This window comes from Rhinoraja longicauda, chromosome 34, assembly GCF_053455715.1.
Source record: "Rhinoraja longicauda isolate Sanriku21f chromosome 34, sRhiLon1.1, whole genome shotgun sequence".
NCBI lineage: Eukaryota > Metazoa > Chordata > Chondrichthyes > Rajiformes > Arhynchobatidae > Rhinoraja > Rhinoraja longicauda.
This window is the reverse complement of record NC_135986.1, coordinates 19,923,766-20,047,213: the sequence shown is the minus strand read 5'-3', so window position 1 is coordinate 20,047,213 and position 123,448 is coordinate 19,923,766. Positions and strand designations below refer to the sequence as shown.

At 51.3% G+C, this 123,448-nt stretch overlaps 3 protein-coding genes and 1 non-coding gene across 8 annotated transcripts in view; 2 read left to right on the top strand and 2 right to left on the bottom strand.

Annotated features, from left to right (window-relative positions):
* The first annotated feature begins 3,706 nt into the window (after positions 1 to 3,706).
* trnai-uau (transfer RNA isoleucine (anticodon UAU)) lies at positions 3,707 to 3,801 on the top strand. Its single transcript has 2 exons — positions 3,707 to 3,744; positions 3,766 to 3,801. It is a non-coding gene; the product is annotated as a tRNA-Ile (tRNA).
* A 5,858-nt stretch (positions 3,802 to 9,659) lies between these two features.
* mta2 (metastasis associated 1 family, member 2) lies at positions 9,660 to 78,801 on the bottom strand. 3 transcript variants are annotated; one of them, XM_078428248.1, is made up of 19 exons: positions 78,319 to 78,795; positions 61,799 to 61,866; positions 58,694 to 58,790; positions 38,788 to 38,905; positions 35,674 to 35,737; positions 33,857 to 33,974; positions 33,042 to 33,144; positions 31,921 to 32,020; positions 30,332 to 30,520; positions 29,036 to 29,110; positions 27,426 to 27,484; positions 25,277 to 25,389; positions 24,470 to 24,612; positions 22,837 to 23,053; positions 18,502 to 18,600; positions 17,738 to 17,866; positions 16,973 to 17,004; positions 13,231 to 13,379; positions 11,114 to 11,282 (listed from the first exon to the last, which is right to left on the bottom strand). In XM_078428248.1, the coding sequence occupies exons 1-19, from the start codon at positions 78,344 to 78,346 to the stop codon at positions 11,249 to 11,251; spliced, it is 1,935 nt and encodes a 644-aa protein (XP_078284374.1). In that variant the 5' UTR covers positions 78,347 to 78,795; the 3' UTR covers positions 11,114 to 11,248. The 3 variants fall into 3 exon arrangements, with proteins under 3 accessions (XP_078284371.1, XP_078284373.1, XP_078284374.1); XM_078428245.1 differs by lacking the exon at positions 13,231 to 13,379 and having other exon boundaries at positions 9,660 to 11,282; positions 78,319 to 78,801; XM_078428247.1 differs by lacking the exon at positions 13,231 to 13,379 and having other exon boundaries at positions 9,660 to 11,282; positions 58,694 to 58,787; positions 78,319 to 78,801.
* Positions 78,802 to 85,687: 6,886 nt separating this feature from the next.
* eml3 (EMAP like 3) lies at positions 85,688 to 114,790 on the bottom strand. 2 transcript variants are annotated; one of them, XM_078428013.1, is made up of 24 exons: positions 114,673 to 114,790; positions 110,743 to 110,922; positions 110,099 to 110,207; positions 108,935 to 109,429; positions 106,105 to 106,248; positions 103,105 to 103,133; positions 101,991 to 102,026; positions 100,785 to 100,908; positions 100,012 to 100,161; positions 99,027 to 99,096; positions 98,506 to 98,616; positions 98,003 to 98,098; positions 96,839 to 96,973; positions 96,097 to 96,235; positions 95,396 to 95,547; positions 94,603 to 94,728; positions 94,044 to 94,175; positions 93,683 to 93,750; positions 92,811 to 92,899; positions 91,253 to 91,350; positions 90,181 to 90,268; positions 89,429 to 89,527; positions 88,814 to 88,944; positions 85,688 to 86,311 (listed from the first exon to the last, which is right to left on the bottom strand). In XM_078428013.1, exons 1-24 carry the CDS (start codon positions 114,698 to 114,700, stop codon positions 86,111 to 86,113), a joined length of 3,030 nt encoding a protein of 1,009 aa, XP_078284139.1. In that variant the 5' UTR covers positions 114,701 to 114,790; the 3' UTR covers positions 85,688 to 86,110. The 2 variants fall into 2 exon arrangements, with proteins under 2 accessions (XP_078284139.1, XP_078284140.1); XM_078428014.1 differs by lacking the exon at positions 108,935 to 109,429.
* A 5,267-nt stretch (positions 114,791 to 120,057) lies between these two features.
* LOC144609523 (RDS/peripherin-like protein xRDS35) overlaps positions 120,058 to 123,448 on the top strand; it is an 8,426-nt gene continuing 5,035 nt past the window's right edge. For both annotated transcript variants that reach the window (XM_078428017.1, XM_078428016.1), the window contains exons 1-2: positions 120,058 to 120,654; positions 122,364 to 122,610. In XM_078428017.1, the coding sequence (XP_078284143.1) occupies positions 120,074 to 120,654; positions 122,364 to 122,610 (828 nt within the window). In that variant the 5' untranslated portion in view covers positions 120,058 to 120,073. The remainder of the gene's footprint in view (positions 120,655 to 122,363; positions 122,611 to 123,448) is intronic.

Genomic DNA, 123,448 nt, shown 5'->3' with positions numbered 1-123,448 from the left:
TCACCCCCCTATCCCCCCATTCACCCCACTATCCCCCCATTCACCCCCCTATCCCCCCATTCACCCCCCTATCCCTCCCTCACCCCCCTATCCCCCCATTCACCCCACTATCCCCCCATTCACCCCCCTATCCCCCCATTCACCCCACTATCCCCCCATTCACCCCCCTATCCCCCCCTGTACCTGTGTGAGTTGCCGCAGCCGGTAACACACGTCCTCGGCCAGCATGGCGGCCACGGGCTCAGGCAGCTCCAGCCCCACGCTTTCCCCCATCAGCCGCACTGAGTCCCGGGGTATCTCCGCATAACGCCGCTCCTCCCGGTCACCCATGCTTCCCCCCCCGCCCACCGTCACCACCGCTAACTATCACTAAACCACTGTTAACTACCGATAAACCGCTAAATCCCTATAAATGACTGCTCGCTACCAGTAAATCACCATGACCACTGCTAACTAACCACTGTTAACTACCAATAAACCACTGATCACTACCAATAAACCACCACTGCTAACTAACCACTGCTGACTACCGATAAACTACCATTAAAATATCAATAAACGACTGCTCACTACTGGTAAACCACCACTCACTACCAATAAACTGCCGTGACCACCGATGAAACACTGCTGACTAATGATAAACCAGCACTGGCTATACCAAAATCATTAACTACAAATAAACCACTGGTAACTACCACAGAACTGTTCTAACTACCGCTAAACCACCAATTATCACTAAACTATACGTGACTACCACCAAACCACTGGTAACTACTACTAAACATCCATTTGCAAGTACTGCTAAATTTCCAGTAATTACCAATAAACTACTGGTAAATAATCATGCACTTGTTATCTGGGTAACTTCCACTCTCAAACTAGTAAAAGTAAACCTATTGCTAGCTTAACCCCACCTCCGCTGCCTGGATCACTAACTGACTTCAACCCCTACAATGTCAACTCACTTAACTAGTAAAACCCATGTCCTTCACTAGTTGTCCGGCTTCACTTAATAACAATCAGCTTCTCCAACTAGTTATAAGCTAGGAACTTTCCCTTACTCTAATATTGCTTGATGGTGTTTGTTAACTAGTAATAAAGCATTACTAGTTACCACACCTCGCTAACTAGTACTAAATCCCCTCAAACTGGCCTCCACTCACCCAGCGGTTCTGGCCCCCATCCTGAGTGCTGGTTAACCCCTCCCCCAGCGCTAGTTAAACCTCCCCCAGCGCTAGTTAAACCTCCCCCAGCGCTAGTTAAACCTCCCCCAGGTCTAGTTAAACCTCCCCCAGCGCTAGTTAAACCTCCCCAGTGCTAATTAGTCCACCAGCGCTAGTTAAATCTCCCCAGCTCTAGTTACAGTCCTCCAGCGCTAGTTAAACCTCCCCCAGCGCTAGTTATCCGCCCCTAACGCTATTACTCGCCCCAGACGTTGGTTAAACCTCCCCCATCGCTAGTTAGCCGCCCTGGCGCTAGTTATTCGCCGCTAACTAGCACTAAACCAGCGGCCGGTGGAGGGCTCCGGGCGGGCAGCTGCTTCCGGTTTCCCCGCCGACCAATCGCAGCGGCCGGGGGCGGGGCTCGGGGGGCGCGTTGATTGGCCGCGACGCGCGCCCATCACGGTGACGTACAGGGGGCGGGGCGGGGCTTTAAAGGGGCCACGCCCCCTGAGAGGGGAGAGAGGGGGGGGGAGAGAGAGGGGGGGGAATAGAGAGAGGGGGGGGGGGAATAGAGGGAGAGAGAGGGAGAGAGAGGGGGGAGAGGGGGGGGAATAGAGAGAGGGGGGGAATAGAGGGAGAGAGAGGGAGAGAGAGGGAGAGAGAGGGAGAAGGAGGGAGAAGGAGGGAGAGGGAGGGAGAGGGAGAGAGAGGGAGAGAGATGGAGAGAGATGGAGAGAGGGGAGAGAGAGGGAGAGAGAGGGAGAAGGAGGGAGAGGGAGGGAGAGGGAGAGAGAGGGAGAGAGATGGAGAGAGATGGAGAGAGATGGAGAGGGGGGGGAGAGGGAGAGATGGAGAGAGAGGGAGAGATGGAGAGAGAGAGGGAGAGATGGAGGGAGAGGGAGGGGGAAAGGGAGGGAGGGATGGATGGAAAGGGAGGGGAGAGAGAAGGGGAGAGGAGGAGAGGGGAGGGAAGGGGAGAGGGCGGGGCAGGAGAGGAGGAGAGGGATGGAGAAAGAGATGGATGGAGAGAGAGAGATGGAGAGAGAGATGGAGAGAGATGGAGAGGGGAGAGAGAGGGTGGGAGAGGGGGAGAGAGATGGAGGGAGAAGGGGAGAGAGATGGAGAGGGAGGGGTGGAGAGGGAGGGGCCATGATCACAATGAATGGCGGTGCAGGCTGGAAGGGCCGAACGGCCTCCTCCTGCACCTATTGTTGATGTTTCTGTGTAATTGCCAATGATTTAATAGTTAATCAAACTCGTGGCTTTCGCAAGACTCGAACTGGGAGCGCGGGGGGGACGGGGGGGTCGATCGGGACGGGGTCAGGCATCCCGGCGACGCCACTGTAGCCGTGTGGAGGACTGCCTGCAGCCTCTGCATTGCGTTGCATTGCGTGGCAGGCTTGCTGCCGCCGCGCTGCACCATTGCAGTTCCCCACCTGTGCAACCCTCTGGAAGGCGACTCCGGACTGTCAAAGCAGCCACAGCCAGACATAAAAACACCCTTTTCCCACGAGTGGTAGTTCTACTCAATAACCAAAGTCTGTAGTCTCTTTTTTGCTGTGGTTTATTTTCACCCACATGTTTAGACCGTAATGTTGTATCCTTATTGTTTTGATGTGTTTATGCTTTATTCTTAATTGTTAACTGTATGTTTGTGTTGTCATTTGTGAGCGGAGCACCAAGGCACATTCCTTGTAAGTGCACATACTTGGCCAATAAACGTATTCATTCATTCATCCAACCTCTCCCTGTAGCTGAAACCCTCTAATCCAGGCAGCGTTCTGGTAAACCTCCTCTGCCCCCTCTCCAAAGCCTCCACATCCTTCCAGTAATGGGGGCGACCAGAACTGCATGCAACCCTCCAAAGTTGTATAAAGCTGCAACGTGATTCTATCTCCCTACTCCTGCACTCATCCCTGGAATACCTGGATAAGAGAGACACCTATGTCAGACTTCTATTCATGTTTCGATGAAGCGTACCCCAGTAAACTTGTGCACGAAAGAACTGCAGATGCTGGTTTAAATTGAAGGTAGACACAAAAACTCAGTGGGTCAGGCAGCATCTGTGGAGGAAAGGAGTAGGTAACGTTTCGGTTCGAGACCCTTCTTCAGACATTCTGATGGGGCCAAAGTAGGGTTTCGACCCAAAATGTCACCTATGCATGTCTCCATAGATAGGTGAAATCTCACCTATGCATGGCTGCCTGACCCGCTGAGTTGCTCCAGCACTCTGTGAAACGTCACCTATCCATGTTCTCCACAGATGCTGCCTGACCCGCTGAGTTACTCCAGCACTCTGTGAAACGTCACCTATCCATGTTCTCTAGAGATGCTGCCTGACCCGCTGAGTTACTCCAGCACTCTGTGAAACGTCACCTATCCATGTTCTCCACAGATGCTGCCTGACCCGCTGAGTTGCTCCAGCACTTTGTGCCTTTCCTGAGTAAACCATCATCTGCAGTTGCTTGTGTCTAAACTCAGGCTAAGGCCACTCGGCCCCTCGTGGCTGCTATGTAGGTACAGGAGGGCCCAGCAGCCTGCGTGCTCCAGTGGCGTAATCGGTTAGCGCGCGGTACTTATAGAGCAGTGCAGGCAGTGAGCAATGCCGAGGTTGTGAGTTCGAGCCTCACCTGGAGCACTGATTTTACACACAGCCTCGATTCAAAATAAAAATCCTTCCAACGCTGAAAAATGACAGATAGGTTGGCAATTTTTTTTTTTAAAAGGCAGATTATTGTCGACTTTAACCCCTGCGTGATTTATAATAAAACAACACTCTTAGTGAGCACTCCTGAATATCAAACAGAAGATTAAAAATTGAACAAAAATAGGACACAAAGTGCTGGTGTAGCTCAGCGGGCCAGGCAGCATTTCCAGAGATCATGGATAGGTGACGTTTCAGGTCGGGACCCTTCTTCACAAAACATTATCTGTCCATGTTCTCCAGAGATGCTGTTACTCCAGCACTTGGTGTTTTTTTTGTTGTAAACCAGTATCTGCAGTTCCCTGTGTCTTGATTAAAAATTGAGCCCGGTAATACTCATAGAGTCATACAGCATGGAAACAGGCCCAACACACACATGGCAACCAACATGTCCCATCCACATGTTGATTTGCCATTTGCCTGCATTTGGCCCATATCCTTCTTATATCCTTTTCTACCTTCGGTTGTTGGCTAGACTGAGACTAGGGGTGCCAACTATCTCACTCCAAAATAAGGGACAAGGTGACGTCTCCGCCCTGCGCCCCACGTGACCTCACCCAGCCAGCGGCCACGACCTCCCGCTCCACCAATGGAGGTCACCCGGGCCGGGTGGCAGGTTGCTACACAACCTCCGTTAGATGGCGCCTGGGCCTCTGGACCTACACTGTCCGGATCTACAGTGTCCGGGCCTACAGCGCCTCCCGGGCCTAAAGCGCTCCCTGGGCCTAATACGGGACAAGGGCGGTCCCGTACGAGACAAACCAATTTAGCCCAAAATACGGGATGTCCCGGCTAATACGGGACAGTTGGCAACCCTAACTGCGATTGACTCCCCTGCCCCCCAATCTTTGCACATCCCCCAAGCCTTTCCACTCACCACTTTAATTCCATGTTTCATGTATTTTGTGTTTTTATAACTGTTGGCAGATCAATTTTCCTCCAGGGATAAAGTTCCATTGTATCGTATCCATGTACCGGTCCAACTGTCACTTAAACGTGGTTTATAGAACCTGCCTCAACTACCCCCCATGGCAGCTCATTCCAGTTCTGTACTGCCATCATAGAGTCTGTCCTCACCTTCTCCATCACGGTCTGGTTTGGCTCAGCCACCAAGCACCACATCCGGAGGCTGCAGCGCATCGTTCGACCAGCCAAGAAGGTTGTTGGCTGCAACCTTCCCCCCCATCGACGAACTGTACACTGCAAGGGCCAGGAAGTGAGCGGGCAAGATCATCTCTGACCCCTCTCACCCTGGCCACAAACTCTTCGAAGCACTTCCCTCTGGAAGATAAACTCCGGGCTGTCAAAGCAGCCACAGCCAGGCATAAAAACAGCTTTTTTTCCCATCAGCAGTGGCTCTGCTCAACAACCAAAAGTCTGTAGCCTCCTTTTGCTCTGGTATTTTATTTCATTCTTCACATGTGTAAAATTATAATGCTTTATTCTTAATTGTTTACTGTATGTCATGTTGTTACTTGCGAGCAAAGCACCAAGGCACATTCCTTGTATGTGTACATACCTGGCTAATAAAATTTATTCAATTCAATTCCATACACACACCACCCTCGAGTGAAAATGTTGCCCCTCAGGTTCCTATTAAATCTTTCCCCTCTCTCACCTAAAACCTATGCCTTTTGGTTCTTGATTCCCCGACTCCAGGCAAAAGACTGTGCATTTATCCGATCTATTCCCCTCATCGTTTTATACACTTCTATATGAGGTCTCATGTGCTCCAAGGAATAAAGCCCTAGCCTGCGCAACCTCTCCCTACAGCTCGAAGGTATCACAAAATGCTGGAGTAACTCAGCGGGTCAGGCAGCATCTCAGGTGAGAAGGAATGGATGACGTTTCGGGTCGACACCCTTCTTCTTCTTCTTCTCCCTATAGCTCAGGAGCTTTGTGAGAAATGATAGCTTGACCTAAACTACAGATGTTGCCAACTCTGGGGGAAGAAATACAAAAATAAAGGGCATAATAAATGCTGATGGAGCGTCAGGTAAACCACAAAATGGCTCCCGAGCAAAACAAAATGGCTGCCTCAACTTCTCCCAAGCCTGGCCAATCTTCATTCAGAAGGCAAATACAGATCAGATTGTATGGTCATAAGACCACGTAGGTTCAGCAAGCACTAAGCGTTTAACACTACCACACTGGTGCAAGGGTTAAACAGGAGACATAACTAGGGTTGCCAACTTCCTCACTCCCAAATACGGGACAAAGGGTGACATCGCCGCCCCGCGCCCCACGTGACCTCGCCCAGCCAGCGGCCACGTGCTCCCGCTCCACCAATGGCAGCTGCCATTGGTGGAGTGGGAGCACGTGGCCGCTGGCTGGGCGAGGTCACGTGGGGCGGCGACGTCACCCTTTGTCCCTTATTTGGGAGTGAGGAAGTTGGCAACCCTACTAATTACAGGACAAGGGCGGTCCCTTACGGGACAAACCAATTTAGCCCAGAATACGGGATGTCCCGGCTAATACGGGACAGTTGGCAACCCTAGTCATAACAGTACCACGATATTTACATTTGAAGGGGTCAAATTAACCTACAAACCTGGGGTGGGAGCTGCTTTACGTCCTCATCGTCCACCCTGGGTAGTTCTACGGAACTGGCAACATTTGCAGCAAAGCTTCAACTACGGTACCCTGAAGCACCAATTGCCACTTTTGATTGTTGTAGTTGATATACGAAAGACGAAGAACCTACAAACCTGTGAGACTTTGGACTGTGGGAGGAAACCTGAGCACCCAGAGGAAACCCACGTGGTCACGGGGAGAATGTACAAACTCCGTACAGGTATTGTCCCCAGACCATCACACAAACCAACCTCCCTTCCATTGACTCCATGTACACTTCACACTGCCTCGGCAAGGCCAGTTGCCCAGACCATCACACAAATCAACCTCCCTTCCATTGACTCCATCTACACCTCACGCTGCCTCGGCAAGGCCAGCAGCATAATCAAGGACCAGTCTCACCCCGGCCACTCCCTCTTCTCCCCTCTCCCATCGGGCAAGAGGTACAGAAGTGTGAAAACGCACACCTCCAGATTCAGGGACAGTTTCTTCCTGGCTGTTATCAGGCAACTGAACCGTCCTCTCACCAACTGGAGAGCGGTCCTGACCTCCCATCTACCTCATTGGAGACCCTCGGACTACCTTTAATTGCACTTTACCTTGCACTAAACGTTATTCCCTTTATCATGTATTTGCACAATGTGAGCGGCTCGATTGTAATCATGTACAGTCTTGCCGCTGACTGGTTTAGCACGCAACGAAAGCTTTTCACTGTACCTCGGTACACGTGACAATAAACTAAATTAAACTAGGTGCCAATTGCCATTGACTGACAGTGAGCTTCACCAGGTAGTTAAAACTCTGTGTGACAGTACTCTGAGAGACCATTCAACCCATTACATCAAGGCAATCCTATTATAGCCGGTGCCCAGTGTGCCTTTCCTGGGAATTTGACTTGGAAAGGACTAGAAGGCCTGAGCTACAGGGAGAGGTTGAGCAGGATAGGGCTCTATTTCTTGCAGCGCAGGAAACTGAGGGGTGATCTTATAGTTTAGTTTAGAGATACAGCGCGGAAACAGGTCCTTCGGCCCATCAAGTCCGCACCGACCAGTGATCCCCGCACATTAACACTATCCTACACACACTGGGGACAATTTACACATACACCACCAAGCCAATTAACCTACAAACCTGTACGTCTTTGGAGTGTGGGAGGAAACCGAAGGTCTCGGAAAAAACCCAGGCAGGTCACGGGGAGAACGCACGTACAAACTCCGTACAGACAGCACCCGTAGTCGGGATGGAACCCGGGTCTCCGGCGCTGTGAGCGCTGCAAAGCAGCAACTCTACCGCTGTGCCACCGTGCGTATCAGATCATGAGGGGAATAGATAGGGTGAATGCACAGAGTCTGGGGAATCAAGAATCTAAGGACATAGGTTTAAGGTGAGAGTGGAAATATTTAATAGGAACATGAGGAGCAGGTTCCATCATGGGAGAAAGTTTCTGATCGTCTACCCTATCTGTGCCTCTGATCCAGGCAGCGTTCTAGTAAACCTCCCCTGCCTCCTCTCCAAAGCCCCCACACCCTTCCTGTAATGGGGGCGACCAGAACTGCACACAACGGGGCTTCCCAATCTATAGGAATTTATACATAAATTTTATACATAACCTACCCATTTCCTATCTATTAACCAATCTGCCAACTATGCCCATACATTAGCCACAATACAGTAAACTCAATACAGTCACATAGAAAATAGGTGCACGAGGCCATTTGGCCCTTCAAGCCAGCACCACCATTCATTGTGATCATGGCTGATCATCCACAATCAGTAACCCGTGCCTGCTTCTCTCCATATCCCCTGATTCCGCTAGCCCCTAGAACTCTGTCTAATAATCCATTGCCTTCTGTGGCACAGAATTCTAGGGTGAAAAAGTTTCCTCTCACCTCAGTTTTAAATGGCCTCCCCTTTATTCTTGGATTGTGGCCCCTGGTTCTGGACTCCCCCAACATTGGGAACATTATTTCTGCATCTAGCTTGTCCAATCCTTTTATAATTTTATACATCCCTATAAGATCCCCCTCTCTCTCATCCTTCTAAACTCCAGTGAATACACATTGGGAACATTATGCCTGCATCTAGCTTGTCCAGTCCTTTTATGATTTTATACGTTTCTATAAGATCCCCTCTCATCCTTCTAAACTCCAGTGAATACACATTGGGAACATTTTTCCTGCATCTCGTTTGTCCAGTCCTTTTATAATTTTATACGTCTCTATAAGATCCCCTCTCATCCTTCTAAACCAGTAAACGCGGGGGGGGCACCGTGATGAACAATGGGGGGCCCGGTGTGGGGTGGAGGGGGGCACTATAGTAATAGAATCCTCTGCCCTGGGGATAAGCCTACACATGTTTGTCGGTTTGTTCTTTCCGGTTAACGTGCAGTGCACACAACAGCCAGATTATAGTCGCTTCTCTTTTTCTTTTCTTTTCACTTTCAATTTAATTTTAATTCCAAGTTTTCGTGCACCTTGTTGTGTGTCCTGACTGTTGGCAGACGAATTTCCCTCTGGGGATGAATAAAGTTCTATCGTATCGCATCGTACGACGGACCTCTTTATGACGGAAGATAAGACACAAAAAGCTGGAGTAACTCAGCGGGACAGGCAGCATCTCTGGTGAGAAGGAAAGGTGACGTTTCGGGTCGAGACCCTTCTTCAGACTGAAAGTCACGCGAAAGGGAAACGAGAGATATAGACGGAGATGCAGAGAGATATAGAACAATGAATGAAAGATATGCAAAAAAAGTAACGATGATAAAGGAGACAGGCCGTTGTTAGCTATTTGTTGGTGAAAATGAGAAGCTGGTGCGACTTGGATGAGGGAGGAATGGAGAGAGAGGGAAACATAGAAACATTGAAAATAGGTCACTCGAGCCATTCAATATGATCATGGCTGATCATCCAAAAGCAGTACCCCGTTACTGCTTTCTCCCCATATCCCTTGATTCCGTTAGCCATCAGAGCTATCTAACTCCCTCTTGAAAACAGCCTGTGAAACGGCCTCCACTGCCTTCTGTGGCAGAGAATTCCACAGATGCACAACTCTCTGGGTGAAGAGGTTTTTCCTCATCTCAGTTCTAAATGGCTGACCCCTTATTCTTAAACTGTGTGACCCCTGGTTCTGGACTCCCCCAACATGGGGAACATTTTTCCTGCATCCAATCCCTTAAGTATTTAATATGTCAACGTAAATGAACAGTTCCGCATCACAGCCAGAGTGGAAAAAAAAACTTTAATTGCTTTTTTTTTACAAAAATGGTTTCCATGTCTGGATTTGTCTCTAAAAATTTCCAGACAGGCTCGGTCAAAAACGCGCAGGTCCACCCTGGGTCTGCCCGGCACACCGGGGGCTTTCTCTCCAGTGGCCGGGACAAGCTGGGAGTTTTAAAAAAGCAGAAAGGAAATAAAAAGCACAACAAAATATTATCACCACGTATCAATAACCTGATATCAAACCTGTCAGCACTTCTACCGTTCAACTCATGTTATTTTTGTTTTTTTTAAAAAAGACTCATTGCAAGTTCTTCCAAAACACAATCATTCAGAAATTCATTATTAAAGGTTTACAGTTACACCCTGGAGGGGTAAAAAGCGGAAAGGGGACGGGGGAGGCTGTGGAGCCGAACAAACAATAAAATAATTAAAAAAGAGGCGTGAATCAGACGCTATGATTTCTGTACATTGCTTTACACGCGGGTGCATTCAGCAACGCTGGCTACGGGAGGAGCAGGCCGTGAGTGCTGCCCCACACTCACTGTCCCCGACACCACAGCAGCCTGCCTGCCTGCCAGCCCTCGCTGCCCTAATCCCTGAAGACTTGGAAAGGGGGAGTGTGAGAGAAAGAGTGTGTGTGCGTGTGTGTGAGAGAAAGAGTGTCAGTGTGTGAGCATGTGCGAGACGGAGAGCGAGGAGTGTGAGAAAGTGTCAGTGCGCGTGTGTGTGTGTGAGAGAGGAGAGTGTGAGAGAAAGAGTGCCGGGGTGCGTGTGTGAGAAGAGTGTGAGAGAAAGTGTCAGTGTGTGTGTGTGTGTGTGAGAGAGAGAGAGGAATGAGAGAAAGAGTGTTAGTGTGTGTGTGAGAGCGAGTGTCGGAGTGTGAGAGAGTCAGTGTGCCTGAGAGAGCAAGGAGTTCGAGAGAGGGGAGTGTGAGTGTGCATGTGAGAGAGAGCGAGGTGTGAGAGGGGTGAGTGTGTGTATGAGAGAGAGAGAGAGAGAGAGAGAGAGAGAGAGAGAGAGAGAGGGAGAGAGAGTGTGAGCATGTGAGAGAGAGGATGAGTGTAAGAGCGTGCGTGTGAGAGGGAGAATGTCAGTGTATGCGTGTGTGGGTGAATGTGTGAGAGCAAGAGAGAGTGAATGAGAGAGGGTGTGTGAGAGAAAGCGTGAGTGAAGGAGTGTGGGAGAAAATAATATTTGTGTGGAAGTGCGAGTGTGTGCATATGTGAGAGAAAGTGAGTAAATGAGTGAGAACGTACGTGTACGAGTGATGTGCCAAGATGCTCATGAATCTGTGTGTGCGTGTGAGTGCGTGCATGTGAGAGGGGTGCAAGGATGTGAATCAGTGCTGGCTGGTGTGTCTGGGTGTGTGCGTGTGTTTGAGGTGCAAGGATGTGAATCAGTGCTGGCTGTGTGACTGGGTGTGTGTCTAGTGGGGGGGTGGGGGGGGAGCGAGAGTGTGCTTGTGCACGCATGTACACGGCGGTCGGTGTTCAGTCCTCCAGGACTATGGGGCTCTGCCAGGACCGCTGGGCAACTGGAGACTGAGGATTTCACGTTAACTTGCATACACGGTCTGCGTGCCGCCCTCCTCATCTCCGACTGCTCAGAGCTTTCCGGATCGCCCTGCAAAACAGGAGAGAGGGACATTCATTCACCAGCGGGACAGAGAGCGCGTGGGTGTGGGGTACGCTGGCCCTACCCCGCTCCGTATTGCTCTATCACACCCCCACATCACCTCTCGTGCTAGAGAACAAGTCCCCATCTTCCACTCTACCTCCTTGTGGCCCTTGCACTTTGTTTTGTTACGCACTTTCTCTACAACTTTCACATTACATTCTGCACTCTGCCTTCTATTTTGCACAGCCTGCTGTGCTCATGCATGTTACGATCTGCCCGGATAGCACGCGAGACAAAGTTGTGGGCAGGGTCAAGGGCGGTGGATGGGGGGTGATGGAAGAGAGTCTCACACTCCACCATCGTCCAAAACACAATGTGTGACACAAAGAGAAACTTTAACGAAAGGAAAGCAGAAAGCAGGCGGCCATGGTGGCGCAGCGGTAGAGTTGCCGCCTTACAGCGCTTGCAGCGTCAGAGACCCAGGTTCAATCCCGACTACGGGTGCTGTCGGTACGGAGTTTGTACGTTCTCCCTGTGAGCTGCGTGGGTTTTCTCTGAGATCTTTGGTTTCCTCCCACACTCCAAAGATGTACAGGTATGTAGGTGAATTGGCTTGGTGTATGTGTAAATTGTCCCTAGTGTGTGTAGGATAGTGTTAGTGTGCGGGGATCACTGGTCAGCGCGGACTCGGCGGGCCGAAGGGCCTGTTTCCACGCTGTATCTTTAAACTAAAAGAAGGAGGATCGAGCAAACCCATGAAACTGGTTGAATGCCACGCGGGCGAGGCCGCAGACGATGTGATGATGCCAGTTCGCGCCCACGCGGAGGTACACAGGTGCCTCTGCAAACTCTGCCCACAAGCTAATGACAGTGCAGTGCCGGCTAGCGACCAACTGGAGGCGGGAGAGGACCAGAATCACACTAGTGCTGTCGACTGGTGTGCTGACACCGAGCGAGCAGCCCTCAGCTCTGGTTCAGGTTCAGTTTTATTATTGTCATGTCTACCCAGGCACAGTGAAAAGCTTTGTTTTGCATGCTATCCAAACTGATGAGATAATACTACACATAAATACAATCAAGTCAAACTCAAGTACAACAGGTAGAGCAAAGGGGGAGATACAGAGTGCAGAATATAGTTCTCAGCATTGTAGCGCACCAGTTCCAGGGACAAAGTCTGTGGCAATGAATTCCAGAGATTCACCACCCTCTGACTAAAGAAATTCCTCCTCGTCGCCTTTCTAAAGGAACGTCCTTTTATTCTGAGGCTGTGCCCTCTGGTCCTAGACTGTCCCACTAGTGGAAACATCCTCTCCACATCCACTCTATCCAGGCCGCTCACTATTCAGTACGTTCCAATGAGACCCCCCTCATGCGCCTAAACTCCAGCGAGTCCAGGCCCAGTGCCGACAAACGCTCATCATACGTTAACCCAAGCAACCCCCAGGATCATTCTTGTAGACCTCCTCTGCCAGCACATCCCTCCTCAGATATGGGGTTGTCCAAACTGCCAGAGGAGGTAGTTGAGGCAGGTACAATTACAATTAAAAGACTCTTGGACAGGTACATGGATAGGAACAGTTTAGAGGGATATGGGCCACATGTGGGCAGGTGGGAGTAGCGTAGATGGGGCATCCTGGTCAGCGTGGGCAAGTTGAGCCGAAGGGCCTGTTTTGGTGCTCTATGACTCTGGAGATTATTTATACCCAAGCAGCAACTTCGACTTCAAACCCCGCTGGTCGGAAGATCATTAGCAGTGAATCCAGTTTTCTTTGGCCTGCTCTGAGACAATGTCCCACCTCCTTTTCTTTCCCATTGCCGCCCCCCCCCAACCCCCCCCCCCCACTCTCAGTTGACTGGTTCAAGGAAGCCGAGGATCTTTGCACTCCTTCCCATCTATCTGTCGCCATCTCCACCCCCCTCCCCCGGCCCACCCCTTCAATCTCATGGTACACACCTGGTACGGTCTGTTGCCACGAAGACAATCGGGTCGGGGGCATCTCCAGGGTTCAATTTTTGCCGCTTGAATGGTGCCTCAGTGCTAACTTGGTCTGTCTTCATCCCCGAAGAGAAGGGTCTGTTGCTGGACAAGTGGGGGCTAGCAGTCTGCAACAATCACAAGCCATTTCACCGCCATTAGACTTTCCTCATCTCGCCACCTCGAAAGGGACAGATTATCGAGACTACGTACAGGGTCATGGTGAGCGGAGTGAGCTGGCTGGAAGGCGCCCTGCACCACACGCCAATGGTTTGCTTCATTCCCTCTAGCGTGTGGCAGGACTCCCCAATCAAGAGTAACACCTCACAGGGAATTGCATGCCCAGTCTACAGACACAAGATGCTGGAGTAACTCAGTGGGACAGGCAGGATCTCTGGAGAGAAGGAAAGGGTGACGTTTCGTGTCGAGACCCTTCTTCAGACTTCTTCTTCTGAAAAAGGGTCTCAACCCGAAAAGTCAAGTCTGAAGGTCTCAACCCGAAACGTCAAGCCTGAAGACGCCCAAGTCTGAAGGTCTCACCCATTCCTTCTCTCCAGAGATGCTGCCTGTCCTGCTGAGTTACTCCAGCATTTTGTGTCCATCTTCGGTGTAAACCAGCATCTGCAGTTCCTTCCTATGCCCAGCCTCACCCTTACTGTGTTTGGACAAGAGGGTTAACGCCATGCATCACATTAGGACAGATAAAAGTGGCATTTTGTCCAGATTGTTCAACACAAAGTGAATCGGATAAAACCAGGCCGAGATATCCCAGAACTAGGACAGCGATTAGGCCAACAAAGGGGAAAGGAAAAGCGTGTGAACTCCATTGACTGGCGATTAAATAATGCTCCCAGGTCTACACTGGGTCTTGTTACAGGATCTAATCCAGCAGGAAAAGACACGTGGGAGAATGCGGAGCGCAGCAAAGCAGGGGAGCAATTGTTTTCTAGCTTCATTCATGAAACTCCGGCTCGAATTTTCAGAGTCCCCGTGCCAGATTCCCCGACAGGTAGAAATAGTTGCTCATTTCCTGTATCAGTTCCCTTAAAGTCTGCGGAATCTCTGTGTAATGTACCCCCTGGAGTCCAGGTAAATTTGGCAAATCTGAACTCCATCCCCTTAAAGGCCAATACCTTCTCATGTAGAGGTACCGGTGAAACCCACGCTGACCCATCTAGCTACGAACGCCATGTCCACAATGCTGACCTTCTACTGCGAGCACTGTTATTTACGATTCTCTGTCTTTAATAAAATGTACCGATTTGGTTTTATTTTAAGGCTTGTATTATTGTATGAATCCCACTCTGCACAGTCTTGTCCAACACTGCCAGGGCAGGGACAGGGAGTGCACGCGTGGGGCAGTGAGGCCAAGCCTCCACAATTGAATCAAAGCTCGATGAGCTAACAGTGCCAGCACGGGAGCAGAGCTGGAGTAGAGAATGAAGGCTGAATGAAGATATAATGTGGAAACAGGCCCCGGTCCACGCCAACTAGCGATCACCCGTTCACATTAATTTAATGTAAAAACAAATAACTGCAGATTCTGGTTTATACAAAGGTTCACACTGAAGAAGGGTACTGACCCAAAATGTCACCTATCCGTGTTCTCCAGAGGTGCTGCCTGACCCGCTGAGTTACTCCAGCACTCTGTGAAACGTCACCTATCCATGTTCTCCACAGATGCTGCCTGACCTGCTGAGTTACTTCAGCACTCTGAAACGTCACCTATCCATGTTCTCCACAGATGCTGCCTGCCTTTGTACATTCTCCCCGTGACCTGGGTGGGTTTCCTCCGAGATCTTCGGTTTCCTCCCACACTCCAAAGATGTACAGGTTTGTAGGTTAATTGGCTTGGTATAAATGTTTTTAAAAATTGTCTCTACTGGGGATAGTGTTAATGTGCGGGGATCGCTGGTCGGCGCGGACCCGGAGGGGTGATAGGGCCTGTTTCCGTGCTGTATCTGTAAACTGTAACAGGAGCCCCGTTTGCAAGGACCGCGGTTGGAGACAGGCAACAAGCCCGCACCCCTCCGCACGGTAGCGTAGACTATCAGGTTGCAACCACACCACACTGTGAGCGGCTGCATGCATGCACACCACCTGTGCACTCAGCAACCGCGAAACCAGATACAAGGCAGGGCGGAAACATTTTCCGTCAAGTGAGAATCGAGTTGCGCCTGAAGTTACACGGTGTGAACGTGGTGCACTGACAGCTGCGGAGCTTTGATCCTTTATGAAAGCACCAGCTCACTTCAGCTGCAGAACATGAAGCACCCAATCATGTTCTACACAGATGCTGCCTGACCCGCTGAGTTATTCCAGCACTGTTAACAGGACCTCTCTTCAATAAAAAGACACAAAGTGCTGGAGTAACTCAGCGGGTCAGGCAGCATCTGTGTAGAACATGAATAGGTGATGTTTTGGATCATAAATTAATTTTCATTAAGTTATTGGAGGAGCAGAATTAGGCCATTTGGCCCATCAAGTCTACTCCGCCATTCAATCAAGGCTGATCTATCTCGCCCTCCTAACCCCGTTCTCCTGCCTTCTCTCCATAACCCCTGACACCCGTACTAATCAAGAATCTATCAATCTCTGCCTTAAAAATATCAATTGACTTGGCTTTCACAGTCTTCTATGGCATTGGAACTCTTCTTGAGACTGATTGTGGGGGGGGTGGGAGTGGGGACAGAAAGCTGGAAGAGACCCACTGGACAGCTGCCCGAGCTGCTGAGGTACTCCAGCATTTTATCCTTTTTTGTAAACCAGCATCTGCAGTTCCTACATTTTATCTCTCTTCAATCAATTACTGTAAAGGCACCGACAAGAATTGCTGCTTCTGTGTTAATTAGATCGCATTTGACAATCTTTTTCCAACTGGGCTGAGGGTTACACATGTTGGCCGGGAAGCCACAAATCTCTCAGGAACTGCCTGCCCCTCCACTCCCCCTCTGCATTGTACACAAGGAATTTGAGGTGAATGCAGGTGCGTGTAAAACACTACGACAGTTGTGTGGACACACTGACAAGGCTTGGCTTGTCCTCCAGAGTGCACATGGAGAAGCGGCGACTAGCACAAGGGTTCAGAATCACCAGGAGTTTTGTTCAAGTTGAATGAGTGGGAAGGTCGGTCAGATTGAATTTTAACATGGATTGTTTACTCTCGAACGTTGAGGTCACCACTCAATGTACAGGTGCTCCTCAACCTCCGATGGGGTTCCGTTCCGAGAAATCTATCATAAACTGAAAATATCGTAAGTCGAAATGCATTGAATACACGTGATCGCGTGGCCGGAAGCGAGCGGCGGCTCGCTGCCGTTTGCACCATCGCAAAGTCGAACTATGGTAAGTTGAAGGCGGGGAGCATCTGTAGTGTCACCGAGCTGCACTGAAGGACAGTGTAATGGGGCTGGACCGGCCAGGCAACAGGGTGTTGGGTGAAGGGATAGCTTGGGACAGGGCTGGGCGTTGAACTTTCCCATCTCCCCCACACTCAATAACTCCATTGAATCGCTTGCACTGTCACAGGCTCAGCAATGCATGGGAACTGCACCGCGTTAAAGAGTTCATCGTCAGAAACCCGTGGGAGTTGTGATACTGAGGGGGCGAGACTTGATTCATCATCTACTTCCTATCATCCTGCTACCAGGTTGTTTTCCAGGTCAGTGTACAAAGGTGTCAGAGAACATTGTGCAGTTACATGTACAGTTGTCACACTCACCATCTGTCTTATATGAACAGGACTTGGTGCTCCTGCAAAGGGAAAAAAACAAGAAAAAGGAAATCAGCGTTGTTAGAAAAATAGATCAACCGTGAAAGCTGAACAGGCAAAACCGCCCCGCATGTATCTTCAGATTAATGTCTGATACATTCTGAACAGACCTGCCAAGTGGAATGCAGGCAGAAAATGTGAAACTTCCCATATTGGTTGTAAAAACAGAAAAGAAGCACACTGTCTGAATGGTGACAAGAGTGTTTAATTGTCATGTGTACTGCTTTAAGGTGAGAGGGGCAAAGTTTAAGGGAGAAGTGTAAGGCAAGTTGTTTTTTTTACACAGAGGGTAGTGGGTGCCTGGAATGCGCTGCCGGGGTGGTGGTGGAGAGTGGGGTTTAAGAGACTTTCGCATAGGCACATGGATATGCAGGGATTGGAGGGAGGTGGATCTTGTGAAGCCAGATAAGAGGTGGTCGGCATCGTGTGTTGGAAGGAACTGCAGATGCTGGTTTAAACCAAAGATAGACACAAAATGCTGGAGTAACTCAGCGGGACAGGCAGCAACTCTGGAGAGAAGGAATGGGTAATGTAAGGATCTCGAGCTGAAACGTCACCCATTCCTTCTCTCCAGAGATGCTGCCTGTCCGGCTGTACTCCAGCATTTTGTGTCTATCTCTGGTCGGCATCATGCTTAGCCCCAACGCTGTGGGCCGAAGGGCCTGTTCTTGTGCCGTGCTGCTCTATGTTCACGGACCCACATTCACAACTTACCCTGAACCCCGTTCTGTTTGTTGAAGGTGCGTTTCCCCAGCAAGGACACTGTTCCACGGTTGATGTTTAGCAGAGTTCGGTTTGCCTCGCCCCCTTTCAGGATCCTTGGCTTCATCAGGCCTCGTGCCGCTGCGGATCAAACGTACTCGGCGTGAAACACAACAAAGCGCGGGAAAACCTTTAGCCTAACACGTGACTGCGTGGGTTTCCTCCGGATGCTCCGGTTTCCTCCCACATTCCAAATAGATGTGCAGGTTTGTAGGTTAATTGGCTTCTGTAAATTGTCCCTAGTGTGTCGAGTAGAACTAGTGAACGAGTGATTGTAGGTCGGCATGGACTCGGTGGGCCAAGGGCCTGTTTCCACACTGTATCACTAAACTAAACTAAACTAACTGATGAAGGTCTCGACCCGAAACGTCACTGATACCTTGTCTTCAGACATGCTGCTTGTCCCACTGAGTTACTCCAGCATTTTGTCTCTATCTTAAACTAAACTTCAGCATGTGAAACGGAGCATTCCCTTGCTCCGTCCAACAGACGCGCGAGGATTTTATTTCCGACACTGTGCTGTGCTCGGTTCACTGGGCTTGGCCCTCTCCCCATCTGAAGCATGCACCACCCCTTTGGTCGAACACCAAAGTCCCTCCTGCATCTAGATTGATTGTGGCGGGGGCCACGTCTTGGCTGCAGGCTGTCACCTGGTTTGCTCTCCCGGCTGCTGGGAACGGGGCAAGCTCTCTCTCTCCTCTGTAGTTTAAACCTACCTAACTCGCCCAACTCCTTCATGATGTTGGCTAGCGTCGGCCGAGGAGTGGGCCGGATCCTGAGTGGTTTGGTTGCTGCTTTCGGGAGTCGGACAGCACCTGTGTGGAAAACAAGAACAGGAGAGGGCCGTGAAATCTCAGAGCAGAAACTGACCGATCTCTGTGCATTGGGCACCAAACGACATGAATCTAACATGGCTAGAAGTGCAGACTGCAGACCGACCGTGAACCTAATTGCAAGTGCTCCTGGGAGACAGGCTGGCTAGTTCGCCAGCACGGGGTGGCGGTGGAAGGATCCGACAGCATGGCGCTGGGCCAGGCTGACCCCTACTGCATCGATCCAGCGTCGCCACGGCACCGGGTCTTCATGTGTGATTACAAGACATTGCACATCTCCTTGGGGAAAATGTGGACTTTCCAGAGACTGGGAAGTTGCAAAACGGCACGGGAATGTGGCAACACTCTGCATGCTGTTCCAGAAGAAGATCGAATGTGCTTTTGCACAACAGGCATTTCACTATAATTGCTGCATACATGACAATAAATAAACTGACTGTGGTTCTAAACAAGCCTGATAGAAGTGTATAAAATTATGAGAGGCATGGAAAAGATAGACAGTCAGAAGCTTTCTCCCCAGGGTGGATTAAATACTAGAGGACAAAGCTTTTAGGTGAGATGGACAAAGTTTAACGGAGATGAGCAGGGCAAGTTTTATTTTTACACAAAGGTGCCTGTAACGTACTGCCGAGAGTGATGGTGGAGGCAGATACCATAGTGGCTTTTGACGCCTTTGGACAGGCATGAGGAAGTGCAGGAAATGGAGGGATATGGATCACGCGAAGGCAGATTAGTTTAATTTGGCATCATGCTCATTGTGGGCCGAAGGGTTGCCAACTGTCCCGTATTAGCCGGGACATCCTGTATTTTGGGCTAAATTAGTTTGTCCCATATTAATAGGGTTGCCAACTTCCTCACTCCCAAATACGGGACAAAGGGTGACATCATCGCCCCACGTGACCTCACCCAAGCCAGCAGCCATGTGCTCCCGTTCCACCATTGGCGGCCGCCATTGGTGGAGCGGGAGCACGTGGCCGCTGGCTGGGTGAGGTCACGTGGGGCGGCGACGTCACCCTTTGTCCCGTAATTGGGAGTGAGGAAGTTGGCAACACTAGTCGAAGGTCCTGTTCCTGTACTGTTCTACCTTGAGAAATAAATTCTTTAAAAACATAAATCTTAACTATGAGCATGTAATTGCCTCTAGAGGGCAGAGAGAGCCCAGTTATGCTATGTTCAGAGCAAACTTCCCTCTTTTTTTGGATTGGATTGTGTAAGCAGCCACGTAGGTCCACTGTGGCAGGTGAAAAGTTGCCCAGCTTACCTGTAGCTACCTGCAGATCACAGGTCTACAAGCACCTGTCCAAGTACTTCTGAAATATCACGAGGAGTGGTAACTCTCCTCCCCCCCCCCTCCCCCCCGACGGAGTTCCAGACTCTCATTTTCCCCCTCTGTCCTCTAATTCATCTTGCAATTATCTTGCATCCATGGGTCCTGATTATTGACCAAACTATGCATTCCCCTGTTTATCTCCCTTCCAGTCACTGTTCCAGTTTATCTGATCATTGCTTCTGTGCAAATATCACAAGTGGCCTTGGACTGCTGAGAATAGGTCTGAGGTTAAGACCAGGAAGTGGCGATTAAGCAGATGATCAGCCATGACCTTCTTGAATGGAAGAGCAGGCTCAATGGGGCTAGGATGACCTGTTCTCACACCACAGGACCCCGACGGTCAGAGGGTTAGGAGCTTCAGTTAAAGTTTTGAGACTTGAAAAGTTTGGGTGGTCAAGAGGATTTAGGTGAGATTTAATGGAGGTGTCTAAAACCCATAAATAGAGTCATAGAGTGACACAGTGTGGAAACAGGCCCTTCGGCCCAACTTGCCCAAGCCGGCCAGCTACACTAGTCCCACCTACCTGCCCCTGGACAATATCCCTCCAAACCTGTCCTATCCATGTACCTCTCTAACTGCTTCTTAAACGTTGGAATAGTCCCTGCCACAACTACCTCCTCTGGCAGCTCGTTCCGTACACCCTCCACCCTTTGTGTGAAAAAGTTACCCCTCAGATTCCTATTAAATCTTTTCCCCTTCACCATGAACCTATGTCTTCTTGTCCCAGATTCCTGTACTCTGGGCAAGAGACTCTGTGCGTCTACCTGATCTATACCTCACATGATTTTTATACACCTCTATAAGATCACCCCTCATCCTCCTGCGCTCCAAGGAATGGAGACCCAGCCCACTTAACCTCTCAAAATAATGAGAGGAGAAAACTGCTTCTGAGGCAGAAATGGCCAGCAGCCAGGACACATTGGGATCAGGGTGAAGGCACAAACTCTTTTACTCAGGGTAGGGGAATCAAAAACAGGAGGACACAAGTTAAAGGTGAGAAGGGCAAGTGGTAATATAAACCTGAGGGGCAACTTTTTCATACAGGGGTTGTTGGGTATATTGAACGAGCTGCCACAGGAGGTAGTTGAGGCTGGGACTACCCCAAGGTTTAAGAAGCAGTTAGACATGTACATGGATAGGACAGGTTTGGAGGGATTATGGACCGACGCAGGCAGGTGGGACTAGTGTAGCTGCACTCGCCCTTTCCCACCCTCGCATCCTATTTTTGTCCCCTTTACGTATCCAGCTTCCCTTCTTATGTTCATTCTAGACGCTCAATGTGGGAGTAAGTTGCACATTCCTCCCACTCTCTCAACAACGTAGAACAGTACAGCACAGGAACACGCCCTTCGGCTCACAACGTCCGCGCCGAACATGATGCCAAGTTAAACTGATCTCCTCTGCCTGCGTATGGCCCATATCCCTCCATCCCCTGCATATCCCTCCATCCCCTGCATATCCCTCCATCCCCTGCATATCCCTCCATCCCCTCCATATCCCTCCATCCCCTGCATATCCCCTGCATAAACTGATCTCCTCTGCCTGCGTGTGGCCCATATCCCTCCATCCCCTGCATATCCCTCCATCCTCTGCATATCCCTCCATCCCCTGCATATCCCTCCATCCCCTGCATATCCCCTGTATAAACTGATCTCCTCTGCCTGCGTGTGGCCTATATCCCTCCATCCCCTGCATATCCCTCCATCCCCTGCATATCCCCTGCATCAACTGATCTCCTCTGCCTGCGTGTGGCCTATATCCCTCCATCCCCTGCATATCCCTCCATCCCCTGCATATCCCCTGCATCAACTGATCTCCTCTGCCTGCGTGTGGCCCATATCCCTCCATCCCCTGCATATCCATGTGCCTATCTAAAAGCCTCCTAAACGCCACTCTCGTACCTGCCTCCAGCACTGCTCCTGGCAGCACGTTCCAGGCCCCCATCACGCTGCAAAAAACATGCCCTGCACATCCCCCTTAAGCCCTCTATTTGATATTTAATTCTAGGAAAAAAAGTTCTATCTACCCAATCTATGTCTCTTGTAATTTTATACATTTCTATCAGGCTTTCCCTCAACCTCTGGCGTTCCAGAGAAAACAATCCAAGCATATCCAACCTCTCCCTGTAGCTATAACCCCATAATCCAGGCAGCGTTCTGGTAAACCTCCTCTACACCCTCTTAAAGCCTCCACATCCTTCCTGTAATGGGGACGACCAGAACTGCACGCAACACTCCAGATGCAGCCTAACCAAAGCCCCAGAGAGCTGCATTGTGACTTCCTGTGCGGTGATGATGTCACCAGGTCATAAGTGATGGGAGCAGAATTAGGCCATTCGGCCCACCAAGTCTGCTCCACCATTCAATCATGGGTGATCTATCTCTCCCTCTCAACCCCATCAGACTCTCCCACTAGTGGAAACATCCTCTCCACATCCACTCTATTCCTGGGATCATTCTCGTAAATCTCCTCTGGACCCTCTTCAGAGCAAGCACATCCTTCCTCAGATATGGGGCCCAAAACTGCTCACAATACTCCAAATGCGGCCTGACCAGCACCTTAAAGATGCAAAAGATTTCTGGCTATGGAGGAGGCAAGGCTGCAGTGGGTGAATGCAGCCGTCCAATAACATCGTAACATAGAAAATAGGTGCAGGAGTAGGCCATTCAGCCCTTTAAGCCAGCACCGCCATTCAATGTGATCATGGCTAATCATCCACAATCAATACCCCGTTCTGGGTTTTTCCCCATAGCTCTTGATTCCGTTAGCCTCATGAGCTAAATCTAACTCTCTCTTGAAAACACCCAGTGAATTGGCGTCCACTGCCTTCTGAGGCAGAGAATTCCACAGATTCACAACTCTCTGGGTGATAACAAGCCCCACTTACACTCGGTCTTGATGGCACCGACGTTGACGGGGATGTAGGGGCGCCGAGCTGCCCGCTGCGGCCGCAGGATGTCGTCGCAGAGCCGCCGGGCGATGCGGGTCAGCTTGGTCGTCTGCAGCAGGAAGGTCTGCCGGTTCTTGGCCAGCAGCTTGGAGCTGTTGTAGGACAGAAAGCCTGGGGAGTCCTGGCGCGCGCCCGGCCCCTTCGACCGGGGCTCCTGGAAACAAGACACAAGGTGTGGAGAGTTCAAAATGGGAAAGGCCAGGACAAAAATAAATGCAAGGGAAAAAATGGAAAAAAAAATAAATTTAAACAAATGCCGGAAGTATACAACAATATCGGTGACACTGCGGTAGAGTTGAAGCGAATGCAGCGCTGGAGACCCGGGTTAGATCCTGACCACGGGTGCTGTCGGTACAGAGTTTGTACGTTCTCCCCGTGACCTGCGTGGGTTTTCTCCAAGATCTTTGGTTTCCTCCCACACTCCAAAGACATAAAGGTATGTAGGTTAATTGGCTTGGTAAATGTAAAAAATAAATAAAAAATTGTCCCGAGTGGGTATAGGATAGTGTTAGTGTGCAGGGATCGCTGGTCGGCGCGGATCCAGTGGGCCTAAAGGGATTGTTTCCGCGCTGTATCTCTAAACTAAAATATATTTGGCATCTGAATAGACTAATGATATTGATTTATTATTGTCACGTCTACTAAGATACAGTGGAAAGCTTGTGTTTCTAAAGCTACAAAATGATTTGGCTAATGGATTAATGTCACGCTCTCTGGGTTGAGGAAAATTGAGTCCTTCACTCTTCATCACGTGTAGGCAGCTCCATTAATTTAACGAGACACGAGGAACTGCTGACGCTTTTTAACCCATTGATTTCAGATTTCTTCTCTCACCTTCGTCCCCAGTATCCTCAAAGGAGTGACGAAGACATGCACACAGAGAGATGGGAAGGGTGATCAGAAAGAGCAGCTTTTCCTCTGCATCGCTGGGCAATGTCACAGAAGATCAGTTGATGGTTTCAGTACCCACTGACCTCAAGTGCAAGGGAAAGATCACAGCGGGAGTTTTGCAGCAGGAAAGATAGAAAATAGGTGCAGGAGTAGGTCATTCGGCCCTTCGAGCCAGCACCGCCATTCAATATGATCATGGCTCATCATCCAAAATCTGTACCCCGTTCCAGCTTTTCCCCCCATATACTTTGATTCCTTGTCTGAAGAAGGGTCTCGACCCGAAACATCACCCATTCCTTCTATCCAGATGCTGCCTGTCCCATTTTGTGTCTACCTTGATTCCTTTAGAGCTAAGAGTTAAATCTAACTCTCTCTTGAAAACATCCAGTGAACTGGCCTCCACTGCCTCCTATGACAGAGAATTCCACAGATTCACAGCTCTCTGGGTGAAAAAGTTTTTCCTCATCTCAGACCTAAATGGCCTAACCCTTATTTCTTAAACTGTGACCCCCTGGTTCTGGACTCCCCCAACATCGGGAAAATGTTTCCAGCATCTAGCCTGTCCAAGAATTTTATATGTTTCTATAAGTTCCCTTCTCATCCTTCTAAATTCCAGTGAATACAAGCCCAGTCGATCATTCTTTCATCGTGAAGAAGGTGGGCAGTAGGGCGGTCTTACCGAAGGAGGCCGCTGCTTGTCCCCGTCCAGCACCGTCGGCGTCTTTAAGCCACCATACTTCTTCCAGTAGATCCAGCAGGACGCACAGAGCCGGCACTGCATGTTGGGAGGGCCCCAGGCATACCACTGTAGAGACTGCGTGGCTGGAGGACAGAGCAGTTTAACACACAGGTTAGGGAACACACACACCATAAGCTTGTTGTTTATCAACCTCCCGACCATCCCTACTTGTTACTCCCCTCAAAGCAGCCGACCCACAGTACGGTCTCCGCTCAGTCCTTCTTAACCTACCCGATTCCGCCCAGTCCTTCTTAACCTACCGGTTCTCCCGGTGGCTCAGCACTTCAACTCCCCCTCCCATTCCCAATCTGACCTTTCTGTCCTGGGCCTCCTCCACTGTCAGAGTGAGGCCCAGCGCAAATTGGAGGAACACCACCTCATATTTCGCTTGGATAGTTTACACCCCAGCGGTATGAACATTGACTTCTCTAACTTCAGATAGTCCTTGCTTTCCCTCTCTATCCCCTCCCCCTTCCCAGTTCTCTCACTAGTCTTCCTGTCTCTGACTACATCCTATCTTTGTCTCGCCCACTCCCCTGACAGCAGTCTGAAGAAGGGTCTTGACCCGAAACATCACCCATTCCTTCTTTCCTGAGATGCTGCCAGACCCGCTGAGTTACTCCAGCATTTTATGTCTACCAATCGTACAATTTGATCTTTATGAACTTTACAATCCAGCCAAAGTGCAGATAGGCCAAAAGGGCCGGTCACACACACTGAAAGCTGTGCGGCATAGCCTCCACTTACTGTGACAGCTCTCACAGGTCAGGCCGGCGGCAGGTTTCTGGTACCCCGTCGCTCCATTCATCATCCCTCCCTTTGGCCCCATATTCACAATCTGGTTGGGGTTCGGTTTTGTGCTGTGGAATAAGGGGGGGAAAAAATAGAGCAAAAGAGTTACACATCGCACAAACAAACATTTGGAGAAACTGATTGTGCAATTCATCCAGTCAAAGCCAACAGCACGGTTAGGCAAACACTAGCGTGCAAACATTCGAGAGCAGCATTAACGAATAAAACTGATATTCACTTGAAAATACATGCTGAAGATAAGGATCAATGGGAGAGATACTCCACTTTAGCGAACACCCGGGTCCACTGGAGCATTAAGTTATACCAAGATACAATCGGGGAACTTTAGCTCAGGTGACCTAAAAAACAGTCAAACTAATTATTTTTGGAGCACCAGAGAGGTTGTGGGGAAGGAATTTCAGAGCTCAAGCTAAAGCAAAGTTTGCAGTAGAGCGAGCCATGGACACCAGGGTGCGTGAAGTGGCTGAGAATAGTAGCAGAAAGGTGTGCAGCAATGGATTACAGAAATTATCTACACCAAGGATTGAAAATTTAAAAATTGGGGCATTGGATGTGAGAATTTTATAATCAGGGCACGGATAAAGCGAATGTGCACGGTCTTTTCCCCGAGGGTAGAGGATTTTAAAACCTGAGGGCATAGGTTTAAGGTGAAGGGGAGAGATTTAAGAGGGTCCATAGGGATAATTTTTCACTCAGAGAGTAGTCCTAGTCCCAGAGGAAGCTATAGCAGTTGATGTAATTAAGATTTTTTTTAAAATTTGGCCGGATACGTGGATAGGAAGGGCTGCTAGGACATGGACCAAATGCAGGCAAATGGGACTAGCTCAGGACGCCAACTTGGTCAGCATGAATATGGTGGGTAGACACAAAATGCTGGAGTAACTCAGCGGGTCAGGCAGCATCTCTGAAAAGAAGGAATGGGTGACTTTTCGGGTCGAGACCCTTCTTCAGACTGATGTCAGGGTATGGGGCGGGACAAAGATAGGATGTAGTCGGAGACAGGAAGACTGGTGGGAGAACTGGGAAGAGGGAGGGGATAGAGAGGGAAAGCAGGGGCTATCTGAAGTTAGAGAAGTCAATGTTCATACCGCTGGGGTGTAAACCACCCAAGCAAAATATGAGCTGCTGTTCCTCCAATTTGCGCTGGGCCTTACCCTGACAATGGAAGAGGCCCAGGACAGAAAGGTCAGATTTGGAACGGGAGGGGAAATTAAAGTGCTGAGCCACCGGAAAATCAGGTTGGTTAAGACGGACTGAGCAAAGGTGTTCAGTGAAACGATCGCCGAGCCTGCGCTTGGTCTCGTCGATGTAGAGAAGTTGGCACCTGGAACAGCGGAAACAGTAGAAGAGGTTGGATGAGGTGCAGGTGAACCTCTGCCTCACCTGGAAAGACTGTTTGGGTCCTTGGATGGAGTCGAGGGGTGAGGTAAAGGGACAGGTGTTGCATCTCTGCGCCTGTATCCATGCTGCACAGCTCCATGACCCAATGTTGGGTTGGGTGCTGGTGTAGGTTAGACACAGAGTGACAGGTGAACCACTGGTTCTCCAAAGATGCGCAGGACAGTAGGTTAATTGGTCGCTATAAATGACCCCTTAGAGTGTACATGACTGGTGGAACCCAGGGGGAGGGGGCTGATGCCGGACAGGAGGCATTTATAAAAAAGTGGATGGAACAAAACTGGTCAGGGTGGGATTTGTGTAAAAATGGATGATGATGTGCAGAGCAATCACGATGGGCCGAAGGGCCTTTCCCCACACTGTATCTCTCTCTGGCTCTCAAGGATATCATCTTTTGGAGATAATAAATTGCTAACATTCCTAAATATAAAAAGAGCTCGAGGATTCTCCCTCATGTGCCGGCACTATCATTTTTCCCCAATTAACACCACTATGAAAATAGTTTATTTTGTCATTATCACCAAGTTGTGGGATCTAGATAGGTGCAAATTGTTTGCAATGTAGCCTAAATACAGGAGTGACAAAAAAAACAAAAAACTTGATAGGCTATAAGACAGTGCAGAAATGTTTTAACTTATTCCATGCTGGAAGAATCAGTGCCCTGACAGAGCACACAGTCACTTACTAGGTGGGAATGTAGACCTGCTTCAGCTTGCTGTCCGCTTCAGCTACTTTGAGCCTTTTCTGTAGCAAAAGCAAGAGAGACCATTGGAGACGGCACAACATAACGTTACTCCCCTGGACACCTACCCGAGGACAGACCAAAAACAAGGTCGACACAAAATGCTGGAGTAACTCAGCGTAACTCAGACACAAAATGCTGGAGTAACTCAGCGGGTCAGGCAGCATCTCGGGAGAGAAGGAATGGGCGACATTCCTTCTCTCCCGAGATGCTGCCAGACCCGCTGAGTTACTCCAGCATTTTGTGTCGACCTTCGATATATACCAGCATCTGCAGTTTTTTTCCTGCACTTCCTGACCAAAAACAGGGGCAGCTTAAGAGTCGCACCAGCTGGGGAGATGCTCAACGAGAACTCTCCAGCCAGTGGGCTTTTGAGGTTCGGGTTGATTATTGTCACGTGTACAGATAGCGTGTACAGATCCTTGTTTGTACAGATCACCAACTTACATAAAACCCACATGTGCAGGTACCTGTATAGGTACAGTAAAAAGCTTTGTTTCGCATGCTATCCAAACAGATCAGATCTGCCATACATGGTTCAGACCCAGTCCGATGAAGGTCCAGACCCAAAACGTCGCCTATCCATGTTCTCCAGGGATGCTGCCTGACCCGCTGAGTTACTCCAGCACTCTGTGAAACGTCACCTATCCATGTTCTCCAGAGATGCTGCCTTACCCGCTGAGTTACTCCAGCACCTTGTGCCATTTTTTTGTAGATAATCAGTTCATCTTTTCATCCAGAGGAAAGGAGTTGAACATAACGGGAAGCTACTGGTTAATATTACAACACATGAGAGTTGGACATTGGGCACCACCGACAGACATTTTACCTGACTCCAGGCAGGCACAATGGAAAGGCAAACAGGTACAAGATGGCACCTGAAGTGTTGTGACTCGTGTGCACCAACTCAGTGTGGTCTACTGTCTTACACTCTTCTAATCAGTATGATTGTGCCTAATGTATAGTAGGATTGTCACTGAGCTGTACCCAAACAAAGCATTTCACTGTACTTGGGCACACCTGTTGATAATGTTGGGGTCAAAATGAATGGGTGACGTTTCAGGTTGGGACCCGTCTTCCTTCTCTCCAGAGATACTGCCTGACCCACTGAGTTACTCCAGCATTTTGTGTCTATCTTCGATTTAAACCAGCTTCTGCAGTTCTTTCCTACACGATAAAGTATGGGTGTCAGGGGTTATGGGGAGACGGTAGGAGAATGGGGTTAGGAGGGAGAGATAGATCAGTCATGATTGAATGGCGGAGTAGACTTAATGGGCTGAATGGCCTAATTCTGCTCCTATCACTTATGACCTTATGTACTTTTGAACCATTGTGCGGGGGGGAAATAAAAGCAGTAACTATTACTTGTAAGGAATCGTCTTACTTTGTATTGAAACGATGAACAGCAGTTACCTGCCCTTTCCTCTATCGAAGGCCAAATCTGGCAAGGGTGCATGCACAGAGTGAGCGTTGTAAACTTGCTCAACAAGATTCAGAGTGTGCGCACTTTGCCGTGCCTTTGGTATGGGACGAGGTAGAAAGCATCTTCTCACCTGCTGGATGTATCGGTCTGTGGTCTTCCACATGTAATAAAATTGGACTATGCTGGCCAGTGATTTCCAGGGCAACTGTAAAACAGGAGATAAATGATCAGGAAGTAAGAGCAAGAGCACACATGGATGAGTGCGAGTCAGCGAGACACGGTGACCAAGTCACAGTGTGGGTGAACAAGTCGCAGTGTGGGTCAACAAGTCGCAGTGTGGGTCAACAAGTCGCAGTGTGGGTGAACAAGTCGCAGTGTGGGTGAACAAGTCGCAGTGTGGGTGAACAAGTCGCAGTGTGGGTGAACAAGTCGCAGTGTGGGTGAACAAGTCGCAGTGTGGGTGAACAAGTCGCAGTGTGGGTGAACAATATCAAGGCCAAATGATCTTCAATGTACAGTCTGGAAAGCAGCAACTGATGGCTGTCAAAGAGCATAATCAGTCGGAAGGAAGATCCCGACTTAGAGATACAGCGCGGAAACAGGCCCTTCTGCCCACTGAGTCCATGCCGACCAGCAATCCCCGTACATTAGCACTATCCGACTCACTAGGGACAAATTACACTTTATAGAAGCCAAATAACCTACAAAACTGTCTATCTTTGGAATGTGGGAGGAAACCAGAGCACCCGGAAGGAACCCATGCGGTCACAGAGAGAACGTGCAAACTCTATGCTGACAGCACCTGTGGTCAGCATCGAACCCTAGTCTCTGGCGCTGTGAAGCAGCATCTCTACTGCTGCGCCACTATGCCGCCTGACATAAAACATTGTTTACCCATTCCCTCCACAGACATTGTCTGACCTGCTGACTCCCTCTAGCACTTTGTGTTTTGAACATAATCATTTGGTGCACAGTAACGTCTAGAATCATTAATGGTGGGAGCCTGGAGCATGCTGCCGGGGTGGTGGCGGAGGCAGATACGATAATGGCATTTGAGAAACTTTTAAATAGGCACATGGATATGCAAGGAATGGAGGGAGATGGATCACGTGCAGGCAGAGGAGATGAACTTGGCATCATGTTCGGCTCAGACCTTGTGGGGCAAAGGTCCTGGGTCTGTGTTGTGTAGTTCTATGCTTGTTGAAGAGACAAACTTTACTTTCTTTCCTGACGTAGGGCTTCCCCCCCACCAATGTTGCTTGACCCGCTGAGTTCCTCCGGCACATTGTCTGTTGTCCAGATTCCAGCACCTGCAGTCTCTCGTCCAGCCTCCGGTGTTTCTCTTTACAATGAGCAGACTTCATGCCTGGGGCCCTATATCAGCCGCGAGATGTACTGCTAACGGATCTAAGAGAGGGGAACTCACAAAGTCTTGTCTGATGTCGGTGAAATCCTTGCCGTATTTTTCGAGCGCCTCTTCAAAAAGCATCGCCTCAGAAGACGACCACTCCTCCATCTCGTCCCGACACAGGACAGGTCCTCCCTGAGGCACTAACGTTGACATGGCTTTGGCAAGGTCGTAGCCATTACGCTGCAGGGTATCCATGGCGTGGAACTGGAATATAAGTAGAGACGAGGTGTCAGGCAGTGAAAGATGAGGGGACAAAGGGGAAAAAGGTCATTCCTTCTGTTAAAGCATTGAGACACTAGTTTAACGCATCAGAGAGCCTGTTCCAAGTCTGGGCTTTAGGCTTGATGGATAAATAATGCTCATGGGGGACAAATGCAGAGACAGGGGCTACCTCAGACTATAATCACCATTTTACTCTCCCCATTAGTTTGATTTACAGACACAGCATGGAAACAGGTCATTTGGCCCACCGAAGGTAGACACTAAATGCTGGAGTAACTCAGCGGGTCAGGCAGCAACTCGGGAGAGGAGCAATGGTGACGTTTTGGGTTGAGACCCTTCTTCAGAGTCTGAGATGCTGCCTGACCTGCTGAGTTACTCCAGCATTTTGTGTCTACCTTCGATTTAGACTAGCACCTGCAGATTTTTCCTCACCGAGTCCACGTCAACTATCGATCACCTGTTCACACCAGTTCTAAACGTTATCCAACTTTCTCATCCACTCCCCACACACTCAGGGCAGTTTACAGAGGCCAATTAAATGCAAACTCCCACATCTTTGGGATGTGGGAGAGAACCGGAACACCCTGAGGAAACCTGTGTGGTCACAGGGAGACAGCACCCGAGGTGAGGATTGAACCCACGTCTGTTTGACACAACAGGCAGCAGCTCTACCAGATGGGTCACTGTGCAACCTGTTAGAGGGGTGATGATGGTATTTAGTTTATTTTGGTTTAGACTAGAGATACAGCATGAAAACAGGCCCTTCGGCCCACCGACTATGCAGACCAGTGATCACCCATTCACATTAGTTCTATATTATCCCACTTTCTCACCCACTCCATACAACATTGGGGCAATTTACAGAGGGCCAATTAACTTACAAACCCACACTTCTTTGAGATTGGGGAGGAAACTGAGGAACTGGAGGAAATACATCCGGTCACAGGGAGAATGTGCAAGCTCTGCACAGACAGCACCCGAAGTCAGGATCCAAGCTAGGTCTCGGGGGCTGTGAGTCAGCAGCTCTCAAGTGGCTTTAGGAGGCTTAGATGGGTATGCAGGGAATGGAGGGATATGGATCACGTACAGGCAGAGATAACTCAGCATCATGTACAGCACAGACTGTCTCAGAAACTAGCCGCAGCAAGCCGTCAGTATTACCAGCGTAGATACACAAAATGCTGGAGAAACTCAGCGGGACAGGCAGTATCTCTGGAGAGAAGGAATGTGGGACGTTTCGGGTCGAGACCCTTCAGACTGAAGAAGGGTCTCAACCCGAAAGGTTACCCATTCCGGATGCCTGTCCCGCTGAGTTACTCCAGCATTTTGTGCCTATTTTCGGTGTAACCCAGCATCTGCAGTTCCTGCCTACACAGTATTACCAGCGTGATGTCCCTGGACGCTGCGGCTGCACTCATGTGCAAACTCGGTTGACGGATGGAGCTACTGCAGTCCAAAGCACGAGCAAAGGTTCCCACCGCCCTGTGAGGAGAGAGCATAAGCAAGCTCAACACACACTACAAAGCAGTCAATTGCAGCAGCCTCTAAATACAACACTGACAACCAGCCAGGGACTGATCAATAGCTCCTGACCTGCGCTGCTCTCAAACTTCCCGACTTACGCCCATCCTGACGTGTTGACACGGTGGATTAAAATACTTGATTCAAATGCAGGGATTGGACATTCAGGGTTGCTGCAGAAGGAATCCCCACATGCGCAAGAAGGCGGATCTGTGGAATTCTACACACAAAAACAGCTGGAGATGCTTTGTCACCAAGTAGATTCTGGACAGATTTTTTTGGATATGAAGTAAATAGTGTTTGTGCTACTGAGGCGAAGGGTGACCATGGTGGAGCAGATGTGAATGGCTTTACTGTTTCCTCCGCTTTTATTTCTAACTAGACAACTCGTGGACCCGTTGGGTTCCCGTTGTGACAGCGGTTGATGAAAAAAAAAAACACACAATTTTAATATTATTGAGTGGTCAGACTTTAACTTGAAGAAAATTTAAGCATTTACGTCAGGAGTCATCATTCAACGAAGCACTCGTTTAATGACAACATTGAACACGGAAGTATTAGATCAAAATGGCAATGTTTATTTTATGGGGTACGTGTCCAAAATACAGTCAAAACGGTACATGATAGCGCAACAATTTGAATTAAACTTGATACTGCACACCGCAGGAGAATGGTGAGTAAGGTGCCCCTAAAATTGTTGCGCTATCGTGTACCGTTTTGGCTGTATTTCGGGAACATACATATATATATATATACACACAAGATGAGAGTTTTAGTAATAAAAAGATAGATGTAATATTTGGTGCTTTCTATACTTAAAGTGAACCACCTACAGCATGGATTGGTGAGGGCGGAGATGATGGGGCCAAGTAGCAGGAGGTTCAGCACAACATTCATGCCGACATGCCAATGGAGTGCCTTACTCCTGGGGGTTTAGGGTGCCAGGAGGCAGCAGAAAGTTCCTCAAAGCCAGTGGACTCACCGAGCAACAACGAGAAACTGGTCTATTTGCCGGTCAGTGAGCAGGTTGTCCGGGTCCCACACCTTGGTTTCCATTTTCATCTGGTTCCTGTCGTCAGACTCAACTGAGAGAAGTAAATGGGAAAATTATTCCACTTGGACATGTAATGGAGTCATACAGCGTGGAAACAGGCCCTTCGGCACAACTCGCTCATGCTGCCCCATCCTGGTCCTAACTGCCCGCATTTGGCCCATATCCCTCTAAACCTTTCTTACTCATGTACCTGTCCAAGTGTCTTTTAAATGGTGTTACAAAAGCACTAAGATACCTAGGTACGAGAGTGTAACAATAGTACAGTGCACTGAGGCCTCACACCACCACAGACCCAACTTCAATCCCCACCTTGGGTGCTGTCTGTGTGGAGTTTGCATTTTCTCCCCGTGACTGTTTGGGTTTCCTCCCACATCTCAAGGGCATGCAGCTTTGTAGGTTAAGTCGCCTTTGTAAATTGTCCCTAGCGTGCAGGGAGTGGACGTGAAAGTGGGATAATGTAGAACTAATGTGAACAGGTGATTGATTGTCGGCATGGACTCAGTGGGCGAAGGGCCGCTTTCCATGTTGTATTTACTAAACCCACACAAGTGTTGCCATGTGTCGGGCATCATTTTGCATCCTTCTAATTTCAAAGTTCTTAAAAATGTAGAGTTTTAACTTGGCCTTAAAGGCAGTGGCACTGATTTTGGGGTTGGCTGTTGAAGGAAAAGACAATTGGGGATACAGTAAAAAGACAGGCAAAGATCTGCTGCACACCGAATGTAAACTTCTCTGCACATTACCATCTGCCAGCTTGTCGGGGATGTCAGCCTGGTACTTGGGCCCAACTCGTATGTCGCCCTGGTCAGCGATCAACGTCTTCTGCAAGGGGTCGAACACCAGCGAGTAGTAGAAGCAGTCCTGCAGGAACACAGATGTCAGATGGCTCAACGAGGATAGGGTACAGGAGCAGGCAAGAAACTGTGGAGCTGTGCAAAACACTCGTCAGGTACCAGTCAGAACGCGGGCCACCACACACCAGGGAGGCTCTGTCAGCTCTGCAGAATGTGAATTTAGGAGGATGTTGTCAGGGCTGCAGACTATAGTTATGAAGAAAAACCATCTGAGGAGTTTTTAGTGCAATACCTACAATTACAATTTGGGCAGCTGGTAGAGCCGCTGCTTCACATTGCCAATAATGCATTATACCCAACAACTGTGGTGCCAAGTATTATGGCTCAGGGTTTAGGTTGTTTATTGTTGCCTATATGTACCAAGGTACAGTGAAAAGCTTTGTTTTGCATGCTATCCAAACAGATCAGATATACCATACATAAATACAATCAGTTCAAACAAGTATAATAGATAGAGCAAAGGGGAAGATACAGAGTGCAGAATATAGTTCTCAGCATTGCAGCGTATCAGTTCCATAGATAAAATCCAGTGTGCTCAATGGGGTAGTGGAGAATCAGACAGTACCCTAGCTTATGGAAGGACCGTTCAGAAGCCTGATATCGGAGGGGAAGCTGTTCCTGAGTCTGGTAGTGCACTGTTTCAAGCTTCTGTACCTTCTGCTGGATGGGAACAGGGGGAAGGAGTAATGACTGTGGTGGGATAGTCTTTGATTATGTTGACCACTTTTCCAAGGCAGTGTGAGGTGTAGATGGAGTCAATGGTGGGGAGTCTGGTCTGTGTGATGGACTGGGCCACATGAGCTACTCTGCGATTTCTTGCAGGCTTGGGCAGAGCAGTTCTAAAGCCAGGCTGTGATGCAACCTGACAGTATATTTTCTACGGTGCTTGAGAAACGGTACTGGAAAATTAAATCAGATTAATGTGGGGTCACTCTGTGACAGTCAAAAGGTGGAAGAGAGATCAGGCCCAGCACCACCATCGTAAAGGTAGACACAAAATGCTGGAGTAACTCAGCAGGTCAGGCAGCATCATGGGAGAGAAGGAATGGGTAACGTTTCTCGTCGAGACCCTTCACCCATTCCTTCTCTCCCAAGAAGCTGCCTGACACGCTGAGTTACTCCAGCATTTTGTGTCTACCTTTGATTAAATCAGCATCTCAGTTCTTTTTCCTACCACCATCGTAAACCTCCAGTGCTTTTAATATAGAAAAACATCCCAAACAACTTTGGACATAAAATTTGATGGAGGCATGAGGTGGTGTTCGAGCCATCGAGAAAGCTTGGGCAAATGAACAAAGCTTTGTTCAGAGTGGTGAGTTTTAAGGAGAATCTTTAATCTTTAGAAAGTGAAGAGATAGAAAAGTTGAGGGAAGGAATTCCAGAGCTTGGGAAACAGGCGGCCACACACACGATTGTCAATACAGGGAACAATGGAACTGCAGTGGAATTGGAGGAGTGGTGTTATCTCAGTGCAGGGAGCTGAACACATGCGTGGGCATTTTAACATTGAGACCCACTGTACCCACTGTAGGTCAGAGAGCACAGGTGATGATAGTGAGTCAGGCCACAGGCAGCAGATGAGGTTAGGGATGAAGATAGGTGCGAGCGGGTTGGAACTGAGACTAAAGATAACAAAGGCACAGGTGAAGAGTTCATCAACTGGGCTGAAGCAGAGGGAGAATGGGCAGATGCAATCCGAGTATCACCTCTCTATCCAGGTATTCGCTCAGCTTCTCCGTCTCATTCAATAAGGCCACATTACACTTCCCCCTGAGAAACAAAATGGCACAATTAGACTCCGGGCAAAATTGATCCAGGTCTGCACGCAGCTTCCCTCTGGCAAGTCAACCTCTTGTCGACTCCATGGGAATTCTCCGCCCTGGGCATTAATAGGGCAATAATATCCAACAGGCATTTAACTGCAGTGGCATCACAGCCGGTGGGCGCTGAAAGAGAGCAAGGTTCTGGCAGGACCGGGTGGAGGGGCTAATTGAGAATCCTCTGCCGTGCATTACTCAGCACCAGTGCTTACTGACCTACATGGCTCCAGGTTTTAGAGTCAGCACGCATGGTTTGAAATCCCTCTGTGGCCCCCCTCCCTCTCTCCGTAGCCTTAATCCTCCAAGAGCTCTCCACTCTTCCAGTTCCCCAGCTTCCATTGCTCGAACATCGGCGACCACACGGTCCGTTGTCTTGACACCAAGCTCTGGGACCTCCTCCCTCAACTTTCTCCTTTAAAGGTCTCCTCAAAAACCACTGCTTTGGTCGCCTGCCCTGAGATTACCTCAAGGTCACCCTTCGCCACTAGACTGGTACGAGAGAAGGCATTTAATCTTGGAGTGGGCTGCTACAGTAAACATGGACAGGAAGCGGGCGAGTAAAAGACTACCAACTGGAGGAATTACTTAGTACCAGACATGAAAGCGGACGTGCTGGAGCACCGAAAACATTTGACAACAGGGCGCATTGAGCTGTGGAAGGAGTCAAAAGATGATTGAAGATGACACAGACACACAAGATGCTGGAATATTGAGCAGAAAACAAATTGCTGAAGGAGCTCAGCGGGTCAAGCAGTATCTGTGCAGGGCAATGGCAGGATGGTATTTCGGGTCAGGATCCTGGTTCAGACTGTCCATCTCTCTCCAAGATTCTGCCTGGCCCGCTGAGTTACTCCAGCCTCTTTATTTTTTGCTTATTGAAGATAACATGATGGATATTACCAGCCAGGGCTCAAGTCTTGGAAAAGATAGCATATGAGGTATTTCTTATACAAGAATTGTGCAGGACTAGTGGCAAAGTGCAGTGGTGCATTAAAAATGAGATGTGGTGGAATGTGGCTGTCCAGGAATTTGGATCTGCTTAGAGACCAGAGATTACTAGAATTTGGATTGGGATCTGTTTGGAGGTCAGTTATTGATCCCCAGATTGTAGCGGTGCCCAGCAGGACAGTTCCCGCCATTTACCATTTCATTCACGAGTTAGATGTAGGTTTTGAGAGAAAGATTCCATATCTTTGCCCATGGGAACAAGATACATGCAAGAGCAGGGACTGTGTAAGGATGCTCCACGTCGCCAGGCAGTGGGGTGTGATGAGGGACTGGGCTAGGGTTGCCAACTATCCCGTATTAGCCGGGACATCCGTATTTTGGGCTAAATTGGTTTGTCCCGTATGGGACCGCCCTTGTCCTGCAGTAGTAGGGTTGCCAACGTCCTCACTCCCAAATAAGGGACAAAGGGTGACATCACCGCCCTACGCGACCTCACCCAGCCAGCGGCCACGTGCTCCCGCTCCACCAATGGCGGCCGCCATTTGTGGAGCGGGAGCACGTGGCCGCTGGCTGGGTGAGGTCACGTGGGGCGCGGGGCGGTGACGTCACCTTGTCCCGTATTTGATAGTGAGGAAGTTGGCAACCCTAGACTGGGCTGATGCTTGGCAAATACTGAGCAGGTGAAATGACTCATCCTACGTGGAAAGGAACTATAACCACTGGTGAGAAAGAATTAAGGTTTTGGTGCATCACTTTACACGTCTGTGACACTAAAACAAAACTTGGTTGACCCTAGTTTAACAGGATAACATGAAACAACACAGAACAATGCATCTTGTTATTTACAAGATTTAAACTTTAAATGGTCGATCCGGGCCTCAGATCTTGATTGGACCTCAGTTAAACAGATTTTCTTACATGTTGGATAATCTTCATGTCTTTGAAAGGGTATAAGATTAATTCCCAGTTGAAAATGCCAGATCACCTGAAATGAACTGGGTCAGTGCACTTGGAGACAACCAGCGCTTTTATTGTAGACCAAAAGATATATAGGCTGGATAGAGTGGATGTGGAGAGGATGTTTCCACTAGTGGGAGAGTCTAGGACTGGAGGTCATAGTCTCAGAATTAAAGGACATTCCTTTAGGAGGATGAGGAGGAATCTCTTTAGTCAGATTCTGTGGAATTCATGGCCACAGAAGGCTATAGAGGCCGTCAATAGATATTTTTAAGGCAGAGATAGATAGATTCTTGATTAGTGCGGATGTCAGGGGTTATGGCGAGAAGGGGGTTGGGAGGGAGAGATAGATCAGCTATGATTGAATGGCGGAGAAAACTTAATGGACCGAACGTGCCAAATTCTGCTCCTACCACTTATGACATTCTAACCTTTTAACAGGAGAAACTCAGTGGGTCAGACAGCATCTGTGGAAGGAAGGGACAAGTGACATTTTGGGTCAGGACCTACTTCAGATCCTGTGGAAGACATGGACAGGTGATGATTCAGGTCAGCTCCCTTCTTCAGACTACTGTCTGAAGAAGTTTCCTGACCCGAAACGACAACTATCCACATCCTACAGATATGCTGTCTGACCCGCTGAGTTGCTCCAGCACTTTTTACTTTATAAAGCATCTTTGAATTCATTAAATGGTCTTGGTTTAGATAAGGTTCTTGGACGATATCAGCTTCCAGAAGCAGGGGAGGTGAAATATCTGCCTGGTGATAGCACAGAGAAGTCCTTTTCTTTTAAACGATGTGTTTACCTGAAACACAGGTTATAAATAGTCATGACAGCTCCAGTGAGGGGGGGAAATGGGACTGCAGCTCTCATTTCTCCTTGCTGTTCCTTTAAACGAGTTGTGAACTTGTTACAGGGGCACAGGCTTTGGGGAATAAATCAGGGGGCAAGCAAACAGCTTTCAACTGCTTGCTGTGAAATTGCTTTTTAATTATTCAGCTGTGTGCAAGGCCAGCAGGTTTAAATGGCCGACCGACAGCTTCACAATTGTGCTCTTTGGGAGATGGTAACTTCTGTGCTATTAACCGGGTTACCTGATGTGCGTGGCTGGTAGGGACTCGAACTGGCGAGAGAGGAAGAGCTCTCTGTGTTTAAGCTGATGCCGTTCCTGATCCACCAACATGGGCTGCTTGGAGTCCTCTTCAAACTCTCCTAAGGAAGATACCAGAATTAGACCGACTGTTTAGCAGAGAAACCGATCATTTAGCCCCCTCTGGCTCTGTTCCAAGTGCTTTTACTTCACATCAGTCTCCTCCCATCCCTTCATCTGCCCTCGTCACCACATCTTTGTATTCCTCTCTCTCCCCAGGGCATTATTCAGCTTTCCCTCAAATGCAACGGGTCATTTCAACTGCTCCCTAGGTGGGAGACAGTTACACATTTCTGCTGCTCTTCAAAACAAGTTTCTTCTGAAGGCCCCACTGCATTTGAAAGAAACTCCTGGAAAGCTCTACCCTAAACTTCCTCTTAATTGCAAATGCCTTTATCACATCACAACTGAGATAATACCCTTTTCAGGGGGGAAATTCTCCAATTTATATAGCTTTTCCTGATAATTTTGGTATAATTCTTGTAATCCAAAATGAAATAGGAGTCACCCAGTCCACACTCCAAAATTGCAAGGACGTTAGTTAAGTTATGCGGATGATTCAAGTTCCGTTATTACAGATATCAGTTTTCAATTTTAAACCGTGAATCTACCTAGCATGGGTAGAGCCGCTACCTCATAGCACCAGAGACCAGGTTTGATCCTGACCTCGGGTGCTGTTTGTATAGAGTTTGCACCTTCTCCTTGTGACCGGGTGCTCAGCTTTGCTCCCACATCCCAAAGATGTGCGGGTTTGTTGGACAACTGGCCCTCTGCAAATAGCCCCTAGTGTACAGGGAGCAGATGAGAAAGTGGGATAATACAGAACTAGTGATCGAGAGTCGGCATGGATTCTGTGGGCCAAAAGGCCTGTTTCCAGACTGAGTCTGAAGAAAGATCTCAACCCAAAAAGTCACCCATTCCTTCTAACCAGAGATGCTGCCTGTTCCGCAGAGTTACTCCAGCATTTTGTGTCTCTTTGGTGACCTACTATTGACTTCGATTTTGCACTATTATAGTCTGGTTACCTAGTATTAATGATTATAAATTTATATAGGATTATTGACTGCCTTATATTTATCTGTGTGTTGTGTTAATAGGCCTGTTAGCCCGCAGAAAGTAAGAATTTTGTTGTTCTTTTGCTGACAATGAAACATTCTTGACTCTTGAGGACAGCAAGGGCTTCTTGGCAACAACATGTGAATTTGCAAGATGTAAAGGGGCACTGAGAGGTGACCCACTGCACCAAAGAGTTAATCCCAAGCAACAGTGCCAAGTCAATTGTTTAAGAGGTGACCAAACCATGGTGGAGGTGGAGGCAGAAGCGGGGGGCTTCAGGACCGGGGGGCTTCAGGACCGGGGGGCTTCAGAGCCTCAAGGCTTTGAGGAGGGGAAGGGAAGGGTGAAGAAAATGAAATGAAGCCATGGTTTCCATCTCCTGGTTCCTGGCTTGCTGTGTTGTGTGTGAATGTGAGATGAGGTTGGGACGGCGTTCCCAGCCCCAACACAGTGCCGTCATGTCAGTGGGGAAAGGCAGGGTGGAAGGCGAGAGGTGGAGGTCCATCTTGTCAGAAATCGCCAAAAGTCAGCAGCGTCTGTGAATGGGGGAGATCTTTTTTTAAATTTTTTTAAAGAGTATTTTCATGCATGACATTATTTATTTAAAAAACACACGGCGGTGAGGTGCACTCCCGCGTGCTCGCCCCACCCCCACCCCCACCCCCTGCTCTGACAGCTCAATCGTGGTGACGCGCCAGAGACGATGTTAATCAAGGGGGATTATAAAACAACCCTGACACCAGACCAACAAAGGCCCCTGCCGACCTGCAGCAGGAAACCCTGTTGCAATCTGGGCGTGCTCCTCAAAATGTGTCCTTAACCCTTTGTGTGCATGTGGCCAACAGGCTGGGTACAGTCCGTGCTGGAGTGGCCGAGAAACCCCTGCAATGTGTGCCCCCATCCCGCCCACCCGCCACGCCCAGGAGGAGAACAAGCCCTGCATTCCATTAACCCTTGCAGCAGAGATGAACAGCAGGCGTTGCGCCTCCCAGCCAGGGCCTCATGCCTCACTCGGCCCACACACGCTGCTCCACACAGGCTAAGGGAGAGCTCCACACACACACACACACGACAACCTTTGGCTTCCTGTGCGGCAAGGGGTTCTTTAAGCAAAACAGTGGCGGCTATTTTATTTATTTACAATCACTGAAGGTTAAACAGGGAGCAGAGCAGAAACTGAGGGGTTCTGTCAGCGTACAAAAAATATTTAGTCAAGCGTGAAAGTTGTTTCTTTATTTTAAAAATCACACACACACAAACTAATTTTGGTGCACACAAGCAGCCGTGAGTCAAGAGCGGGAAAACAAATGTTTGAGGAACTCAGCGGGTCAGGCAGCATCTGTGGAGGACAGACGACGTTTTGGATTGGGACACTTCTTCAGACTGATCTACTGGAAGCATGAGCAAAAACTGAGTATTGGAGGTCCCAACGCTTCTGCCCACTCCTTCCACAGATGCTGCCCGACCTGCTGAGTACTGGAAATCCTAACCATGCATCTGCAGTTTCTTGCGTCTATCCATTTTACTGCTGAGAAGCAAGGTGGCTGTGGGTAATGGAGGAACACAAAGAGGCCATGCACCATTGAGATTCTTGCACAGTAAACTGATCAGGACTTCCCTTGTCAAACTCCCCTTGTCAAACTCCCCCAAAAAAGACAAAGTGCTGGAGTAACTCAGCAGGGCAGGCAGGCAGTATCCCTGGGGAACATGGATCGGTGACATTTTGGGTCGGGTCTCTTCTTCAGACTGACTGTATGTGTGGTGGTGGGGGGGAGATAGAGAAGAAAATTGGAAGAGAGGAGGGGAAGGACGAAGCGTGGCCAGTAAGAGGTGAACATAGGCAATGGGGGGGCTTTGATAGGCAGATGGTTGCACAATGGAAGTGTAGTCCAGATAACAGAGGGATTTGGTAGGTTTGACATCAGTAGATGTCAGTCGATAGTTTGTCGTCTGTGATGGAGACAGAGAGATCAAGAGAGTGATAACAGAGGTAGTCCAAGAGTACTTGGGGGCAGGGTGGAAGTCAGGTCTCGTCTTACCATACTCCCACTTGATTCCAGGGAAATGGAAAAAAAAGGGGTTGGTGAGTCAGCTGGAGATGTTGCGATTGGTAAGGGAAGCATGTGGAGTATGGCACGATCAGGCCTGATCTATTTACTGTGCATGGTTGATGGTGCATGGCCTCTTCCTGTGTTGCCCACAACCATTTTGACTCACAGCACTAAGTCACTGGAGGAACCAACTGATTTACGCCCTCTCTCCTCAATGGGTCCAGATAGTTACCTGGATGTGTTGTATCTCCCACAGGCTGGAGGCAGCCCCTTCCTAAAGACAACCGGCCAAGAGACATGCCATCCACTTGCTTTAAGCCCACCCCTCCCAGCCACGGTGACCGAAGCTTCTGTCTGGGCAGCCTGCCGCCTCCTACAACGACCAAGGGCCGAAGTTTCCCATGTATCTGCTTTTCCACCAGGAATGACTGGAAGTAAATGATGAAAGGGAAGGCTGCACAGAGTGGCTCCACAACCTGACTGTCTTTTTACAGCACAGCCCCCTACAATTAAATATTCTAACACGCCTGGGGAGTGTGGAAGGGGGATGGGAGCAGGAGCAGAGAGACAGAGGGGTGTAAAATGAGGGTAGAAGCAACAGGTAGCAAGGTGAAAAGTAAAAGTGGTAGGCAGACAAATCCAGGACAAAAATCAAAAAGGGCCACTTTTCAACATAATTGTATAAGGGGTAAGAGAGTTGTAAAAACAAGCCTGAAGGCTTTGTGTCTCAATGCAAGGAGTATACGTAATAAGGTGGATGAATTAAATGTGGAGATAGTTATTAATGATTATGATATAGTTGGGATTACGGAGACATGGCTCCAGGGTGACCAAGGCTGGGAGCTCAACATCCAGGGATATTCTATATTCAGGCGGGATAGACAGAAAGGAAAAGGAGGTGGGGTAGCGTTACTGGTTAGAGAGGAGATTAAAGCAGTGGAAAGGAAGGACATTAGCTTGGAGGAAGTGGAATCGATATGGGTAGAGCTACGAAACACTAAGGGGCAGAAAACGCTAGTGGGAGTTGTGTACAGGCCACCTAACAGCAGTAGTGAGGTTGGGGATGGCATCAAGCAGGAAATTAGAAATGCATGCACTAAAGGTGCAGCAGTTATAATGGGTGACTTCAATCTACATATAGATTGGGTGAACCAAACTGGCAGGGGTGCTGAGGAAGAGAATTTCTTGGAATGTTTGAGAGATGGTTTTCTAAACCAACATGTCGAGGAACCAACGAGAGAACAGGCCATTCTAGACTGGGTATTGAGTAATGAGGAAGGGTTAGTTAGCAGTCTTGTTGTGCGAGGCCCCTTGGGCAAGAGTGATCATAATATGGTAGAGTTCTTCATTAGGATGGAGAGTGACAAAGTCGATACAGAAACAAGTGTTCTGAACTTAAAGAAAGGTAACTTTGAGGGTATGAGGCGTGAATTGTCCAAGATAGACTGGCGATTGATGCTGAAAGGGTTGACGGTGGACATGCAATGGAAGGCATTTAAAGGTCGCATGGATGAACTACAACAAGTGTTCATCCCAGTTTGGCAAAAGAACAAACCAGGAAAGGTAGTGCATCCGTGGCTAACAAGGGAAATCAAGGATAGTATTAAAACAAAAGATGAAGCATACAGATTAGCCAGAAAAAGTAGCATACCAGAGGACTGGGAGAAATTCAGAGTCCAGCAGAGGAGGACAAAGGGCTTAATTAGGAAAGGGAAAATAGATTATGAGGGAAGACTGGCAAGGAACATAAAAACAGACTGCAAAAGCTTTTATAGATATGTCAAGAGAAAAAGATTAGTTAAGGCAAATGTAGTTCCCTTGCAGTCGGAAACAGGTGAATTGATCATAGGGAACAAGGAGATGGCAGACCAATTGAACAAATACTTTGGTTCTGTCTTCACTAAGGAAGACATAAACCGTCTGCCGGAAATATCGGGGGACCGGTGGTCTAATGAGATGGAGGAACTGAGGGAAATCCAGGTTAGTCGGGAAGTGGTGTTAGGTAAATTAAATGGATTAAAGGCAGATAAATCCCCAGGGCCAGATAGGCTGCATCCCAGAGTGCTTAAGGAAGTAGCCTCAGAAATAGTGGATGCATTAGTGATAATTTTTCAAAACTCTTTAGATTCTGGAGTAGTTCCTGAGGACTGGAGGGTAGCTAATGTAACCCCACTTTTTAAAAAGGGAGGGAGAGAGAAAACGGGGAATTATAGACCAGTTAGCCTAACATCGGTAGTGGGGAAAATGCTAGAGTCAGTTATTAAAGATGTGATAGCATCACATTTGGAAAGTGGTGAAATCATCGGACAAAGTCAGCATGGATTTACGAAAGGCAAATCATGTCTGACGAATCTTATAGAATTTTTCGAGGATGTAACTAGTAGAGTGGATAAGGGAGAACCAGTCGATGTGTTATATCTGGACTTTCAGAAGGCCTTCGACAAGGTCCCACATAGGAGATTGGTGTACAAACTTAAAGCACACAGTATTGAGGGTTCAGTTTTGAGGTGGATAGAAAATTGGTTGGCGGACAGGAAGCAAAGAGTAGGAATAAACGGGTCCTTTTCGGAATGGCAGGCAGTGACTAGTGGGGTACCGCAAGGCTCAGTGCTGGGACCCCAGTTATTTACAGTGTATATTAATGATTTGGACGAGGGAATTGAATGCAACATCTCTAAGTTTGCGGATGACACGAAGCTGGGTGGCAGTGTTAGCTGCGAGGAGGATGCTAGGAGGCTGCAGAGTGACTTGGATAGATTAGGCGAGTGGGCAAATGCATGGCAGATGCAATATAATGTGGATAAATGTGAGGTTATCCACTTTGGCGGCAAGAACAGGAAAGCAGAGTATTACCTGAATGGTGACCGATTGGGAGAAGGGGAGATGCAATGTGACCTGGGTGTCATGGTGCACCAGTCATTGAAAGCAAGCATGCAGGTGCAGCAGGCAGTGAAGAAAGCGAATGGTATGTTGGCATTCATAGCAAGAGGATTTGAGTTTAGGAGCAGGGAGGTTCTGCTGCAGTTGTACAGGGCCTTGGTGAGACCGCACCTGGAGTATTGTGTGCAGTTTTGGTCTCCTAACCTGAGGAAAGACGTTCTTGCCTTAGAGGGAGTACAGAGAAGGTTCACCAGATTAATCCCTGGGATGGCGGGACTTGCATATGAGGAAAGACTGGATAGACTGGGCTTGTACTCGCTGGAATTTAGAAGACTGAGGGGGGATCTTATAGAAACATATAAAATTCTTAAAGGGTTGGAGAGGCTAGATGCGGGAAGATTGTTCCCGATGTTGGGGGAGTCCAGAACCAGGGGTCACAGCTTAAGGATAAGGGGGAAGTCTTTTAGGACCGAGATGAGAAAACATTTCTTCACACAGAGAGTGGTGAGTCTGTGGAATTCTCTGCCACAGAAGGTAGTTGAGGCCAGTTCATTGGTTATATTTAAGAGGGAGTTAGATGTGGCCCTTTTTGCTAAAGGGATCAGGGGGTATGGAGAGAAGGCAGGTACAGGCTACTGAGCTGGATGATCAGCCATGATCATATTGAATGGCGGTGCATGCTCGAAGGGCCGAATGGCCTACTCCTGCACCTATTTTCTAAGTTTTTATGTGTTAGAGAGTGACTGGGCCACATTGCCGATACTGTTCTACAGAAGCAAACCCCCACTACCAAAACCCCTTATTACATGTGCACAGGCTGGTTTATGACTAGCAGTGTTCAAAACCTTCTGCTCTTTTTAATTCCCAGCCATTTAAAGCCTTCCTTTGGCAGTAGAGTTTGAAGAAGGGCCTCAACCCGAAGCAACACCTACTCCTTTTCTCCAGAGATGCTGCCTGACCCACTGAGTTACTACAGCTTTTTGCGTCTATCTTTGGTATAAACCAGCATCTGCAGCTCCTTTCTACACTGGTTCTGTTGCCTTTGCTACCTCGAAAGAACAAACTCAAATTTCTCCACTGCCTATCACCACATCAGGACATCCCAAAGCGCTTCACTTGCAAGGGATAAAACACAAAGTGCTGGAGTAACTCAGTGGGTTAGGCTGCCTGACCCGCCGAGTTACTCCAGCATCTGCAGTTCCTTGCATCGCCTTTCACTTACAAGGGATGGCTGTTTGCAAGTACAGACACCTCTCTAATGTGGGGAGCACGGCAAAGGTCTGACGAAGGGTCTCGAGCTGAAACATCACCCATTCCTTCTCTCCAGAGATGCTGCCTGTCCTGCTGAGTTACTCCAGCATTTTGTGTCTATCCTTAGTGTCGTAATGACTGGTCTCAACTGATGAATCAGCACTCCTCCATCTGGGCAATACTTGGGAAGTACTCTGGGTGAGGAACTGCAGGGTGCATCATCAGGGGAGATTTTTGGTAGCACTCTATTACCGAGCACTGAAGGACAAAGCTGCCTTAATGGTTCTATGGCACGCAGCAAGCAAAAGAAACGATAAACCTAGAAACAAGTAACGGCTGGTTTACATAAAAGGCAAAGTGCTGGAGTAACTCAGTGGGTCAGGCAAACATGTAAAGGTGCCATCTTGAGTTGGGGCCATTCTTCAAACTGAAGGGGGGGGGGGGAAAGAAAGCTAGAAGAGAGGACAGGCAGGTTAAGCTTTATCGGGCTTTGTCCTGCCATCCTTTCTTCCAGCTTCTCCTTCACCCCCCTTACAATCAGTCTGAGGAAGGGTCACAACCCAAAACATCATCCAAAGGATAAAGCTAGTTCGTTCTATTCCCATCGTCACCTATCTATGGGTGGGTGGATTCATTTGGCACAAGAGCACTGGCACAGGTGAGCATTGCAGAAGTCTTTGTGGACACAAAAGTACATCCGCACTCTGAATACAACCCTCTAATGTACTGTCGAACATTATAATCGTGTTAAATGGAATACTCTCGGGACCAATCTGGCAGCTCAAAACAAAGCATCCGCACTGTGTCTCATCTCCCTGCACCACAAGGCATTTGCAACATCTGCAAGGGATGAAGATGCACAGGTACACTCTATATTGAGGTGGATGAACGCAGCTCCAAGATGCCAACACCAGCTAGCCACCACTGTTGCACAGTATCTGCACCGTCTTAACAAAATGGCTGCCCTGGCAGCACCCCAGCCGTGACCTCATGTACACCCGCATGCTCCTCTCCAAGTCCTTCCTGGTTGTAGCAGCGAGGAAAAGAAGGGTCTCGACCCGAAACGTCACCCATTCCTCTCCTGAGATGCTGCCTGACCAGCTGAGTTACTCCAGCATTTTGTGATATCCTGGTTGTGTCTCAATCCGGGAATCCGCTAGCCACTTGTACTAACTAGAGTGAGCTGGGGATGGAAACTACTCGAGAGTCAAGAGTGTTTTATTGTCATATGTCCCAGATAGAACAATTAAATTCTTACTTGATGATACAAGTATTTGTAGAATCGTGGACAGCGTGGAAGGCTGCCAAAGGTTGCAGCAGTATATTGTTCAGTTTGAAATATGGTCTGACTATTGGCAGAGGGAGTTGAATATGAGGTGAGGTTTTGCGTGTTTGGGAGGTCAAACGTAAGAGGAAAATGTACAGATAATGCCAGGAAGGGTTGATGTTCAGAGAGATCTTGGAGTGTTATATCATAGCTCCCTGAAAGTCATAACACAAATAAATAGGGTGGTAAAGAAGGCACATGGCATGTTTGGCTTCTGCAGAGTACACAACCTAGCAAACAGTGTTGCAATTGGATAACTATTGCTGGGTGTCACCAGGAATGTCAAAACCTAATGGCAGGATGCTGGGCTGACATACTAATATGTTCTCACCTTCCACCCCACTAACCAGCGTATCCAACAAATCATCCGCCAACATTTCCGTCACCTACAACGGGACCCCACCACTGGCCACATCTTCCCATCCCCTCCCCTTTCTGCGTTCCGCAGAGACCGTTCCCTCCGTAACTCCCTGGTCCACTCGTCCCTTCCCACCCAAACCACCCCATCCCCGGGCACTTTCCCCTGCAGCTGCAGGAGATGCAACACCTGCCCCTTTACCTGCCCCTTTACCTCCCCCCTCAACTCCATCCAAGGACCCAGTCTTTCCAGGTGAGACAGAGGTTCACCTGCACCTCCTCCAACCTCATCTATTGCATCCGCTGCTCTAGATGTCAACTTCTTTACATCGGCGAAACCAAACGCAGGCTCGGCGATCGTTTCGCTCAACATCTTCGCTCAGTCCGCCTTAACCAACCTGATCTCCCAGTGGCTGAGCACTTCAACTCCCCCTCCCACTCCCAGTCTGACCTTTCTGTCAGTGCCATAATGAGGCCCACCAGAAATTGGAGGAACAGCACCTCATATTTCGCTTGGGCAGCTTGCAGCCCAATGGTATGAACATTGACTTCTCCAACTTTAGATAGTTCCTCTGTCCCCCTCTTCCCCTCCCCCTTCCCAGTTCTCCCTCTATCTTCCTGTCTCCACCAAAATCCTTCCTTTGTCCCGCCCCCTGACATCAGTCTGAAGAAGGGTCTCGACCCGAAACGTCACCCTCCTTCTCTCCTGAGATGCTGCCTGACCTGCTGAGTTACTCCAGCATTTTGTGAATAAATACCTTCAATTTGTACCAGCATCTGCAGTTATTTTCTTACACTGCAAATAATGGAACATACAACAAGGAGCCTTGTCCCAAAGAATTGTAGTACTCCCTTCACCCATCGGAAAGGACAACAGCCAATATTGTTTATCTATCAAAGAAGGGCAAGAGAGTCAAACCAGTAAATTATATGATGGCGAGCCATACATCAGTGGTAGGGAAATTGGAAGCTTTGTTGGAACAGTAGCTACCTGTACCTGGAAAAGCACAAGACTAATTTGAGATAGTCAGCATGGCTTTATGTAAAGGAAAGCAAACCATAGAAACTTGGTTGATGAGGGTAGGCCAGTGGATGTTGTAAACATGGACATTAATAGAGCTTTTGATAAGGTCCACCACAGTAAGCTGATCCAGAAGATCAAGGTAAATGACATCCATGGCGACTTGGTAGATTTGATTCAAAATCGGCCCGGCCACAGATGGCAGAGGGTGAAGTGTTATTCTGACTGGAGGTCTGTGACGAGTAGTGTTCCATATAAAACGATGAAACAATTTGAACAGAACTAAAGGTGGGCTGACGAGGTTTGCAAATAACACAAAAAATTGGCAAGAAATGGATAGTAAAGAAGATTAAAGGATTCAGCTGGATATAGAATTATGGGCAGAAAACAAACAGATGGAGTTTAATCTGAACAAGTGTGAAGTGTTACACTTTTGGTGGTCAATTGTAAGAGGAAAGAATGCAGTAATAGCAGGACCCTTATAAGCATTGATGTACAGAGGGATCTTGGAGTGCAAGTTCACAGTTCCTAGACAGTGGCAACACAAGCATACAAGGTGGTAAAGAAGACATATGCCATACATAAGGTAGACACACAATGCTGGAGTAACTCAGAGGGTCATGCAGCATCTCGGGAGAGAAGGAATGAGTGACGTTTCGGGTCGAGACCCTTCTTCAGACTCCGCCTGATATGCGGGGATACTAACCATTATATATGTCTATCGTTTGGATAGACACAAAAAGCTGGAGTAACTCAGTGGGTCAGACAGCATCTCTGGAGAAAAGAAATAGATGACGTTTCAGGTTGAGACCCTTCTTCAGACTGAGAGTCAGGGGAAAGGGAAATGAGAGATATAGACAGTGATGTAGAGAGATATAGAACAAATGAATTAAGGATATGCAAAAAAATAACGATGATAAAGGAAACAGGCCATTGTTAGCTGTTTGATAGGTGAGAACAAGTACAGAAAATGAGACTAAACAAGACGACTTTGAAGCTGGTAGGACTTGGATGGGGTTGGGATGAAGAGGGAGGGAATGCAGGGGTTACTTGGTTAGAGAAATCTATATTCATACCACACGGCAGTAAGCTGCCCAAATGAAATATGAGATGATGTTCCTTTAATTTGCATTTGGCCTCAGTCTGGCAATGGAGGAGGCCCAGGACAGAAAGATCAGCGTGGGAATTAAATGGTTTGGCAACCGGGAGATCAGGTAGGTCCGGGCGGACTGAGCAAAGTTGTTCAGCAAAACGATCGCCCAGCCTACGTTTGGTCTCGCCAATGTATCAGAGTCCACACGTTGTATAGAGCTATCGCTGCTCTTCATCGTTTGGATATGGAGTATAAAAGACAGGAAGTTGTGTTGCAGCTATATAAATCGTTGGTTAGCCATGTTTGGAATATTATATGCAGTTCGGGTTGCCGCATCACAGGAAGGATGTGGAGGCTGTGGAGAGGAATCAGAAGCTGTTCACCAGGATGTTGTTTGGATGAGAGAATATTAGCAAAAAGGAAAGGTTGGACAGACTTGGATTGCTTTCTCTAGAGATCAGAGGCTAAGGGGTGATCTGATAAAAGTTTATAAAATTATGATGGGCATAAATAAGATAAATAGTCTTTACCCTGGGTGGAAATGTCAAATTTTAAAGCGAGAGGAAGAAAGTTTAAAGGAGATTTACAAGGCATTTTTAAAATAAACACTGAACTGCTAAGGGAAATGGTAAAATCAGATATACAGTGATAGCAATATTTAAGGGACAGTGATAGCAATATTTAAGGGACAGGCATATGAATAGGCAGAGAATGGAAAGATACAGACCATGTGCAGGCAAATGGGTTGAGTTTAAATTGGAATTGTGGTCAACACAAACATTGTGGGCAAAATTATGCTGTTTTATGTCCTCTGTCATAACATGGAAACCCAACATTAAGGATGAAAGAAGATAAACACAAAAAGCTGGAGTAACTCAGTGGGTCAGAGAGCATTTCTGAAGAAAATAGGTGGTGTTTCGGTGACGAAGGAGGGTCTGAAGAAGGGTCTCGACCCAAAAAGTCACGCATTCCTTTTCTCGAGATAAACACAAAATGTTGGAGTAACTCAGCAGGACAGGCAGCATCTCTAAATAGAAGGAATGGGTGACGTTTTGTATTGAGACCCTTTCTCGAACCGAAACATCACTGATTCCTTCTATCCAGAGATGTTGCCTGTCCTGCTGAATTATTCCAGCATTTTGTGTCTATCTTCGGTTTAAACCAGCATTTGCAGTTCCTTCCTGCACCTTTCCCCCAGAGATGCTGTCTGACCCACTGAGTTACTCCAGCTATTTGTGTCTTCTTCGGTTTAAACCAGCATCTGCAGTTTCTTCCTACACAATAAGGATGAAAAAGCAAATAATGTCGTGCGGGACCTACAGCCCGACCACATCCAGACAAGGCAATGTTTAGAATGCTAGTGCTTAACATGGAAATTTACATTTAAATAGAATTAAATGTCTTTACCAGAAGGCAGTGGGAATCTTTGCTCTGAAGCTGACAATGGTCTCTGGCTATTGTGAGACAGAAAATTCTTCATAACACATCACAAAACCCAGAGGAGCAGGAGAAAATTGAGAGCAAGTCCCAGCTTGTGTTACACCAGATCATAAAACAATTAAAAACACATTAACAATTATATATGGGGGTGTGGGGGGTAATGCATTGGCATGCACTGAGAGTTGGTCAACAGAAAGCAAGCAGCAGGAATAAACAGGCCTTTCCCAGGCTAGACAAGAAAATGCAGATGCTGGTTTATAAAAAGAGACAAAGTGCTGGAGCAACTGAGCAGGTCAGTCTGAAGAAGGGCCCCAACCCAAAACACCACCTGTCCATGCTCTCCAGAAATGCTGCCTGACCTGCTGAGTTACGCCAGCACTCTGTGGCTTCTTTCCCAGGCTAACTGGTCATGGGTTGCCACAGGGCTTCGGCCCTTGCTATTCTTAACCTACATTAACCATCCGGCTAAAAGCCCAAAATGTCATATGTCCAAATTTACTGCTGATGCAAAACTAGATGGGTTAGTGAGACAAAGCAACCATGTGGATATGGCCACTGCTGGTGGAATATCCTATGAAAAGTGTGTGGATGTCACAATGGTACATAATACACAAAAACAAAGCTTTTTGTTAAACAATAAAAGGTAAAATTTGGGGACTGTTGATGTTCAAATAGGACCTGGACTGCGTCCACAAGTCACTGAAAGCTAACATGAAGGTGTAGCAGGCAATTGGAAAGGCAAAATGGTATGTGTAGGAAGGAACTGCAGATGCTGGTTTAAACCGAAGATACATACACAATGCTAGAGTAATTTAGCGGGATAGGCTGAAGGAACGGGTGACGTTTCTCATATGGTTTGTTGGCTGTTATTACATGGATTCAACACATGATTGTAGATGTCTTACTGTCAAATGCAGGGCTTGATGATACCAGGGATGGAGGATTGTGCAAATTTGGTCATCTTATCTTAAAAAAATGACATTCTTGACTTAGGAATGCACCAAAGATTCACTGGACTGGATTGTTGTTTGTTTCCTGTGCTATTCACCTCTCAGAATAGACATAGAAACAGAAAATAGGTGCAGGAGGAGGTCATTTGGCCCTTCGAGCCAGCACCGCCATTCAATAGACAAAGCCTCTAGAAAAAAAAAGCACAAAGTGCTGGATAACTCAGCGGGTCAGGCAGCAACGTTGGAAGACGTAGTTAGGTGATGTTTCAGGTCAGTGCCCCTCTTTAGTCTGAAGACAGATCCCAACCCGATACTTTATCTATCTATCTCTACCTGAAATGCTGTCTGACCCGCTGAGATACTCCAGCACTGTTTCTTTTGTAAACCAGCATCTGCAGTTCCTTGCTTCTGGCTTCTCAAGAGTTCAACATGAAAACTAACCTCATCAAAACATGCAAAATTCTTACAAGGCTCAACAAAGTGGAAGCAGTGAGTCCAGAGTAAGGAGTCAGCAATGAGAGCTAAGTGAGCAGGAGTCGCTTCACTCAGAAGTACTCTGTGCTGAAAGACTGGTGGCTCTGCCATCAAATTAATTCAAACTAAAGATCAGTAGATTTCTGGACATTTAAAGAATAAAGGGATGAGGGGATGCACTGGAAAATGAAGCCAATGCAGCCACGGTCTTAATGTTTAGTGATACAGGGGGAAACAGGTGCTTCGGCCCGAGTCCGCGTCAACCATCGATCACCCCGTACACGAGCACTATCCTACACTCCAGGGACAATTTACAGAAGACAATTAACCTACAAACCTGCACCTCTTTGGCGTGTAGGAGTAAACCGGAGCACCTGGAGAAAACCCATGCGGTCACTGTGTACAAACTCTACACAGACAGCACCCGTAGACAGAATCAAACCCGGGCCTCTGGCGCTGTGAGGCAGCAACTCTGCTGCTGTGCCACCCTATATGTAGCAGAACAGGCCTGAAGGACTAGATGGCCTTCTGGCTCTAACCCTTTGTTCTTACACAATACTGTCTGTATTCAATCCATTGTTTTGTTTAGAAGATGATTCTGTTTAAACACTGATACCAACTCCATAAACTGGGAAGAAATTTGGAGTGATTGATCCCAATAATGAGAGGCATGGATGAACATCGGTGCAGATATCATCCTGATATCAGTCTGAAGAAGGGTCTCGACCCGAAACGTTACCCATTCCTTCTCTCCAGAGATGCTGCCTGTCCCGTTGAATTACTCCAGCATTTTGTGTCTGCCTTTGGTGCAGATATCATCACAGGTTCTGATGAAACAGGCCGTGGACCCGAGACATTCATCGTTTTTCTCTCCGTAGCTGCCTTCTGACCCGTTCAGCTTTTCCAACTTTGTGTTTGTTACAGTCAGTAACAGACTTCTGTGGTGACAGATATCGAGTGACAGCACTCCAATCTAAACATTGGCCCTGTCCTCACATGCAATAACCTGCGTCAATCTTGAAAAGAAAGTAGAATCAAAATGTTTCAGACTATTGATAATCCTGAGGTCCTCTTGCTCTTTAAAACCAGACACCTTTGCTGGTGGGGACTTACTGACGCCTATAGTGAGCAGTTGCTCAGGGCTGAGATAATTCTCCTCCACTACATTCATGAGTACACAAGAAGTGGGCCATTCAGCTCATCAAGCCTGCCCTACCATTCAATATGATCATGGATAATCTATGCTGGCAACAACCCCTCTGTGCAACTTGCTGATAACTCTAAGTAGAACAGTCCGATTTATCTGTACAATGTGAGTGGCCATTGTTCAGTACAAATCACACTGCCTTGTCAGAAATCATGGTAATCTAAGACCTTTATTAAATCCAGATAGGCCTATAGACACCTACTCACACTTTAACCAAATGTTGAGGCGCAGACACACAAACCTTCACCTACACTTACTTTCCTGCTGCCCTCCTCTAGAACACAGCCGAACAGTGGCGCATATGGTAGAGCCGCAGCCTCACAGAGCCAGAAACCTGGGCTTGATCCTGAACTTGGATGCTGTGTGGAGTTTGTACGTTCTACCTTTCACCATCTGGGTTCTTTCCCAAATACCAAAGACGTGTGGGTTTGTAGGTTAATTGGACCTCTGTAAATTTCCCCTAGTGGAAAGTGGATGCCAAAGTGAGATAACAGAATGAGTGTGAACAGGTGATTGATGGTCGTTGCAGAGTAGACTCGGTGGGCCGAACGGAGTTTTCATGCTGTCTCTTTCAATCAATCAGAATGCCGACCAACAGAACTTTCAGTCACCCCGGCACACATACACAGTGTGTCTTGTTGTTAATGGTTGATTAAAAAAGGTGAGTCAGAGGATTGGTCACACGAATGTAAGCCCCTACAGCATTTTGGCAACTGAATAAGGAAGACCATATCCAAGCAAAATATAGTCGGGAGAAAGCGCAAATTAAATGAAATGTCTTTGTAGAAGCATAACTTCTACTGGGATAAAATGGTGAGATTTCCAAACGGTCATATATATAAAACGATATTATTCTAAATGATACAGATTCACTATGCAGATGTCAGCTTGTTGCACATGGGAACAAAATCACAGGACGTTTTAAGAACCACACTGTGCAGTTTAATGAAAATCTGCAAAGATCCATCACCACACAACTGAAGCCACAATGTCTGCTTACTAACCTGAAATTTAAAAAAGGGACCCCAGGTTTACCTTAATTGAAGGTATTGTACTGCAAAGGCAGCAGGATGGTGACATTCCACCAAGTGACAGCACCAGAGATGCACATACACATGACGTACAGTGACACAAACTGCCTGGGTTCCTCTAAGAAGAAGAGGCAGCCATTCAGCCCCACAGTTGAGCCTATTTGCACCTCATGATATTTTCCCTCATTGAGTCTGGAGAGGTTTGCAAGGATCCCTGTCACAATTTATTCTGAACAGCTCCGTCACAGAGGACTCTGTGATTTACGGACTGTTCCCAGTGGCGCATTCAGAGACTGACATCGAGTGCTGCTGGAAAGTCATCAACTCGGTGAAAGACTGTCTTTGGTCTGCCCGAGCTTTGTTGACCTCCCAGCAGAGTGAGATGTCCGTCGGGGAATATTGCCGACTGGCCCGCTGCAGACTGCAGGAGTACGTACGGAGGGACACACTGAAGCTCGGTGCAGCCAACGCCAAGGCTCTGTGGGGGAGGACCACAGTCTGGGGTCCTTCGGCTGCCGGACATGGGGGGCAGGGTGTGGTGGAGACGCACCTCAAAATAAGGGAAGGGATTCCACGCCAGTGGGCCACATGAGTGGCAAGGGTGGGGGGTAATTTTGTGTAATTGGTGTAATGAATGTATGTATTGAATGTATGTACAGCCTCTGAGAATATCGGATGTAGTTTTGGAAGGAACATGTTTTGTATATATTTATTTCTTGAATAAAGTATTTTTTTTATTTAAAAAAAATCTTCCCTCATTGATTCAGTAACCCCTACCAGCAGAACCCTGTTGAGGGGGAACAAGGGAAGGCCATCCATTGAGATCTGTGCATACCCGTGTCACATATCCTTTAACAACTTTACCGTTGCAAGAAGCAAAGAGGCAAAATGGAAAGGGAGGCATCCTTGCTTGAATGCAAACTGTGAAGGGGTGTGGTTGGTAGAGATGGAAGAGCAGGCAGGAAATCGAGGGAACAGATCCCTCTGATTTCTGAATGTGTGTGGGAACCGGGGACGGGGGTGAAGAAGAGAAAGATATGTTGTTGATAGCATCCGCTTGGTGGTGGAGGAAATAAGGAGAATGATCCACTAAAGATGCAGACAAGGGAAACATCTATCCATGCTCAAGTTTAGAGCAGAATTCCAGGAAATGCAGTTGAGAATCTGCCATCCACAGCACAGGGCAAACCAAGTGAAGGGTAAAAGAACGACATCTTAAAAGGCAGTGGTGTGGAATGCCCCATCAAAAGAGTCGATACAGCAAGAAACTGGGTATAAAAGAAAGGTGCTTACAGGAAGCAAGCTGGATGTTGGCGTATAAAAATCCATCAGACAGCTCTGCGGTATAAAATCTATCAAGTTGTTTGAGAAGCACTTAATTGTCTGCTCTTGAATAACAGGAACAGCAGCAGCAGTTCTGGTGCAACAGGTTCAAGAGGCTGAATGGCCTCCTCCTGTTTCTATAGAATAGGCTCAAGGAGCTGAACAATCGTCTGTTCCTGTGAAATAATTTCCAGAGTGCCAAAGCCTCCTTCTGTTTAAAGAGTTTAAAAAAAATATTGGTTGGAGGAGTCTTTGTCACCTCCAACCAACTCGGCAGCTTTTCAGACATTCTTTTAAATCCACTTTTAAAATGCTCAACAAGACTCCGGAAAAGCCTGGAGTCTAATGTTACTGTTTGCCCCTCCTTGTTCCGGACTTTCCCCATCGATTTCCCCGTCAACGTCTTTGTACTATCTTAAACACCTCAATTAGATCGCTCTGGACTGCTGCACTTGAGGGACTACACACTCCTCTGGTCCTGCCACCATTCTAATTATCAACACTGCACTCACTGGAGCTAACACATCTCTCCCAAGGTGCAGGACCAGAATTGTAGAAAAGATAGTAAGCAAGACTGCTGAGAGAACACTCCTGGTCACACTACACAAGCACTGGCAGAATGCATTATTCATCTTAATAGACTGCAGGTTAAAAGCAAACATCAGCTGTGAAATCCTTGTAGGCTTAAATAAATCCTTTTGTATGGCATTGGCTGTGGAACACTACAGCTTCAAATACATCATAGAACATAGAACAGTGCAGCACAGGAACAGGCCCTTTGGCCCACGATATCTGTGCCGCACATCATGCCAAGTTATACTAATCCCTTCTGCCTGCATGTGATCCGTACACTCCATTCCCTGCATATCCATGCATCTATCCAAACACCTCTTAAACTCCACCGTATCTGCCTCCACCATTGTGCAAAAAAAAAGAACTCATTTGGCACATCTGCGCCATAACCTGGGACATACCCAGTCAGATCCTGTGGACTTATCCACCTTAATGCTCTTCAGAAGACCAAGCACTGCCTCCTACTTGATCTCAAAATACCCAAGCAGAAAAGTATACTCCACACAGTCCTCCGTGTCCTTCGCCTTGGTGAATACAGATGCAAAGTACTCGTTTAGTACCTCGCCTACATTCTCCGACTCCAAGCAAATTCCCTCTTTTATCCTTGAGTTCTCCTAACCTCTCCCTAATTATCCTCTTGCTTGTGTAAAATTCCTTTGGATTTTCTTTAATCTGATTTGCCAAAGACATTCCATAGCCCCTTCAAGCCTTTTCATTCCCTGCTTGAGCTTTTTTTCTTTCAAATTTACAACTTCTCTCATCATCCAAGGTTCCCTAACCTTGCCATCCTTGTCCCTCCTCCTTACTGGAACATGGCAGCCCTGAACTCTGATCCCACATGTCAGATATGGACTTTACCTAGTAACACATGCTCCCAATTTACTCTGCTTAGCATTTGCCTAATAATGGTGTACTTTGCCCTCCAAGAACCAGACTTCATAATTATCTTAAAACGTGAGCTGTTCCCAAAATGCTTTCCCACTGAAATGCCAGTCACTTGGCCAGGCTTATTTCCCAATACAGGAGCTCCCCGACTAACGATGCTTCGACGTACGATATTTCGACTTTACAATGGTGCAAATGCTAGGCAACAGTAGCTTGCTTCCGGCCATGTGATCAGGTGTATTTAAATGCATTTCAACGTACGATATTTTCAATTTCCGATGGGTTTATCGGAACATAGCCCCATTGTAAGTTGTGGAGCACCTGTACAAGGTTCCGTATGGTTCCCCCCTGTAGTTGGACCGTCCACGTACTGTTTCAGGAAACCCTCTTGGATGTACCCAAGAAATTCTGCCACATCTATGCTTCTTGTACTAAGGATGTCCCAGTCAATATTGGGAGTGTTAAAGTCACCTGTTATGACAATTTTATTGCTTTTACATTTTCCCACAATCCTTCCACTTATCTGTTCCTCTATCCCCTGCTGGCTATTGGGTGGCCTAAGTTACATCCCATCAGAGTGATTGCATCTTTCTTATTTTTGAGCTGACCATGTTGCCTCAGTGGATGAACCCTCCAGTATGCCATCTGAGTGCAGCTACGATATTCTCTCCGATTAGTAATGCGACTCCTTCATCTCTTTTCTCTCCCTCTCTATCATGCCTGAAACATCGAAACCCTTGAACTGCCTGTCCTGTCCCTCTCACACCTCGTAACCAATTCTCTGGCATTCGGGAAAAACGCTGCTAAATAGAAACTTTGGCCTGATGATGAACAAGCTTTTTTACAACACCTTTTCTGCTGGACTTTTATGTCCCATCCTTCCCAAACCACTTCAGCCAGCCAGCCTGGATAAAAACCGCAAGCTACTCACGTGCATGGTTGTCTGCCAGTCCATTGAGGTTGCTGGAAATGTCCCGCCTCCGGTACAGGCACACAACCTTGGCTTCTACGTTCCCGCTGCCGGTCTGCTTAAAACAAAAACCACATCCAGATTGAACACTGGCAATTCACAGCATCCAACTCAGGCAGTCAACTCGATCACCTCCACATTGGAAAGTTGCAACTTTTGAGTCCTACTCCAAAGCACATCATTCAGGCCAACACACTCTGCAGCGAGGGCAGCGCTGAAGTAGTGACATGCTGAGAACATAGAAAAGCACATCATCGGAACAGGCCCTTCGGCCCACAAAATCCATGCTGAACATAATACGAAGCTAAACTAATCTCATCGGCCTGCGTATGATCCATTCCTTGCATATCCATGTGCCTATCTAAAAGCCTCTTAAACGCCACTACCGTATCTGCCTTCACCACAACCCCTGGCAGTGCGTTCCAGGCACCTACAACTCCAAACAAAAACTTGCCCTGCACATCTTTAAACTATGCCCCTCTCACCTTAGTCATGCCCTCTAGTCTTGAACAATTCCACCCTGGATAAAAAAGGTTCTGCCTGTTTACCCAATCTATGCCTCACATAATTTTATATACTTCTATCAGAACTCCACCCCGCACCCCCCCCCTCAGAGAAAACAATCCAAGATTATGCAACGTCTTAACTGTTAATACCCTCTAATCCAGTAGAGTTCTGGTAAACCACTTCTGCACCCTTTCCAAAGCCTCCACATCAGAAGGATATCATTTGTATCTTCTAAGATAGACACAAAAAGCTGGAGTAACTCAGTGGGACAGGCAGCATCTCTGGAGAGAAGGAATAGGTGGCGTTTCGGATCGAGACCCTTCTTCAGATTTCAGTCTGAAGATGGGTCTCGACCCGAAACGTTAGCTATTCCTCTCCAGAGATGCTGCCTGTCCCGCTGAGTTACTCCAGCTTTTTGTGTTTATCTTCAGTTTAAACCAGCATCTGCAGTTCCTTCTTACACATTTGTATCTTCTATATCTACTCTTAGGTGGATCACTATTTGGTCACTATTTTTCTCCTCTGAAAAATTGAGTTGAGGTCGATGAAAGGGGAACGCTAAACTCCAATCTGTGTTGGGTGCGGGAAGCTCATTAGAGGCAATTCCTCACTGTGGTTCCAAGAGATCATGGGTCATCCACATCGAACTAAACCATTCACTTCACTGCACCCCACAGTAGTGGGGCCCAGAATCTGGGTAAAGGGTTCTGGGCACCAGCATCACCCAGAAACCCATGGGCTGGCACAAGCAAACATCCGTGGTAGGGATTGGTTCTGGGTTCAGGAGCTGTGCCTCATTCAGAATGGAAAGAAAAAAAAACTTATAGTAACTACGCAGCAGGAGCAAGGCAACTCCCAAGAGGATGTTTTCCCCAATCAACATTCCTCCTTTCCTGGCTACAGGAAAAACAAAGTCAGGCAGCAAGTCAGCTGGGAATGCTGACAGCTGGGTTTGAGACTAGTGGGATGGCGAGTGGAGGGGCTGTGTTACCAGCACAGGTAAATAAGGCAGTCCTTCAGTCCGTGGAACAGTTGAACAGGCCCAGGCTTCAAGATTACGGGGTGACCCGTGATGGTTCTTTAAAATCAGAAGTACTGATTCAACAGCGTGGATTTAGAGATGTGGGGAGGGGGACGCATAGACGAGAGTCTAGAACACAAGTTAACAAATGCAAATTCAGGAAGAAACCCTTTATCCAGATTCTGGGCCCCACTACTGTGGGGGGTGTGGAGACAATACCACTTGAGAAGAATCTGGATAAAACAAGGGAGAAAGGAAAGGAAATTTAAGGTGATTGGTTGGAAAGGGACAGGGAAGGGAAGAAAAGATTTTAGCACAAATGAGAGGGGAACGAATATTAGTTCAGCACAGAACTGAAACCAATGTAACTTTAGCACAAACGATACTGAAGGTCTTTTGTAAAGCAATAGTACATGATTTAAAAAAATTAAAAAAATTGTTGCAATATTATTCCACTGGTTTAGTTTAGTTTATTGTCACGTGTACCGAGGTACAGTGAAAAGCTTTTTGTTGCATGCAATCCAGAGGGAAAGTGCAAACAGAAGAAGGGAAAGTGAAAAATAGAAACAGAAAAACAGGAAAAGAGGGGTAAGATGTATGGCAGCACTCACAGAAAAAATTACATTTTCTCAAAATGAAACAGCCTATATGTACACTGCAAGTCGTACAAATAGTAATGGGCCTTCCCCCTAAATCTGTTCCTGAAGAACACAAAATGCTGGAGTAACGCAGTAGGTCAGGCCGCATCTGTGGAGGATAAGGACAGGTAACGTTTTGAGTTGTAGACACAAAAAGCTGGAGTAACTCAACGGGACAGGCAGTGTCTCTGGAGAGAAGGAATGGGTGAGGTTTCGGGTCAAAAACCGTTTTGAGTCACTGGTTCATGCCCTCCACAGATGCTGCCTGACCCGCTGAGTTACTCCAGTACTTTGTGTTGTACACAAGATTCCAGCATCTGCAGTCCCCTTGTGTCACTGTTCCTGGTAAAATGACAGTGATAATTTTGATTGCAGCATGTCAGGGGAACTCCTTCACTTTTCCAAGAAAAGCCAGGTGAATGTTTATATTTTGAGGAAGAACGACGGTGATGTGGGTTTAACTTCTCATGCAATGAACTACAATATTGGATACCTCATAATAACTATTCAACAACTGCAAAGTCTTTCTTCCATTGTCTAATTGATGAAGAAAGAAAAGTTAGAATTTCTAATATTGACTATTTCTAATATTGACTATTTCAAGTGTCCCTTACTGAGCAAAATTGCATGTGTTGATATTGGACTTGTAGTAGACAGGGCAGGGCCAAGTTTTAATGTTAGTTATGATGTGCCCCCATGAGAGGCAAATAGTGCCTGCTATTTGCTGGCAAGGGAATTAATTGTAGCTGGTTCCTAGGCGACGCTGGCAATAGATTGTTTGCTGCCATCACCTGCTAAACGATGCAGGAAGGGATGGAGACGCAAAAAATAAATCATCCACGACAACAAGTTGGGTGAGCATCTAAATCACTATGTCCCCAAAATTTGTAAAACATGTACCTTATTTAGTTCCTCTATCCTTCGGATGAGGTATGGGTTACTTGAGGAGTTTTCAAAGTAAACATAATCTGAAAAAGAACGCAGATGACAAAGGTTAGGAAACACACACTTCATAGACCGACAAATGTTTGAAGAAAGGTCCTGCCCTAAAATATTGTCTGTCCATTTCCTTACAAATGCCAATTCAAAGTCAGCCCTCTTTCTTGGGAAAGCCGAGGCCAGAGGATGTGTCGCGACTGTTGCCTCATGTGGGTCAGCTAAATGACCGAAGACCAGCAATCATATTGAGGGCTTCTACTCCATCGTCCACATCATATCACCCCTTAAGTGGCATTCAATTATTTACATTTTGTGAGGAAGGCAATGGTCACTTGATTTGACATATTTTCCAGTAGATTATGCCTTTGAAGCAAAGCATTAAATAAAGACACAAAAAAACTGTTTAAGCAAACATCGGCAGAGCCACACATGCTCATTGGTTACTGATGTCTACTCCCCTACCTTGCTCACTGCCACATTACAATAGACAATAGACAATAGGTGCAGGAGTAGGCCATTCAGCCCTTCGAGCCAGCACCGCCATTCAATGCGATCATGGCTGATCACTCTCAATCAGTACCCCGTTCCTGCCTTCTCCCCATACCCCCTCACTCCGCTATCCTTAAGAGCTCTATCCAGCTCTCTCTTGAAAGCATCCAACGAACTGGCCTCCACTGCCTTCTGAGGCAGAGAATTCCACACCTTCACCACTCTCTGACTGAAAAAGTTCTTCCTCATCTCCGTTCTAAATGGCCTACCCCTTATTCTTAAACTGTGGCCCCTTGTTCTGGACTCCCCCAACATTGGGAACATGTTTCCTGCCTCTAATGTGTCCAATCCCCTAATTATCTTATATGTTTCAATAAGATCCCCCCTCATCCTTCTAAATTCCAGTGTATACAAGCCTAATTGCTCCAGCCTTTCAACATACGACAGTCCCGCCATTCCGGGAATTAACCTAGTGAACCTACGCTGCACGCCCTCAATAGCAAGAATATCCTTCCTCAAATTTGGAGACCAAAACTGCATACAGTACTCCAGGTGCGGTCTCACCAGGGCCCGGTACAACTGTAGAAGGACCTCTTTGCTCCTATACTCAACTCCTCTTGTTATGAAGGCCAACATTCCATTGGCTTTCTTCACTGCCTGTTGTACCTGCATGCTTCCTTTCAGTGACTGATGCACTAGGACACCCAGATCTCGTTGAACATCCCCTCTTCCTAACTTGACACCATTCAGATAATAATCTGCCTTTCTATTCTTACTTCCAAAGTGAATAACCTCACACTTATCTACATTAAACTGCATCTGCCATGTATCCGCCCACTCACACAACCTGTCCAAGTCACCCTGCAGCCTTATTGCATCTTCGTCACAATTCACACTACCCCCCAGCTTAGTATCATCTGCAAATTTGCTAATGGTACTTTTAATCCCTTCATCTAAGTCATTAATGTATATCGTAAATAGCTGGGGTCCCAGCACCGAACCTTGCGGTACCCTACTGGTCACTGCCTGCCATTCCGAAAGGGACCCATTTATCCCCACTCTTTGCTTTCTGTCTGTCAACCAATTTTCTATCCATGTCAATACCCTACCCCCAATACCATGTGCTCTAATTTTGCCCACTAATCTCCTATGTGGGACCTTGTCGAAAGCTTTCTGAAAGTCGAGGTACACCACATCCACCGACTCTCCCCTGTCAATTTTCCTAGTTACATCCTCAAAAAATTCCAGTAGATTTGTCAAGCATGATTTCCCCTTCGTAAATCCATGCTGACTCGGAATGATCCTGTTACCGCTATCCAAATGCTCAGCAATTTCGTCTTTTATAATTGACTCCAGCATCTTCCCCACCACTGATGTCAGACTAACTGGTCTATAATTACCCGTTTTCTCTCTCCCTCCTTTCTTAAAAAGTGGGATAACATTTGCTATCCTCCAATCCACAGGAACTGATCCTGAATCTATAGAACATTGAAAAATGATCTCCAATGCTTCCACTATTTCTAGAGCCACCTCCTTAAGTACCCTGGGATGCAGACCATCAGGCCCTGGGGATTTATCAGCCTTCAGTCCCATCAGTCTACCCAAAACCATTTCCTGCCTAATGTGGATTTCCTTCAGTTCCTCCATCACCCTAGGTTCTCCGGTCCCTAGAACATTTGGGAGATTGTGTGTATCTTCCTCAGTGAAGACAGATCCAAAGTAACGGTTTAACTCGTCTGCCATTTCTTTGTTCCCCATAATAAATTCCCCTGCTTCTGTCTTCAAGGGACCCACATTTGCCTTGACTATTTTTTTCCTCTTCACGTACCTAAAAAAACTTTTGCTATCTTCCTTTATATTATTGGCTTGTTTACCCTCGTACCTCATCTTTTCTCCCCGTATTGCCTTTTTAGTTAACTTTTGTTGCTCTTTAAAAGAGTCCCAATCCTCTGTCTTCCCACTCTTCTTTGCTGTTATACTTCCTCTCCTTAATTTTTATGCTGTCCTTGACTTCCCTCGTCAGCCACAGGTGTCTCTTACTCCCCTTAGAGTCTTTCCGCCTCTTTGGGATAAATTGATCCTGCAACCTCTGAATTGATCTTGCTGTTCTACCGTCTTCCCTGCTAGGGCCTCCTTCCAGTCAATTTTGGCCAGCTCCCGCCTCATGCCTCTGTAATCCCCTTTGCTATACTGTAATACTGACACTTCCGATTTTCCGTTCTGCCTTTCCATTTGCAGAGTAAAACTTATCATGTTGTGATCACTGCCTCCTAATACCTCTAGTCCCCTTATCAGATCAGGATCATTACACATTCTCCCCTCTCTCTTTGCTGGCTGCCCAGAACCAGCTGCCTCCAGCTTCAGAGCCTAACAGCGTGAAGTCTGAAGTAGGGTCCTGGCCCAAAACGTCATCTGTCCATACCCTCCACAGATGCTGCTTGACCAGCTCAGTTCATAGAGTCATACAGCACAGAAACAGGCCCTTCAGCCCAACTCGCCCACACTGACCAGGATGCCCCATATATGCTTGTGCCACCTGCCTGCATTTGGCCCGTAACCCTCTAAACATTTCCTATACGTGCACCATGTCCAAGTATCTTTTAAATGTTGTTATTGCACCTGCATCAACTACCTCCTCCGGCAGCTTGTTCCATATTCCCTCTATGTGGAAAAGTTGTCCATCATGTTCCTATTTAATCCTACCCCCCCATCTTAAACCTATGTCCTCTGGTTCTTAATTCCCCTAATTTGTGTAAAAGATTGTGCATTCACCCTATCCATTCCCCTCGTGAGTTTATACATCTCTATAAGATTGCCCCTCATCCTCCAGAGCTCCAAGGAACAAAGTCCTAGCCTACCTAACCTTTCCCCATAGCTCAGGCCGAGTCCTGGCAACATCCTTGTAAATCCTCTCTGCACTTTTTCAATCTTAATGACATCCTCATTAGCAGGGTGATCAAAACTGAACACAATATTCCTAATGCAGCCTCACCGACATGCTGTACAACTATAACTTAAGCGATCCTCTAGCACTTTGGGGTTGTGCAAAATATCAAATAGTCCTGTCAGGAAATAAAACAGCCTTGGACACCATCAGATCTCTCCCAAATCCTGGGGCTATTATTTATCCCTCAGACAACATCACTAAGAATCAGATTATCTGATCATTACCTTATTATAATTTGCAACAACTTCAAAAGACTTAACTGAATGTACTTTGAAACCTTGATGTCATGGTACAACAGATAATCAGTCTTAGCGAATGAACTAAGTCTCAGGGATAAAGATAGCTTCAAGGACACATGCAAAACTGCCCAGCACCTCTCATGATGCCCATGAGTTCTTCCATTTCCAGGGACAGAGAGCTTAGACTAATACATGTGAACGGCCGAGCCTCCAACAGCTGTGATGCTTCTTCAACAATGCTGCCCTCCTAGTACAGGCACTTGACGTTTCAGTATGGATACACTTCCTGAACCATGCCTCCAGCCAGTGATCAGGGGAAGCATTGTCCACTAAATCACAACTAACAAACTTGCATCATAAATTAAGAACAGAATGCTGGATGAATTCAGCAGGTCAAGCAGCATCTGAGGATGCAGAAGATGCAAGCCAACATTTCAGGTTGAGACCCTGCGTCAGGACTGAGGGAGATTGCCGGTACATAGCAGTACAAAGAGCGTGCGATAGAGACCGGTGGGTGGTTAATGGAGTCAGATAGAGATGAGGAAGGGAGTGAATGCGCGAGGAACAAAATAAGAAAACAGGGTGGAGACACAAGGAACTGCAGATGCTGGAATCATGAGCAACACGCAAAGTGCTGGAATAACTGCGTCAGGCTGCATCTGCGAAGGGATTGGATCTGCAATGTTTCGTGTCGGAACTCTACTTCAGACTATAGACAAAAAACCATGGTGGCAGGTGTTTTTTTTGCCTGCACGGATGCTACTCGATTTGCCGAGTTCTTCCAGTATAACATTTTCATTCTAGGTTCCTGCATCTGCACTCTTTGGTGTTACATAATAATAAGACATTGAACGAGTGTCAGAAACAGCACTCCAAGTGACATCATGCCCCATTGTATGCCTTGTGCCCCAGCACTTTGTTTCACCTGGATTCTGAACTGTGCACTTCAGATATGCTGGCTGGCAGGGGAAGTGGCAGTCCAGAGGACCTGTGCAGATGCAAAGGAATTAATGTAAACCAGACAGCTTTCCTGAGCTGCCTCCAGCAAGTCTGCAATGTTTAGTGAGCTGTACGGGGATCACACCCCACCCACCATAGTTTACCAAGTCAGAAAACTACCATGACATGGGGAAAGCATTTTTCAACAGTGACGCAGTATGAGGGCTAGTGACCACTCCTGCATTCAATCTCCCTCTCCTCTCAGGTGCACATCAGGTTTGTTGGGTGGCTATCGCTCACTGTGTACACCTTGCATACATTCCTGTGTACACAAACAAGGACAAGTCAGGTGGAAGCAATGGAAGGCGCGTTTGCATTTCCCTGGTGCCATGACTTCAGTGTTCCTTCCTCACAACGTTCTGATGACTAGCAAACGCCAATGTGATCCTCAGATCACACACCTTTTCAGCACGCTGTTGAGGGGTGAATATTAACTCCAGGACACTGGGAGATCTCCTCCCTTTTTAGAGCAAGAAACAGAAGCAGAAGCCAGTTTGGCTCCGAACATTCTTCGAGTGGTAGAGCTGCACAGCATGGGAACAGGGCTGTCAGCCTACCTTGTCGGCACACTGGGCTTCTCCCATTTGTCTGCATTTGACCCATAGCTCTTGAAATCCTTCATATCCAAGTCTGTCTTTGAAAAGTCGGAATTGCACCTGCTTTTAAACTTTCCTCCAGCAGCTCATTTCAGATACGGACTATCCAGACTGAAAAAGTTATTCCTGAAGTTTCTCTTAAATCTCTCTCCTCTCACCTTAACCCTATGTCCTCTAGTTTTTGATTCCTCTATCGTGGGAAAAAGACTGAGTGTTCACTTTATCCACACCCCTCATGATTTTGTACGCCCCAATAAGGTCACCCCTTAGCATCCAATGCTCCAAAGGAAAACGTTCCAGCTTATCCAAGCCTATCTGTGCTGCCTTACAGCACCAGAGACCCGGGTTTGATCCTGACTACGGGTGCTGTCTGTACAGAGTTTGTACGTTCTCCCCATGACCTGTGTAGGTTTTCTCCAGGATCTCCGGTTTCCAAACTCCAAAGATAGAAACATAGAAAATAGGTGCAGGAGTAGGCCATTCGGCCCTTCGAGCCTGCACCGCCATTCAATATGATCATGGCTGATCATCCAGCTCAGTAGCCTTCTCTCCATACCCCCTGATCCCTTTAGCCACAAGGGCCACATCTAACTCCCTCTTAAATATAGCCAATGAACTGGCCTCAACTACCTTATGTGGCAGAGAATTCCACAGACTCACCACTCTCTGTGTGAAGAAATGTTTTCTCATCTCGGTCCTAAAAGACTTCCCCCTTATCCTTAAACTGTGACCCCTGGTTCTGGACTTCCCCAACATCGGGAACAATCTTCCCGCATCTAGCCTCTCCAACCCCTTAAGAATTTTATATGTTTCAATAAGATCCCCCCTCAGTCTTCTAAATTCCAGCGAGTATAAGCCTAGTCTATCCAGTCTTTCTTCATATGTAAGTCCTGCCATCCCAGGGATCAATCTGGTGAACCTTCTCTGTACTCCCTCTAAGGCTAGAATGTCTTTCCTCAGATTAGGAGACCAAAACTGTACACAATACTCCAGGTGCGGTCTCACCAAGGCCCTGTACAACTGCAGCAGAACCTCCCTGCTCCTATAAGATGTACAGGTTTGTAGGTTAATTGGCTTGGCATAATTGTAATTGTCCCTAATGTGTGTTGGATAGGTGTTAAGTTTGCAGGGATCGCTGGTCGGTGCAGACTCGGTGGGCCGAAGGGCCTGTTTCTGAGCTGTATCTCTAAACTAAACCTCTCCCTGTGTCAAGCCTGCAAGTCCAGGTAAATTCTTTGTGAATCTCTTTTGCACCCTTTCTAACTTAATGACATTCCGTTCCAAGTATTACTCCACCCTCAACATAATGACGTCCTTCTCCACCCTTCAGTAAGATTACAGCTGACCTTCTACCTCAATGCTACACTTCTGAGCCAATACCATCTCTCTCAAGTTGCTTCGCAGTGGCCGTGAGACTTTATTACCACTCGAGAGAGCAAATGGGGGCCTTGGCCTTTCATTTCTCCTGGTCAGCAGTGTTTTCTGAATGATCATTAGCCTTAATTCTGTCCTCGTGTCTACTACGGGGTGTCGGGACGAGTAATAAATCTTCTGGACTTACTGAGAAAACAGCAAGTGGGAAATGGCCTGAGGGAGAATTAATCAAGTAGTTGGCAATAGGTTTTACGTAGTAGGTTTTAAGCAGAATCTTAAAAGTAAAGACGTGGGAAAACAATTGGGACAAGACAAGAAAATGCACTGTGGTTTATGAGATGGACAGCAACACCATCCAATTACTTGGTTAAGCGGTAAGTCTCACAGACGGCATTCTGAACCAACCTTCCCATTAATGGTCAGACTGAACCACCCACTCTTTGTCACTGTGTAGGGAGGAACAGCAGATGCTGGTTTACACCGAAGATAGACACCGAATGCTGGAGTAACTCAGCAGGACAGGCAGCACCTCTGGAGAGAAGGAATGGGTGACGTTTCGGGTCGAGACGCTTCTTCAGTCTGAACCCATTCCTTCTCTCCAGATTCTGCCTGTCCCGCTGAGTTACTCCAGCATTATGTGTCTATCTTCACTCTATTGTCACTGTTCTACCACGTAAACGCAGTGTGCATATCACTGCATGTTCCATTCCCCTTTCTCCCTCAGCCACCCACCTACTCACATTCTAGTCCCTCTCAGCACAATTCATCCAGTTACATAAAAATATTTGTCAATGCCGTATTAGAATTTCTTTTTTTTTTTAAACGATACAAAACCAGCAAGAAATAGTTACTTCCTGCTGGTATCTGACCTTGGTTGTTGATATGGTGCAGCCTAGCTGACAGTCAAAAGAAACTTCCAATGGTAATTAGCTTCTTAGTGGCATGGAGACCCACATAGCTGTACCTGGGCATGGCTGTAAAAGGTACAGGCAAGCTCACAAAGGGTCCGGACCCAAAATGTCACCTACTCATTGAGTCCACAGATGCAGCCAGACTCCAGCAATTTGTTTTACACAAGATTCTGCATCTGAAGTTCCTTGGGTCACAATTAATCCCTCTTACCACTACCTGGATCACAAATTATTTGAAAGCAATGCCGCGATAAATCATCTCGCGCAAATACCCAGCTTGCTGAAAGTTAGACAAAAGAGACAGTATGAAAGGGTTTGTCTGAACCCCCACCCCCCTCTTGTTTTAATGGTTCGCTAAAGCCCTTCAGGGAAGGAAGTGTGGCAGCCCAGAAACAATCCCAGATCAGACAATTAAATTGACACTTAAATGTCCAGGCAAGCAACGCAGTTCGGAGCAATTAAAGATGGGCAATAAACGCCAGTGACACCCAGATCCCAAAATGAATAAATAAAAATTCTCTTGGGCCAAAGGTCGAATTGGAAAGATTAGCTAGGAAAGTACTGGGCCTACTATTGTGTGGGGGAGGTCGGGGCAGGGTGACGGAGAGATCTGGGTAGATTAGGACAAGTTCAGAATTCAATGTTCAATGTGGAAGAATAGGCTCACATTATGTGAGCTTACAACCCATCAGCATGAACATCAAATTCTCCAATTTCAAGCACTCCTATCCCCCTCCTTATCTATGCATATGAAGGAACTGCAGATGCTGGTTTAAACCAAAGATAGGCACAAAAAGCTAGACCAGACCCGACTCAAAACTTCACCCATTCCTTTTCTCCAGAGATGCTGCCTGTCCCACTGAGATACTCCAGCTTTTTGTGTCTATCACCTCCTTATCTACCCTGCTTCCCCCACCACCCCATTTCCACCACCCCTCCCCATCACTCACCCCTCCTATACCAGGTTCCCCGTTTCTCACCCTGCTCCCACATACCCACTATCGTTACTCCCAGGTTCTACATTTCACTCCCTGCCTTCCTTTCTTATCAGATCCCACCATCTGTACCCCTTTGTCTTTGCCACTGATCGCCTTTGTGACCAAGAGGGGAATTACAATCGGATAACAAGCTGCAGGGAAAGTGTGAGGAAGGAGGAGAAAACCTGCAAGTTTACCACTCCTGACCACCCCTCAGAGGTGGGAAAAGCAAGGTGGACAGTTCTGGCACACCCGCAGCAGTTGAGTAGACCACGGCCACACATCATCCAGACCCACACATGAATGACCTGCAATCTACCAGAGGAACAATAGAGAGTCAGGATGTTCAGGAGGGAAAGGGAGTGAAAAAAATAGTGGAAATGTTATTTCATGAGATCTTGTACAGAACAAAGGGAACTCAGAGTGTGTGGGCCTCCCTTCAAGAACAACCGAGAGCCAATGTCTGGCTGGCTCCTAGAGTAACAGCCACCACACTCTTCAGGTAAACAGGTGTCCCGGCACAACCAGATGCACGCCCTGGTCCTGCACTAGCTCCAGGCAACCATTAACCCTTGAAAATAAGGAGGCCCGAACGGCACTGAGAAATAAACAAGGCAACCATTTCACACATAGCAGAACAATCACAGGAAGCCCTCTTTCCATCCCTATCCCGCCCACCCCAATGTGAAACCAACTCTGCCATACAGTTAACTAATTAGATTGGTCACACGACAGCTAATTGCCCAAACACACACCCAGAACATCTGCTCCAGTCACTGCCACAAGTACTACCCCAGTCAAAGTTCTCACAACTTGTTGTGGTTACTGCCATTTACCTCCCAGCCCCAAAATAATTTCCTCCCCTCTAAGGCGGTGACTCATGACTCCACATTCAACACCCATTCTTATCCACAGCCATTTGAAAATCCCAGTAAAGAAGGCTGGAGTTGTAAACTGTGGGTGTTGTTTCAGTCAGGCTTGTCCTAGACTCAGAGCCAACCATCACTCTCCAGTAGGGGGCAATTTAGTTAGGAACCTCAGCAAACCTTTACACAACACTCGACAGGTTAGGCCTCATCTCTGGACAATGGATTTTAGGAAGAAGGTGAAAGGATTGGAGAGGGAGCATAAGATTTTCTGGAATATTCCAAGACAGGAGGGACTTCAAGTAATGTGCTGCTGGGGGCTGCTCTCCACGGAACACAAACTTTGGGGGAGAATATTGTAATGTACCGTGTCATTGTCGTCGGGAACACGCTGTCTGAAAGGGTGGTTGGAAGCTGATTCAACTGGAACTTTCAAAACGGAATTGACTGTATACACAAGCTGTAAACCAAGCAATCTTTTAACACAAGACCATTCTCTGAAGGACCGGTCATGATCATTTGTACACAATTTACAAGGAACCCTCGTATAAACTAGGTTGGATTGGAGTGTGGATGCAGAGGCTTTAAGGGGAGATAAATAAGCTGAATGAATAGAGTCAGAGACATATGGAAATAGGCCCTTTGCTACAACTGGTCCATACCAATCAACATGCCCCATCTTCACTCTTCCCACCTGCCACATTTGGCTCATATCCCTCTAAACCTTCCCTGTCCATGTACCTGTCCAAATGTCTTTAAAAATTAGTTATTGTCCTGCCTCAACTATCTCCTCTAGTAGCTTGTTCCATATGCCCACTACACTGTGTGGAAAAAGTAGCTCCTCAGGTTCTTAAGAAAAGTTTCCCTTCACACCTTAAACCTTGGTCCTTTGGTTTTTGATTTCCCTACCCTAGGTAAAAGGCTCTGTGCAGTCACCGTATCCCCTCATAATCTTGTACAGCTCTGTAAGATCACCCCTCAGCCACCTATACTCCAAGGAATGAGCAAGAACATGGCAGATGCAATATAATGTGTCGTGAGGAAAATAGAGAATGGGGGGAGATGAAAATGTAGTTATCCACTTTAGTGCACAAAACAGAAGCTTTTTTTAAAATGGCAAATGATTGCTTGATGTTACGGTTCAAAGAGCGAGGTGTCCCTGTAGGTACACTAAGCAGTTCAGGCAAATGGTATGTAGGTCTTCATAAGAACTGAATATACGAGGAACAATGACTTTACTGCAATCATACAGGCGAGAATGCACCAATATTGCCCCACCCTCTCGGAATCTTAAAAGTAACTTGGTTTCTCACTTTTCCAGTTCTGACATAGGGTTTTTGATCTGGAAGGCGGCCTGCTGTTTCTCTTTCCCCAGATGCTGCCTGACCTGCTGAATGTTTCCACCATTTTCTGTCATTCCCAGAGCACCATGTACAGTATTGCTCTCCTTATTCACAAAAAAAAGAAATATTCTTGTCATAAACCAGGTGCAGCAAAGTCTCGCTAGAAAAGCTTCAGGGACTAGCGGTAGACTTGCTGCCTTATATTGCCAGAGACCCAGGTTCGATCCTGACTATGGGTGCTGCCTGTACGGAGCTTGTACGTTCTCCCTGTGACAGCGTGGGTTTTCTCCAGGTGCTTGGGTATCCTCCCACACTCCAAAGACGTACAGGTTTGTAGGTTAATTCACTTTGGTAACATTTGTGATTTGTTCCTAACGTGTGGGATAGTGTTAGTGAATGGGGGTGATCACTGGTTGGCGTGGACTCGGTGGGCTGAAGGGCCTATTTCCACGCTGTATCTCTCAAGTCTAAAAATCTCATAGAAAATTATAAAATTCTTGAGAAGGGATGCAGTCACTTTTCTTAAATACCCATACGTCTTCCCCAGGAACCCCCATAAAACAGAGGCACATCTTCAGCAAACTGTTGTAGGGCAGTGCGTTAAGAAGCTTATACTGCGCAGCTTTACTCTGCAGAGGGGGTTTCCCATTAGATGTCTGCACATAAGTCAGGCTGAATTCCCTCATGATGCCAGCACTGAAGGAATGTTGTACGTTTGAAGGGACAGCACCGAGAGAGTGCCGTACAGATCTTTCACTGAAGGCTGCATCTGCCCTAGTGGCTGGATTTTAAAAGATCTTCAGCCCTATTGGAAGAACAAGAAGTTTGCTCTCCCAAGTGAATGGGCCTAATATTTATTCATCACCAATATCACCTCAATATATACATAGCGAGCTTCCACAGTGAGAAAGGCAATCAAGTGTTTTGGTGGTCGACAATACAACTGTGACTAATTTTTTTAAACTTTCTAGAAGTTTAAATATCTTGAAATCATGGGAGGCACTAGCCTGTCACTGGCAGAGACCTGACCTGTCCACAAGATTAGACGAGGTTTCCATGATGGCAAAAAGCAGATTTACTATTTAAAATGCACATAAAGTACCTAAGGAAATGGGCAGACAACATTTTGGGATTCTTCTTCAGATATGGTGCTTAAAGAAATGCCCAGGACCCAAAACATGGTCTGTCCCTTTCCATCCACAGATGCTGCCTGACCTGTTGAGTTCCCCCAGCATTCTGCTTTTAGCTCAAGGTCCCAGCATTTGCAGTTTGTTGGGTCAACATAAAGCACTTCAGCCTACTACTTAGTGTGTAAGTGGAACATACTATCAAAGCCCAGCAGATCCTTGAGTTTTCTGTGGGATTCTGTGGGATTGACCAGACGCAGGCATTCCACAATCTGCTCCGGAATGATCAGACTGTAGCATGGTAGCTTCTGGTAATTCTGTCTTGCTTCTGGAAGGATGGGATTAATATCAAAGATAATAGAGCAGAGCAAGATAGACCACTCCGTTGAAATCACCTATACTGAAGTGTAGTACGCAAAGGAGCCATTTTAGTAGGCAAAACCCGCCGTCCGTTATGCCTCTCGCAGTGTAATCAGTGTTGTGGGGGAACAGTATGTGTGATGATACCATAAAAATGCAGAATATATCTCATCTATCAATTCACAGATTTTTGTTCTTTTTCTTTTTAAATGTTTCTGCAAGTTTCTGCCTACTAAAATGGCGCCATGACATACTATGGTTTTTAGGGACGAGTGGTCTATCTTGCTCTGCTCTATTATCGTTGATTAATATGATGCAGGAGCCAGAAATCTTGGGTGGATGGTTTCCCTGTTCTGATGTCAGAAGAGGTGACCTTTGAGCCACAGCCGTCCCTCTTCTCACTGATGAGCAGTCCAGAACACATGCCGTCCAGCATCTCTGGACGTCTTGGCCCGGTACATCACCCATTCCTTCTCTTAGAGATGCTGTCTGACCCGCTGAGTTACTCCAGCATTTTGTGTCTATCTTCGGTGTAAACCAGCATCTGTAGTTCCTTCCTACACATTTCTTTTTTAGTTTAATTAGTTTATTGTCACGTGTACCAAGGTACAGTGAAAAACGTTTTTGTTGTGTGCTATCCAACTAGTGGAAAGACTATACATGATTATAATCAAGCCATCCACGGTGTACATTTCTGGTCCTTTAATTTAGTTAAAGTGCTCGATAAGAATTGCAGAGTTAATGAGTACAAGGAGACATCTGTACAACTGAAAACCCTTAAAAGGAGCACAGCATAAAACAAAAAAGGTGCACACAAAAAGCTGGAGTAACTCAGCGGGACAGGCAGCATCTCTGGAGAGAAAGAATGGGTGATGTTTGAGACCCTTCTTCAGAATGGGTGACCCGAAACGTCACCCATTCCTTCTCTCCAGAGATGCTGCCTGTCACGCTGACTTACCCCAGCAATTTGTGTCTAACTTCGATTTAAACCAGCATTTGCATTCCTACACATAAAACAAAAAAGATTTGACAAGAAATGTTTTAAATGCCAAGCGTCCCTGCTTTCAAGGGTTGAAGCTGGACAGCCACGCTGAAGCCACGTGGCTTTACAGATCTATTTGATCTCCTGAGGGGAATTTTTAAGTGCTTTGCGTTTTGCTGTTTTTGACCCATCTGCCAGGAAACAAGGCAATGATGTGTGAAGACTCAGGCCTCAACTCCCCCCACCCCTCCCCACCCACGCTACTATCAGAACACGTGAGAAATTTGAAGTAATAGTCAAAGAGAGAGAATCACAGCATTTCTTGACCAACAACGATTAACGAATCAGAACTCTGCCGGAGATGATTCATGACAGCCAAAATCATCACGTTAAGGGAGATCTATTACATCAATCACGTGGCTGACAAACTGCAACGACACATGCCAGTGACCTGCAGATCCCCATCACTGATCAACATTCCTCCACTTCCTGGTTTACCTCATGGGCAAGCAAGCCATTAGTTCAGTCCTCTGTGATCCTGGGGTATGGAGGATGAGAGTGCTCTCATTGGTCATAAGTGATAGGAGTAAAATTATGCCATTCGGCCCATCAAGTCTACTACGCCATTTAATCATGACCTCTGATCGACCTCTGCCTTCTCCCCATAACCCCTGACACCCATATGCCTTGCCTCTATGCCTCGCACATTTCACAAACGTAGGCAGGGTCACACCTAGCCTGCAAAAGCCAAATCCAGGGCTTTTTACTCGGATGGTAAAATCCACTGGCCCTTCCAAGCAGGAAGGATTCCACTGTGGGAGAAAGAGCCTCCCCATCAATCGGACACTTCTTAAATGGCTCATGACTTCCCCTCTTTTGCCATGACTCCTCATCCCCCAAGTAGCAAAATAATGTTCCAAAGGCTTTTTGAGATAACAGTCTCCTGCTGTCAGCAATTCTCCCATTGCACCAGCCACATTACTAGATGTTCACTCATTATACCCTCAAACATTCGTCCCAATTTCCAACCTTGCCAAAGACAGAGCTGGACAGGTACGCAGATTGCCCAGACCACCATTATTACCCATGCACTCCCCTGCCAACCACCATGCAAGCAAGACACTTCAAACCCGCTGTGCTCGAACTCCAAAGAGCCCTTCCAGGATGCCAGCAATGTCTCAGTCAGGAGACAAAACACAAAGCCACCATCCTCGTAAGGCAACACCCCCCCCCCCCATCACAACCACCCCAACCCCCCCCCAAAGAGCCAAACACTCCCTTCCACCCGAGGCAGCCCAACTAGCCTTTTCACCATCCTCCCCCCCAACCACTGAATGACTCCACCTCCCCCTGGCATGAAACAAGTCCAGACCTCGGCCTATTCCCCCGGCCCCCCAAATGGCTGGGCTCCACCCATCCACAGATACTCCCACCCCAAATGAAATCCCAAATCATCTGCTAACCTCTGCCTGAGCCCCTCCTCATCCACACTCTTCCCTCCCCATCTCAGCACAAAGCTTCATTTGCACCCCCATGCCAGAGGCCCCACCCAGATTCTTCCGCCTTCACCCCCGAAACCACCCACACCTCCCCCACCCCCAGAGCACAGACTTCCTCCAGGTCGAGTCCCACTGACACCACACTGCCACCCCTGTCTGACCCCCAAGCGGACTTTACGCACATTTGCTGCCAGCCACCCTCTTCTCCACCCTCTGACGCTCTGTCTGACACCCCCACCTGCCCCTCAACACCCCCAAAGGGAACCCCCCTAATCCCTCCCCGGATCAAAGACCCCTCTCCCTTTTAATCCCATGAACCAGCACTCCTCTTGCCCCCCCCCTCTCCCGGTGCCAAACTCCCCTCTCCCCTTCCTGGGATTCAACCCCCTCCTCCCCCCATCACACATCAAACCCCCTCTCCCCCTTCCAGAACTGAACCCCCCCTCCACTATTGAACCCCCTTCCCCCCTCAGGACCAAGCCCCATTTACCCCCTCCTGGTACTGAACCCCCTCTACCTCTATTCCAGGACTAAACCCCCTCGCCCCTTCCTTCCCCCCCCCTCCCCTTGCCAGGACTGGAAACTCTAACCTTTCCCCATCCGGACCAAGAATCCACCCCGATCAACCCTTACAGAGCCACCCCTACCCTGGCTGACCCCTCTCCTCCCGGGACAAATCCTCTCTCCCTTTCCTCCCCCCCCCCCACGACTTCCAGGTCCAAATCTCCGCCTCCCTAGGACTGAACCCCCTCTCCTTCCCCCTCCTGAGATCGGACTCCTTCACCCACCCCCTTTCCTCCCCTTCCCCCCAGGACCAAACTTCTTCCTCCTCTTCTCAGGACCAAATTATATCCATCTCCCTCCCTTCCAAATCTCCCTCAAGGTTCAAACCTCCTCTGCTCCCTTCCCCCTACCTTCCTGGGACCAAACCCACTTCATGTCCAAACCCACTCTCCTACCCCCTCCCCCTGGACCGAACAACCTCCTTGAGTCTAAACCCCCTCCTCTCCCTTGGATCCAAACCCTTCCCCCCCCCCCCCTCCCCTCAAGTTCGAACATGCCCTTGTGCCGGTGCCAAACTCCCCTCTCCCCTTCCTGGGACTGACCCCCCCCCCCCATCACAGAACAAGCCCCCTCTCCCCCCTTCCGGAACTGAACTCCTCCCTCCTGTGATTGAACCCCCTTTCCCCCCTCAGGACCAAACCCCACTTAGCCCCTCCTGGCACTGAACCCCCTCCGCCTCCATCCCAGGAGCAGAACCCCCTCCCCTCGCCCCCTTCCTCCCCCCACTCCCAGGACCAGACCCCCTCTTCCTCTATCTTTCACTCCCAGGGCAGAACTCCTCTACAACCCCCTCCATCCCCTCTCTCCCACCCCCCATCCCCTCCCCCCCACCCCTCTCCCATCCCCCTTCTCAACCCCATCCCCACTCCCCTACCCTTCCATCCCCACTCCCTCTCTCCCACCCCTCCATCCCCTCTCCTCTCCTCACCCCTCTTCCCCCCTCCTCGTACTGACCCCCCCCCCCATCCCGGGACGGAGCCCACTCCCTTCCCCCCTCCCCTGGGACCAAACCTCATTTACCCCCTTCCCGGGGCCGAATCCCCTCCCCTCGGGTTCCCTTCACTCTCCCCCCTCCCAGTCCCTTCTCCCTCCTCAGGGCAGCCCCCCCCTCCTCCATTACCCCCCCCCCTCCTTCCTCCACTCCCCCCATTCCCGGGACAGATCCCCCCCCCCGGACTGAGCCACCCCCCCTACCCCGCTTGACTCACCTCCGACCCGGTACATGTTGGCCGCCATGGCTCGGGCTCGGGGCCCGCCCGCCGGGTCAGCGCTCCCTGTGGTCCCGGCGCCGCTGCCCCGCTGCTGGGCTCCCTCCGCCAGGCGGGGCCTGGGCCTGAGGCCCCCACCTCCCTCTCACCTCCTCTCACACTCTCTCTCTCTCTGACCCTCCTCCTGACCCTCCACCCCGGGGCCCGGCCGCCGCCGCCCTGGCTCCGCCCGCCCGCCGTTCGCTGACCCGGGAGCGGGGTTGTTGTTGGGGGGGAGGAGGGGGGGAAGAGAGTGAGTGAGAGAGAGAGAGAGAGCGCGCGCTCCGGCGGGCGGGGGCGCGCGTGGCGGCGGCGGGAGCGCGCTGACCCCGGAGCGGGGTTGTTGGGGGAGAGAGAGAGAGAGCGCGCTCCGGCGGACGGGAACGCGCGGGCACGGGAGCGCGCACACCCCCCTCTCTCTCCTTGAGGGAGGGCGTCCTGGGGGAGATGGGGTTCGGTCCTTGGAGAGGGGGAGATGGGGTTCAGTCCTGGGGGGGGGGGTGAGATGGGGTTCGGTCCTGAGGTTGGGGAGGGGGAGATGGGGTTCAGTCCTGGGGGGGGGGGGTGAGATGGGGTTCGGTCCTGAGGTTGGGGAGATGGGGTTCAGTCCTGGCGGGGGTGGGGGAGATGGAGTTCGGTCCTGAGGTTGGGGAGATAGGGTTCAGAGAGTCCTGGGGGGGGGGGGGGGATGGGGTTCGGTCCTGAGGTTGGGGAGGGGGAAATGGGGTTAGAGAGGGGGGAAATGGGGTTAGAGAGGGGGGAAATGGGGAGGGGGAGATGGGGTTAGAGAGGGGGAAATCGGGAGGGGGAGATGGGGTTAGAGAGGGGGGAAATCGGGAGGGGGGGATGGGGTTGGGGAAGGGGAGATGGGGTGGGGGAGATGGGGTTAGAGAGGGGGGGAATTGGGAGGGGGAGATGGGGTTGGGGAAGGGGAGATGGGGTTGGGGAGATGGGGTTAGAGAGGGGGGAAATGGGGTTAGAGAGGGGGGAAATGGGGAGGGGGAGATGGGGTTAGAGAGGGGGGGAATCGGGAGGGGGGGGATGGGGTTGGGGAAGGGGAGATGGGGTTGGGGAGATGGGGTTAGAGAGGGGGGAAATGGGGTTAGAGAGGGGGGAAATGGGGAGGGGGAGATGGGGTTAGAGAGGGGGGGAATCGGGAGGGGGGGATGGGGTTGGGGAAGGGGAGATGGGGTTGGGGTGGGGGAGATGGGGTTGGGGAGATGGAGTTCAGTCCTGAGGTTGGGGTTATGGGGTTCAGTCCTGGGGAGGGGGAGATGGGGTTCGGTCCTGATGTTGGGGAAGGGGAGATGGGGTTCAGTCCCGGGGGGGTCGGTCCTGGGGAGGGGCAGATGGGATTGGGGAGGGGGAGATGGGGTTCGGTCCTGAGGAGGGGATGGGGTTCGGTCCTGAGGAGGGGAGATTGGGGTTCGGTCTTGGGGAGGGTGGAGACGAGGTTCGGTCCTGGGGAGGGGATTCAATCCTGGGGGAATGGGGTTTGGTCCTGGGGAGAGGTGGGGTTAGTCCCTGGAGGAGGGAAGAGGAAGGGGCTCAGTCCCTGGGAGGAGGGAGTGTCCCTGGGGAGGATGGGGTTCAGTCCCTGGAGTTGGGAGAGAAGGGGTTCGGTCCTGGGGAGGGGGGTGACGAGGATGGGGTTTGGTCCCTGGGAGGGGGCGGGAAGAGACGGTTGGGGGCTTTCTCCCTCTTTGTGGGTGAGGGAGGGGAGTCAGCACACCCGGGAGTAGTTCACAACCCCCTCCCCTCCCCCGCACCCCGATGGAGGGGCGGGGGGGGGGGGGAAGAGAGAGAGAGAGAGAGACCCGGCGCGAGGGGGCGACCGTTGGCGTCACGTGGTGACCGTTGATGTCACGTGGCTCCGCGAGGGGCGACCGTTGGCATCACGTGGTGACCGTTGATGTCAAGTGGCTCCGCGAGGGGCGACCGTTGGCGTCACGTGGTGACCGTTGGTGTCACGTGGCACCGCGACGGGAGGGGGAGGGGGAGGGAGGGACCGTTGGTGTCAAGTGGCCCCGCGAAGGGGTGACCGTTGGTGCCACGTGGCACCGCGACGGGGGGGGAAGGGGACCGTTGGTGTCAAGTGGCCCCGCGAAGGGGTGACCGTTGGTGCCCCGCGAGGGGGGGTGATCGTTGGTGTCACGTGGCTCCGCGAGGGGCGACCGTTGCTGTCACGTGGCCCCGCGAGGGGGCGACCGTTGGTGTCACGTGGCCCCGCGAGGGGGCGACCGTTGGTGTCACGTGGCTCCGCGAGGGGACGACCGTTTGGCGTCTCGTGGTGACCGTTAGCGTCACGTGCCCCCCCTCTCCTGTGGCGCGCTGTCCGCTCGACGCCAGTCAGTCGGGCAGCGACGACGGTGGTGAGTCTTGCCCGGCCGCTGATTTGCTTTAACAGCCTCTTTCTTACCGTCTCCTCAGGGACGAATCCCTTCCCCTCTCCCCCCAGGACCGAACACCTTTTCTCTCCCCCCCCCCGGACCGAACCGAACCCCTTCCCTCTCCCCCCCCCCTCAGAACCGAACCCCCTTCCCCCCCCTCAGAACCGCACCCCTTTCCCTCCCCAGAACCGAACCCCTTCTCTCCCCACCCCCAGAACCGAAACCCTTCTCCTCCCTCCCTCTCCAAGCAAGAGGACCGAACCCCTTCACTCCCCTCCTCCCCAGAACCAAACCCCTTCTCCCTCCCCACAACTGAATCCCTTCTCTCCCCCTCTTGAAACATATAAGATAATTAGGGGATTGGACACATTAGAGGCAGGAAACATGTTCCCAATGTTGGGGGGGAGTCCAGAACAAGGGGCCACAGTTTAAGAATAAGGGGTGGGCCATTTAGAACGGAGATGAGGAAGAACTTTTTCAGTCAGAGAGTGAAGGGTGAAGGTGTGGAATTCTCTGCCTCAGAAGGCAGTGGAGGCCAGTTCGCTGAATGCATTCAAGAGAGAGCTGGATAGAGCTCTTAAGGATAGCGGAGTCAGGGGGTATGGGGGAGAAGGCAGGAACGGGGTACTGATTGAGAGTGATCAGCCATGATCACATTGAATGGCGGTGCTGGCTCGAAGGGCCGAATGGCCTCCTCCTGCACCTATTGTCTATTGTCTCTCCCTCCCCTTCTCCTCCCTAAGGACCGAACACCTTCACCCCCTCCCCCGAACCGAACCTTCCCCCCCCTTGAACCAAACCACTTCTCTCCCCAGAACCAAACCCCTTCTTTCCCCCAGAACCAAACCTCTTTTCTTCCCCTGAGAACCGAACCCCTTCTCTCTCCCCCGCAAACCGAACCACTTCTTTCCCCCGATAACCGAACCCCTTCTTTTCCCCCCGATAACCGAACCCCTTCTTTTAACCCCAGAACCGAACCCCTTCTTTCCCCCCTCCAGGGACAGAGCCCTGTGTTTTGGATCCTCAGAAACTTCTTCCACCCACCAGAACTTTCCAGAGTCAAGAGTGTTTTATTGTCCCGTGTCCTGAAATGGAACAATGAAATGGAGATATGGGAGAGAATGTAGGAGTGGGGGGAGCTTTTGACAGGCTGACAGCTGGCTGCGCTTAACAAGGTGTCAGTGGTGTGGCCCTGTGCACCCATAACCCCATCACAAGCTGTGCCCCTCCTGGCTCCATCCTACACCAGCTCAAAGTGTGAAAATGCACACCTCCAGATTCAGGGACAGTTTTTTCCCATCTGTTATCAGGCAACTGAACCATCCCACCACAAGCTGAGAGCAGTCCTCAACTACTATCTATCTCTTTGGTGACCCTCGGACTGTCTTTGATCAGACTTTACTGGCTTTACCTTCCACTAAATGTCATTCCCTTATCATGTATCTGTACACTGTAAATGGCTTGATTGTAATCATGTATAGTCTTTCCTCTGACTGGTTAGCACGCAACAAAAGCTTTTCACTGTACCTCGGTACACGTGACAATAAATTAAACTGAACAAAGCTGCCTGAGCCCACAAAAATTGGTGAACACTGCCCAGTCCATCATGGGTTCTGACCTCCCCACCATCAGACATCTACAGGAGTTGCTGTCTCAAAAAGGCAGCCAGCATCGTCAGAGACCCACACCTGGCCATACACTCTAACTCCTGCCATCGGGAAGATGGCACAGGAGCCTGAAAACTGTACCATCCAGATTCAAGAACAGCTTCTTCCCTACTGCCATCAGGATATTAAACACCACAACCTCCAATAGCTCTGAACTACATAAACTTGAGGGCATCAGTTTTATCTTTTTACACTATTTTTGTGTGTGTGTGTGTGTGTGTATACTTTTTTGAACTGAACTTTTTTTCCTTGTTTGTTATATTGGTTACAGTGTACTATGTTTACATATTCTGTTGTGCTGCTGCAAGTAAGAATTTAATTGTTCTATCTGGGACACATGACAATAAAACACTTGACATTTCAATGGCTGCTGGTCACTTAATTATGTTGTAAGGAGCTACAGCATGGAACCAGGCCCTTCAGCCCATCAGGACCACACTGACTGTCATCTGACATTTTTTACATTTTCCCCTCATTTCCATCAACACCACACACATTCTACTCTTCACTCACACACTGGGGTCAATTCACAGTGGCTGATTTACCCACCGACCCAAATGTCTTGAGGTGTGGGAGGAAACAGTAGCACCCAGGGGAAACCCACACGGTCACAGAGGGAATGTAGAAAACGCCGCAACCAATTTGGACACAGCAAGCTCTCACTGATATGTGTGTGAGAGCGAGATAGATCAACCACTTCTTGTGATGTTGGTCCAGGTGGGAATGGGTAAATAATGATTATCGGATGCTCCACTGAGATAAGCATAAAGTGCTGGATGAACTCAGTGAGTCAGGCAGCATCTGTGGAAGGGATGGACAGATGACGTTTTGTACAGGACCCCTCAGAATAAAAAAGACACTAAGTGCTGGAGTAACTCAGCGGGTCAGGCAGCATCTCTGGAGAACATGGATTGGTGACATTTTGGGTCGGGACCCTTCTTCAGACACACTGATCAATGGGCAAAGTTTAAAGGAGATGTGCGGGGCAAGTCGTCTTTACATGGAGGATGATGGGGGGCCTGGGACGTGCTGCCAGGAGTGGTGGTGGAGGCAGATACAATAGTGGTGTTTAAGAAACTTTTGGGAAGACACTTAGATATGGAGGGACATGGATCACATGCAGGCACAGGGGATTAGTTTACCAATTTCTGTGTAAAAAAAACTTGTCCTGCACGTCTCTATTCAAATTTCCCAATCTCCCCTTCTTGCTATGCCCTCTAGTGTTGGACACCCTGGGAAATATTTCCACCCTGGGAAAAGGTTCTGACTGTCTACCCTATCTACTATGCCTTTCATAATTTTATATACCTTCGGCACAGACATTGTGGGCTGAAGTACCTGTTCTTGCACCTCCCTGTTCTATGTTTTAAGTTGCAGCACCACACCACAAGACTGCTAATTGTAACAACATGGAATTGCAATCATTTTCTGGGCAGCAGGAAAGAAACAATTTCCCCTTGTGTGGAATGTGGGCCAGAACAAGGGGCCCCTCACCTTTTAAATCCGGGCTAGGGTGGTGCAGGAGGGGGCGAGATATGTGGATCTCCCTCCCCCAAAGGGCTGGGAGAAGGAGGGATGCCTGTTAGAAATTTCCAGATTGAGATTGGTAAATTGTTGTGGGGACAAGCAAATTAATAGTTACAGACCTGAGCAGCTGGATGGAATTAAGATCAGAATCAGCCATTTTCTAATTGAAGAACTAAGTCAAAGGGCTGACTGGTAACCTATGCACTGAGTATCGAGAGAGCAGAATCAGATCCTTCAGCCCACAATGTCCAAATTAAACTAATCTGTTCCTGCAGGTGAAGCATATTCCTGCATATCCATGTGCCCATCGAAAAACCTCTTAAACACCACTATTGCCTCCACCACCACCCCGAACTACACGTTCCAGGCACTCACTACCCTCTGTACTAAAAAAAACCTTGCCATGCACATCTTCAAAAATGTTACCCATCTCCCCTTAAAGCTATGCCCTCAACTATTTGACATTTATTTACACCCTGGGGGTGCAGCCTTTTCAACTAAACAGCACAGCACCAGATACCCGAGTTCGACCTTGACTTTGGGTGCTGTTCCTGTGGAGTTTGCACATTATCCCGATTTCTCCCACAACCCAAAGACGTGCGGGTTTGTAGATCCATTGGCTGCTATGAAATTGCATAGGGAGTGGATGAGAAAGTGGGATAATGTTGAACTAGTGTGAACAGGTCAGTGCAGACCGGGTGGGCCGAAGGGCCTGTTTCCATGCTGTATCTGTAAAACTAAAGCAAAAGATTCACAAGCTGCTGGTGAACTAAACATTGTTAAAATCAGGTTTTATTTTAGCGGGAAAATATATATTTTCTGTTTACAATCATCTAGTCTGCGTGTATCCCACTTTGATCCTTATGATATATCAGGCTCCTTACTAATAATACCCTTATATATAAAAAAATCTCCTAAACAAAATAAAGCAGGACCTGATGAGATTGATAATTTTTACAATAAAAATGACATCCAGGAATGTTAAGAGTTAGGTTTGCAGTGTCAGAGACTGGAGGGAGGCTGGCTCCTCCCCGATTCCTGATTCCCCATGCCATGCCCAGGGGAAGGGGATGGTTGTCATTCTAACAACCTGCCCATCTGTCAGCCACCGAGCACAAGGCTTCCTGTCCTCCTTTCAATCAGCGGGCAATTTTGGGCACAGCCAGTCATCTGTGGGTACCAGGTCCAAGCAGCTACCCGTGGCACTGCCTGGGTGTGTGAGGGGGGGGGGGGGGGGGATGTGTAAAACAAGCTCTCATGCTTCTCCATAACCCTCCACTTGGCTGCCTACTGGATCACCTGCCCTGCTGTTCATCTCCTTGTCCAGACGTTCAAGACTGCTTTCCTGACCCCCATGAAAACCAAAGGGGCTAGGAAGATGAAGGGCAGCGTGGACTGACCCACACTATCAGAATACATGCCTACATCCACCCTGCCTCAGTTGTTCGAGCCTTGCTGTGTTCTGCGCTGGCAGGGGAAGGGTCGAAGCTTCCCATTCACCATATTATCCCCAGGGCAACATTTCCAGACCTGTCCCCTGCCACCTATCCAGTTGTGAGGACGAAGAGAGGCTAGCGAGAGAGAGAGAGAGAAGGGGGTGGGGTGCAGTGCCAAGAGCTAACGGAGGTCTCCCTGAGACGTGTCAGAATGGTCCGTGAGGATGTACCTGAACCAGGAAAATCCTCATCTCCAGAGTAGGGGGGGGGGGGGGGGAGGAGGAGGGGGGGGGGGGGAGAGGGGGGAGGGGTGCAATGGGTGCAATGTCAGGGAGGAGGGAGAGAGGTTTGGGAGGAGGTAGAAGCAGAGATAGGGGAAGAGGAAGGGAGTAAGGAGGAGGAGGAGTAGTGCAAAAGGAAGGAGTGAGAAGGAGAGGGGGAGGAGAGGGAAAGAAGGGGCAGGAGAGGGTGCGGAGGTGAGTAGGGGAAGGGAGAGGGGTTAGAGGGAGTGGGAAAAGGATAGGAGCATTTTAGAGAGCTATGGAAGGGTAGGTGAAAAGGGAGGGTGAGGGAGGAGATGGGGCAAGGGAGGAAGAAAGGGGGAGAGAAGGGATGGAGGCGAGGCAGGAAGAGGGGTCTCAGGTGCTGCTGGGTGGTAGGTCAAGGGAGGGGAAGAGGGAGAGGGATAGGATTTGGGGGATGAGGGGAAGCGGAGGGCGGCAGCAGCCAGGCCTCAGGTGCTGCCGGGCAGTAGTTCGAGGGAGGAGGCGGATGCAGAGGAGATAGAGGTGCTATGTTCCAGCCGGCCACTCGTCACTCGCCATTGCATCACGGTGGTGTCCTTGCCACCCGTGGAGATGAGATAACTGTCGTTGTGCGTGAAGCGGACGTTGGTGACGTGACTGCCATGCGCACCGTACATGTGGCTGGGAGCCTGCGGGCAAATGGAGGACAGAGGTGTCAGAGTATGCACTGGTCACGGGAGATGACTGCGTGGCTTTCTCCAGGTGCTCCTGTTTCTTCCCAGCCTGTTTCCACGCTGTATCTCTAAAACTAAACTAGAGTCATAGAGAGTCATAGAACAAGGAAACAGGCCCTTCGGACCAACTTCAGTCCAAAATATCATCTGTCCATACCCTCCACAGATGCTGCTTGACCCACTGAGTTCATAGAGTCACACAGCACAGATACAAGCCCTTTGGCCCAACTCGCCCATTCTGACCGAGATGCCTCATCTACGCTATTCCTACCTGCCCACATTGGGGCATATCCCATAAACCTTTCCTATCCATGTACCTGTCCACATGACTACATTACCATGTTAATTGTGTTCATGATCCACCAATGTCCTCAGTGTAATTATCTCTAAGGTTGTTTGCAAAGAAAGATATTGGTGTGACCGCAGTTTGTGGAGACACAAGGAACTGCAGTTGCTGGAATCTTGAGCAAAACACAAAGTGCTGGAGGTACTCAGCACTTCAAGCATCATCTGTGGAAGGAAATAGACAGGCGACCAACTCCAAATGTCACACGTCCAAGTCCCTGGTGAGGCGACACTTGGAGTTTTGTGTTCAGTTCATGTCATCCTGCTGTGGGAATTATGTCATTAAGCTGGAAAGAGTGCAGATTTACGAGGATGTTGCCAGGAATGAAGGGCACAAGCTACAGTGAGAGCTTGGGCAAGCTAGGACTTTATTCCTTCGAGTGCAGGAGGCTAGGGTGATCTTATAAAGGTGTATAAAATCATGAGGGAGGTAGGGTGAATACACAGAGTCTTTATCAATTGTAGGTGAATCAAGCAAAAGGTTTGTGACCGAATTTAAGACATGCCAAGATAAGAACTTGAACTACCTCAGTACAGAAGGCTGTGGATCAAGGGCTGGGAAATTAGATTGATATGGATGGTTCACTGGTCAGCATGGATGTGTTGGGCCGAATGGCTTGTTTCCATGTTGTGCAACTCTCTGCCTCCCTTTCCCATTCCTGTTACGTCATTCTTCCTCGCTTCACTGCATTGTTTAAATGTCAGACACCCAACACGCACAGGCTCTTGCGCCTCCCACCCTCAGCTCGAAACAAACGCCGTGTTCCTCAGGGCAATTGTTGCTGGTGCAAGAAAGGGGAGCAGTGTTAGTGATCATCTGCATGCTCAGCACTGCTCCCTGCAGGCACGAGATGGTCACTGCAGGCACACTAACATAATCCTGGGACAGAACTCACTTTATATCCAAAACAAAATATATCCAAGATGCAGATTTATATTTTTAAAAAGACACAGAAGTCTGAAGAAGGGTCCTGACCCCGAAAATCACCTAAACATAACAGACACAAAATGCTGGAGTAACAGCGGATCAGGCAGGATTAGGTGATTGTGTAGGAAGGAACTGCCGATACTGGTCTGAAGAAAGATCTCGACCCGATATGTCACCCATTCTTTCTATCCAGAGATGCTGCCTGTCCCGCTGAGTTACTCCAGCATTTTGTGTCTGTTATGTTTAGGTGATTTTCGGGTCAGGACCCTTCTTCAGACTTCTGTGTCTTTTAAAAAATATAAATCTGCATCTCATCTCAAACTTATTCATCAGTCTGAAGAAAGGTCCCAACCCCACATCCTCCATAGATGCAGCATTTTGTGTTCTAAGTAAAACTTTTGTACAGGCTGTGCCCAGTAAATGGATTCTGTTTATACAGAAGTCCATTTTGTCCATAAGTCAGAAAATACATAAAAATCATTCAATACAGTAACCATACCTCCAGTGTTGTAATGAATTACTTCAAAAGCACATAATACCGATAAGCCCTCCGTAAAAGCGGAGAGAGATAATTAGTTCAGCCGCTGGTAGGAACAAACGCACGTACGTGCGTTGGACTTTTGTATTTAATATATTGGGAGTTTGCCCCTTTAGGAAGGCACAGTGGAGCAGCGGTAGAGTTGCTGCATTACAGCGCCAGGGAACCATGTTTGATCCTGACCACAGGTGCGGTCTGTATGGAGTTTGTACGTTCTCCCTATGACCACATGGGTTTTCTCTGTGCTCCGGTTTCTGCCACATTCCAAAGCCATGCAGGTTTGTAAGTGAATTGGCTTCTGTAAATTGTCCCTACTGTGTAGGATTGTGCTAATGTACGGTGTGATTGCTGGTTGGCGTAGGCCGAGGGGCCTAAAGAAGGGCCCCGACCTGAAACGTCGCCTATCCACGTTCTCCATGACCTCCTGAGTAACTCCAGCACTTTGTGGGGGTTTTTTTACAGACAGTGTGGTCAGTGTAGCCCTGAGACACTGACCACTCAATCTATCCTCCACTGAGCCAACTCACAATGACTGGCCTCAAACAGGCAGCACCCTTTCCCGGAGATTGCAGGCAGCGACCGTGGAGAAGTTTGGGGAGGGAGTCGAGTGCGTGATGTCCCGCCTGCTCCCGATGCTCTGACTGACCTTGGGCTTGGAGCATGGATACTGGAAGAGGTGGACCTTGCAGAAGTCGTCAGCCACAGCCACCACCCGCTCGTTGTGGGAGCGACACAGTGCGTTGATGTCCGTCCCGTCAGAACCGTCCGGCCAGACTCCTACAATGAGAGAAGGGGGGGGTAAGTGGAACCATGCAGGGGTCACGGGGGCACTGCCAGGATCACTGGAAAATGGCTTGAGCTGCCAGAGGGGGTAGTTGGGACAGGTACTGTACAGCATTTAAAAGACGTTTGGACAGGTACATGGATGGGAAAGCTTTGGAGGGAAATGGGGCAAACGCGGGCAGGTGGCAGTAGCTTAGATGGAGCATTTTGGTCGGCGTGGTAGAAAGGACCTGTTTCAATGCTGTACGACTTTTATTCAGTGAAAAAGAACAATATCATCCTCTCCCCTCCAGTTCTTTACCATTTAACACAGTATGAAAACCCAGTTAGCAGGAGCCTCGGCTCCTCGACTCGACCATGCTGCTCAGAGTGTAGACAGGAGCCAGCGTGAATTCCAGTGCCCCTCCTGTGCCCTCCATCCCACCCTCCCATCTCTGTCCCACAACCCCACACTCACAGGCCGGGCCAGCATGCTTACCGAAGACGTGAAAGCCCAGCACGCACGTGTAGGAGACCCACTCCAGGTCCTTGCACTCGTACCGGTTCCTGATCAGCTTGCCCCCGGCGACAATGTCCCCTATAACACAGAGGGCCCACCGTCACATGGGCCGTGGTGGGGGAGGGAGCGGCGTGCTGCGGGAGGGGTGGTGAGGAGGGAGTGCCGTGCTGCGGGAGGGGTGGTGAGGAGGGAGTGCCGTGCTACGGGAGGGGAGGGACGGTGAGGAGGGAGCGCTGCTTTGCGGGAGGGAGTGGCAGTTCTGTGCCGTAGGTGGGGCGGTGAGGAGGGAGCGCCGTGATGTGGGAGGGGCGATGAGGAGGGAGCGCCGCAATACACTGCAGGAGGGGAGGAGCGGTGAGGAGGGAGTGCCGTTCTGTGGGAGGGATGGTGAGGAGGGAGCGCTGCGCTGTGGGAGGGGCAGTGAGGAGGGAGCGCCGCGCTGTAGGACCGTAGCTGATGTTGGTACTATATTAAACCTCTCAAGTAAACGTAATTGGCAAATGGAAAACGTAGTGTAAACAAAGCTGGGGGGGGGAGTTGGAATTAGGGGGATGAGATAGGTACCAATGTCACTGCAGTGGGATTTTGCTGTATTTTCCGCCCTGTTCTCTGTGGCTGCGTGACATTCAGATCCCCTCCCCCCTCACCAGTTGACATGCAGGCCCACCCCCACCACCACCCCTATATTTACACAGGAATGATGCCCACCTCCCCCCCCTCTCCCCGCTTACAGTAGAGGATCTCGTAGTCGCCCGAGTTGGACATGATGAAGCAGCTGTCATGGGACCAGTCGAGGTGGGTGATGAAACTCGAGTGACCCTGAACACAGGAGAGACGGGGGTTATGGGCACAGTGCCCTCAATAACGGGGCAGCAGCGCACCAGGACTTGCCACCAAGGCAAGACCGGGGCACAAGGTTATCCCTCCCACAGCGCGGCGTTCCCTCCGCATCCCCGCTCCCACAGTGCGGCGCTCCTCACCCTCCCCCCCACATCGTTGCGCTCCCTCCTCATTGCCCCTCCCACTGCGTGGTGCTCCCTCCTCACTGCCCCTCCCACAGCACGGCGCTCCCTCCTCATCCCCACTCCCGCAGCACGGCGCTCATCACGCCCCCTCCCCACATCGTGGAGCTCCCTCCCACTGCCCCTCCCGCAGCACAGTGCTCCCTCCTCACTGCCCCTCCCACAATGTGGCGCTCCCTCCTCACCGCCCCTCCTGCAGCGCGCTGCTCCCTCCTCATCCCCCCCCATCGTGGCGCTCTCTCCTCACTGCCCCTCCCCCTCACAGTGTGGCGCTCCCTCCTGACCGCCCCTCCCACAGCACTCCCTCATCTCCACCCCTCCCCTCCCGCAGTGCAGCATTCCCTCCTCACTGCCCATCCCGCAGCGCGGCACTCCCTCCTCACCGCCCCTCCTGCAGCGCAGTGCTCCCTCCTCACTGCCCCTTCCACAGTGTGGCGCTCCCTCCTCACCGCCCCTCCTGCAGCGTGCTGCTCCCTCCTCACGCCCCCCATCGTGGCGCTCCCTCCTCACTGCCCCTCCCCCGCAGCGTTGCGTTGCCTCCTCACTGCCCCTCCCCCCCCACAGCGTGGCGCTCCCTCCTCACCGCCCCTCCCGCAGCACTCCCTCATCTCCACCCCTCCCCTCCCACAGTGCAGCACTCCCTCCTCACTGCCCATCCCGCAGTGCAGCATTCCCTCCTCGCTGCCAATCCCGCAGTGCAGCATTCCCTCCTCACTGCCCATCCCGCAGCGCGGCACTCCCTCCTCACCGCCCTTCCCGCAGCGCGCCAGCCCCTGCTTACCATACACCTCCCGTAACGGCTGTACCTACGGCCACTGTCACTCACGGTGTGGAGATAGATGTAGTTGTCATGGGAACCAACGGCCAGGAAATTTCCGTCTGCCGGAAGGACAAGGCAGAATTTACTCATGTGGGATCTCCAAGGACAGGGAGTGGTACCTTCACCCTCCACCCCTGGTCTCATCTCCCCGTCCAACACCTAACTGTCTCCTGTTCACCTCCAGCCTTTGTCACTTACTCCACCCATCTGTGAAACATTCCCCCCTCATCTGTATCCACCTATCACTCAAAGTAGATGATCAGTCTGAAAAAGGGTCTCGACCCGAAACGTCACCCATTCCTTCTCTCCTGAGATGCTGCCTGACCTGCCGAGTTACTCCAGCATTTTGTGAAATAAATACCAGGAATTCAGATGCTGATTTACAAAAGAAAGGTCAAAGTAAGAAGGGTCTGAAGAAGGGTCCTGACCAAAACGTCACCTATTCATGTTCTCCAGAGATACTGCCTGGCCCGCTGTGTGACTCTAACACTTTGTGTCTTTTTATCACTTAATTTAGTTTCCATACCCTAAAAAAATGTCTTGTGCAGTGAAGTTTCTCCAGCACTTATTGTTTTGTTCAAAGTTTTATACAGCTACCGCAGGGGGTAGAATGGATGCCGCTCAGTGCCAAAGACCTGGGTTCTGTCCTGACCTCGGGTGCTGCCTGTGTGTGTGCACTTTGCATATTTTCCCTTTAGTTTAGTTTGATTTTGTTCATTGTCAGGTGTACCGAGGTACAGTGAAAAGCTTTTTTTGTTACGTACTATCCAGTCAGCAGAAAGATAAACATGATTACAATCAAGCTGTCCACAGTGTACAGATACAGGATAAAGGGAATAATGTTTGGTGAAAGATAAACTCCAGTAAAGACCGACTAAATATAGTCAGAGGGTCTCCAATGAAGTAGATGGTTGGTCAGGACTGCTCCACTGAAAATAGACACAAAATGCTGGAGTAACTCGGCAGGACAGGCAGCATCTCTGAATAGAAGGAATGGGTGACGTTTTGGGTCGAGACCCATCATCAGACCCGTTATCACACCTTCCCCAGCCAAAACGGGCCATTATGGGCTCCACCCTTCCTGAGGTTATCTATTGCCGGCCCTGATTTGTTCTGGCCTTCTCTCACCTTCTGTTTATTCCGTCTCCCTCCCCCACCACGAATACATTCAGTCTGAAGAAGGGTCCTGACCTAAGACGTCACCTATTCTTGGGGTGGGGGTGGGGGTGGGGGTAGAGGGGAAGGTGGGATTAGACTGGGCTGGTGGGTGTCTAGATTCTGTCTGGGTTGAGGGATCCCACCCCCACCCTCCCATTATGTAGCCCAGCACCCAGTTGAGTGGCACCACATGGGTGCTGTTTAAAGCCATTCTGGGTTTGATGGGCCAAATGGCCTCCAAGATGTGGACTCCTGTTTCCAACCTCTCTCTCCCTCCCTTCACCAGCTCTGCTCCGATGCTCCCCCTCCCCCAGGTCTCCAGCGGACCCCTCCCCCCTCGCAGTGCAGGGGGAATCCTCACCTGGGGAGAAGCGGACCACCGAGAGCTGCTCGTTACCATCCACCGTGCTGCACACGTCCTCCTGTGTCGCACAGTCCAGCACCAGCCACCTGGGGAGAGAGGGGGGCGGGGAGATGAAGTAAGGGAAAGTGAGAGGGTGCAGAGGAGGGTGGTAGACGGAGAGGCGGTGGGGTAGGATGGAGGATACAGGAGGGTAGGGGGGGCAAGCGGAGACACTGGTGTATGGGCAGCATGGTGGCACAGCGGTAGAGTTGCATGCCCCACAGCGCCAGAGACCCGGGTTCAATCCCGACTACGGGAGCTGTCTGTACATTTGGAGAGTTTGTACGTTCTCCCCGTGACCTGCGTGGGCTTTCTCCGAGATCTTCGCTTTCCTCCACATTCCAAAGACATACAGGTTTTTAGGTTAGTTGGCTTGGTATAAATGCAAATTGTCCCTAGTGCGTAGGGTGGACAATGGACAATAGGTGCAGGAGTAGGCCATTCGGCCCTTCGAGCCAGCACCACCATTCAATGTGATCATGGCTGATCATTCTCAATCAGTACCCCGTTCCTGCCTTCTCCCCATACCCCCTGACTCCGCTATCCTTAAGAGCTCTAAGTGTTAGTGTGCGGGGATCGCTGGTCAATGGCCGAAGAGCCTGTTTCCGCACTATCTCTAAACTGAACTTAACTAAATGAGACATTTCACCTGCAGAAGTGGGGCAGTGGGCCGGGACCGACTGGACACCCATCCACAATCCCACCCCACTGACCACCATGGACAGACCCGCGGCCCGCAGTCCCGGGAGGGGTGAGAAGGTAGATGATGGGTTTGAGAGGCACGGTAAGGCAGGTCTCCTTCACCACCCCCCCCCCCCCATCTCACTTACCTTCCCGTCTGGAGTCCGACCACCACCACTGTCCCACTGCAGTGAAAATCAGCGCACAGACCCGTCGCCTGTGGAACGAAAGACAGGTCAACCCTCTCCCGCAGTGCGGCGCTCCCTCCTCACCGCCCCTCCCTCCCGCAGCGTGGCGCTCCCTCCTCAGTGCCTTTCCCTCCTCACCGCCCCTCCCTTCCGCAGCACGGCGCTTCCTCCTCACTGCTCCTCCTGGAGTGTAGAGTCCAGAGGGGGTTAGGCAGATGGATTCCAGGTTATTTTCCACTCCCCCAGGTGCCCACATCAGTCTCTCCCCCTGTGCACTCCCTCCTCCACCCCACCACCCCTCCCCCCCAGGCCATGACCTCACCTCGAGGGTGCGACTCCATGCTAGTGAGTGCTGCTCCAGGTCCCACACACAGACGCGGCGGTCGTGGGCACAGGTGAGGAACAGGTCGCGGCACGGGTGTGTGGTCAGTCCCCACAGCTCGTCGGTGTGGCCCTGCGGGGGGAGGGCAGAGGGCTCAATCACAGGCAGTGGGCAGAGAGGGGTCAGTCACGGACAGTGAGGGGTCAGTCGTGGGCAGAGAGGGTCAGTCACAGGGAAGGCCGGAGGGGAGAGGGGTCAGTCACGGGCAGTGGTGGGCGGAGCCGGAGGAGAGGGGTCAGTCACAGAGAAGGCCGGGTGGGGAGAGGAATCAGTCACGAGACGTGGGCCGAGAGGGGACACGGGGAAGGGGCAGTTACAGGGGGCATTGGGGCACGGTTACGGGGGGGGGGGGGTCACTCCAGGTGGCAATGGGGCTTCAGTTACACTGTAAGGGAGGGGGGAGGCAACTCAATGAGGAGTAATTATGGTGGGGCAATGGGGGATGAGTCACAGGATGGAACCCTCTTCTCACCTCCCCCCCCTCCCCACCCCCACTGACCTGCACGATGGGGGTGCAGGCCTGGCTGAAGCTGCCCCTCAGGATGGAGTTGCGGGTGGTTCCGATCAGCAGCTCGTCCCCTGCTCCCTGCACCAGGGTCCGCACCGCCCCTGCCCGCTCCGAGATCTGTGCGCCAGGACAGGATCAGTGCTGGGGACTCACCCCTAACCCCCAGCTCCCCCCTCCCCAACCCAACCACCCCTTACCCCAACACCGCCCATCACCCCTCACCCCCAACACCCCCTCACATCCCAAACCCCTGCCCATCACCCCAAACCGACATCGCCCGCCCATCACCCCTCACCCCCATCCCCTGCCCCAGCCCACTCTGGGATCAGTTGGCCAGGGCAGGATCAGTGCTGGGGACTCACCCCCACCCATCACCCCTAACCCCCATCACCCCTCACCCCCAACGCCCCATCCCAATCCCCGCCCATCACCCCTAACCCCCACCCATCACCCCTAACCCCCACCCATCACCCCTAACCCCCAACCCCTGCCCGCTCTGGGATCTGCAAGTCAGTGCAGGGTCATTGCTGGGGACTCACCCCCAACTCCAAACCACCGTCCCGGCCCGTTCTGGGATCTGTAGGCCAGTGTGGATCAGTGACAGGGACTCGCCCCTCTCCCTCACTCAGACTCCCACCTCTGACTGGACCCCTCCCCCCCGGTATCCCCCACTCTGACCAAATATCCCTCCTCACCTACCCCCATTCCCATCTCCCCCCCCATTCTCTCTCTACACTCCCTCGCTCCCCTCTCCACATTCCCACCTCCCCACCCCGGGCCTGACCTCGGTCTCCTGCTGGACGGTGAGGTCTGGTCTCCAGAGGATGACCCTCCTGTCCTTGCCGCCGCCACTCATCAGTGCGCCGTCCCCTCGCACGCACAACGTGAAGATGCTGCCCTCATGGGCCTTCACCTGCCGGGCGATCTGGTAAGTCTCTGTGTGGGAGACAGCGAGAGTAGGCAGGGGAGGAGAGAGGGTAGGGAGAGTCGGCGGGGGTATGAAGAGAGACAGAGTGAAATGGGGAGAAGGTGGCGGGAGATCAAGACCCTCACCCTCCATCGCCCGCTCCCTCCTCACCGCCCCTCCCACAGCCCAGCGCTCCCCCCTCACTGCCCCTCCCACAGCCCGGCGCTCCCCCCTCACTGCCCCTCCCACAGCCCAGCGCTCCCCCCTCACTGCCCCTCCCACAGCCCAGCGCTCCCCCCTCACTGCCCCTCCCACAGCCCAGCGCTCCCCCCTCACTGCCCCTCCCACAGCCCGGCGCTCCCCCCTCACTGCCCCTCCCACAGCCCAGCGCTCCCCCCTCACTGCCCCTCCCACAGCCCAGCACTCCTCCCTCACTTCCCCTCCCACAGCCCAGCGCTCCCTCCTCACCGCCCCACCTGCAGTGCGACGCTCCCTCCTCACCGGCCCCCTGCAACGCGGCGCTCCCTCCTCACCGGCCCCCTGCAGCGCGGCGCTCCCTCCTCATTGCCCCTCCTAACCTTTGGCCCCCTTGCCCAGTGTCTTGGTGTCAGCGGCAGCCTTGCCCCAGAGGAGGATGTTGCCCTCGGAGTCTCCGGTCAGCACCTCGCCGCTCGGCAAGAACACAAAGCAATGGATGAAGCGCGGCTTCTTGTACTTCTGCAGCATGATGGAGAGCACAGATGAGTCCCCACCCGCTGCACCCGGTGTGGAAGGAGTGCGGGAGGGGCGGTGAGGAGGGAGAGCTGCAGGAGGGGCAGTGAGGAGGGAGCACAGCGCCGTGGGTGGGGCGGTGAGGAGGGAGCACAGCGCCGCGGGTCGGGCAGTGAGGAGGGAGAGCTGCAGGAGGGGCGGTGAGGAGGGAGTGCAGCGCTGCAGGAGGGGCGGTGAGGAGGGAGCACTGCGCCGCGGGTCGGGCGGTGAGGAGGGAGAGCTGCAGGAGGGGCGGTGAGGAGGGAGAGCTGCGGGTGGGGTGGTGAGGAGGGAGAGCTGCGGGTGGGGTGGTGAGGAGGGAGCACAGCGCCGCGGGTGGGGCGGTGAGGAGGGTGAGCTGCAGGAGGGGCAGTGAGGAGGGAGAGCTGCAGGAGGGGCAGTGAGGAGGGAGCACTGCGCCGAGGGTGGGGCGGTGAGGAGGGAGAGCTGCGGGTGGGGCGGTGAGGAGGGAGCGCTGCGCCGAGGGTGGGGTGGTGACAAGGTACGCCCCGCTGCGGGAGGGTCAGGCAGGAGGGCGTCCATCCTCCCCCACCCTCACTAACTCCTCACCCCGAAGATGCCCTGTTTCTTGGTGAGGCTGCCTCCATTCCAGCTCCAGAAGTAGACGTGTGACTTGCCACAGGACACGATGCACCCGGTGTCCGCTGGGTGGAAACCCACGTCCAGCACCGCCTCGTTAGTGGTCTGTGGGTCAGCCGGGGGGGGGGAGAGAGTCAGTCCCTACACAGGTTTCCACCCCCTAACCACTACCCCTCACCCCTCCTCCTCAACACTACCCCCTATTACCTCTCAACACCACCCCTGCTCATCTCCCCGCCCCCCCCCAAACCCGCTCCCTCCCCACCGGATGTTCCCACAGTCATAGAGCTGTACAGCATGGAAACAGGCCCTTCGGCCCACCTTGTCCACACTAACCAAGTTGGCATTCTGGGCTAGTCCCATTTGCCTGCATTTGGCCCATGCTCCTCTGTAATCTTTCCACTGACTGGATAGCACGCAACAAAAAAGCTTTTCACCGTTCCTTGGTACAGGTGACAATAATAAACTAAACACTTAAAATCTGTGCAAAAGTGTAAAAGTCCTAATTGTATATCCACCTTGTTAATCTTGTTCCAGATGTAGATCACCCTGTGAGTGAAAAATCTGCCACCGAGGTCCCTCTTAAATCTCTCCCCTCTTGCCCTTTAGTTTTAGAATCCTTTACCCTGGGAGAAAGACTGTGAGCGTTCACTTTATCCGTGCCTCCCATTATCAGGGCACCAATGGGTGGAGCTGCTGCCTCACAGTGCCAGAGACCCAGGTTTGACCCTGACCTCAGGTGCTGTCTGAGCTTGCACGATCTCCCTGTGACATGCGTGGGTTTTCTCCAGGTGCTCCGGTTTTCCTCCCACACTCCAAAGACGTGCAGGTTTGTAGGTTAATTGGCTTCGCTAAATTGCCCCCTAGTGTGTAAGGAGTGGATGTGAAAGTGGGATAACATAGAACTAGTGTGAATGGTGATTGGTGGTCGGCGTGGATTTGATGGGCCGAAGGGCCTATTTCCATGCTGTATCTTCTACACATCAGTTACCCCTCACCTCGCCAACGTTCAGTTACCCCTCACCCACCCCTCCCCTGATGAGAGAGAATGTGTCCCAGCGCCCCTCCCTCCGCAAGGCTGGGGTGGGGTAAGAGGAAACCCGGCTCCTCGCTAAACACATCAGGGGCACGAACCTTCGTCTCTGCCAGTCGGCAGCCGCGGGCAGTGTCCCACACCGACATCACGTGTTCATTCGAGTCGTCAATCGCGCACAGGAAGCTTCCCGAGTCCTGCAATACAGCCCACCAGCAAGTCAGAGGTAGAGTGAGGTGGGGTAGAGCAAGGGGAGGGGCGGTGCAAGGGGGGTCAGAGGGGGAGGGGGACGGCAAGAGGGGGGAACAGAACAAAGGGGGAGGGGTACAGCGAGGGGGGAACAGAACAAGGTCAGGGAGGGAGCAAGAGGGGGGTCAAGGGTGGAATCAAAGGGGGAAATTCAGTGGGAGAAAAGAGGAAGGAGCGAGGAGGAGATCATAGTGGAGAAGGGGGGAGAGAGTGCTGAGAGAGGGGAAGGGGGGCGCGAGAGGAAAGGGAGGGAACGAGGGGTAAGGTGTCTTAGGAGGGAGGGAAGAGGGGGATAGGAAGGGGAAGGGGGGAGGAGTACGGAGGGGCAGGAGAAGTGCGAGGGGGGAGAACTCACGGCCCTGGAGAAGGCGAGGCAGCCCACTCCTCTCTCAAAGCTGCCCGTCCCGATGTGCTGCAGGGTCTGCAGGCTGCCCGAGTCCCAGATGTGGACACAGGGTAGCAGCGGCTGTGGGCAGAGTGATGGGGGAGACATTAGCAGTGCCCACACCACAGACCCCTCCCTCCACCCCCGTCGCTCCCGCACCCTGATCCTCTCCCATCATTTCCTCTCCTTCCTTGGCCCCTCCTCCCTCCCCTCGCTCCTTCTCCCCCACCTGTTCCTCTCTCCGTCCCCTTCTCACTCTCTCCCCTCTCGTTTACTCACCCCCTTGTCCTCTCTCTCTACCCATCCCACTCTCTTCCTTATTCCTCCACCCCATCACTCCCTACCACCTAACTCTCCTCTTCCACCCATTCTCCCCTCTCCCTGACCCCCCCCCCTCTCATTCGCGTACCAGAGCGTACAAACTCGCTCCATCCCTCCCTGCGACCTTTAACGCAGGGTGAACGGTCAAAGGTGAGTGTCAGACCTCTCACCTTGCCGTCCTTGTCAACCCCCGCAGCTTGTCCGGATGCGATCCGCACTCCGTCCGGGTGGATGGCGAAACTGGGGAGGGTGGGGGTGAAAGGGAGAGGCGATGAGCGTGCGAGGAGGGTGCCAGGCAAAACCCAACTGGGGGGGCGAGCCAAGGATCAGCCCCAGGCCCTACCCTTCCCAATCCCTCCTCCCCATTCACCGTTGAGAAAAACGAGCACCCCAATAATCCTGATCTTCTCCCTCCCGCGTCATTCCTAAATCACCAACTCTCCCCCCCCCCCACCCTCTCCATTGGGATGAGTTTATTATTGTCATCTGCACAAAAGCTTGAAAGTTTAGGTTTTCATTGGAGACACAAGGAACTGCAGATGTCCAGTTACAACAACAAAAAACACAAAGTGCTGGAGTAACATACAGTGCTAGATGGATTTGGTTCCCAAAGAGTAAAATACCAGAGTGCAGAATATAGTATTACAGCATAGTGGTCTCACTGCTATAGAGAGTGCAGATAAAAAAACAGCAAGACCCACAATGACAATAGGTGCAGGAGGAGGCCATTCGGCCCTTCGAGCCAGCACCGCCATTCAATGTGATCATGGCTGATCATGACGTAGGTTGGAAGCTCGGAACTGCACCCGAATTAATGGGAGGACCATTCAATAGCGGGGAAGAAGCTGGTCCTGAATCTGGTGGTGGGTGCTATCGGAAAAGCAGTCAATATAATCAAAGACTTGTCCCTGTCCCACCCCGGTCATTCCTTCCTCTCCCCGCACCTGTCCGACAGAAGGTACAGAAGCTTGAAAGCATGCACCACCAGACTCAGAAACAGCTTCTTACCCTTGATCCCCCCCCCATGCGGGACTCGCCGGCGCACAGCAGATAGTGCCTCTGTGTCTGCCCCTTGATTCCCCCCAACCTCGTTGCCCCCTCCTCACTCTCATTGCCCCCTCCTCACTCTCATTGCCCCCCCACGCCGGGACTCACCAGCGCACACAGTCGGTGTGCCGCACGTAATGCCGCTGTGTCTGTGTCTCGATGCCGTGCAGCACCACCACGCAGGCGATGAAGTAGACCACCTCTCCAGACGGCAGCAGGTGCAGGTTGCCACGAGAGTCCTTGCCGCGGTAACCATAGCTGCCGCTGTGTCAAGGAGCCAACGCTCGCTCGTGAACCCGGCCAGGATTATTGCCACAATCGTACCCGCTGGGACTGTCCGCCGAACTTCTCCCATACCGACCAGCCACCAGCAGTCAGTGGACACCGGTACCCGTCGCTCCCACCGGTCAGTCTGCACCACCCTGGGACTGACCCACACCTCGCCACGGCCAGCAGCACTTGCAGTCCACGGGCACCAGCCCAGGACTGACCCTGCACCTCAATCATACCCACTGGCCCTCACTGGTCAGTGGGCACTGGTCCGGGACTGACCGCTGCACCTCTCCCATACCCATCGTCCCCCGCCGGTACTGCCAGTCAGTGGGCATCAGCTGGGGACTGACCCGGCATTCCCAGTCTGCAGGATTTAGGAGTGGGGTGGGTCGGGGAGTTGAGGGGTGGGAGGAAGAGCGGTGGGTCGGGGAGTTGAGTGGGGTGGGTCAGGGAGCTGAGGGGTGGGAGGAAGAGGGGTGGGTCGGGGAGTTGAGTGGGGTGGGTCAGGGAGCTGAGGGGTGGGAGGAAGAGGGGTGGGTCGGGGAGTTGCGTGCTTCGGGGGGCAGTGTGGGAGGAGGGAGAGGGGTCGGGTATGAGACGGAGGATACACCCAGTCCAGTTTGAGTCTCTCGGCCGGCAGCTCGGTCTTCAGCTCCTCGTAGTTGCTAACGTTGAGCGGCACGTACATGGTGATGGGTCGGCCTCGCAGGAACACCTTGATGGACACCCCCTCTGGGGAGCGAGGGCAGAGAGGGGTCCGGGTCAGAGAGAAGAACCACCCTCACCCCAGGCCCACCCATCCATCGCTCACACCCCCTCCCCAGCCCTGTAACCCCCTCCGGCCTCAACACCCCCTCCCTGTCTCTGGAACCCCCTCCGGCCCCTACACCCCCTCCCTGTCTCTGGAACCCCTCCCCATCCCTGTAACCCCATCCTGCCCTCACATCCCCCTCCCCCTTCTCTGTAACCCCTACGGCCCCCATCTCTGTAACCCCTCCGGCCCCTGCACCCCGTCCCTGTCTCTGAAACCCCCTCCTGCCCTTACACCCCCATCTCTGTAACCCCCTCCAGCCCCTAGACCCCTTCTGGCCACTACACCCCACCCCGTACATGCAACCCCCCTGCAGCCCCTACACCCCCTCTCTGTCTCTGGAACCCCTCCCCATCCCTGTAACCCCATCCTGCCCTCACATCCCCCGCCCCCTTCTCTGTAACCCCTCCGGCCCCCACACCCCATCCCTGTCTCTGAACCCCCCCCTCCGGCCCTTACACCCCCGTCTCTGTAACCCCCTCCAGCCCCTAGACCCCTTCTGGCCACTACACCCCACCCCGTACATGCAACCCCCCTGCAGCCCCTACACCCCCTCTCTGTCTCTGGAACCCCTCCCCATCCCTGTAACCCCATCCTGCCCTCGCATCCCCCGCCCCCTTCTCTGTAACCCCTCCGGCCCCTACACCCCATCCCTGTCTCTGAACCCCCCCCCCCCTCCGGCCCTTACACCCCCGTCTCTGTAACCCCCTCCAGCCCCTAGACCCCTTCTGGCCACTACACCCCACCCCGTACATGCAACCCCCTGCAGCCCCTACACCCCTCCCTGTCTCTGCATTCCCCTCCGGCCCCCACACCCCTTCTGGTCAAGACAACCCCCTCCCCCATCTTTGTAACCCCCTACGGCCTCCACACCCGTGGATCCTGTGACCCCCCCCCCTGTCCCCTGCACCATGCTGGGGTAACAGTGATATCTGACAGAATCAGCCCCCGTCAGTTGTGCCCATTGCTGAGAGAATGTTCTCAGCATGGAGCCTGACCTCACCTTGGTTGTAGAACCCACGCCGGGAGGTTGTGGCAACTGCAAAGCAAACACACACCACTGCATGGTCAAAAACTCAAAGAGCAGGCATTTTTCACCCCTTGCCCCTTCTGCGGAGCTCCCTCCTTCTTGCCCCCCACACCCCCCCACACCCCTTGCTCCCTCATCATCCTTCCCACAGTGCGGCACTAAATTCACTGGAATTTAGAAGTATGAGAAGGTATCTTATAGAAACATATTAAATTATTAAAGGATTGGACAGGCTAGATGCAGGAAAAATGTTCCCGATGTTGGGGGAGTCTAGAACCAGGGGTCGCAGTTTAAGAATAAGGGGTAGACCATTTAGGACTGAGATGAGGAAAAACGTTTTCACCCAGAGAGTTGTGAATCTGTGGAATTCTCTGTCTCAGAAGGCAGTGGAGGCCAATTCACTGGATGTTTTCAAGAGAGTTAGATTTAGCTCTTAGGGCTGAGGGAATCAAGGGATATGGGGAAAAAGCAGGATCGGGGTACTGAATTTGGATGATCAGCCCTGAACATGTGGAATGGCGGTGCAGGCTCGAAGGGCCGAAATACCTAATCCTGCACCTATTTTCTGTGTTTTTATGCTCCCTCCTCACTGCCCCTCCCACAGCGTGGCACTCCCACCCCACCACGCCTCCCACAGCGCGGCGCTCCCACCCCACCACGCCTCCCACAGCGCGGCGCTCCCACCCCACCACGCCTCCCACAGCGTGGCACTCCCACCCCACCACGCCTCCCACAGCGTGGCACTCCCACCCCACCACGCCTCCCACAGCGTGGCACTCCCTCCTCACCACCCCTCCCACAGCGTGGCGCTCCCATATCACCACCCCTCCCACAGCGCGGCGCTCCCATATCACCACCCCTCCCACAGCGCGGCGCTCCCTCATCACATGCCCCTCCCACAGCGCGGCGCTCCCTCATCACATGCCCCTCCCACAGCGCGGCGCTCCCTCCTCACCGCCCTGACCTCTCTGAAAGGAAACGACAAGCAGAGAAAGAGGCCGTTCGACCCATTGACCCAGGCTGGCCTCGGAAGGTGCAGGGAGCATGGAGGGAGGGATAGGTCAGTGGGTTGCCTGTGCATCCTCACCTGGGCTCTGAGGCGGCTCCTTATTCCGACTGTGAAGGGAAGCAGAAGGGACGGGTTAGTTGTGAGACCAATTCACCACTCCCAGCATTGTGTCAGAATTCCCAGGCCTTTCCTCCCTTCACTTCTACGCTGGCCCACAGAGCACTCCTATTTCTTCACCAGTTTCCTCTCCCCTGTAGCCTACTCCCCTGCCTTACAATCCTGTCAACTCCCCACAGATTCCACCCTTCACCCACACACTGGGGGGGCAATTCACAGTGGCCAAATAACCCACCTATCCCAATGTCACTGGGATATGGGAGGAAACGTAGGTGGTCACAGGGAGAACATGCAAACTCCACACAGAGAATGTCACAGCTCGGCACTCCCTCATAACTGCCCTTCCCGCAGCACAGCGCCCCCTCCACACCACTCTTCCTACAACCTGATGCTCCTTCCCGCAGCACGGCGCTCCCATAGCCCCCCCTCCCACAGCACGGCGCTCCCTCCTCACCGCCCCTCCCACAGCACGGCGCTCCCATACCCCCCCTCCCACAGCACGGTGCTCTCTCCTCACCGCCCCTCCCGCAGCACGGCGCTCCCTCCTCACCGCCCCTCCCACAGCACGGCGCTCCCATACCCCCCCTCTCCTGCAGCGCGACGCTCCCTCCTCACCGCCCCTCCCACAGCACGGCGCTCCCTCCTCACCGCCCCTCCCACAGCACGGCGCTCCCTCCTCACCGCCCCTCCCACAGCACGGCGCTCCCATACCCCCCCTCCTGCAGCGCGACGCTCCCTCCTCACCGCCCCTCCCACAGCACGGCGCTCCCTCCTCACCGCCCCTCCCACAGCACGGCGCTCCCATACCCCCCCTCTCACAGCACGGCGCTCTCTCCTCACCGCCCCTCCCGCAGCACGGCGCTCCCTCCTCACCGCCCCTCCCACAGCACGGCGCTCCCATACCCCCCCTCTCCTGCAGCGCGACGCTCCCTCCTCACCGCCCCTCCCACAGCACGGCGCTCCCTCCTCACCGCCCCTCCCACAACACGGCGCTCCCTCCTCACCGCCCCTCCCACAGCACGGCGCTCCCATACCCCCCCTCCTGCAGCGCGACGCTCCCTCCTCACCGCCACTCCCACAGCACGACGCTCCCTCCTCACCGCCCCACCCACAGCACGACGCTCCCTCCTCACCGCCCCTCCCACAGCACGGCGCTCCCATACCCCCCCTCCTGCAGCACGACGCTCCCTCCTCACCGCCACTCCCACAGCACGGCGCTCCCTCCTCACCGCCCCACCCACAGCACGGCGCTCCCATACCCCCCCCCTCCCACAGCACGGCGCTCCCATACCCACCCCCTCCCACAGCACGGCGCTCCCTCCTCACCGCCCCACCCACAGCACGGCGCTCCCATACCCCCCCCTCCCACAGCATGGCGCTCCCTCCTCACTGCCCCTCCCTCCACTAACAGCTGGGATATCTGCCCTCCAACACAAGTCTAGAACTGGCACGACATGGCTGCAGTGTGATTCCATGTGGTCAAACATCCTTGCACCCCTCCTACCGCCCTCTTGCAGATGCTCATAGGGTTCAGCTATGAATAATTTAGTAACATGTTTACTGAAAGGTCAAATATGAAAGAAACGTTTATGCTGCACTGTGTTCACTCTCTCAGACAGAGGCCGTCCACAGTTTGTGTTCACTTTTGGAACACTGACCCCTTCTTACAGTATAGAGGCTGCTTTCTTCACCAAACCAGGCACCAAAGTCTCTCGGGAGAATCGGGAGCCCTTTGCTATTGAGATTCCTACTAGTGTATCCCAACAGACTCTTGAACAGGCCTCTCCTAGGCTGGACATGCATTCCCGATTTCCCACTCTACCTCAGGCAGCATCTTGGGTGGCAAGTGGCCCATCGCCAGAGACCCAGGTTGGATCCCAACTACGGCTGCTTGTCTGTACAGAATTTGTACATTCTCCCTGTGACAGTGTGGGTTTTCTCCGGGTGCTCTGGTTTCCTCCCACACTCCAAAGACTTGAGGGTTTGCAGGTTCATTGGCTTTGGTAAATATGGTCCCTCGTGTGTGCAGGATAGTGCTAGTGTACGGGGTGATTGCTGGCACGGACTTGGTGGGCTGATGGGCCAGTTTCGGCTCTGTGTCTCTAAAGTAACCCAGATATCTGGAGAATGTAGACAGGCGACGTTTCGCAGCCTATCTGTGTCCGCCAGAATTACTGCCTGACCTCTGATCTAATCCTGCGCCTTATGTCTTTTTTTAAATAAATCAGCATCTGCAGTTCCTTGTGTTTCCCAGTCTACTGCATTGTGTCCCTTGCACTTTCTTGGTGGACTTTCACGTGACAATAATAAAGCAATATCAACTGATCCTCACAGACGCAAGAAACTGCAGATGCAGGAAACCTGAGCAAAACACAACGTCTAGGGTTCTAACCTGAAACGTCATCTGTCCATTCCCTCCACAGAAGCTGCCTGACCCGCTGAGTTACACGGATACTCATGTATGGTATGGATTTGACTGGATATCACACAAACAAGGTTTTTCACAATAAGCGAGAGAATGAAGCAGAGGGAGGAAGAGCTTTCGATGTATCATTGTCACGTTTACCAAGGTACAGTGATAAGCTTTGTTTTATCCACACAGATCACAGATTATTCCTTATGACCTTGTGTGATCAGATAATACTATACATGGATGCAGTCAGTTAAAACTCCAGTACAATAGGTGGAGCAAAGGGGAAGATACAAAGTGCGGAACATAGTTCTCAGCATTGTAGCGCACTAGTTACAGAGACAAAGTTCAATGTCCGCAATGGGGTAGAGGTGAATCGGACAGTACCTTAGCTTATGGAAGGACCATTCAGAAACCTGATAACAGAGGGAAAGGTGTTCCTGAAAGAGAGGGAGAGGGGGGAGGGAGAGAGAAGAGATAAAGGGGTGAAGAAAGGGGGGGGAGAGGGATAATAAGGGGGGGGGGTGTTGCGGGAGGGCGTAGGACCTGACCTTTCTGCGGCCCGTCCCTTGGAGAGCAGGCTTTGCGAGGACATGGATTTCTTGGCCAGTTTGGGCCTCTGGGTGTCCGCGACTGTGTCCTTGACTGTGTCCTTTGGCCCCCGGAGTTTGTCGGACGTGCTGCAGCGTCTGAGCCTGGGGAGAGAGCGGGAGAGTCAGGGCGGGGGACAGGAGAGGAATCCCGGGAACATGCTCTCCCGGAGTCCAGAGGAGGTTAATTAGGAGCCACACCATGCACTGTAAAATCAGCAGGGGAGGAGGGTTAGATTCAGAAAAGGCTCGACACTCCGCAGTGCCCATACCCCAATCTCCCGGCTCAATCCTAGACGGTTAGTGAGTTAACGGCACTCTCCCTCGGCAGAAAATGGAGGCTGCGGTTTCGGTAAACCATACACGTGCATCACAGGAATGGGCCTGCAAAGTCTGTGCCCAACATGATGCCAAGATAAACTTGTGTAAGAAGGAGCTGCAGATGCTGGTTTACACTGAAGATAGACACACAAAATGCTGGAGTAACTCAGCAGGTCAGGCAGCATCTCTGGAGAGAAGGAATAGGTGACATTTCGGGTCGAGACCCTTCATTAGACTGAATCTCCAGCATTTTGTGTCTATCTCTAATCTCATCTGCCTTTACATGATCCATATCCCTCGTTTCCCTGCATATCCATGTGCCTAGCTAAAAGCCTCTTAAACGCCACTAACGTATCTACCTCCAGCACCATGTTCCAAGCCCCCAAAGAATTTGCCCTACACATTTCCATTACACTTTCCCCCTCTCACCTTAAAGCTATGCCCTCCTTGATATTTCCACCTTGTGTGTTGGGGGAGGGAGGGGGGGGGGGGGGGGTGGTGGGAGGTTCTGACAGTCTACCCTATGCCTCTCATAATGTGATATACTTCTATCGGGTCTCCCCTCAACCTCTGACATTCTAGAGAAAGTAATCCAAGTCCGCCCAACCTCTCCCCATAGCTGTAACCCTCTATTCCCGGCAGCATTCCCATCTCTGTGCCGGGATTAGAAGATTGCAACTGCGGGGAGAGGTTGGACAGACTCTGATTATTTTCTCTGGAATGTCGGAGGTTGAGGGGAGATCGGATAGGTTTGGAGGGGTGAGGGAAGAGATTCTTCCCAACATTCTCCACCGGGGACCCAGCAACCAACACCCCCCCCCACAAGGTGGCCTTTCCAGGGAAAGTAACAGGAAAGATCACGCAAACCCTCTCAATCTGCCTCTCCCCATCACTGGCGGACCCTGCACAGAGGGCACCTCCATTTCCCAACACGTGGAAGGCGGCATTCCGCAGATGTGGCGGTTTGATTAGCCGGAGTCAGGCATGCATGGATCAATCACCGTGCCGTGTGGGGGTTAAAGGGAGAGTTAGTCAGGCAAATCATTGGCAAAAATGTGAGTTCATGCCAGCACCACCACCAACACCACCGAATCCGGTCCATGCAGGTTCCTCCCGGGCGGCAAGGGATAGACGGGATCGAGGAAAGATGTCGGGTCTGGAGCGCCTGAGCTATAGGGAAAGGTTGAGCAGGCTAGGATCTTATTCCTTGGAGCACAGGAGGATGAGAGGTGACCCTACAGAGGTGTACAAAATCATGAGAGGAATAGACCAACCGGGTAGATGCACAGAGTCTCTTGCCCAGAGTAGGGGAATCGAGGACCAGAGGACATAGGTTTAATGTGAGGGGGGGGGGGGGGGGAAGATTTAATAGGAACCTGAGTGGTAATCTTTCCACACAGAGGGTGGTGGGTAGTTGAGGCAGGGACTATCCCGACATTTAAGAAAGATTTGGACAGGTACATGGATAGGACAGGTTTAGAGGGACATGGGCCAAATGCAGGCAGGTGGGACTAGTGTAGCTGGGACATGTTGGCCGGTGTGGGCAAGTTGGGCAGAAGGACCTGTTGCTCCGCTGTGTGACTCTATAAGGCCGCAGCTGGCATCTCCAGCCAGGAATACAACCTTGGCCCCCCATCTCCACCCAGCTCCGTGCCAACCATCTCTCATTCTGGCCCGCACAGCGGGCAACCTGGCTGCTAACATGAGGAAGGGTCCTGACCCCAGTGGGGAGGAAGGGGGTCCTGGAGATGAGGGGTCTCTAGGGAGAAGGGGAGGGTAGGTCCCAGGAGAGGAGGGTGTCCCTGGAGATGGGGTGGGGGTGTCCCAGGAGATGGGGTGGGGGTGTCCCAGGAGATGGGGTGGGGGTGTCCCAGGAGATGGGGTGGGGGTGTCCCGGGAGATGGGGTGGGGGTGTCCCGGGAGATGGGGTGGGGGTGTCCCGGGAGATGGGGTGGGGGTGTCCCTGGAGATGGGGTGGGGGTGTCCCAGGAGATGGGGTGGGGGTGTCCCGGGAGATGGGGTGGGGGTGTCCCGGGAGATGGGGTGGGGGTGTCCCGGGAGATGGGGTGGGGGTGTCCCGGGAGATGGGGTGGGGGTGTCCCGGGAGATGGGGTGGGGGTGTCCCAGGAGATGGGGTGGGGGTGTCCCGGGAGATGGGGTGGGGGTGTCCCAGGAGATGGGGTGGGGGTGTCCCTGGAGATGGGGTGGGGGTGTCCCGGGAGATGGGGTGGGGGTGTCCCAGGAGATGGGGTGGGGGTGTCCCAGAAGATGGGGTGGGGGTGTCCCTGGAGATGGGGTGGGGGTGTCCCGGGAGATGGGGTGGGGGTGTCCCAGGAGATGGGGTGCGGGTGTCCCAGGAGATGGGGTGGGGGTGTCCCGGGAGATGGGGTGGGGGTGTCCCAGGAGATGGGGTGGGGGTGTCCCGGGAGGAGTTCCCGCTGTCCAGCCGTTCTCCATGCCCGGTGCTCACAGCACTTTCTTCCTGCCGCCGGCAGCGAGCGGTGCAGGGTCCAAGTCGGGCTCCGGCTCCGGGGCGGGTGGCGTTCCTGCTTCTCCCGACGGAGCGGACCCAGGCCCAGGGGAGGCTCCTGACAGGGCCCGGGGCTCCGGACCCACAGCTGCGTCCTCCAGAACCTCTCTCTCGGGCACCGGACCATCATCCCTGGCCTCAGGACCCTCGGCCCTAAGTTCTGGACCCACGGGCTCCGGACCCTCGCTCGCCTGGGCCGGCACCCCGTCCTCACCGCCCCCATTGCCGGCCCCCGACTGCCCGCTCGGGTCAGGGCATGGGACCGGAGGCTGGGGCAGGAGCTCTGGGGCCGGGGGGCCGGGTAGAGCAGGGGATCCTGGTGAGGGAGCGGGGGGTCCCAGGGGTGAGGGAGCGAGGGGTCCAGGCAGGACTGGGGGTCCCGGTGAGGGAGTGGGGGATCCAGGGTCGGCCGGTGGCCGGGAGCAGCTGCAGGCGCTGGGAGAGAGGAGAGAGGCGGTAAGACCCCATCCCATCCCATCCCCCCAACACAAGCCCCCTCCACCCACACCATCCCATCATAAATACCACCCCCCCCCCCCCCCCCCCCAAACCTACCCCTTCCGCCCCACGGATCCCTCCCTGGGAGAGAGCAGAGAGACGGTGAAAGCCAAGTCTATCTATGTCCCTTTCCACTCCCCCCCCCCCACCCCCCCGACCCTACCCCATCCACACTCTCCCCCCCCCACCCCCAAATACAACCCTCCCCTCTGGGAACCACCCACCCACCCAGGATTCCAGTCCACTCTTCATCCCCTGAAATACAACCCCCTCCCTTCTGGGACCCCCACCCAACACAACCCTCTCCCCCCTCATCCCGTCCCGTCCCAACATCTTGTCCCAATCCATTCTCCATCCCACCCCCCCGTCCCGACACCAGTCCCAACACCCACCCCGCCCCTCTTTTTGCCAATCACCCCAGCCCCAGCACACCCTCCACCATTCCCTTCTTCCATTATGTAGGAATGGAGGGAAGGAGGGGGGGGGAGGAGGGATGGGGGGGTAGAGGGTGAGTGAGGCGGAGGCTGGAAGAAGGGAGCAATGGGGTGAAAGGGGGCACATCCACTGACGCTGTTCCGCGCACACACACACACACACAACCTGTACCTGGCGTGTCCCCGTCTGGCTGGAGTCTGCTCCCCAGAGAGCAGTGTCTGCACACTCCTCTCCACCAGCAGCTCGGCTGGGCTCTGGGGTTCGGATAACAGGGGGCTTCCTGGGGGGGGGGGGGGGGGGGGGAGGGAAGGGAGAGAAAATCAGAGGTGGGGGCAATACATGCTGTTCTTCAAGAGAAAACCCCCTGCTCTCCCACCACTGCACCCCAAGACCTCCCCCCTCCCCTTCCTCTCCCTCAGTGAACCCCCTCTCTCCCCCAGTGAACCCCCTCCCTCCCCCAGTGAACCCCCTCCCTGCCAGTGAACCCCCTCTCTCCCCCAGTGAACCCCCTCTCTCCCCCAATGAACCCCCTCCCTGCCAGTGAACCCCCTCTCTCCCCCAGTGAACCCCCTCCCTGCCAGTGAACACCCTCTCTCCCCCAGTGAACCCCCTCTCTCCCCCAGTGAACCCCCTCCCTGCCGGTGAACCCCCTCTCCCCCCCAGTGAACCCCCTCCCTGCCAGTGAACCCCCTCTCTCCCCCAGTGAACCCTCTCTTCCCCCCAGTGAACCCCCAGCAGTGACCCATCACTCCTGCATTGCTCCCTCTCCACTCTGCCCAATCTCCTTGTGGGGGGGGAGTGGGGTGGTCTCTCACCGGCGAGGGTGGGCAGCAGCCGGGCAAAGTGCTGGTCGTAGATCTCGATGCGCCGCAGGGTTCCAGCCAGTCCAGCCTTCAGCAGCGCAATCTCATCGTCCTGCCGCTGAGCCCGCAGCTCCAACGCAGCCAGCCGTGCATCCTGCTCGTCACCCTCGCCAGCCACACACACCCCGTCATCTGTGGGGGGGAGAGCGGGACCATCAACAGCGCTCCCTCCTCACCGCCCCTCCCTCCCGCAGCACGGCGCTCCCTCCTCACCGCCCCTCCCTCCTGCGGCGCTCCCTCCTCAACGCCCCTCCCTCCCGCAGCAAGGCGCTTGCACCTCACTGCCCCTCCCGCACCGCGGCGCTCCCTCCTCACCGCCCCTCCCTCCCGCAGCACGGCGCTTGCACCTCACTGCCCCTCCCGCACCGCGGCGCTCCCTCCTCAACGCCCCTCCCTCCCGCAGCAAGGCGCTTGCACCTCACTGCCCCTCCCGCACCGCGGCGCTCCCTCCTCACCGCCCCTCCCTCAGTTCCCTCCTTTCCTATCCATGTATCTGTCCAAGTGTCTTTTAAATGCTGTTATAGTACCTGCCTCAACTATTTCATCTTGCAGCTTGTTCCATACACCTACCACCTGTGTGGAAAAAGTTGCCCCTTGGTTGGGGGCTGCACAGCGGTAGAGTTGCTGCCTCACAGCGCCAGAGACCCGGGTTCAATCCTGACTATGGGAGTTGTCTGTGTGGAGTTTGCCATACTGCCTGTGAGTTCTACGGTGGGCTCTCTCTGGGTGCTCCAGTTTCCTCCCACACGCCAAAGACGTACACTTTTGTAGGTTTAATAGGCTTCAGTAAAAATTGTAAGTGTTTGAGGTGATTGCTGGTGCAGACTCAGTGGGCCGAAGGGCTGTTTCTGCATTGTATCTCTAAAGTCTAAACGCAGGTTCCTATTAAATCCTGCCCCCTAAGGAAGGAGTTTATTGGTCTTTTTTTAAAATACATAGATAGACCAGTTGACATCCGGAACCCACTGCCAGAGGAGGTGGTGGAAACAGAGACAATCACAAAGTGGTATTTAGACAGACATTTATATGGCGAGGCTTAGAACAGGAACAGGCTATTTTGCCACAGTGGACGTGCCAAACATGATGCCAAGTTCATCTGATCTCTGCCTGCACCTGATCCATCTCCCTCCTTATTCATGTTCCTATCTAAAAGTCTCTTAAACACCACCATCGTATCTGCCTCCACCACCACCCCTGGCAGCGCGTTCCAGGCCTCCACCACCCTCCGAGTAAAAACTCCCCCGCATCTCCTTTACATCTTTCACCTTAAAGCTGTGCCCTCTAGTCTTTGATATATTATATTATATTTCATATTTCAGATACAGCGCGGAAACAGGCCTTTTCGGCCCACCAAGTCCGCACCGCCCAGTGATCCCCGCACACTAACACTATCCTACACACACTAGCGACAATTTTTCACATATACCCAGTCAATTAACCTACATACCTGTACGTCTTATGTTTAATAAAACAAAAGCCAATCTTATATATTCTCAACAGAGTAAATGCTGCAAGACTCTTTCAACTAGCTGGAGCTGGAAGCCACATGTTTCGGAACAAGGAGCAGACCTTTAAGTGAGTGAAGGAGTGTAATGTGGAGGATCGTGAAGCTTTACAATTCCCTACCCTTGAAACATGAGGATGCTTCAATGAGTATATTCAAGTTTGCTATTGATAGGCCAAGATCTGGGAAAATCACAGATATGGTAAAAAGCCATGAAAAGGAATTTTATGTAGAAATTTTATGTAAAAATGTTTTTGAAAACAAGCTTTGACTCGCTTAGCCCTTTACCTAGTGTTCGATGTATGTAAACAACCATCTGCACTAGTCCGAACCTTTATGTAGTTTTTCTCATGGTCTGCTTGTCTAATCTGAGCCTCGAGTTTTGAAACAATATATATTTCTACTCTGGGGAAAAAAGGTTCTGACTGTCTACCTTATCTAAGCCTCCGATCATTTTATATGCTTCCTATCATGTCCCCTCTCAACTTTCCAAAGAAAACATTCCAAGTCTGTCCAAATTTAAAAGGATGAGAGGGGATCTTATTGAAACATATAAGATTATTAAGGGATTGGACACGCTAGAGGCAGGAAACATGTTCCCAATGTTGGGGGACATGTCCCGAACCAGGGACTACAGTTTAAGAATAAGGGGTGGGCCATTTAGAACTGAGATGAGGAAAAACCTTTTCAGTCAGAGAGTTGTGAATCTGTGGAATTCTCTGCCTCAGAGGGCAGTGGAGGCCAATTCTCTGAATGCATTCAAGAGAGAGCTGGATAGAGCTCTTAAGGATAGTGGAGTCACGGGGTATGGGGAGACGGCAGGAACGGGGTACTGATTGAGAATGATCAGCCATGATCACAATGAATGGCGATGCTGGCTCGAAGGGCTGAATGGTCTATTCCTGCACCTATTGTTTATTGTTTCTCTCTAATCCAGGCAGCATTCTGGTAAACCTCATCTGCACCCTTTCCAAAACCACCTTATACTTCCTGTAATGTGGCAACCAGAACTGCACGCAATACTCCAAATGCAGCCTGACCAAACTCCTATCTGCAATGAGACTCCTGAGTTTTACACTAGTTGGCTTGACCACAATGAAACATCACCGATGTCTGCATTTATTGCTGGACGTGAACACCACAAGCAATCTCTCCCTGACCATCCACTTTGACACCAGGGCCAGGAGCGCACACCAACACCTCCTCCGACTTCCTCACAAGACGACAGAAGCTCAGCGTGTCCCATTGAGACGTTTACCCAAGGCAGGGGAGTTATGAACCAGAGGACTGGTTTCGATGGAAACCAGCATCCGCAGTTCCCTCCTACACAGCCAGAGGACTGTTTAGTTTAGAGAGAAAGATGCTGGAGACACAAAATGCTGGAGTAACTCAGCGGGCCAGGCAACATCACTGGAACGGATGGGTGTAGTTTCGGGTCGCGACCCTTCTTCAGACCAGGGAAGCAGACCCTTCGGCCCATCGAGTCCACGCTGACCATCGATCCTTCGTTTGCATGCGGGAGGAAACCGGAGTAACCGGAGAAAACCCACGAGGTTCCCGGGGAGAACGTGCAAACGCCATACAGGCAGCACCTGTAGTCGGGATGGAACCCAGGTCTTTGGCGCTGTGAGGCAGCAGCTCTACCCGCTGCGCCACCGCGCCGCCCTCCTTCGCCCAACAGGTACCCCGTTCCTGCCTTCTCCCCATATCCCTTGATTCCACAATCTTTAACACCCTTACTAATCGAGTATGTATAATCTGTGTGTGTGGCAATTTACCGTGTCTGTGGCGGGGAATTCCACAGATTCACCACCCTCTAGCTAAAGAAACTCCTCCTCGTCTCCTTTCAAAAAGTCTGCCCTTTAATTCTGAGGCTGTGCCCTCTGGTCCTAGACTCTCCACACTGATGGACACATCCTCTCCACATCCACTCGACACTGTCAGGAGCATTTTGCAGCATTCCCCCGACTTTGGGAATCTTAAGTGACTCCACAGTGAGGGAGGGAGGAGGGAGGGGGGGGGGGGGGTGAGGAGGGAGCAAGGAAAGGTGGAGGAAGCGAGAGTGTGGATGGACAAGGGGCAGTCCCGTAACGCGGGGGATATGCAGTTCCGTAACGCGGGGGAGTGGGGTATGCAATTCCGTTACGCGGGGGCAAGGGGCAGATCGCTTCAAACTACAGCAGATTTCACTTCCTTGTTGCCTCCCCCCCCACGGGCAGGAGCGGGGAGGGGGCTGGAGGGGTTCAGGGAGGGTGGGGGGTCCCGTCCGAGACTGGTCCGGTCCGGCCACCCCCATCCCCCGCCAAGAAACAACTTTTACCCCCCCCACTTAAAACTTTGTTGTCAAACTTTTCCGCAACGTTTCTGACGTTACTCACCCAGACTGTGCGCCGAGGTTCCGTCCATGCCGGGAGAGGGAGGGAGGGAGGGATGGATGGGGGCCGTGGGGGGTGGAGGGGGCAAGTCCCAGGGGGGGTGGGGGGGGGTTAAGGCACAGCAAGATGCCACTGGCACTGCGCTGAGTGCGGGGCCCAGGCGGCGCCGGAGGCAGTGGTGCGAGTGGAGGAGGAGGAGGAGGAGGAATGAGGGAGCCCCGCCTTCACCCCAGACTGATAGGGTGGCCGGCCGCTCCGCCCCTCGGTCACGACTATCCCTCCTGACCCTCTCCCCGCGACGCGGCGCTCCCTCCTCACCTGCTGCACCGACCCAGCGGCTCAGGCAGCATCTCTGGAGGATGAGATTGAGGGTTTGACATTTTCAGATCGAAACCCTGGGTTTGAACAAGGGCCTCGACCCGAAATGCCCACAGACGCTGCCTGACCCACCTGTTCCTTATTTATCCACCTGTACTTTATGTCTAGGTGTGTGCGTGTGTATAATATATATATATTATACACACGCACACACATAGACATAAGGTACAGGTGGATAAATAAGGAACTTCAGAAACTGGAATCGTTTAACACGCACAAGTTTTGGAGTAATTCAATGAGTCAGGCAGCATCTGTGGACATTTCGGGTCGAGACCATTATTCAATATATATATATAGATATATATTATACACACACACGCGTATATATAAAGTACAGCTGGATAAATATATGTGTGTACATGTATAAGAAAGAAAACTGCAGATGTTGGTTTAAATCGAAGGTACACACAAAATGCTGGATATGTATATATGTGTGTGTATGAATGTATGTGTGCATATATAATATATATACATATATGAGGGGCAGATAGGGTAGACAGTCAAAACCATTTTCCCCAGTCAAAGACTATAGGGCACAGCTTTAAAGTGAGAAGGGCAAGGTTTAAAGGAGACGTGTGTTTAAATGGAGTTTAAACCGCACAAGTGTGAGGTGTTGCTTTTTGGGAAGTCAAATCTAAGATGAAAGTAGATGGGCGTGCAGCGTAGGTTCACCAGGTTAATTCCCAGAATGGCGGGACTGTCGTATGTTGAAAGGCTGGAGCAATTAGGCTTGTATACACTGGAATTTAGAAGGACGAGGGGGGGGTCTTATTGAAACATATTAGATAATTAGGGGATTGGACACATTAGAGGCAGGAAACATGTTCCCAATGTTGGGGGAGTCCAGAACAAGGGGCCACAGTTTAAGAATAAGGGGTAGGCCATTTAGAACGGAGATGAGGAAGAACTTTTTCAGTCAGAGAGTGGTGAAGGTGTGGAATTCTCTGCCTCAGAAGGCAGTGGAGGCCAGTTCGTTGGATGCTTTCAAGAGAGAGCTGGATAGAGCTCTTAAGGATAGCGGAGTGAGGGGGTATGGGGAGAAGGCAGGAACGGGGTACTGATTGAGAGTGATCAGCCATGATCGCATTGAATGGCGGTGCTGGCTCGAAGGGCTGAATGGCCTCCTCCTGCACCTATTGTCTATAGACAGTGGCTAGCGGGTAGAGCTGCTGCCTCATTTGCCAGAGACCCGCCCGCTTGGAGTGTGGAGTTTGCATGTTCTCCCCGTGACCGCGTGGGTTTCCTCTGGGTGCTCCCACATCCCAAAGGCTTGTAGGTTAGTTGGCCCTAGTGTGTGGGGAGTGGGTGAGAAAGTGGGACACATAGAACAGGTAATCGTTGGTGGGCGTGGACACGGTGGGCCGCAGGGCCTATTTCCATGCTGTATCACTGCTCTAAACGGTGGTGCCCTTCTGAAGCACGGACGTATGGAGCAGGATCCTGTATCCCAGGGATTTTTCCCCAGATCAGAATTCCTCCCTCGTTGTCTTACTGCTGTTTGTGGGATCCTGCTGTGCGCTGATTGGGGTAGTGTCTCCCAAGCTGCAATTGGTCTTCCTCCCCGGCAGACCGAGCTGGAAAACCCAAACTCGTTGATCCCATGGATGGACGTAAGGGGCTGGAGAAAGTCAGTCCCGTCCTGGGAATGGGACGTGTTCCTGGCAACTTTGGTTGAGAGACTCGGTGGAACACCACTGCCCCCTGCTGGCAAGGCCAGTACTGCAACACAAAGTCAGCCCTCCAGTCCCACTTGTCCACCAAAGATACACTTTATTCAGAATAAAAAACACGTCGAAATTTTTTTAAACTGCAAAAACTCTTCATGCATTCTGAGTGGCGGCACGGTGGCGCAGCAGTAGAGCTGCTGCCTCACAGCGCCAGAGACCCGGGTTCGATCCTGACTACGGGTGCTGTCCGTACGGAGTTTGCACGTTCTTCGCGTGGGTTTTCTCCAGGTGATCCGGTTTCCCCCCACACTCCAAAGACGTGCAGTCAATTGTAGGTTAATTGGCCCTCTGAGAAAGTGTAAACTGACACTAACGTGCCAGATAGTGCAAGTGTCGCTGGTCGGCATGGACTCGATGGGCTGAAGGGCGTTCCCACACTATATCTTTAAACTAAACTAAACAGTGTCTGCATATGGGGCAGTACACAGTGACGACACTGGTAACTCGGGCTTTAGTTTATTATTGTCACATGTGGTGAGGTACAGTGAAAATCTTTGTTTTGCACACTACAAACATCAGATAATACTGAACATAAGACACAAAAAGCTGGAGTAACTCAGTGGGACAGGCAGCATCACTGGAGAGAAGGAATGGGTGACGTTTCGGGTCGAGACCCTTCTTCAGATCCGATTCAGATCTCGACCCAAAACATCACCCATTCCTTCTCTCCAGAGATGCTGCCTGTCCCGCTGAGTTACTCCAGCTTTTTGTGACTATCTTTTATACAGGTACATAGTTCCTTGAAAGGGATGTTACAGGTAGACAGGGTGGTCAAGAAGGCATTTGGCACGCTGGCCTTCATTGCTCAGGGTACTGAGTGCAGAACAGGGGAGGTTGTGTTACAGTTTTACAAGACGTTGATAAGGCCACAATTGGAGTATTGTATTCAGTTTTGACCATGGAACGATGCCATTCAGCTGGAGGCAGTGCAGTGAGGATGGAGCGCCGCGCTGTGAGAGGGAGGGAGGGAGGGAGGGGCGGTGAGGTGGGAGCGCTGCGGGAGGGAGGGGAGGGAGGGAGGGAGCACCGCGCTGTGGGATGGAGGGAGGGCTGTGAGGAGGGAGCGCCGCACTGTGAGAGGGAGGGAGGGAGGGGCGGTGAGGTGGGAGCGCTGCGGGAGGGAGGGAGGGAGGGAGCACCGCGCTGTGGGATGGAGGGAGGGCTGTGAGGAGGGAGCGCCGCACTGCGGAGAGGGAGGGAGGGAGGGATGGAGGGAGGAGCGGTGAGGAGGGAGCGTTGCACTGCGGGGAGGGAGGGAGCGCCGCACTGCCGCAGTGTTGGGGAAGGTGGCTTAGGACTGATCCCATTACTGCAGCAGCTCAGTGATCATCCTGGGCTGTCTGTCTGACATTAAGCTGCTCACTGACACCAACCCCACCCCCCACCATGACTCTCTCCACAGTCTCCCCCCCCCCCCCCCCCCCCCTCTCCAGGACGTCCCTTGCAGGGATTAGGCTGAGACGGGCTCCAGTCTCCACCCCAGAGCGACAGCGGACTGCGGACAGACAGTCTCTCCCCCTGACCCGGCTCTATCCCGCTACCTGTTACCCCCACGGTCTCCCCTTCCCGTCACTGGACCGGGACTCTCCCCCTCCCTCTCTCTCTCTCTTCCCCCGGGTCCCTACGGTCGGACATCACTGGTCTATCCCAGGTTCTCTCTCTCCCTCTCTGTGGTCGCTGGGCCCTCAGTGACCCCCTAGTCCCAGGGCCCTCCCCCCCCCCCAGTCCCAGGGCCCCCTCCCCCACAGTACCCGGGTCCCCTCTCCCTCAGTCCCCGGACCCCCTCTCCCCCCCCAGTCCCTCTCCCTCCCCCTATTCCCTCCCCGTCCTCTGGGCCCCCTCTTTGTCCCTGGGCCCTCTCTCTCCCCCAGTCCCCGGGCCTTCTCTCTCCCCCGGGCCCTCTCTCTCTCCCCCGGGCCCTCTCTCTATCTGTCCCCAGGCCCTCTCTCTCCCCCAGTCCCCGGACCCTCTCTCTATCTCTCCCCCAGTCCCCGGGCCTTCTCTCTCTCTCTCTCTCTACCCCGGGCCCTCTCTCTCTGTCCCCCAGTCCCCGGGCCCTCTCTGTCCCCCAGTCCCCGGGCCCTCTCTGTCCCCCAGTCCCCGGGCCCTCCCTCTCTCCCCCAGGCCCTCTCTCCCCCGGGCCCTCTCCCCCAGTCCCCGGGCCCTCTCTCTCTCCCCCGGGCTCTCTCTCTATCTCTCCCCCAGTCCCCGGGCCCTCTCTCTCTCCCCCAGTCCCCGGGCCCTCTCTCTCCCCCAGTCCCCGGGCCCCCTCTCTCTCTCTCTCTCTCTCTACCCCGGGCCCTCTCTCTCTGTCCCCCAGTCCCCGACCTCTTTCTCTCCCATTGTCCCCGGACCCTCTCTCCCCCAGTCCCCGGGCCCCCTCTCTCTCTCTCTCTCTCTCTCTCTACCCCGGGCCCTCTCTCTCTCTACCCCGGGCCCTCTCTCTCTCTCTCTACCCCGGGCCCCCTCCTCTCTCTCTCTCTCTCCCCCAGTACCCGGGCCCTCTCTCTCTCTCTACCCCGGGCCCTCTCTCTATCTCCCCCCCAGTCCCCGGGCCCTCTCTCTCTCTACCCCGGGCCCTCTCTCTATCTCCCCCCCAGTCCCCGGGCCCTCTCTCTCTCTACCCCGGGCCCTCTCTCTATCTCCCCCCCAGTCCCCGGGCCCTCTCTCTCTCTACCCCGGGCCCTCTCTCTATCTCCCCCCCAGTCCCCGGGCCCTCTCTCTCTCTACCCCGGGCCCTCTCTCTATCTCCCCCCCAGTCCCCGGGCCCTCTCTCTCTCTACCCCGGGCCCTCTCTCTATCTCCCCCCCAGTCCCCGGGCCCTCTCTCTCTCTACCCCGGGCCCTCTCTCTATCTCCCCCCCAGTCCCCGGGCCCTCTCTCTCTCTACCCCGGGCCCTCTCTCTATCTCCCCCCCAGTCCCCGGGCCCTCTCTCTCTCTACCCCCGGGCCCTCTCTCTATCTCCCCCCAGTCCCCGGGCCCTCTCTCTCTCTACCCCGGGCCCTCTCTCTATCTCCCCCCCAGTCCCCGGGCCCTCTCTCTCTCTACCCCGGGCCCTCTCTCTCTCCCCCAGTTCCCGGGCCCTCTCTCTCTCTACCCCGGGCCCTCTCTCTCTCTCTCTCTCTCTCTACCCCGGGCCCTCTCTCTCTCTCTCTCTCTCTACCCCGGGCCCCTCTCTCTCTCTCTCTCTCTCTACCCCGGGCCCTCTCTCTCTCTCTCTCTCTCTCTCTCTCTCTCTCTCTCTCTCTCTCTCTCTCTCTCTCTCTCTCCCTCTCTCTCTCTACCCCGGGCTGGCTGTGATGCCGGTGCTGGCGTTGCGCTTGTCGGGGCCGGCCCGCGATGCGCTGCGGGTTTGGGTGCGGCCCCTGTGCGGGGCTGCGGCGGTGGCGGGGGGCCTGACCCTAGGCCTGGGCCTGTGGCTGGGCTGTGAGCTGCGGCGCCTCCCGCTGCCGGATGGCGGGGAGTCCAGGCCCGGGTCCCCGCTGGTGGCGGTGGTGGTGGCGGCCGCGGCGGGCGGCCTGTGCGCGCTGCTGGCTGGCGGCCTGAGTGCGTTAGGCCCGAGGCCGGGGGCTGGGCCCGGCCGCCCGCCCGCCTGGGCCGCCCTGTGGCCCGGCCTGGCGCTGGGCCTGAGCCTGAGCGCCGCGGCCGCCTGGGGCTGGGGCTGGGGCTGGGGCCTAGAGCCCGGCCTGAGCCGCGGCCTCGCCTCCGCCCTCCTCAACTACCGCCACACCGACTCCCCGGGCCGCTGCCTCCTCAAGCGCTCCGTCGACCAACTGCAGACCGGCCTCGGCTGCTGCGGCGTCCGCGGGCCCACAGACTGGTTCCGGGTTCAGTGGATCAGCCGCCGCTTCCTCGACCTCAACGACAGCCGAGTGCGAGAGTGAGCGGCGCCGGGAACCGGGAACCGGGAGGGCCCGAGGCTCCTGGCCTGGCCTGGCCTGGCCTGGGGAGGGAGGGAGGGGATATAGGGCGGGCTGGTGGCAACGTTGAGCCGTGCCTGGTGGGTGGTGCAGCGGGTTAAAGCGCCGCTGCGACTCGGCGCCTGCCCGCGCCCGCCCACCCGCCCGGGGGCACTCGGGTTCGATCCTGACCTCCGGCCATGTGTGGATGGGTGGACAGGGATCCACTACAGGAGACGACGCTGGGTCGGTCACTCCAGCTGGACGCTGTTTCTGTGTCTGTGTGTGTGTGTGGTCTATCTTAGGGTCTCTGTGGGTGTTTTTTCTGACTGTGTCTGTGTCTCTGTGTGTGTGTGTGTGTGTGTGTGTGTGTCTGTGTCTCTGTGTGTGTGTCTGTGTGTGTGTGTCTCTGTGTGTGTGTGTGTCTCTGTGTGTGTGTCTGTGTGTGTGTCTCTGTGTGTGTGTCTCTGTGTGTCTGTGTGTGTGTTTGTGTGTGTGTGTCTCTGTGTGTGTGTCTCTGTGTGTCTGTGTGTGTGTGTCTCTGTGTGTGTGTCTGTGTGTGTTTGGTATCAAGGGTATCTCTGTATCTCTGTTTGTATCTGTGCGTCTCTCTATTTCTGTGTATCTGTCTGCGCTATCTGTATGTGTGTGTGCATAAATGTCTGTCTGTGTGTCTCTGTGTTTGGGTATCTGTCTCTATGGGTGTGTCTCTGACTGTCTTTGTGTGTGTCTATCTCTGTGTGTGAATCTCTGTGTGTGTTCTCTGACTGTGTACCTGTGTGTGTGTGTGTGTGTGTGTGATATGATATTGATCAGTGCAATCATATCAATGTTTGGTATATCTGTCCCGTTTGGATAGCATGGAAAACATAGCTTTTCACTGTACCTCGGTAGACGTGACCATAATAAACCTATCCTATCTGTGTGTATATCTGCCTGTGTGTGTTTATGTTTGTCAATATGTGTACGTTTATCAGTGTGTGTGTGTGTGTGTGTGTGGAGTTTGCACATTCTCCTTGTGACCGCGTGGGTTTTCTCCGGGTGCTCTGGTTTTCACCCACATTCCAAAGACATTGGGACCCAAGTTTCGTTCAAATTTCAAGTCAAATTTATTTGTCACATACACATACTCGATGTGCAGTGAAATGAAAGTTTATTGTCAGTTTATTGTCACGTGTACCGAGGTACAGTGAAAAGCTTTTGCTGCTGCGTGCTAACCAGTCAGCGGAAAGACTATACATGATTACAACCGGAGCACCCGGAGAAAGCTCACGCGGCCACGGGGAGAACGTACAGACAGCGCCCGTGGTCAGGATCGAACCCGGGTCTCTGACACTGTGAGGCAGCGGTTGTACCGCTGCGCCACCATGTTTCATGTCTGATTCCTTGCTGTCAACATATTTATCCCCCATATTGAACCTCAGTGACTGTTTATCCTCTCTCTCTCTCTCTCTTCCCCTCTCTTTCTTCCCCTTCTCTATCTTCCCCTTCTCTCTCTCTCCCCTCTCTCTCTTTCTCTCTCTCCCATTCTCTCTCTTGTTCCCCCCTCTCTCCCCTTCTCTCTCCCCCCCTCTTGCCCCATCTTCCTCTTCTCTCCCTTCTCTTCCTTCTCTCCCTCTCTCTCCTCCCCCCCCCTGCTCTCTCTCCCTCCCCTCTCTCTCCCTCTCCCTACCTTCTCTCCCTCCCGCAGCCAACTGCACAGTAACGTAGCAGGCCTGTACCTGGTGGACAGTGTCCCGTTCAGCTGCTGTAACCCGGCCTCCCCTCGCCCCTGCATCCAGCACCACCTGAACGACCCTTCAGCCCACTTCAACTACCAGCCCGGGCCTGAGGACCTCAACCTGTGGACCAGGGGCTGCCATGAGGTTCTCCTCGAACACTACTCCTCCATCCTTAACTGGGTCGGTGCAGCCCTGCTCCTCTCCTCTCTCCTACAGGTAAGACCCAGGCCAGAGTGAAATGATAAAAGGCCCAGATAGAATGGATGTGGAGAGGATGGTTCCACTAGTGGGAGAGTCTAGGACCAGAGGGCACAGCCTCAGCATTAAAGGACTTTCCCGAAGGAAAGAGATAAGGAGCAATTTCTTTAGCCAGAGGGTGGTGAATCTGTGGAATTCTTTGCCACAGAAGGCTGTGGATTCCAAGTCAATGGATGCTTTTAAGGCAGATGTAGCTAGATTCTTGATTAGTGCCGGTGTCAGGGGTTATGGGGAGAAGGCAGGAGAATGGGGTTGGGAGGGAGAGATAGACCAGCCACGATTGAATGGTGGAGTAGACCTGATGGGCCGAATGGCCTCATTCTGCTCATAGGAGCAAGGAGGTCCTACAGTAGTTTTACAGGGCGCTGGTGAGACCACACCTGGAGTATTTATTGTGTGCAGTTTTGGCCTCCACAGCCAAGGACGTCCTTGCTATTGAGGCAGTACAGCGTAGGTTCACCAGGTTAATTCCCAGGATGGCGGGACTGACATATGATGGAAGAATGGGTTGACTGGGCTTGTATTCACTGGAATTTAGGGTGAGAGGGGATCTTATAGAAACATATAAAATCCTTAAGGAATTGGACAGGCTAGATGCAGCAAAAATGTTCCCCATATTGGGGAGTCCAGAACCAGGGGGGTCACAGTTTAAGAATAAGGGGTTGGTCATTTAGGACTGAGATGAGAAAAAACTTTTTCACCCAGAGTTGTGAATCTGTGGAATTCTCTGCCACAGAAGGCAGTGGAGGCCATTTCACAGGATGTTTTCAAGACAGAGTTAGATTTAGCTCTGAGG

Excerpts from the sequence above, each read along its gene's own strand:
- mta2 (XM_078428245.1), bottom strand. The coding sequence starts at position 78,346 with ATGGCGGCCAACATGTACCGGGTCGGAG. Across the intron at positions 18,601-22,836 it reads CGGTGCCATCAAGACCGAGT|GTGCTGTCCGACTCCCGAAA; the intron begins GTAAGTGGGGCT and ends TTTTCCACACAG. Across the intron at positions 17,005-17,737 it reads CAAACAGAACGGGGTTCAGG|GAGCACCAAGTCCTGTTCAT; the intron begins GTAAGTTGTGAA and ends TTCCCTTTGCAG.
- eml3 (XM_078428013.1), bottom strand. The coding sequence starts at position 114,700 with ATGGACGGAACCTCGGCGCACAGTCTGG. Across the intron at positions 98,099-98,505 it reads GCCTCGCCTTCTCCAGGGCC|GACTCGGGAAGCTTCCTGTG; the intron begins GTGAGTTCTCCC and ends GCTGTATTGCAG. Across the intron at positions 89,528-90,180 it reads CGACTACGAGATCCTCTACT|GGGACATTGTCGCCGGGGGC; the intron begins GTAAGCGGGGAG and ends TCTGTGTTATAG.